This window comes from Centroberyx affinis, unplaced genomic scaffold (assembly GCF_046629955.1).
Source record: "Centroberyx affinis isolate AG114_WGS23_722 - 3 ecotype Tasmania unplaced genomic scaffold, CSIRO-AGI_Caff_v1 ptg005195l_1, whole genome shotgun sequence".
NCBI classification, from domain to species: domain Eukaryota; kingdom Metazoa; phylum Chordata; class Actinopteri; order Beryciformes; family Berycidae; genus Centroberyx; species Centroberyx affinis.
This window is the reverse complement of record NW_027282584.1, coordinates 149,576-270,000: the sequence shown is the minus strand read 5'-3', so window position 1 is coordinate 270,000 and position 120,425 is coordinate 149,576. Positions and strand designations below refer to the sequence as shown.

General features: G+C 41.9%; 12 protein-coding genes across 15 annotated transcripts in view; 8 read left to right on the top strand and 4 right to left on the bottom strand.

Annotated features, from left to right (window-relative positions):
• LOC139666921 (LIM/homeobox protein Lhx6-like) overlaps positions 1 to 7,963 on the top strand; it is an 8,319-nt gene extending 356 nt beyond the window's left edge. The window contains exons 2-9 of the mRNA XM_071546267.1: positions 461 to 591; positions 1,192 to 1,341; positions 1,970 to 2,091; positions 4,132 to 4,352; positions 5,108 to 5,208; positions 5,340 to 5,435; positions 6,019 to 6,190; positions 7,304 to 7,963. Of these exons, the coding sequence (XP_071402368.1) occupies positions 589 to 591; positions 1,192 to 1,341; positions 1,970 to 2,091; positions 4,132 to 4,352; positions 5,108 to 5,208; positions 5,340 to 5,435; positions 6,019 to 6,190; positions 7,304 to 7,386 (948 nt within the window). The 5' untranslated portion in view covers positions 461 to 588 and the 3' untranslated portion in view covers positions 7,387 to 7,963. The remainder of the gene's footprint in view (positions 1 to 460; positions 592 to 1,191; positions 1,342 to 1,969; positions 2,092 to 4,131; positions 4,353 to 5,107; positions 5,209 to 5,339; positions 5,436 to 6,018; positions 6,191 to 7,303) is intronic.
• Positions 7,964 to 16,356: 8,393 nt separating this feature from the next.
• On the top strand, positions 16,357 to 24,339 carry LOC139666915 (keratin, type I cytoskeletal 18-like). Its single transcript, XM_071546258.1, has 9 exons — positions 16,357 to 16,411; positions 16,848 to 17,254; positions 17,696 to 17,778; positions 18,680 to 18,836; positions 20,224 to 20,388; positions 20,529 to 20,654; positions 22,294 to 22,511; positions 22,907 to 22,935; positions 23,944 to 24,339. Exons 2-9 carry the CDS (start codon positions 16,856 to 16,858, stop codon positions 24,057 to 24,059), a joined length of 1,293 nt encoding a protein of 430 aa, XP_071402359.1. The 5' UTR covers positions 16,357 to 16,411; positions 16,848 to 16,855; the 3' UTR covers positions 24,060 to 24,339.
• Positions 24,340 to 25,773: 1,434 nt separating this feature from the next.
• LOC139666912 (protein shortage in chiasmata 1 ortholog) lies at positions 25,774 to 42,258 on the top strand. The gene is made up of 28 exons (XM_071546251.1): positions 25,774 to 25,796; positions 27,701 to 27,776; positions 27,886 to 28,015; positions 28,616 to 28,706; positions 28,825 to 29,018; positions 29,182 to 29,344; positions 29,940 to 30,045; positions 30,130 to 30,271; positions 30,374 to 30,484; positions 30,792 to 30,921; positions 31,313 to 31,407; positions 31,776 to 32,021; positions 32,292 to 32,789; positions 33,691 to 33,900; positions 34,174 to 34,368; positions 34,472 to 34,564; positions 34,702 to 34,883; positions 35,254 to 35,323; positions 35,986 to 36,055; positions 36,609 to 36,784; positions 36,877 to 36,982; positions 37,331 to 37,442; positions 38,003 to 38,124; positions 38,312 to 38,399; positions 39,730 to 39,861; positions 40,323 to 40,472; positions 41,250 to 42,054; positions 42,173 to 42,258. The coding sequence occupies exons 1-28, from the start codon at positions 25,774 to 25,776 to the stop codon at positions 42,256 to 42,258; spliced, it is 4,602 nt and encodes a 1,533-aa protein (XP_071402352.1).
• Positions 42,259 to 46,392: 4,134 nt separating this feature from the next.
• tal2 (T-cell acute lymphocytic leukemia 2) lies at positions 46,393 to 46,731 on the top strand. The gene has a single exon (XM_071546286.1). It carries the CDS (start codon positions 46,393 to 46,395, stop codon positions 46,729 to 46,731), a length of 339 nt encoding a protein of 112 aa, XP_071402387.1.
• A 4,760-nt stretch (positions 46,732 to 51,491) lies between these two features.
• On the top strand, positions 51,492 to 55,824 carry LOC139666914 (UDP-glucuronosyltransferase 2A2-like). Of its 4 annotated transcripts, none has more exons than XM_071546254.1 (6): positions 51,492 to 52,417; positions 52,644 to 52,792; positions 52,962 to 53,093; positions 53,714 to 53,801; positions 54,298 to 54,517; positions 55,080 to 55,824. In XM_071546254.1, the coding sequence occupies exons 1-6, from the start codon at positions 51,778 to 51,780 to the stop codon at positions 55,363 to 55,365; spliced, it is 1,515 nt and encodes a 504-aa protein (XP_071402355.1). In that variant the 5' UTR covers positions 51,492 to 51,777; the 3' UTR covers positions 55,366 to 55,824. The 4 variants fall into 4 exon arrangements, with proteins under 4 accessions (XP_071402355.1, XP_071402358.1, XP_071402354.1 ...); XM_071546257.1 differs by having other exon boundaries at positions 51,492 to 52,249; positions 55,080 to 55,823; XM_071546253.1 differs by having other exon boundaries at positions 51,492 to 52,498; positions 55,080 to 55,822.
• Positions 55,825 to 56,103: 279 nt separating this feature from the next.
• Positions 56,104 to 65,239, bottom strand: LOC139666911 (RNA exonuclease 1 homolog). The gene is made up of 16 exons (XM_071546250.1): positions 65,089 to 65,239; positions 62,830 to 64,406; positions 62,363 to 62,458; positions 61,782 to 62,037; positions 61,063 to 61,301; positions 60,657 to 60,800; positions 60,444 to 60,558; positions 60,281 to 60,352; positions 60,024 to 60,164; positions 59,738 to 59,851; positions 59,392 to 59,465; positions 59,181 to 59,285; positions 58,201 to 58,316; positions 57,630 to 57,768; positions 56,713 to 56,833; positions 56,104 to 56,236 (listed from the first exon to the last, which is right to left on the bottom strand). Exons 1-16 carry the CDS (start codon positions 65,237 to 65,239, stop codon positions 56,148 to 56,150), a joined length of 3,549 nt encoding a protein of 1,182 aa, XP_071402351.1. The 3' UTR covers positions 56,104 to 56,147.
• An 814-nt stretch (positions 65,240 to 66,053) lies between these two features.
• On the top strand, positions 66,054 to 72,960 carry poli (polymerase (DNA directed) iota). Its single transcript, XM_071546259.1, has 9 exons — positions 66,054 to 66,136; positions 66,722 to 66,886; positions 67,729 to 67,875; positions 68,729 to 68,965; positions 69,414 to 69,592; positions 70,144 to 70,235; positions 70,343 to 70,476; positions 71,342 to 71,556; positions 72,057 to 72,960. Exons 1-9 carry the CDS (start codon positions 66,100 to 66,102, stop codon positions 72,813 to 72,815), a joined length of 1,965 nt encoding a protein of 654 aa, XP_071402360.1. The 5' UTR covers positions 66,054 to 66,099; the 3' UTR covers positions 72,816 to 72,960.
• Positions 72,961 to 73,515: 555 nt separating this feature from the next.
• On the top strand, positions 73,516 to 77,617 carry LOC139666917 (ras-related protein Rab-27B-like). Its single transcript, XM_071546260.1, has 6 exons — positions 73,516 to 73,630; positions 74,780 to 74,957; positions 75,610 to 75,695; positions 75,919 to 76,022; positions 76,404 to 76,527; positions 77,386 to 77,617. The coding sequence occupies exons 2-6, from the start codon at positions 74,805 to 74,807 to the stop codon at positions 77,573 to 77,575; spliced, it is 657 nt and encodes a 218-aa protein (XP_071402361.1). The 5' UTR covers positions 73,516 to 73,630; positions 74,780 to 74,804; the 3' UTR covers positions 77,576 to 77,617.
• A 3,334-nt stretch (positions 77,618 to 80,951) lies between these two features.
• st8sia3 (ST8 alpha-N-acetyl-neuraminide alpha-2,8-sialyltransferase 3) lies at positions 80,952 to 84,098 on the bottom strand. Its single transcript, XM_071546280.1, has 4 exons — positions 83,932 to 84,098; positions 83,445 to 83,567; positions 81,578 to 82,135; positions 80,952 to 81,234 (listed from the first exon to the last, which is right to left on the bottom strand). The coding sequence occupies exons 1-4, from the start codon at positions 84,087 to 84,089 to the stop codon at positions 80,952 to 80,954; spliced, it is 1,122 nt and encodes a 373-aa protein (XP_071402381.1). The 5' UTR covers positions 84,090 to 84,098.
• A 567-nt stretch (positions 84,099 to 84,665) lies between these two features.
• On the bottom strand, positions 84,666 to 89,056 carry LOC139666920 (cyclin-G2-like). Its single transcript, XM_071546266.1, has 8 exons — positions 88,916 to 89,056; positions 88,238 to 88,361; positions 87,980 to 88,117; positions 87,570 to 87,820; positions 87,352 to 87,430; positions 87,161 to 87,259; positions 86,336 to 86,538; positions 84,666 to 85,537 (listed from the first exon to the last, which is right to left on the bottom strand). The coding sequence occupies exons 2-8, from the start codon at positions 88,358 to 88,360 to the stop codon at positions 85,426 to 85,428; spliced, it is 1,005 nt and encodes a 334-aa protein (XP_071402367.1). The 5' UTR covers position 88,361; positions 88,916 to 89,056; the 3' UTR covers positions 84,666 to 85,425.
• Positions 89,057 to 89,464: 408 nt separating this feature from the next.
• LOC139666910 (coiled-coil domain-containing protein 158-like) lies at positions 89,465 to 104,640 on the top strand. Its single transcript, XM_071546249.1, has 23 exons — positions 89,465 to 89,588; positions 89,819 to 89,882; positions 90,019 to 90,167; positions 91,548 to 91,741; positions 91,898 to 92,007; positions 92,097 to 92,430; positions 92,555 to 92,637; positions 93,241 to 93,351; positions 93,586 to 93,667; positions 93,999 to 94,118; positions 95,963 to 96,175; positions 96,437 to 96,673; positions 97,073 to 97,241; positions 97,628 to 97,780; positions 98,335 to 98,469; positions 99,652 to 99,794; positions 100,373 to 100,465; positions 100,968 to 101,090; positions 102,578 to 102,741; positions 103,104 to 103,172; positions 103,378 to 103,442; positions 103,723 to 103,890; positions 104,542 to 104,640. Coding segments are annotated over exons 1-23 (3,105 nt in total). The 3' UTR covers positions 104,544 to 104,640.
• Positions 104,641 to 104,874: 234 nt separating this feature from the next.
• Positions 104,875 to 107,872, bottom strand: LOC139666909 (protein FAM47E). The gene is made up of 8 exons (XM_071546247.1): positions 107,847 to 107,872; positions 106,682 to 107,027; positions 106,287 to 106,450; positions 105,968 to 106,139; positions 105,632 to 105,820; positions 105,337 to 105,483; positions 105,179 to 105,256; positions 104,875 to 105,005 (listed from the first exon to the last, which is right to left on the bottom strand). Exons 1-8 carry the CDS (start codon positions 107,870 to 107,872, stop codon positions 104,946 to 104,948), a joined length of 1,182 nt encoding a protein of 393 aa, XP_071402348.1. The 3' UTR covers positions 104,875 to 104,945.
• Between the last annotated feature and the right edge of the window lie 12,553 nt (positions 107,873 to 120,425).

Here is a 120,425-nt window from a genome sequence, read left to right as displayed (position 1 = left end):
ACGCAGATTTTTTGGCAGCTTATGAATACAGCTGTAATCACCCAAGGGAGCCTCAAGTGCTTAAATGGGTCTATCATGAGAGAGAGACAATCAAGCCCCTTTATGTTTCAAGATCAGCTGCAACTTCTGCACATTGTCTGTTATGAATAGACCGATCTCCAATTGAGCCTCTTCACTTTGGAGATTTTTCGATTTTCGATTATACGGCTATTGAAATTAGGATGCGCCGTTTTTTGCTTGGTGGCCCGGTTGCCTTTTCTTGATTGACAGATGAAATTGACACTCGGGTTGCCTCTTATCCCCGAAGCATTTCAAGCCATCACTAATTGCAGATATAGTCCCATCCTTTCTTTTCACTGCGTTTGATTGCATGGGAATATAGCCTCCTATTGCGCACAAGAGGAATGATCGATCATATTTTTTTCCTTCTAATTGCATCAAATTTGTCTTTTGTTGCCAGGGTTTAAATGCAGGAGAAACTGTTATTCGTTGTTTTGGACCGGATATAGTGTGGGTTGGTGCAGAGATGCGTAATGCGCAGAGCAGGCTCCATCTTCTCTCCAAATAGGCAGCGTTCAAGACCCGAAAATGGTGAGTCACAAACATCTGGAAGACTTTGGTTTGCAACCTTATTATTTCTTTGTCTTTCTGTCTGTTTGTGGTTTCGTTGATTTTTAGCTCATTTCATCTTGGTCTCCTCTTACAAAAGTTTTTGCATGCAAGAATAACCTATAGCTGGCTGTGTTAGTGTGCCGTTTACATAGATTTTATCATAAATAGTCCTATTTTTATACCTCTTACATTGTGTAAATCTGGTTATAGGATGTTTGCATTTGTGATTAGGAATGTAGTGGAGGGTAAACCCATAAAAACTCAGTTTTATTTGCGGAATAGAGTTTACCTATAGCCTACATTTTAGGCTTACATGACATTAAGATTGTATGATGGTAAGTAGTTTCAAACTGATGTAGATTGTATAGGGTCGGGTCATAGGCTATAAGGGAAAAAACAAATTAAAGCTTTTCTGTAAATATAATTGATATTTGTTTATATTAGTGGTTGTTCCCCGTCTGGATCTTTTTATTTACCACTACACCACTGGTTATAATTTTCCACAGACTGGTTCTAATAGTCTTTGTCAGTTGCTCTACACTCAAAAATGTAATCAAAACACATTCAAACTGGTACTAGTCTCCTCTCCAGTCTAAATCGGAGGTGAAGAAGGAGTCCGGGGAGTCCAGTCCGTCGGAGGCCGCCTGTCTCTGCTCTCCTCCGGTGGCCTCCGCCAAGAACCAGTGCGCCAGCTGTGGCATGGAAATCCACGACCGATACCTGCTGAAGGTGAGAAATAACGAGTGGAATAAAAAGCATATAAAGACTAAGAGTGTCAAAGAGGGGTAAAATTGTTGCTAAAACCATTTAAATCTATTCACGTGCATCCCTGCATCCCTTATGATCCTCCTGTTTTTGTAATCTAATTTCTCAAAAGTCTTTAATTACTGAAACATTTATCTGAGTCTTAAAACCTTATTTTTCTTGAAACCAGTGAAGAAAAATCTGCAAACGGGGGTGATGTTTTCACCTTTTTCCAATTTAATTCATCTTGCCTCAAGATTTTTCTTTAATCAGTGACATTTTCTTGACACAATGCTAGTTTGGTGATCTGTCTAATTCTGTTTCAGACTCGTATTTCTTATTTCTCTTATTTCGTAATTCTCCAAACAAGTGAAAATGCATTGAAAACAAGTGATACTATCTCACCCCTTTGGCAGATTTTTTTTTCATTTGCTTTAAGGAAAACAAGATTTTAAAGCTCAGTGTTGGACTAAATGACTTCATAGCCTAACGGACATTTTTGCAGCGTAGAATCAATGCACTGATAATTTACTTTATAGGCCTATATAGCCTATATATGGATCTATCAGACCTGCGTTATCCTGTAAGTGTGATCCCTTCCCTGCATCCTCAGGTGAACAACCTGAACTGGCACTTGGGCTGTTTGGAGTGTTCAGTCTGCAGAGCGTCACTGCGCCAGCACAACAGCTGCTACGTTAAAAACAAAGAAATCTACTGCAAACTGGATTATTTCAGGTAAGTTTTGCTGTTTGTTTCATTTTGCCATGCCTTATTCAGTTGCTTTAAACATGACATTAAAAAGCGATCCTTTAAAAACGTTACAAGTCTATATTAATTTTGGATCATTACCTCAAGTTCATCAGTCAATGTCAAATAGGATCTATTCTGCCAAAATGTGCAGGCCTCCATTTTAGTCAACTAAAAAAAAAAACAAATATACAAATTATCCTTTTAACAGAGTACCACGATTTAATTGAATTTTGACTTTTTTTTTTTTTAACCATTGTATCAATCATTTTGTAAAAGCATGTGTCACTATCTCCTTTTGGAACAAAACAAATAATTTCGCGATTACTTAGCCTACAGGTTTATATTAGGCCTATCATGTAATTTATGTTATATGAAATCATTTTAATGATTTCACCTGAAAATAATTTGACCGATGTTTTATTTAAATTGGTTAATTGCCCGAGGTTAAATGCCTTAATTAAGCCAACCACAAAGTCCGGTTTTCAGTTCTAGTTTATTACAGCGTGTTTTAAGATTTTTTTTCTTATAGAAATAAATTGCAGATACACGTGCATGCAAAATAGACTGTATCGTTATAGCCTAATAGCTTCGATTTCAATTCCTTTAAATGTAAATGCTTTTAATTGCATTTGCGGATATTTAAAAACAGGAGTTAAAGATGGAAGAGCAGATCAGACTGAAACACAGTACGATAATCAACTAATGATGAAGGCAAGAAAAAGACAGATAGTAGAGACTAAAGAACAATCACTCTCGTATCGTCCCTATAATATTCCTATAGCGACTGTGTGTCTGTGGTACACAGGAGTGAGTTTAACCTTATGCTTCATTTTTATTTTATCTCGCATTGTATCACAATAATATTCCTGTAATTATGCCTATAGAAAGTTGTAGTTTTGCTGTAGTTTTGAATCCTTGTCAAATTCGTAAAAGGATTACTATCTGTTGTAAACTAAATACTGAAGACGTGTTGAGAGATAGAGAGAGAGAGAGAGAGAGAGAGAGAGAGAGAGAGAGAGATTCGTTAAAACATTATGAGCTAAATGTAAAGCTGATTTTGATCATAGAAGATAAAACAAAATTTCCCTTATTGAAAGGGAAAATGTCCCGACAATGTATTTACCTCTTGTGTCTCTCGAGAGGAGGAGGCACGAGGAGAGGTGTTTATTGATTTTGGGCGCTATCGTTTTTACTATCGCACTTTATATCATCAACATGCCCGTCAGTATGTTACAAATTTGGCTCAAATACACATTTCAACCCTACAACCCTTAAAACCTGCTAATATCAGATGGATTTCTGGGGACAATTGGAGCAGTGACTGATGACTGACACGATATTATTTTGTCAATGTGATAAATTGGACATACGTCACCAAACTATCTTCAACAAGATGGAGGTGCACACCTTAGAGAAAACAGGGTGCTGAAGGCTCTTTGTTGCTCTTTGTTTTCTTGGTGTTTTTGCTTGATCTTTTCTCTCCATTAGATAAAATCTACAAGATGAAATATGGACTCATTTATGTTAAATTATGATAAGTGCCACACCCAATTGCCCATGATTTGGCTTCTCAATTTGGGGGAGGGGGATTAAGTGCATACATGATTTCCCCAACTGTAAAAAAAAAAAAGATCTGCCACACACTTAGTTCTATGCAAATTGCATTTATTAGGCGATGCTTTCCATCCACAAGACCTTCAGCAGAGTATATCACAGCAAAATCTCAGTGTTAATTTTAAGAGGATAAAAATCAATGCTATCCAAGTGTTTCTATAAGTTCACACCCATCAGAGTTAATTTAACACTTTCAAATAGTTTTGAACAGTTGTCCCAGAGCCATATCAGCTCTATGAATGGACAAACAACTCTCCAATCAACACTTGCCAACTCTAAATATTTGCCACTGAAAAATCAACACTTATTAACACCAGAAAATGGAGAGGCCAATTATGGTATGAAAATCTACTCAGCAGATTGATTTATTTCCAACCAACCTTAACCTCCCTGTTTCATTCTACCTCACAGTAGGTTTGGCACCAAGTGCGCCCAGTGCGGGCGTCAGGTGTACGCCAGTGACTGGGTGCGGCGGGCCAGGGGCAGCGTGTACCACCTGGCCTGCTTCGCCTGCTTCTCCTGCAAGAGGCAGCTGTCCACCGGGGAGGAGTTTGGTCTGGTGGAGGGCAGGGTGCTGTGCCGCAGCCACTACGACATCATGCTGGACAACCTCCGCCGGGCCGCCGAGAACGGTAGAGCCATGCAGACACACTCACAAGATGCTGCGTCCAAATGATATTCTGATGGTCTCTGATGATCAAGTTATATAAGCAACAAAATATTCTGGTGACCCTGGAGTGATTATGTAAGAGAGAGAAGTGCTAGAGGTTAAAATATCCACACAGTAAGAAGAATAAAAGCTAAGAAGAGAGGTAGAAAGGATTTTCTTAAAAGAATAGTTCACCCCCAAAATAAAAATGTCATTTGAAACTCCATTGAAGTTGGTGGGACCATCAAACACACAGCGAGTTAGCCCCCATCTCAGCCTCCTACCAAACTGTTTAAGTCAACACTGCCATCGTTTTACAGCTCCACAAAAAAGCATAAAATGTCCATGAAATTTCTCCAAACAGCCTAAACTGCAAGTGTTTTGTAGCCAAACGATTGCACTGTGCGACCAGAGTATTGTCAATGAGGAAAATATAGGAGATAACGGGCTAAATATTGGGTTTTTGGACCCACAGTCTAACAGATTATGCTGTACGAGCTGTTTGGAGAAATATGACTGATATTTTATGCTTTTATTTTGGAGCTGTAAAAAGATGGAACAAGGCTGAGATGGAACACCAGGCATTAAATCGCTGTGTGTTTGGTGGTCCGACCAGCTTCAGTGGAGTTTCGACTGACATGGGGCGTAGATAATGACTGACTTTTCCGTTTTGGGGGTGAAGTACTCCTTTTAGCTTCAACACAAGAGCAAACCCACTCCCAATGTGCTTCCTTACAGGCACAGGACTGACTTTGGAGGGAGCGTTGCCCTCGGATCAGGACTGCCAACCCAAACCAGCCAAGAGGGCACGGACTTCCTTCACCGCAGAGCAACTGCAGGTAGATTCTGCCTCTGAGATGTGTGTATTTGTATTTTGTTTATGTGTGTGTGCATGAGGGCTCAGTGCAGTTTTCTGTTTCATACTATCTGTGTATCATGGTTCGTGTCTGACTGCAGTTTCTCCTTGCAGGTGATGCAGACCCAGTTCGCCCAGGACAACAACCCCGACGCCCAGACTCTACAGAAACTGGCAGAAATGACAGGACTAAGCAGACGAGTCATACAAGTAAGCAGTGATACAACATAACATTATATTATGGAGCAATTTTACAGAGTACTACTATTTATTTAGTACCGTCAGTTTTTATGGAATATATCTTTAATTCATATTTCTAATGCATACATATGGATTTTTGAAGGCTGATACTGATACAAATGTTTTTGGAATGAAGTTGCCGACAGGCTATATTTTGTGGTGACATTCAATAGCTTTGAATGTGACCATTTTTGCACACAAAAAAATCCCCAAAATCCAAAGAATTTCCACCGGAGTTGGGTGGAAAAGCCTCTGAAACAGCATTTAGACACATCATGTGACACTAAAACTCCCCGCTGAAACCCAGACTATAATGAAATTCTTTTAGGTGGGTTAGCAGCTCCTTAAGCTCCTCCCACACCACATTGGAATTTCACTGGTCAGCGAAATAAAATAAAAAACAAAAACACATCCACTAGCTGTGGTGTGCATATCGGAGGAGAACAACATGACAGACCGACCCTAAACCTAATTTTTACAACGCAAGGCAACGCTACAAAATATCTAGTTTCCCTGCTTTCTGTGTGTTCACATCATCTGCGATATTTCCCAGGTTTGGTTTCAGAACTGTCGTGCGCGACACAAAAAGCACCCACCTCAGAACGGTTATTCCCAGAGTGCACCACTGTCCAGAATGCCCCCGTCACTGCCGGACGACCTCCACTACTCACCGTTCAGCAGCCCGGACCGACCGCATCTGCTGGCCCTGCACGGATACCTGGACAGTGAGTGTCATCCTGCTCCTCCTGTTGAATCAGCCTGCCTGTGTCGATGCCATTTTACACATGAGGATAAATCTTTTAAATAAATCTTTAAAAAATTTTTTAGTAGTAGCTTACAAGGAGTCATGAAAAAGGAGAATGGACCACAGTGCTTCCGATACTCCCACATATTTCAGAAACTATTTCACAACGTTTCAACTATAGTAGGTCTTTGTCATCAGGTGGTGTTAGGTCTTCATCTAGATCAGTGGTTCTCAACGTGGGGTCCGGGGACCACCAGGGGTCCTTGAGGGGGTTCCAGGGGGTCCCCAGTAAATTAATGAATTGTTAATTTTACCATTATTTAATTTACAATTAGTTAACACAATTAGAGAATGTAGAGGAATGACTATTTTGATCATAGTTTCACTGTTATCTCTCTACCTATAATATATAGTCATGGAATTCTGGACAAAATCATATCCGACATTAAAAATATTCTCAGATTTGGGTTCAAGAGACAAAATCTCATCAAATGGGGGTCCGTGGCTCTTATGTGGACTAAATTAGGGGTCCTTGATATGAAAAAGGTTGAGAATCACTGATCTAGATAACTGTTGAAGACCTACAGGGTTGAAACATTATGAAACAGTTTCTGAAAATAGGAAACTGTGGGAGCATTGCAAGCAGTGTGCAACAGTCTCCTTTATCATGCAAAATCTTTTATCCTCAATTGGATTATCTCTTCTTTTTTTTTCTTTTAAAGATAATTTTTGCGGCATTTTGGGCCTTTATTTGACAGTATAAAGTAGAGAAAGACAGGAGGAAAAACTGGGAGAGAGAGGGGGATGACATGTGACAAAGGTCCTGCGTGGGAATCAAACCCGGGACGTTGCGGTTACATGGTGTGTGCCTTAGAGCCACTGAGCCACCAGGACGCCCCTGGGTGATCTTTTTACACATGTAGGATCTTCTAAAAAACCTCTCAAGTGATCCTAGTGGCTTTTGGTTTAAGCCATCATTTGGGTGCTCCGAGAGTCTTCCTCCCTCAACGAGAGCGTTTTGTTGCATGGAATCAAAATCAGTGCTAGAATGACTATTAAAACTCATATTATCTGTCTTGTCTTCTGCATGCAGGTCATCCCTTCTCAGTTCTCGCTGCCCCGAGCCACTTGGCCCATCCGTCCATCTCCTTACCGCAGCTTCCCATCAGCCGCTGACCTCCTGTGTCTCGTTTTCCTCGTCGCCACTCCGATATTGTGACAGATCCTCGGGACGTACTGTCAGTAATCCGCTCCGTTTGGGAGTCTAATCATCGGACGGGACCTCAGCGATTTGTGTTCAAACACTTGGATTCGTAATTGAGAGACTGCAGAGCTAACTTGTGTTTTGAAGACACCGGACCATGGTGATTTGGAGAAACGTCCCACCTCCATGCCAGCATGGGAGTTATTTTTGGATAAGGAAGAGAAGAAGACCACTCATTCATTCAAGTATTTTTTTTTTACTTTTTAATGGGACACAAAACATTTCATCAGGTCTGGATTTTTTCCTTTTGTTTACCCACCCATACAAGGTATTTTAATGCCTCCAATATGAGCTTTCAAAAAAAGAGGAATGTTGTAGCAGTATGTAAACCTCAACATTTTTTTTCTGTATTGGTGATGAGCACATTTGCAGCTTTACTGTCGTTTGTTGTTGTATTGTTGTCAGAAAATGGAAACTCCTTTATTTATTCAGAACTAAACTTCACAAAAAGCACTTTTAAATGTGTCTTGAAATGGAATAATTCAGTGATTGTACATTGTAAATACTGCTACGGTTTAATAAAATGTATCAGAATGGTTATGAACAATTTTAGCGTTGAAATAATTTGGGATCAGAGTGAATCAGTTTATTGTTGAAATATTTTAGAGGGGAGTCAGGCTGTATAGTCATGACTGAATAATCACAATTTTACTCGTGCAGAGAGAAAGGGAGAGAGCATGTTTCTGTGTGTGTGTGTGTGTGTGTGTGTAGAAAATGTCACAAGCACACACACATTCTGAGATAGAGCATGTGAGAGAGAGAGAGAGAGAGAGATGTGTGGATACTCACACACCACCATTGGAAGCACATTATATCAGCACTTTATTTTGACACTCACAGCTGGTGACTCTACAGGTCAGCAGTCAGAGTACCTCTGATAACCTGTTATAGAGAGCAATATTCACAATAAACCTACAGGTTGTGTCCAATTTACTCTCTGTACTTAATGGGAAACGTGATCAATCCAGCAGCGAAAGCCATTATAAGCATTTTCGCTCAGTGCCTGGCTATTGATTTGGCAGTTTGTTGGCTTTTTTGAGGCCTTTTAACGCAGATTATCTGCAGTTGTTACATTGATTGGCAGCACTCAAGCTGCTGTCGTGGCGGTGAAGGCAAGAATGAAGTCAAAGGGATAATTTTGGTTTAGAGAATTTCTGCATATCTGGTTTTCCAACACTTGGATCAATGCGCCTTTTTACCGCAGAAGTAAATTCTCTCAGTGTGCCACTCCCATTCACTCCTAATTTCACACTCCCATTCACGTTCACATTCTCAACAGAGCAACTTATACAGTAAAACAAGTGCAATGGCAAGTTTTGGCAACAGCAAAATTGCAAAGATAAACCAACTCAGAACGTGTTGATGTTTTATTTTTTCAACCACTGTGTTGTAAGATTTAAAATACTCATGCACTCGATGCTTTCCAGCCAAATGACCTCTACACATCAGGGAGAAATTATCACAAAATCTATCATCATGCCATCATGATCAAGCTGCTTTGTGAGCAGAAAGGCAGTGGACCTATAGGCTGGTCTCAGGCCAGTGTTTGTTGCTTTGCCAAAAATCGTTAAAGTAAGAGCAGTTATGAGAGGAATCCTCCAAATAGTCATCTGTTTAGGATTTAGGGAAAAAGCCTTACTTTGAGGTTGCTGGTTATGTATTTTTTTTTTTTTTAAAGTATGATTTGTTTTGAATGAGTTTCACAGGCCCTCTGGGATTGAAGCTTGTTTGTTCTACGAAGAACAACGTAAACCTTCATTTCAAGTGAAAATGTGGAGAGAGTGGGGTTACAGTTGGAGTCAAACAGTTTTCCGGTGACAGCAGCGTTTCCCCTGGTGCTGTAGAGGAGCAGGAATGTTCGAAACACGGCTGTTTGACCCGCCGCTGCCTTCACACAGACAGCACTACAACTACAGCAACTACTGCAGATAAAAACACACAATGGTTCCCTTATATCGCACAGAGATTTAATTAAAGATGCCCAAGCTTTGACTGGGCCAGGTGTGTGTGTGTGTGTGTGTGTGTGTCCCTGTGTGTGTGTGTCTTTGTCTGCATATTTGTCTTTGTGTACATTTATGTGTGTCTTGTGTGTGTGTGTGTGTGTGTGTGTGTGTGTGTGTGTGTGTGTGTGTGTGTCTTTCTGTGAGAAAGAGAGTATGTGTGTGTGTGTGTGTCCGTGTCTTCGTATATTTTTGTGTGCATGTATCTTTGTCTCTGAGTGTGTGTGTTACTGTAATGTGTGTGTTGATGTGTGTGTACATGTGTGTGTGTTCCTGTGTCTTTGTATGTGTGTGTATCGGTGACTCTGTGTGTGTGTGTGTGTGTCTTTAAGTGAGAAAGAGAGTGTGTGTGTGTGTGTGTGTGTGTGTGTGTGTGTACGTCCATGTCTTTGTATATTTTCGTGTGCATGTATCTTTGTCTTTGAGTGTGTGTATTAATGTGTTACTGTAATGTATGTGTGTACGTGTGTGTGTTCCTGTGTCTTTGTATGTGTGTGTATTTGTGACTTTGTGTGTGTGTGTGTCCCTTCGTCTTTGCATGTGTGTGTATTTCTATCTGTGACTGTGTGTGTGTGTGTGTGTGTGTGTGTGTGTGTCTTTCTCTTTGCAAGTGTATGTATATGTGTGTATGTCTAGGCCTGTCTGTCTTTATTTTTTGTGTGCATGTATCTGTGTCTCTGTGCATGTGTATGTGTGTGTGTGTGTGTGTGTGTGTACGGGAAAAGGATCAGAATACCAACTGATGACCTAAAGGAAGACCAACATAAGTAATCCATACTGAAGCCTGTTAGTATGAACCTATTTCCTACACTTCACCAACACCTTTACATCAAATTGTGTTAATTCCAACTGTGTTGTAATCAATAACTTTCCAATCAATCAAACCCAGGCAGAAAAACTCATGCAGCAAGACACAAGACCCTCCCTGTGAAACGTGAGAACAAAAGCTGTCTTCCTGCCGCATCAAGCTGAGCTGAGTGATGATTATCAAGCTGACACATTTCGGGCCACCTGCCAACACAACACCATAAAACGCAGATTTCTTCCCCATTAAAGTCTCTCTGCGATATGAACGCTTCAAGGCAGCGTTTAGGCATGTCTCTCTCTCCATGCTCAAGCATCTCCGAGCATTTAAGCCGCCCCGTTTTGTCATAATGTCATGCGTCCGCCTCGGTGATTGGCAGCCTCAAGTGGTTGCAGATGAAAGCGGCCCCCCATGCTAATGAATAGGCCCCTGATTGCAGAGCCGCTCGCTCGCTGAATTACAGCGTCGCCTGACTAATGAGCAGATACACTGCAGTGCCCCTCGTCTCTGTACATTCACATTACTGTTCTTCATGCTGATGAGCACTCCTCTGCACAACAGTCAACAAAAACCTCTGTGGAAGATTGCAACGTGAGCCACCTTCATCCTCCTCCACCTCCTCCTCCCGCTCCTCCTCTTCCTCCTCAAGTTTATTTCAGATGCCGCCATATGCTGGCAGGGTCTTCTCATTTTCTTTCTTTTTTTTTTTTTTTGTGCAAGTTACTTTGTTTTTCCCTGCTTCACTTGAGGATATTATCTGACTGAAAGGATGATTCCATACAGAGTATCTAAATGGCTGATGAGCATGATAATATCTCAGTTTCAATTCTTAAGAAAAAGAACTAGCAATCAAAGAATAAATAAAAAGGATCTCACAGTAAAACTAGTCTCCATAGGAATATTACAGGAACATAATGGGGATACCACAGGAGATAAGAAAAACCACAAAGTAGATCACATTAAGGTGACTATAATCTCACGTCTGAGAACCACAGACACGCTCAGTCCCTCTATGAGTATTTTAGGAATATTACAGTGATTTTTCATCAGGAAATGAATACTTTTGACATCTTTTCTTGAGCGCTCAAGCATGTTCTCAAGCAAACAGTTGTGCCATTCGGCTGCAAAATGCAGGGTAAGTGTTCCTCCGCTGACAGCTTGTTATTTTTGGAAACACTATAACCTCATATTTAAAATATACCTCGCAATGTGTTGTCATTCATCAGCAGTTTTGTGACACGAGGCAGAGGAAAACTGGCTATTTGAGGAGATTTTCACAGACCTCCTTATATGCTGCACTGAGGGTGACTGAATTTGCTGTACCACGTCAACAAACAACAGAGCCTGGGTTAACACATGAGTGAACATTTTTAGGTGGGACTTCTTTTATTTAGGCAAAGCTGACCACAATGAATTTACTTTGTGGCTTAGGGTGTTTTGTTTAAATGTGGATATTGCACAGGCCTACCATTTAACCCCAACCATAAAAGCTGTACACAACTCGATGCAGTATCAAGTTTCCAAACAAAGAAAAAAGTTAAAATGAATTTATTTGACTCTGGACCGTGGGTCGGTACATAGTGTGCTATAGAAATTCAGAGAAATAAACAGGGAAACCTTTTCATGTGTAAACTTTGACCCTTACAGTAGCACACGAGCGCAGGAGGAGAGGAGCTGATGAAAAAGCGAGGAAATAGCTGAAACATATGATTCACTTTGCCCAGGCGGACGGCCAACCGCTCACTACGCAAAAATAAACACGGAACTCCGCAGCAGGTTCCCAAAATGTGTTTATTTTGGGTGGACGACAACGGCTTTAGAAATATTACAGCACTTCAGTTTGATTTATAATACGCTGGACCCGGATCCAAATCATTGTCTGAAGCATCTTGAGGCAGCATTGTCTGTCTGCTGTATGTTGTGTAGAGGTGATGATACAAACGCCAATGTTTTGGGAAAATTTGGGGAAGTTTAGGGAAGTTTTTTCTCCCTGGAAACAATGTATCAGTTTGAAATCTAGCCAAGCTTGATCAGAAAACAAGCTTTGCTGGCAGGGTTTCAACATCAACCAATCAGAGACAAGAACATTGGTCAGGTGACCTGTCCTCAGCCCAAAATATTTTCAAAATGGTCCAGCTGCTACTAAATAATAAACACAGCTAGGAAATAATAGCTGTGATTCTTTTTATACAACATTTAATCTAGCAAGCTGTTTGATGCCAGAGCGATACACAAGGCTATAATACACATTATGAAATTCCAGTGGATAAACTTGATAAAATTATTAAATTATTACATTTTCAATAGAAAAGAGGAAGCAAAGATCACAGTGATGACAGCAGCAGTATGTTATTTGATCCATTTTCACTCATACTGTCAAATTTGTCAGTTACCATTGCCAATTGCCTTCATTACCCATTGCCAAGTTGTTCATACTCATTGCTCATTACCGGCAAATGTTGCCCCATATTTGCCCTAAGAAATTGCCTGTGTATCATCAGCTTGAGGCTGGCTCACGGACAGATGGTGGTGCTACAGCATCTGGCAGACTTGGGTTTATTTTGGTGGTGCCCAATTATTTTTTGGTGTACATGACATGGACCTCTCAGATGGTGGAATTGGAGGAAACCCACAGAAGTCTTTTTGAGATACCTGCACTGAAATTACTTCACATATTTTGTCATTTGCACACTTTCTCTTGGTTGTTCAAAGACTTATTATTTGGCCTCTATTGTGTTATTAGTAACCTAGCAAAACATAACATTCACCAATGCAAATTCAGTGAGACAAAGTCACATTTTATTGTATTTGAAAATGACTCCAAGCTATATATAGGCCTAAAAACCATTTTGACCCCCACTAACAGAGAAGCTGCAGAAATAATTAATTTATGTGTATTTATTCAGATTTTGATTTTAATTCCACCCCCTGGTGTAACCATGTGCTAATCTACCTACCTTATTCAATCAATTAAAAAGAAAGAAGAAGACCAGTCTCACGCTCTTGTTTGTCGTATTAAAATGAGCTCAGATCTGACATTGGTCTGGACATTGTCACTACATTTCTGCACTGTATTTTTACATTTTAGGTCAAGCATCAAATCTAACATTTTGTGGCCTAATGGAGCAGTTAAGATGTCAGTATTGGTCATTGGGTTTTAGACATGGTCTCCAAATAATTGACAATTTTTACTTGATCACTGCTTTCCATTATCATGATAAAAACTACAAGATCAAATCTGGTGTCACTTTGGCTGAGGAATGGCACGTGTCCAACCTTGCACCCTTGAAAAGGATTTGACATCTGTGTGTCTTCTTTGGGACAGATATTTGTGTTACTTTTCAATAAGATCATATTGTAAGTTTGGGATTATAAGTAAGGTTCTTTATAATCAAAACTGTGTTATCCACATGTTCATGATCTTTCAGTTTTGCCAGCTACATGACACATATTTGCTGCTCAGTAGCTATATCATAATTGTACTCCAATCAGAACCACAAAATTTTAATTCCAAGCTCACGATATGTTGTGTTAAAATGTATTGTCATTAACATATCTTGTGCTGAAAAATAAAACAAATGTGTGTTGCTCCAAGGAAGACACACACACACAGTGTTAAAAATGACATATCCTTTTAAACTGTGTGTCATACCCAATCGACTGCCATGATTTCATTGCTGTTCCTATCTAGAGAAACTTATAATTAGTGGATCAGGTAATCTTTTGGTTACGATCTCTCCAACAGTAAGGCCACTCTTTCTTTTGTATTTGTTTCTGTGTAAGACGGTCTGGACTGACCCACAGGACCCAGACAACCACAGTGAGGAGACTTTCAGCCTCTTCCTTTAGGTTGTAGCTTCAGGTAAAGACACATAAAATCATACAGATGGAAGCTCTCATTTATCCCCAAGTGCTGTAAACTAATTTCAATATGTCTCGGTCTCATTTATTTTGTTTTAATGTTGAGTTTAATGCTTGAACTTACACTTGAGATTTAACCAGAGATGACAAAATTTGTGTGATAACTTCAAAAGGAGCAGCAGCTTGAATATGTTCAGCCTGTGTGTTTTTATGTCTTTTGTTATTATGTTTTACAGTTTTGTACTGTTTTCTGGTCTTATTTTACCTATTTTACTCTTGTGAAGCACTTTGTAACTTTGCTCCATGAAAGGTAAATAAACTTTACTTACTAGTATTTTGAGCTAATCTGTCTTGTATGTAATGTATTACCTCTTTATGTCCACAAGGTGACACTGCATCCACATAGCTAACGCTGATTGTTAAATTCAGGGTTGCAAGCTGTTTAAAAGTGAACTCCTGTCCCTTTTAGACACAGATGTCACCATTGCCTGTCCCACTTTTTAGTGTATGCATGCCCAATAGGAATCATTTAAAAAAAAAAAAAAAGCAGTTTTGTTATATTTATATACATATATAATGATATGTTTTCTACATTTTATATATGACTCTACTGTATACCAAACATTTGAAAATTGTCTGCTGTCTGTAGACTGTCTTGGTTGGTAGATGCAGGATAAATGAATGAAGGGGAAGACTTCTATAATGTTAACCACTTTATCCACATTACAAGCAGTATAATAGTATCTTTCCACATTGAATAGGCCACTAACCACCTTGCAACCCTGAAATTAAATCGGTCTTGTTTGTGTTTAGTCTAAATTTGATCACTTAGGTCTGAAATGCTTGGAGGACCTCTCTCCTCTCTTTCTTTATGTGTGTGTGTGCGTGTGCGTGTGTGTGTGTGTGTGTGTGTGTGTGTGTGTGTGTGTGTGTGTGTGTGTGTATGTGTGTGTGTGGACAGGCCGGGGGGCATGTGCGGTATTAAACCAGGTCAGTGTCACTGTCTGATTTCCAGAGAAGAATGCTCTCCAGAGGAATCAAGCCTCCTAGTTTTTATATTGAAAAGTTGCACGCTGCTCTTTGTCACATGCATCTAGAGAGGATTATAAGTATAACAGCAAAGGAGGGTAGAGGAGACTTATGAATGTTAAAAAAAAAACAGGTATGTAAGCGTGTGTGAATATAAGCCAGGCTTCCAGCGCGGCCAAACCTACGCCCTGCATTTCTCAGGGGTCTTTCCTTTCTTTTAATTCTCTCGCTCTCCATTGTTCCTGCTTCCTCCAGCTTCTCCCCGTCCCGTCGTTGGGCCGTCCTCAGGTGAAGCCGGCTTCTCACGTTGCTCTGCATTGTGTCCACGCTCAATAGGATCACTGTGGAGCCAGCACAGGTTCACTGCAGCCAATCCCCAACTGCAGCCAATCAGGTCAGACGAAGACTGGAGGAGGCTGATGTCACTGTGTGGAGATATGAGGCCAAACACAGCTCAGTGTGTGTGTGTACTGTATAGGAGTGGTGGGGATGTTGCCTGTTGTTTAACACCATAATAGAGGAAGTGGTGAGTCATCATGGCCAAGCCACTGCATTTAGTATTTCCACTTAATCATTAATTTCTTCATGAGCATTTGAATCACTTTATCAGCACTATTATTCCTATTGTATTATTATTTTATTATCACCATTATTTACATTAACACCTAGATCAAACCCATATGGCTTAAAACAGGAGTTGAAACAAACAGGGTTCAAATTCAGTGAAAAACTCGAAACAATCGAATAAACTCTATAATAAATTCACTGAAAAAAATCAAATAAACTCTATAATAAATTCACTGAAAACTCTAATGAACAGGTTTATACACTAATGTTTTTTTTTAGATGTAAGCAGCATAGATTGTAGATTTTGGGGAGAGTATATGTTGGGGTTTTTTTATGTTGCAGCACAGTAATTCAGTGTTTCAACTTTTCTAAACCTGTGATGTTGCCGACAATAAACTACTACAATTTAGAATTAAAACACATTTAGACCGACTGGTTTAGTTATTGTGCACCACAGCTATTTTTTTCAGTGTATAAGGTGTCACATTGCAATCTCCTGTTTGTGCAGTTTGATTGGACGCACCGGCGGTGGCTCCACCCAACAAATAGAGTCAAGCCCCTGCAGCCCAACTCACCTGTGAAATCTGGTCCAGCAACAACAGTCACTTGCACCATCAGGGTCAAAACCTGACCAAGACATCTCCATAGAAGACCTAGTGAAGAACAAAGCTCTGCGTAAGTGTCTGGTATCTTTTATTTATTGCTCTTGCATTGTTCTATTGACACTATGTCATGTCACTGACTGATTATGCTATAAATTTTCAATTTTACGCAGGAAAAAGCAGATTTGAAACACATGGAGGAGATGCCTTGAAGTCTAAAAAATCCTCCATATTCTTTTTCATGATTTTAAAATAATGTGTCATAGTATTGAACTGAGACAAGAAGAGAAACATAATGTTTAGTTCTACAGCACTTGAATTTTAACCATTATCCTTCTTGTTTCGACTTGGCTTGTTCTTTTATTGACACTTAAGTTACATTTCCAGCCACTGTCTGTGTATTAGATACTCCTTAATGACACACTGAGTCCACAATGCAAAGTGTATTCCAGGTAGCTTGATAAGAACACTGTGCCCTAAATAAACCTGTCAATCCAACTCTGCTGCAGCGGACACCATGGCCTCCACCCTCTCCGTACGTAGCTTGTCGGTGCGCCAGCCCTCCTTCTCCAGCATGTCTCTGAGGGACAGCGGACGCAGCATCCGCTCCAAGCCGCCCGTCTCCTCCCTGTCCTCCGCCACCACCCTGTCCCTGTCCCGCTCTCTGTCGGTGGGCAACGGCCTCAACATCCTGAGCTCCAGCCTCTCCTTCAACGGCCTCGGCGTAGGGGCCAGCGACAAGGAGACCATGCAGGGCCTGAACGACCGGCTGGCCAACTACCTGGACAAGGTGCGCTCGCTGGAGAGGTCCAACGCCGAGCTGGAGGTGAAGATCAAGCAGCTCATGCTGGAGCGGGCACCCAAGGGCCATGACATCGAGGGCATGATGAACCAGGCACATGTCATCGGGCAGGAGGTCAGTGTTCAAAATGAGCTGGTGATTATTAGTGTTCAAATGCAAGATATAGCCCTATGAAAGAAGAAAGAATGAACTTACGGATTGTGTGAGAAACCAAAGATGCTGTTACCACCCTCCTTATTTAGATAGATAGATAGATAGATAGATAGATAGATAGATAGATGTTATGGAGGCAGTTTGTTGAGAGCCTTGATGGCAGAAGGCACAAAGCTCCCACCAAAGCGAGCTTTTTTACAGATTCAGGATCTGTATCTGCCGCCCAATGGAGGGTGAAACACATTGAGTGGGTGTTCAGTGAGTGCACTGTGTGTGTTTTTCTGTCTGCAAGTTACAGTATATGAAACAGGTTTGTTTAGCATTAGAAAAAGCGCATAATATTTCTCGTCTTCCATTGCCTGATTTTATAAATTTTCCAACATGTCCCGGTTCCCCGCTCAGGTGAGAAAGAAGACGCTGGAGAACGCCCGCATCATGCTGGAGATTGATAATGCCAAGCTGGCAGCTGATGACTTCAGGGTCAAGTGAGTGTCACACAGAGGTTCTTTTCTTTTACTTGCCTGCGAGTGTTCACATGGGAGCGCCAGACTGCAGAGCAATGTGAATAAATGACCTTTCTGTCAGGCTGCGAAATAAGAGCCCCATTCCCACGGTGCTCACGCACCCGCAGGAGACTAACAGCTCCACCATCGGTCAGCACAGTGACGTGATAGATGGTGCGGGTCAGGGAGACATCATCCATTTCTGAAGTATCCACAGTTGGCAAGGTGGAGCAGAAGGAAAGATGCTGGAGCCGGGATACACCCACCGCTTGTGTTTTTCACAATGTGTTGATGGTATGCTTCATGGCATGCTGTGGAGGAGTGATATATCAATTGGTAATGATTTGTAGCTGTTAGCATCAAAATGTGTCCCCATATATAGCTGTAGTCATGTGAAAACCTTCAGTAGAAGAGTTACATGCTCATTACATTCTCATGGGTTGAGAAAATTCTACCACATTTGGCCTTAAACCCCTCCGGATAAACTCAAAAATGCATAGTGTTCAAGCTGAAAACAAGGCTGTTTTTCTTAGTTCCTGAATACAGTAGTTTTGGAGATACAAGGTTTTCACTGGACAGTAACAATATGTTTGTGCGTGTTAGGGATGGGACAATATATCGAAATTCAATATATCGCAATACAAAAATGTGACGATATGTGTCATAGGGCAGAAAAATGAATCACGATATTAGCTGTATTTTATTCTGCTGTAGTAATCACAAATGAGATGGTTTGCCCATCACAATTTCACAAGCTCTCCATCCAAATTATATTATTTGCACTTTGTAATGAGATTTTCAAATTAATTAATTGAATGTACCCATCTGCTTGTTTGCAACCTCCTTTCCCTGTTCTATTTCCCCACTATGTTCGTTCACGCAGATGGGAGGCGGAGGCCACCTTGTGCCAGTCCGTAGAGAGGGACTGCCAGGCTCTGAGGAGAGCCAAGTCGGACCATGACCAGCTCATCGCCACCCTCCGAGGAGACCTGGACAGCCTGAAGGAGGAGCTCTACTTCCTCAAGAAGAATCACGAAGAGGTGAGATCCCTTCCGAGGCAAAGGTCACGTCAAAATATGATCAATGAGTGTTTACTCGTCAGCCCAATCGCTTTGCAAGTTGTCAAGCATCTACCTGGGAGAAAAGTAGAACGTTTCTGAAGTATCGTGGGTTCTTAGAGGTGTATGAGGGCCAGTGCGTGACTGATATCATCCGAAAAACCACAAGGCTGTTAATACATTCCAATGCTTGTATTTTCTACACAGCTGAAACAATAGGTTGCCAGAAGCCAGCAGTGTGCATGTGTATGTGTGTTTGTATTAACAGTATTCAGTATCTGAAACATGATAATGTGTTTGGCCACACCTTACCTTTTGTAGTCACTGTGCTTCTAGATACCATGATAACACACATGCTTGTACATGAACACACACACACACACACACACACACACACACACAAAACCAGATTATTTGAGCCCATCCAGCTTCAGGGAGTGTGTGTGTTTAGACAGTCAGGTGTGGTGTCCAGGATGTGGCCTATTACTGGTACCTGACTGTCTGACATTCACACACTGCTCTGCTCTCACTAGTCTTGACTGAGTACCAAGTTAGAGGTTTATCTGAAAATGTTATCCTGTATCAGCTGAGACAATTTGAAAAAATAAAAAAAGAACAAATAAATGAATGAATGAATGAGCCACGAACAGTTTGAGTAAAACAGAGTATCATCGCAGATCACATATACAGTATGTGAGAAACATAGTCATGATGTGGGTGTATGTCAATTCAGTAATGTTATACGTGAATGTAAATTATCTGATAAGGTATAATTGTTTCCATATTTAAGTTACTGTAACACAACACTCCTGTCTTTAGTCCAAAATTGCCCTCGTCTCTAGTCCAAAACATTATGAGTTGAGTCAGCGCAATTGACCTAAACAGCTGTTTTTTGACTTGTTAGCTAGCTAATAGCCAGCAGGCAAGTTTAGCAAAGCAACTGATGATAATGTAAACAAGCAACTACTAGCCACTACAAACACTAGCTCCTACTACCAGATCAGATCAGATGTGGTTACAAAACAGTGATAGTTATCCAACTGGTTATTATGATTCACTGGCTAGCAAAGCTGATGTGATCTAAACACAAAAAACACACTCAAATTTATGAATGATAAAAAAGAGAAGTTCCCAAGTAAAAACAGAATAGTTTCTATTAAACCGTGTAGCGATAGATTACAGTCGTTTAGAAACGCAATCAGCTATTCACAGCCACTCTTGCCCAAGAGCTGTGGACCTCCAATATGGCCTCCAACCCAAACTACTTTGTCATGACCAGGCTTTTGATGAGTTCATTTCCAAGGTTTAAAGTCCAGACTAAAATTCTGCAGCGCTGACCACAGTCCTCTCCCCTCTTCGTACTGTGCAGGAGAAGGTCTCCCTGAAGGCGCGTCTGGCCAATGAGCAGGTGAATGTGGAGGTGGATGCAGCGCAGGGCCCCGACCTGGGGTCCATGATGGCCGAGCTGAGGGTCCAGTATGAGGGCATCACCCGCAAAAACAAGGAGGAAGCCGAGGCCTGGTACCTGAAGAAGGTCAGTCTCTCCTCCAATCTCCCTCTCTCTCAGGTAGTTATGTTCTGCTTTATCTAGGAGTTTCTGCATTCTCAAATGTTGTATTAATAGACTACAGACATGAGATAGCCTTTTGGTGTGTGTGTATTTGTGCTGTACAGCTGGAGGCAGTGCAGTCGGAGGTGAAGGAGAGCAACGAGGCGTTGCGCTGTGCCCAAAGTGAGCTCAATGAGAGGAGACGCTTCCTGCAGGCGCTGGAGGTCGAGCTCGACAGTCTGCGCAAGCAGGTACAGTATACACACACATAAACACTGTGAAGCAGCAGTGTAGACTACAATAAACACCTCTTTCTCTGGGCATACCAACCTCGTAGCCAAATTACCATAGACTGATATTACTTTCCTGGACAGTGGGATTGCGATGGTGGGGACACAGTATACCTTCGTCCTCAATGTAGGGGTGGCAGGGTGGCCTAGTGATTAAAGAACTTAGGTTCAAGCCCCTCAGCAAGCAATCACACTGATGAGATATCTTGAGCAAAAAGGCAAGCAAAAAGAGAATTTCCCTGCAGGGATTAATAAAGTCTCACATTAACTACCATTTCACCGCTTCTTTAAAACCCAATACCTCACCTCTTCCCCACCTGTTCCCTCCTGCACACGTCAGGCCTATCTATAGGTCACAGCTGCTTTCTCTTTGTCAACAAAGAGCTAACAGCGATACAATGTACACAGCGATTTCACTCTGCTCATATAATCAATCAATGCGACAGAACCCAGAGTCAAACAAGCAAAGGTTTTGTCTGTGTCACTGCTAAACATGTGAAAACAGATCATACAGCAGCTTGAGGTCTTCACTGGAGACAAAAATACCTAGTGGTGTGTTTGCTCAACCTGATAGTTCGCCCACAGTATTGAATAGAGAGATATTGTGGCGCTAACAGTCCCTACTGGTCCTGGTCAAGTGGTGAAGGTCGTAAATGGATGAGCTCCACAGGTAAACATTCAGGGCAATATTGGCTCTGTGAAGAACTGTGAATTATGTTTTACAAGTCTGATGCTTGTTTGAACAGTGACAACTCCTTTGTGAACCTAAAAGGTCTACATGCTCTCCAGATTAATATGTATGCTCTGTCTGAACAATATTGAGCTAAGCCTATAGGGCTTTCATCTTTCAACCACGTCAGTGACTTATACAATCTTACCATGGTGTTGTTAAAATGGCTGCCATTAAGGTTGATGTAGACTGTGCTACCACTGTAAGGTGCTATGTGCATGTCTATGTGCTATGTGCATTTTTTGTCAAATTAATTGTGATACCTCAGTATAATTACCATAAACGAATGAGACCATGGTCGAGACAATTGGTAGCCTCTATCACACATGCTAATGCTAGTGTTTATATCAAAATGAAGACCACATTTCCCATAAACCCTGTTACTTGCTCTCACAAAGAGGATGTTGCCACTTGTCCCCCTCTCTGGCATCGCTCTGTGTTGAAGAGCAAGAAGGAGGTTTAGAGCAATAACAGCAAATATGCATTATGACAATATAGGCTAATGCAAAGTAAAAACAAACAAACTGTGCCATAAAGCAATTTCCCTTTGTGCCGTAAAGCAACCCAGCAAATTTCTCACAAAATCTGACCTGGAGGCACAGAGTGTAAAATGCAGTGTACAGGCTGGCAATCTTCTCGGCAATGGTCTCATTGTTTACAGTAATTAATGTGGGAATGATTTATTGATCTTAAATTGTTACACATAGCAACTTGAAATAATGCGAGGGACAAGTTTGCATTAACTTGAAAATGCCATTTAGTGGTGATAGTTAACAGTTACTTGTTGCTACCTTGTTGTACATGGCATTTGTAGTGTATGTTATTCTATAAGTTATTGTCTTAACCTCTACCTGTATGTGCTGCTGCCAGGTGGGAGTGCTGGAGGGCAACCTGGGGGAGACTGGGCATAAGTACTCTATGGAGATGGACCGTCTCCAGGCCACTCTGACCCAGCTGGAGGACGAACTGTCTCAGCTGCGTCTGGACATGCAACGCAACAAGACCGACTACGAGCAGCTGCTGCGCATCAAGCAGAACCTGGAGATGGAGATCGCCACCTACAGGAGGCTGCTGGAGGGAGAGGAAGTGTGAGTGGTTCCCTCATTCCCTTGTATGCAGGACTGGGTTAGGGCTGGGAACGTTTTGGACACTGCTGCCAGTCCCGTTACTCACAATACAGTTACTGATACAACAGTACTTTTTGTTGAAGTAGAGCACATCTCAGTACGCAATGGAGCAAATTATTTTCTATTTAAAAAAACATTGGTACATTTTTCTTGAAAGAATCATGATAAAATAGTGGCTCAAAATCCTAAACTAGAAGAAAACCTAAATTGTAATTGCAAGGATGTAGCATTTTAAAGCTTTTTGATGCCTACTGATACTCCCATCCCAACTTAAAGTGTCCTACTTGCAGCAGATATACATATAAACTGAAAAAAGGTTCTGTTGGATTAAACTGTTGTATTCTTTTGTCCTACAGGGTGAAGGAAACACCTCCACCTCCAAAAAGTAAGCACAGATTATTTTACCTCCTGAATTGATCAACAAACTGTCATCACAAGCAAGTTGCTACAAGATAAAGTTATAAAGTTGTCAGTACACCTTTTCCACATGGCAAAGACGGCAGCTCTTACAGGATATCACTGTGGTAGAACACCTCTTGTTAGTCGGCCAACATTGGCTCATTCTGATGGGAATATGACCCGTTGTTGAATGGATAGTTTCCCTGGGGTCGCTTTAACAGTTTCATATTTTATGGCACGGCCTGTTTTTTCTTAATCTCAGCAGGCTTACTATTGTCATTTTTGACTTCCTTGTTTATTCTTTCTTACCCTCACAGCCCCTACGCATTATATTGGGTTATTAAAGCTGTACTTGGATTTTTATGTAAAAATACACCCGTCTTATCTGCCTGAATCACAAAGTGGTGCTGCAGTAGTGGAAAGCATCCCATCCCCACTTATTGAGATCCTGTAGATTCGTCCTATCTCCCCAAATTAAATTCTGGTATCGGGTATTGATACTTCTCCGCCCACAGGAAATGACAAATGAAAAATTAAGAGCGAAATACAAATTGTGTTGAGCGAGTGCTCCGTCCTGAGACAACTGCAGACTAACCAGTGTTAGATCGTTTGGTTCTCTCGTCCCTTTGGTATGAAGAATCACAGACCGGCCAGGTTGACGTCACGTTACAGGATTCCTGGGTATTGAAATGCAAATTTTTCAACAGTTACATCTCGCTGCCATTTGCATCCAGCATCATGCAAAGTTGCCTATTGTAGCTTTAAGCCTCACCAAATCAAATAGTAATACTTGCAGACAATATACATATATTAGTGGTTCTTTTCAAAGCTGCTCCACAAGACAAAATATGAATAATTACTTTCCCTTGTTGCCTTTGATTTTGTGCCAGAGCATTAACCATGCATGGTCTGCCACATCACACAGGCAAAGATAAATGATATAGTGAATAATAAAAAAAAGGGAATAACCCTGGTTTTATTCTGTGAGTTACAGAAGAACCTGAAGTCAGGACCAGGAAGATCGTAAAGGTCGTCACTCAGACGATGATCAACGGCAAGGTGGTGGATGAGTCCAGCGAGGTGGAGCAGATCGAGGAGCGCAAGAAGTGAGACGACTCGACCCCAGCCTCTAAAATGACATGTGGATCAAATCTCTCCTGGGTCTTCCCTACTCTGTATCTGTGTCTTTATTTTAATGTCTTAAGTAAGAAACAAAGTACTGTAACAGGTAAAAGAAATGTGCAACCGACATGTTCCTCCTTGTCAGCAACATCAGAAGCTTCTGAGCAGATGAACACTGTAAAGGAAGCTCAACCTCTAGAAAATGGATTCAGGATTTCATAATCACAATGTAATCGTCCTCTGAAATGATCTGATGGGCTGTTTTGAAAATAAAGGACAAAATAAATACCTGCAGATTGTGACGGCTCTTGATGAAACATGTAAGGCTGTTATGAAATGAATAAGAACCTCAGTTGTGAGTCAATATTTAAATACTGACATGAGATTTTGTTGTATTTGCATTATCTTGAATTTGAAAAAAAAATAGAAATACTGTCTCAAAGATCTGCTGATGTCGCAGCAATAGCCTAGAGCAATGTGTTACATGGTAGTTTCAGTGTAAATCATTATGAGAAAGAAACCCAAATTCAGCCAAATCAGCTCTACAGTATCAGTGAAACACAATGTAAAAGAAGCTTGGACCGAAACGCAGGGAACATAATAGCAGGGAGGGGGAAACCGGGGAAACTATGATTCTCAACTGCACCAAGAGGGCAGAAACTACAAAAACCTGGAGTGACCCAAATACAGTGGTCTCAGATGACAGGCCTTTGTGTGTGTGTGTGTGTGTGTGTGTGTGTGTGTGTGCATGGGTTTCTGTGTCTTTCTGTGTGTGTGTTTGTATGCACACATTCATATAACAAATGTAAGTGTCTCTGTTTCTTGTAAAAACACATTTCAGACAGCGAGAATGTGTGGTAGCAAATGGAAAAAAAAAATGTGACAACATCAATATAGGAAGTGAACAAAATACTGATGTGATGAAAAGCTATTGTCCTGTCATTCTAGGTTACTGTGATACAAGGCCAGGTCAAATGTCATACCAATACGAACACAATAAGGCCTGCAGAAAAGAAAAAACTTGAAAATCGTGTCCAAGGTTTGTGTTCCCCAGCTGAGACTTTTTGCAAAAAGATTTCTAGGCGTCAACTTTAGAAGATTCTGTTGATTTTTATTGTGCAACTCTACCACTTTTTTTTTGTAGCAATCCCCCTGTTGGTAACTTGATAGCCACTTGAGTGAGAAAGTGCTCCATTTATGCTGAGCGCTCTTCTGTCATTTGGGGATTTTCAGCCACTTTTGAGTTTTATACCTGATCACTGAAGCGTTTGCCAGTGTGAGAAGTTTCACAGAGGGGTGTGTGCATTAAGTAAAAGTAGCAATACCATAATGGAAAAATACTTAATTAAAAGTAAAAGTCCTGCATTAAAAAGTTTACCTCAGTAGAAGTACAGAAGTATTAGTATTAAAATGTAGGTCTACCTAAGTATCAAAATTAAAAGTACTCATTTTGAAGAACGGTCCCTTTCAGAGTGTTAAATTATTGATGCATAAGAAGTATTTTAATGTCCGTCTAACTGCTCTATATAGGCTACTGTTGGGGATTTTAAATTGTAACAATGCAGGTATTTTATGTTTTGTATGGAAAACATTATTCTGCAAAGTAACTAATAACTACAGCTGTCAGATAAATGTAGTGGAGTAAAGAGTACAATATTTTCCTCTGAAATGTAGTGAGGGAAAAGTATAAAGGCCGGTAAAAATGGAAATACTCAACTCAAAATTGTACTTAAGTAGGCTACAGCACTTGAGTAAATGTACTTTGTTACTTTCCACCTCTGGTATGTGGTGGAGGTGGGATGTGTGCATGTGTGTGTGTGTGCGCGCCTTTGTTTGTGTATGTGCTTGCCATAGAGAGAGAGAGAGAGAAAATGCTGCTTTTATTGGAGTTAGTTAGGTGCAGTCTCATGTCAGTGTGAATTCATGCTATAGGTCCTCACTCCAGTGTGAGAAGATTTACTGTGATCCAGTAAACAGAAATTCCCAGACTCAGATATCACTGATGACGTCGAAGCCTCTTTAAATGGCAGCATCAAAAATACACCAACCTGAGGCATTTTCAGCTGAACAGTGACTGCTATTCTTTTTGAGTTTAATAGCCTAGACTGTGCCTTGAGGCCGTGCATACACTTTACAAGCACATACACAGTGATATTTTTAGAAACTCAGATAATAGTTAAAAAGAACGGACTGTATGTCTAAGACACACGTATACAACAGCAATGACCCCACCCACCTTTCAGAAATAGAACAGCAAAGACACTTTGTTTTTTTTCACTTAACATCCATCTTTGCAATACAATATAAACCCCATTTTTATCCAAGTTTATGTCTAATTTGATATAGAATTACTCCCTGTGTTGAAGGAAGTTAAAGCTATCTTATTAAAACTCTGGATACTGGTCTGGTTTCCTTATATTATTACATGTTAAGAATTTGAAACTAAAAACCTGGACCAAAACAGAATGACCTTTATATGGTGTCTGTACAGATTCACTAGTCAACTTTTGGTGACTCTGTATTTTTATAGAATAGTGCCCCCTTGTGGTAAAACAGACAACAAGCATCTGCAGAAGAAACCCACTGAAAAGCAGGAAAATGGCATTTCTAAAAGATCCTTTTTATAAAGCTATAATGTGGATTCTTGTGCTGTCTTGCTTTCATACACCAACAACACACAACAACACAATTATCATTGTTTAAGCTGGTTTACTCAGATGAAGGTTTATTCATTTTTTAATGCGTTTTTGTCATAACACCCACAATTTTAGCTCATCTTTGATTACTTTCTTACCCGTAATTATGCCACTTAACTTCATCATAGAAATCATAGTTTTATGACAATACCAGTTCTTAGAGACAGCAGCTAATGTCTTTGATCTATTAAGTACCTTTTTACATATTTTTTTGTACCATGGTATTTGTACTATTACTGCCACCACAGTTGAATTTACCAGGTTAATTTATTTATTTGTATTTATTTACTTTTACTGCTGAGTGATTCATCTTTCATTTTCTAATTCCTAGACGATCTTTGATATTACCTGTCACGAGTCTCACGAGTCGAAACAGCTCATTCGCCTGTCAAAACACTTTTAAATAAAACGTATGCCAATATGTAAGTGTCATATTGTTAAATCTGTTCAAGTTTTATTTGTTTAATTTGTGCTGTTGAAGCTCTACATGAGAATATTTTATTGGTGGAAATCTTTGGGGGGGGGAATGATACGTTATATGAACGTTATAACGCTAAATTGGAAGTTGTTAACCTAGTTAGCTAGCCTTCTGTAACTAACGTTAGCTAACAGTTAGCCAACCAAGCTAGAAGACCTGCCTGGTCTTGTACTGTGATGATTACATTAAGTTTATGAGAAGCTTATAGTCCTCTTTAGGGATGTAGTGAGTGGAGGGTAGATCCACCTAAACTGAATTTGAGTTGTAGAATAGAGTTTACCCACCTTTTTTAAGTTGACATATTTTGTTTGTGACATGAAATTAATAGTGCACATAATAGTAAGCATCCAACTGCTGTAGGTTAAGTCATAAGGAAAAACAAAGGATACCTCTTTATTTACCACTACATCCCTGGTCCTTTCCCATGTCATCCTCCACTATGCCTTGCTCTCCAGGTCTGAAAATGGCAGCTCTGTGTCAAGTGAAATCTTCTCTGCAATCAAATATAAAGCTCTTAACTATGTATGTGAGGTGAGTCTGTAGCTTATAGACTTTATTACAGAATTTCTGTTTGATCTGTCCTGCCTTGATGCCTCTTTCATACTCCCTTCCCCCGTTTTCCTCTCTGTCCTTATTTCAGACCACTACTACTCTAAAGGTAACAATGAACTGGTTGGCACTGCCAATGCCTTACCACACCGGTAACGGTGACCTTTACCCCCACACCGGTAACCTGCCTGAGATCACCTACAGGACGCCGTGGATCAGAGGTACACTGGTTACTTGCACAAGCTTCAGAGATACTCAGCGTCTAATACAATACTGTCCTACAAAGAGAAACAGCAGTAACTAATTTTGATTTGGGTTTTTAGGTCAAAAGTCATGACTAGGTTTTAAATTCTATTTCAGCAAAAACTATACTCATACATGCTATTAAATTATATGGCAGTCCATTTTGTACTAACAATACTATTTGTCAGGGAAGGAGATCAACTTTGAATTAATTTTTCTCAATTTTACAACAGACAGCCACTGCTCTTTGGCTTTGAAGGGCAGAATACATGGGTGAAGCGAGTTCTGTTATGTCATTCTGCTTCAATAACATCGCACTGTACACACATGGCAGTCTATATGAGGCCATTTATCATGTGATGCTTATTAGTTTGTGGTTTGCTGCTTCCTTGCTGCTGCTCCCAACAACCAACACCAGTTTTCTCCAGTTGCTTTGGTTGAACTCAGCGAAGCTCACAGACAAACTGTTTCACCGCATAACTGCATGTAACTCACATGATATGACTGATTCCTGACTGAAGGATTTGTATTAATACATTGTAACACCATTGTAACGGTATACCTGATGCACTCGACAGGAAAGGTGATCTCCACCTGCAAACTCTTTGTCGGTGGATCTGTGCTAGACGATCTAGGAGGGAAGGGACAGCCAATTAATTCACTAGAAAGGTACTGGCACTTTCAAACAGAAGTTATAAATTGCCTTACTGTGCACCCTTTCCTTCCATTAGGTTAAATTGCTAGTTCAAGCCCAGTTGTTTTGATTAAAAGTTTTTGTATGTTCCAGGTTGGGTGTCACTGTGAACCAGGTGAAAGGGGATCTAGAAGAGGTGATACCCAGTTCAAATCCTAACTCTCAAGAGGATCTAGACCTGGATGATGCCTTTTCCCTCTTAAAGAAGTCCAAGGTCAATGGTCCATGTCAGGAATCCTTTTGCAAGTGCACAACAGACCAGATGTACTCCATTAATAAGAACATGGGTAAGTTATAGAAGTGATATGCTTCAGTCCTTATAGAATTGCCTTATTTCAGTTATTTGAGCATTCCCACATATATTGGATGCATGATAGTTTAGAATAGACAGACCATACTGTGGAAATGCTTTATTGGAAACATGTTGAGGATTGATTAAATCTTTCAAAGATCTGTGGCTGCCAGAAGAGGTTATGCTTGTTGATCACCTGCCACAGTTTAAGAGACATTTGCCCACATTGAAAGCCAAGCTGTCCAGGCTGAGGAACCTGCCTGTGGCCGACCCTCTGCTCAGCTCCACAGGAGACACTCTGTCTGAGGACTCCATATTCAGGTGAAACTTTGCTATAGCATTTTATTTTGAAAAACTTTGACCAAAAGTCTAATCTTAATTCTTGCTGGCTTGCAATATTGTCCCTGTGGTGCAAAGTTAACACCAGCCACAGCAGTGAAATGCAGGTAAACTCTGACTGGCTGCTAAGTTTGTTGACTCTCCCAGCCACTTTGGCAGGTAGCCAGCCATCGCTCAGAAGTCCCATTCATCTTATTGTAGTTGGCTGTTAAAATAGAGAGAGAGATGCAGCAGCTGCAGTACTTTCTTCAGTATGGAATAATGAATATTTTGGTACAACACGGCCAACAGTTACCATTTGTGTGTACATTATATTACTGCTTGAGTGGGAAATTACCACCAGACAGCAGTCAAACGATGGTAAATGTTGCCAAGTTTGTCTCATCATCCACTTTCCTTTTGTATTCTTAAAATCATAGTTTGCTGGTGAAATAGTCAAGTTGGCTGGTGCATTTTGGTATTCACCGGCTACTGTGGCAGGTGGACAAAAAAGTTACTTTACTGCCCTGATTTCCCCATTCATTTCCTAGTTTAGGTTCATCATAATGTCACAACCTAACAGATTACAACCTTTCAGGCACTGTGCGTCTTATGAAACACCTCCTGATGTACAGACCAGTGACATCCAGACCTGTTCAAATATTTATGAGGAGTTTGGCGAAGAGACACTGATAAACGAAGAGGTAATCAAGACAGATAGATAGAGACCAAATGATTTGGTTATGTATGAAATGACTTTCACTTAACACTGATTGTTTCCTCTGTAGTCTCTACTGTTACCTATTGAACTGGACACCTTCACACTGAACCGAGAAATCTGCACCCTCTTTCCAAGCATTTGGGGTGTTATGAGTGTTGCTCCTGAAGTGATGGAGGAACAACTTCCAATCCTGGATGTGCTTCATAAAGGTGAGAGGGATGGAAGGGATGGATGTTTTTAAGAGCAAATGGCAAATAGGAAAGAGCTGTACAACATAGAAAAGCAAACGGACAGTCCTGTTTTTGTTTCAGCTTCCCATTCAGCTGCATTATTAGCAGTGGACATTTCCCAGTTTAACCTAACACAGGAGCCCACCGCTGACTGCAAGATGAATGGAGGCCTAATAGACTCCCAGTCAGCAGGTACAAGTCAGTCAACATCACTTAATATAATTTCTCAGTTGTGTTATTCAGTGAATATAGAGTTGATGCTTCAGCCAGGATCTACAGGCCTACAGACCACAGGCTGGTTCATCTCAAAATTCACCAGTCACTTTCACTATTTTACCAGCCAACTAGATTTTTAAAATAAAATAGGACCTCCAAACCATGCATGGTTGTCTTCCAGAGTGGCTGGTAGAGTAGACAAATTTACAATGATCTGGCTGGTGGCTGGAGGTAGTTTCCTCTCCATGGTCTCAGCTATGCTTGAACTAAATTTCTCTCTAAGGACGCATGGTGCTTCCTACTGAAATGGAGCTGGACATCACTCTGTCGTCCACTTCCAAGGCCAGTCTAACCCTTCTCTGTCTGTCCATTTCTGAGCTCCAAGAGGAACAGCTGTCTCCGCTCTGCAGACGGTGAGTAATAACAGGTCACCACATGGTCAAACTGCTGGTAGACTAGATATCATGGTGAGATTTGTCCTGGTGACAAGAGAAAACAAAACAAGAGGCTTATACAAAAGAAATCTCACCTCAAATCAAAGAAAAGCAAACACAACTGAATTGGAAAGCAGAACTGATACGAAAACAAAACGCAACAAGGTGGAAAATGGTAGAATCTCAAAATGCATAAAATGACAAGGGAAATAAAATACATTTAAATAGCTCTGATGGAAAAATACAGTCATTGGGGAAGTGAGAGGTAGCCATTATCCTTGCTATATTTATCACTGTGCAAATGAACTAAATTACAGGCTCCTACCATGAAGGAAATCAAGTTCTTGTGATACTAATGATTGTTATGTAGATATTTGGTGTCAGAGAGAGATCAAAAGCAGATGGAGCTGGCACTTTGGAAGGCAGAGAAGCACCCAACCTTTGTGATGGGCTTTCTGTTGGCAGGTAATAGCAAAATTTAGGTGTAGAGTTTGTATAAATGCAGTAATTGTAGTCATTAATTGCATTAATTGCTAATTATATTGCAAACAACGCCCATATAAGCTCATTGTTTAGCATGTTCCTGGTCAGTTTAATTTCTAATGCGTTGTTTATTTATCAGCAAGCAGTATTTGTTGAACACTTGATTGCAAATTTTAACATTTTTAGCCTGGGTGCCTCAGTGGGAAATGAACCATGGCAGTTTTGGTGTCATGCTCTAACCACTGAGCTACACAGGACCACCAAATCAAACATATTGTACTGAACCTCTGTACATTACCCATTGAGCTACACAGGACATTAAAAATCCAAACTGCTCTATTTTCCATCAGAGCCTGAAGTATGTGAAGCAGCTGTCGAGTTCCAGCCTCTGCCTGAAGCCCTGAAATTACTTAAGATAAATAAAGACGGTTTTGTCAGTGTCGGTGACAAACTTCAGTCCCAGACAGGGACAGGAGTGCCACAGGTTTATCTGTCTCGCTCCCATGAGTTCACAGAGAGCATGAGCTCAAAGTTTCGTGCTGCCAAGGTGGATAAGGTGGAAGACTTCACAACACTGTCCCCCCACTCCATAGAATGTGAGTTGAGTCGATTCAGTATTTTTTCTCTTCAGGTTTCTTAGAGTATATGAAGAGGATGGCTGTACGTTGTCTCTATGATCTGAATGTCATTTTCATGAAAGCATATTATATTTATAGTGAACGTGTATTGCCTATTTTTATGTTGTTTTATGCCTCACCAGACTTCCCGTTTAGGACCATAAAAGTCTTGTGTTTTAAGTTGAATTCGGGATCATTGCAGCAAATTTCTTACATACACTTCCATGCCTTTGTCCCCATCGCCTGCAGTTCCAGTCAGTGGAGTCGGACTCAGATCCATCCTGAAGAATCCCTTACATCCAACTCCATCATCTCACCTGGAGAAATCTGCAAGTGCTGTTTCTTCTGCTGAAGCTGCTACAAGTGCTTCCCCTCACAAAAAATACGATACTCGTGGGAGCACCTTCTCGGCGCTCACCATCACCACAAATAATGAGAAAGAAAGCACTGGAACCACCAATACTCTAGAAGACAGCACTGGAAAGATATTTTCAGTATGTGCAACAATCTCCTCCACTCTTAAGGTGGACATCAGAGACGAAGGTGAGAGCCGACCAGAGCAGATTTCCTCGGGTCCCAAACACGGCATCCTTCCCAGACTCGGTGTGAGAGACAATCACATGAGTCTCCCAGCAGCCAGACATCCACCACAGAAGGACCTGGACCCTCTGTCCACCTTCATGATGCTGAGGTCCCAGCTGAGAGCCTCTGTCCCCGGATTACCTCAGAACTGTGCCAGCACTCCAGGTAGACTATGGGGTTGCTGTGTGGCTGATTTGGTTGGAATGACTGAATGGATTTAGCCTTTGTTGGTCGATCCTTAAAAGCAGCCCGAAGCCAGTTTTCATTTCCCAGTTCTTGCAGCCATTCCATTGTGGCAGTTTTCCTGCCACAACATTGGCATTTTTAGTATGCAACTCAAGAGCCTGTAGTCAGCTCCATCAAATTATTAAAGTGCATCATCACCAACAAGGGTCTTAGCAGCACACTCAATCAGAAGAAGGTCAGGTTAAGATAATACACAAGTTAAAAAGATATAAAAGAATAAAACAAGATAGAAAAAAAAAAAAGAAAGACAAAACAAATGCGTGTTAACCACACACTCATGGTTCATTAACAGGTCAGTGGTAGTCATTAGACATTGTTAGTCCAGCCAGTTGGGTAAGTAGGTATAAGGTAACTCTAGCGTCAGCCTACAGTTCGCTCCACCACTTAGGATTTTGTATTAACACAGTAGTCAATCCCGGCTCAACTGGTATGGTCCAAGATGGCAGCACACCAGCAAAAACTAAGGAGTTATAATCTAGTGGCCAATTTTGAACCATTAGATTATTTAATTGAGATATCATTGCCTCGTTTTAGAAATGTGAATAATTCATTAGTTTGCGTGTGTGTTGTGTCTGGCCAACACACATTAATGCAACATTCCCCTGATCAATCAAGACTTGGCTTTATGTCTGAATTTTAACAATAAAATTCCACGGTCAAAGTGAAATCAAATTCAAACCTGTTTGTGATTGTACATCAGCTGATCAGTACCAGCTGACTCTTACTTCACTTACTTACTTAACTTAATTACTTTACACTGGTCTAAAGGTTTAAAAACTTGCACTGTCACATATCTGTAACCTCACCCTGTGTTTGTTAGTACCAAAGGTGAAACAAGAAATGCCACAGCCTGATCTGCAGCCTACTCCAGAACAAGAGCTAGACAGGGGGCCTACATATATGAGTGGCACTGTCGCAGGAAATGCTACCAGAGAGCAGAAACCAGGCAGTCAGCCAATCAGTCAGACTGTCTGTCAACCTGTGCCTCAGGACAGGCCGGGCAGCAAAGTTGTACAGGTCCAGGCTACAGGTACGACACATTCCCAGCACTATCGCTTCACCTACAACTGCCAAATGAGAGTGCAATACATTATCTTTGTTGGCAAAAGCAGGTATAAATGGAGCATATACTTTATATCTACTATGCCTTTGGGGGTTTATTGTGCACCACGCAGAAATACAACCATATAACCATTTGTTGAAATAAATGGTGCAAACTCCTTTGACGCAAGTGTCTGGCTGAACTTCAGATGCTGTTGGAAGTTTGTATTTGTTACCCCCATGTTCTCCCGCTCCCTTGCAGAGAGCCAGTGGCGTGCCTACTGTGAGCTGCTGGCCTTTGCTCAGCCCCGTCTGTGCAGAGCCAGGGAGCTGGGCCTCAGCTCTCCGGCCTGGGGAGACTTCAGCAGCCTGGCCCCAGACCAAACCCACTTCCTCCTCAAGCAGCAGGAGAAGCAGCTCTGCAGGACACAGGGACACAGCGAGGAGCTAGTCAGAGGTTTTATTTAGAGCATGGAATTGTTTAGTATGCAGCTATTAATCCAGTAAATCCATGTTCGAAGCGTGTAAAATCCCACTGCTGTCCTGTTGTTGCATTGCAGATCAGGAACTACTTTTCAACCAGGTTGCCCTGATCCATGTGCTGGTGACAGTCAGGGATCTGCTCCTGAAGTGCAACCTCAGCACCGCTGTGGGTCAGTAACAATGTGCAACCATTGCTGACAGGTCAAAACATTGACTCCAGTTTTAAGGATTTTCATGTTTTTCATTTAACATAAGCATTGTGATATTTACAACCTTTTCTTCTCTTTATGTCTGGTCTTGCAACAAGAGTACCTGGCCAGGGCAGCGGAGGCGTGTGCAGGTCAGAGTCTGGAGCAGCTGGTGAGGAGGCTACGGATCCTCCTCTTCCTCGGTCACAGGAACCAGGAGGCCAACCTCAAACTGCTGGAGCTGCAGGACCAGCTGGCTGCATGGCTACACGGCAGGAAGGGACACAACACCATGGACAAAGTCAGTGTTCACATCAAGAGCAAAACTATGTCCAGTTCTTGGGCTGTACAATTAATTGTGTATAATCATATAATCACAACTTAAATAATTTGGCGATATTGAAACATCCTATCTTGTTTCATTTCATATAAAATGTGTGCTGTAGTTGAAAATAGTCAAGAATGTTGATGTAAGATGCAAAAAGTGCAGTAAAATAATTTTGTTCAAGATCATTAAGACAGATAATCATGACTGATAATCATGATCACATCAGAAAATTGTGGGATTATCATTTTATCCACAATCACACAGTTCTACCTGTGTCCATGATATTTTTCCTATTCATTCTTGAAAAACCCACTGTGATCCTGGTTGATGTGTTTTGTTGCAGGTTCTAGTCATAACAGTGGACTCTGACGATTCCAGAACCACGCTCACCAAAGGCCTGAGCCAAGTGACTGGTAAGGAACTCTTCATCTCTTTCAACCAACATCTTATCGACACCAGTTGAACTGCATGTACTGACATAATGACCTCATTTGATCTGATTGTGTGTTTGTGTGTGTGTGTATGTATGTGAGTCCTGTTATCCAAGACAGACAAAGGGCATAGGGCATCAATTTTTTTTGTCTTGTGGAGCAGCATTGAAAATAACCATCAATAAACTACTAATGATGTCAGCAAGTATCACTTTGGTTACTTTAGTGAGGTTTAAAGCTACAATACACTGGGTAACTTTGCACACTGGCGGCTCCAAATGGCAGCAAGAGGTAACTATTTAAAAAATTTGAACTTCAATACCCAGAAATGATGTAACCTGACATCAGTAAACTGCACACAGCACGCTCATGTTTAAAAACTTCTCCATTGCAGCCCCACTTTGTGATATAGGCTGATAAGACACGTTTTTCCATAAAGATCTTGCCTAGTGCAGTTTAATATGCATGCTTAAATCTAGACTAAAGAATCCAGTAGACTATTATTTCACAGCTTGCATTATCATTTGTGATTTTAGGACACAAATCGTGTTACCACAGGCATCACAATAACCCGTCACGAGCCAAAGCAGCTTCTGTAATCTAGTTTGCAGTTAAATATCTTTAAGTTTTGTTTGTCATCTCAGGTGCAGCTGTAACTGCGGTGTGTCCCGAAGAGGACAAGACCAAATTGTTTGGTGCCAGAGTGGTCAACAGGTGGGTTTGTAGTGTCTGCATCATGGAAAATGTACAGTTGTTTGCAAATCTTCTGTATTCATTACAAATTGAATTGTAAGCAGCACTCATTTATGCTCACAGTTCAGCATATTCCTCTTAAATCTCATTCAGATTGTTGTCAGGAGACACTAGTCCGGTGTTAATTTCCAACTTGGCTTTGATTTTATGAGTGCAACAAATGATAATTCAAATAAAAGATAGACAATGCTTCTACTTGGTTTTGGTATGTGGGTACGGTGCTCTTTGGTTTGGGGTTGTTGCTTACTGAAAAAGGGAGGAATTCCAAGGCATTCTTCAACCAAAATTTAAAAAGCCTTTATTCTATGGCTACGGTTCAAAATAACACATCAACAGCAAATCCCAACTCCAACACGTTTCGGCCATGGGAGTATCATACCACACTGCATGAAGAAGTTGAAGAGTGCCTTGGAGCACATTCCTATTTCAACAAATGGTAATTGTTTGGCCATGCTGTAGCAAAATATTCACTTTGTCACTTTGAGAAAGCCTTCCATCTCTCCTCTTTCACCAGCGTGCGTGACAGTGTGTGTGTGGTGGTGTGTGGCCAGCATATAGGCGCAGACTTCCCCTGGCAGTGTTTCTCCCTGGTGGTGGAGTACGACCATTCAGGCCAATCTCCTTGGGCCGCCGTCTGCACAGAGAGGAGCATCAGCCACCTCACCTTCCACACCGTCCTCCCCAACGCCGGTCAGTTATCAGAGGATATACTTATTTCACACTATTGCAAGTTTGTTAGGAAGAGTAAAGTGATGTTTTGTGTGTGTGTGCTCCTCCAAAAGAGAGTGATACAGCCTCTTGGTGCCTAGAGGACAACGTGCCCTATGTGTTGTTTGTGACTGAGGGGCTTCTCAACTGTCCGTTGCTGCTACAGATGCTGGAGTCAACGTAAGCCTTCCTTTTCATTCAGTCAAGTCTAATCCCACTGAGCAGTTTTAATTTGATTAGCCATTTAAAAGCCGTCTAAATGGTTATAGACTTCTAGGCTAAAAGTAGCCTACATAGGGTTTAAGTGTTGCTGTTTCTGAACACAGAGGACATGTGGGCTCTTCATTTAGCCACTGGTTGAGATTTTGGGGTGAAGGCAGCACATCATAGATTGCAATGAAATCCCTTCACAAAAGACATTTTACAGACAGGCTTTTATATAATTTGTTTTTACCATATTTACCAGTGATGATAAGCTGCGAGTTAGATGCCATATAGTGGTGTGTGTTTTTGTGTGTTGTGCTGTAGGTTTAATATTACCGTGTTGGAGAGGAGCCACTGTCCGTCCTTGCAGATGCTAGGCGGGACCCATCACTATGCTGTGATCACAGTGGACGAGAGCACCGCTATCATCATTCAGGTACTGTGGCGGAGATACTGCAGCCGAGAAGGTTAGACAAGCGGCTTGCAACTGAAGCAAATCATCAGTTGGAATCCCAAATGATCTAAGCTCCCAAAATAACTACTGCTGAAGTGCCTTTGAACACGGCACTTTATCTCCAGTGCAGCTGCTGACTGTAGTTGTACTGTGAAACTTCCAGGTTCGAAAGGCCGCAACTGTGTGAGTGTGAAGCAGAGTGATGCTGAAAGAGAGTGACTTTCCATGGATAAATATATGTTTAGGAAAAAAAAGGTGCAGGCCACTCTAACAGTAGATTGTAATATTTGTTTATTTTAATCCTGACAGGTGCCTAGATCTGTGACCTCTCTCTCTCACACACACACACACACACACACAGACACACAAATCTGCCTGCTTTGACGTTGGGTTTCCTCATTCTCTTTGTCTCCCTCTACTGAGCTTCTTTGTCATTGCACAGAAATTCTGAAGACCAAAATCTCCATCCTGACAGGCAACAGACCTGTTCTTGATGTGTTGCCATTAAGTGTGTGTGTGTGTGTGTGTGTGTGTGTGTCTAGAAGCAGGAGGAGCTGTCAAGGGAGCGGGCCTGTGAGGGAGTGGCGATGAGACTGACCGCTCTGTCTCTGCAGTACAGCTGCTGCTGGCTCATCCTGCACTGCCCAGACAACCAGAGAGGGGGGTCAGTGTCCACACACACACACACACACAGATTTTAGGCATTTAAGCTGACACTTATCCAGAGCGAATTAAAATTGAAGTAACAATAGGCTTAAATTTCTAGATCTCTACACACACTCACTCACACTCTTTCACTCTAACACACGCACAAAGGCTCACCATCACTGTTTGTGTCTGTGCAATGGCAGCTTTTCCAGCGAAGCCTTCAGCAACCTGGTGTTGGTATACTCATCTCTGGTGCTGTTCGGCATGAAGTCAGAGGATCTAGACGTCAAGGTACAACACATTAAATAGTCTGAACTGTTGCCATTTTTTCCCTGTGTGTCCTCGCTGTCATACGCTGTCATATGATCTCAACAGGGTGGGAAATTATCACCAGCCACATGCTGGTAAATTTCAGCTATGGCTGGTTGTTAAGTCTGTCTATTCCTTCTATCATACTGTATAATTTGGAGGTCCTATACAATTCTAAAAATGTAGTTGCTGGTAAAATAGTTGAAGAGACTTGTTACTATTTGGATGAACCAGCCATTTACATTTAAGGCTGATACTCTTACAGAGGGATGTAGAGTCAGTGGGTAGGTAGGGGGTGCAGTGCCTTGCTCAAGGACACTTCAACAGGACACATGGCTGTCATGTGTGAACAATCTCACCCCTGCTGTACTTTGTCCATATGTCATAAAAACAAACACCAATAGAATCGCCACTAGGGGATCAGCAAATGGCAACTGCAGGGTGGCACAGCGCAAAACTACTTTCGGTCAGTCATCTTTTTCAGTAAAAGGGATACATTTTTGGAATGCCCTACCAACAGAAATAAAAACACAAACTGATCTGAAAACGTTCAATGAAAAGGTGAAAGACTGGCTGAAACAAAACCAAACCTGCGATCATTGATCATTGATCATGCACTTGTGCACGGACACATGCACATGGACATGGACACATGGATAGAGGAACAGACACACATAGACAAACATACATACACACTTGCATGCACACGGACATACAAATCTACAAACATTATGCACATACACATACTGTAAATTGCCATGAAGTAGGGATACACACATACACATGTGCACACATACACATACGCAACACATGTAAAATGACTGTAATTTTATGTAAATATTGTAACTTCTGTATGATCATGTCACACGTATGAGAATGTCACTACTTATTATCTGCTCAATTAACTAATGTACTTTTGGTAATGATGATATGTTATGACCATTTTTTAAGTAGAAAAGCCTAACCAGGGACAGGGGTCGTAAATTAGCCTTGGCTAGAAATCCCATATGCAGCTCATCTGTATCATGTTATTATAACCTGTTACAATGTTTGTTTTGCATTGTCCCTGACAAATAAACTAATAAATAAATAAAATAAATAAAAATTAGGGGCATTGGCTGTTATGAGGATCGAACCTGTGACCTTTCAGTTGCAGTTGTATTCTAACTACTAGGACACCATGCAACCACTGTGGCTGATTCAGTAACATTAGTTTCCTCCCCTGTGTTGTATTATGAATATTTTGATACACCATAGCCAACAGTTACAATTTGTTGTATATTATTGTTGAGTTTCCTGCCCTCTCTGTCAGGTGCTGATAGTGTCGGAGGTGCTGGAAATAGCCAAGTGGATCAGCCAGATCTGCTTCCACAGTCTGGCGGCCAGTGACAGGGATCCTCTCCGCTACCTGGACAGACACTGGCTGGCTGTGATGCCCTCAGAGGTGAACACCACATCACAAAAACAAAGACATTCACAGAGGGAGTCATTGGAGAAAAGACCCACATTTTACTGCATGGATGCGTAATCATCCCCGGGAAAATTTTGGAATAAAAAAATCAAGTTTTTCTCTGTTTTTAGCCATCGGAAGTTTCAAGGATTTGTCTAGTAATTAGTTGGTTGAGAGGCATTAGAGTTTTTCTTTGGTTTTATTGTATAACACTCCAGAAGGAAGTGACTGCAGTATGGATGCAGGGTAAATGCATAAAGAAAGGTGTCTGCAATGGCTGTCACTTTAGCTTTTAATTCAAGGGCGCTAACATATAACACCATAACACATTTTTTTCACCAAAGAGTGATGCATGTGATTTTTTTTTCTCATGTCCTATGAATATAAAGTCTCTGGATACATGTTTGTGTGCTGCTGTGTGTGTGTATATATATTTCTTTCCCTCTCCCTACTAGGAAGAAAAGTGTCTGTTGCAGTTCCCATGCATGAACCCCCTGGTCAGTCAGCTGATGCTGAGCAGGGTCCCGTCCATCCAGTGGCTCCTAGGGGCCTCGTTGTCCCAGCTGAAGGAGCTGCTACCTGAGGTGCCACATAAAGTCCTCAAGGTGAGCCGGGATACATAACCACACACACACTGCCATCTCGTATAGCCATGTCCAGTATTGCAGATGTCAGTGGTTCTCTACCTGGGGGTTGAAACCTCCCCAGAGGGTTGCAAGATGTTTTATGGATTTTGGAATAAATATATTTCTAATAGACAAATCTATTCAACCTTATGATGTTTTTAATCTTAAATCCCCATTTCCTTTTGAGATAATGTTTTCGGCCTCTAGCATTCTTCCAATAATTAATCAAACAAAATACCCTTAAAACAGAAAATACAGTTCATTTGGTACCAAAGGTCATTCTGAGTATCTTGCAACAGGGTATCATAAGAAGGCATTGCTTCATTTTTAGGGGTCACAGGCAGAAAAAGATTTGGTTGAGAACCATTGTCTAATGTTGAGTGCTTTAAGGATAATTCCTGGATAATTATTTTTTTTAATGTCCAAATGGTTCTTGAAAAGTCTAAGAACCTGGTGAAATTGCAATGCATGTAGTAGCCTGCTCCTAACCGCGGTGTGTTTAAAATTTTTACATTTAACATGAAACAAAGTAGTGTTTATGATTTAATATGATTTTGGGTGATATGAAAAAAAAATTACATAACATTGTCACAGTTCCCAAAAATTATCCTACTAGTGTGTCACAATTATATTTGATGTGAAACTTTACCATGAACCACAATCGCCAAATGTCTACATGACTTTGTATCCACAATGTGTAGATCTTTTCATGGGCAGTGCAGCATTTAACAACCTCTTTCCCCTTCCGGGTTTCAGCTCTTCAGTGACACCACCTCCCTGTACAAACTGACCACAGACCGCAGCCAGCCTGAGCCAGAGGCAGCATTCCCCGGGAAAGACCACTGTCCATCAGACAGTCCCTGGACCAGCCGTAGAGACCTCCAGCACGCACAATCTACCCTCCAACCAGAACCATTCGGTACCAACCACAGCGCCGACTTCCTGTCTGGGGCTGAGAGTGTAGCAGGCAGCTTCTGTGAGCAAGGCCCGGGCACGGCCACGCAGGATGGCGGTGCAGATTTCCAAGTTGACCTGAGTTGCTCCTTTGACACCCATCACCAGAAGAGCTGGACCAACGGTGATCCATGGAAAGACGAGGAGGAGGAGGGCGAGCGGAAGGAGGTGAAGTCCGCTAGCTGGAGCAGAAGAGGGAGAGCAGTGGGAAGAGTTACAGAACGAGGAAGCGACGAGTGGCTGCAGAGGGCTCCGAGAAACCGCGACGCCTACGCCGAGCGCCTACACACGGCCGCTGACAATCCTTTCGAAATGGAGTCCCCATTCAGTTTCAGTGCCAGCCTGCAGCAGCCGGCCTACTCCGACGACGGTCAGATGTTCTCCTACACTGCAGCCTATAGTGACCTCCAGCTCCCAGATAGCTGCTACACTGCCTATGGCCTGAGCTCCCCTACAGGAGTCGCACCGTGGGTCGGAGGTCACAGTGGCAGTGACAGTCCCTCCAGTAGCACAGGGACGACAAGAATTTCCCCTAACTACGGCTCCAAATGCTGGATGGGACAAGAGAGGAAGAGGAGCGGAGACAGCGCAGGCTTGGTTGGCACAGGTGAATAAGAGCCGAGTTAAAGTGTCGTCAAAGTGTCTGTTTTTGCTCTATGTGTAGAAGAAGTAAATGTATTTTCTGCTGATTAATTGATATATATATTTGCTCGTGTTTTTTTCAGTGCTGACACCATTGAAGAAGGGGAAGCTGAGCTATGAGAGGGTGCCTGGCCGAAGCGATGGACAGACGAGGCTTCGGTTTTTCTAGGCAGGACTGCCATGTTCCGGTGGCCTTAAATGAGTTGAATTTAAATTATCAAATTAAATAATTCTACATTTTAAGTCCAAGTTTTTCCTGAGATGAAGTTAAGTGATGCTTTTCTTTTGCTTACCTTAAACACAAATGTGAGCCTGGTTTGAAATTTAAATGAAACTGTAAATTAACTCCAAAAAGTGTCAATACCAAACTAAATTTTGAATTTGTCTATGAATGCTTCGAATTAACTGACAACATTTTCGACAAATTAATTCTAGTTGTAATGGTCAGCAGAGCTTTTGTTCAGTCCTGTGATTTTTCTCTGCAGCCTGGCTGCAGCAGGTGGATGCTGCAACAAAACCTAAATTGTGATGAAGCGCGGTAGTTGTTGACCAACAATCAGAAGGCAAATGCTGCATTGCTGCTGCATTTTACAACACCAAGTAAATCTTTAGCATTTTGAATGAGCACTAATTTAATTCACAGCATATCAAACCAGATTTATCAGTTTGGAGTATATATTCAAAAAGAAAATTTCTTTATTATATGGACTATTACATGCATTATGCGTATTATATATTTGAAATCCCATTATAATTTAGTATTAACATAAATTATAACCAAATTAGATGTTTTCCAAACAAGGTTAGATTAAACATCGAGATAGATTACTACTGTGTGTGCATTTTTTTTTTCCATAAAGAGCATGCTCAATATTGAAAAACAAATTCTAATTGTGAGTTGGGGTTGGGGGAGCGGGGGGTCTTTCCCAGCTAAACTGATAAAGTCTCTCTTATTTTAGCAGCTCAAATGGTAGGGTTTTTTTTTTTTTTTTTCATTTAGTGAAGCAATCCCCTTATCGGCGTCTCTCAGCATGTGGAGAGAGTGCTTATCTTCACGAGCCAGCAGAGTGAAGCCAGCTCCCTCAGGAATGATCCCCAGACAAAGACGGCCCCGGGGACATCGACTCCGAGCCTCCCTGCCTCCCCTCCTCTGGCCATCCGTATCCGATGCTGGCTCGCCACCATCAATAACCCCCTAGCCTTTTTTACACCGCATCTACTCTCTCTCTTTCTCTCTGGCCTTACCGCCTTCTAACAAGCACAGGCCAAACAAAAAGACGGCCGAAACCGTTTGTTTTTAAATGGCACAGGAACAAAAGCCTTGTGCAAGATGGTTAAAGGAGTCCCCACATGGAAGCTAGGTAAACAGTGGAGTAATGGTGCGGTAATTGCCCCCTACCATGCTTTGCCCCTGGACTGAATAGGACGGGAGACATATTGTGGGAATTAACAGGCTGTTTAAACCAAAGCCATCCTTTAGAGCTGGATCCGACTCTGGCTACTGCTCTAAAGGTCAGACTGCTGTTATCTTTAATCGCAGGCAGCAGTTAACCGTTTGTCACCTGTGTGTTTCCTCTCCTCTATAAATAAGACCCAATGGAGGTCTATTACTGCGACCCTTGATAGACATTTTTTGTCAAAACTGTTTTTAGATAAGAGTGATGGACGAATTGTCACAGCAGCAACAAACCTGGGACACAATGAACTTCATAACAAAATGCTATGAGAAAAACGAATGAAGAAATAAGATGCTCTGTACAATCACCTGACCTTTTGACACTGCATCAACATGACGTAATCACAAAGAACAACCCCCCAACACACACACACCCCAACCACCAGTCAACATTTGGCCCGATACGCAATAATTAAAAGTCTACAGTATGTACTCACTAGTAAAAATCAAGCAACTGTGAAAGATATTGCATAAGTCTGTATCCACATATAGCCCCATAAACCGTATATAACTCTAGAAAGCTTGAGCACAAATTCTGCATCCATATCTTGCCCAGATATAGTGGCATAATGACATGTAATTTAATACGATGAACAAAAATATTTGCATCAGGGCTACGAGAGTGTGGCTAGTTTTGTCATTCAAGCTCTTTACTGCTAGACTTTGATTCTCTAGACTTAAAGAGACGTGAGTCATTTCATTTTGCTGATGCTTTTTGACAGCTGCTGCCTGTCATAGACTCATAATTTGCTTACACATCAAATGCTATGCTTAATTCGATATTTCCAAATATTTTTATAATGTGTTGTTTTGATTAACTTGTCAGGCTTGTTGTTTTTTAGCCCCTACTATCATGACAGAGAAGCAAAAGCAGGTTAGCTGTCATCTACACTTGGGCTTGTTGGTGTCATGAGGGGCATCCAACTGTCTGAAACACCCTGCAGTGAGTGTGTCTGCAGACCTGAAGCCTGCAGTGGAGGCTGGATGGAGCCAGAGAGCCGTGGCGCCCGGCCTGCAGGTGCAGCCTCTTGGACGTGCAGCAAGGCCCATGAATGGCCGATTCAGAAACGGCCCCCATCGGGCCTGTTCTCCAGGCCCAGGGCTAATCCCGGCCCCTAATCGGATTATGTAAATTCCTACTCCACACAGAGAGACTTTTATGGAAGGCTGCGTCTTTGAAACAACACTTGAAGGGTGTAAAAAGAACAGTGACAATTGGTTAAACTAGACGTTGGGTGTTTTTGATCTGAACGGAGGTTGAAAGTGGGAGGCAGAGAGAGAGAGAGAGGGAGGAAAGGACCGAGGGAGGGAGAGAAGGAGGGAGTGGTGAGGAGAGGTTGGAGAGAGGTGGCTTGCGACTCGGGACCCTGTGCTCTCCCCATTTTGTCTGTAATTTATGTGTGGCCCTTGGAATGGCTCAACAAGATTACCATAGTCATAACAAAACCCATATTGTTCGACTGTCAATCTGGATATGGTATTTTTACCTTTTGTGGTCCAATCAGGCTGAATTCAATAGTATTGCAGCCAGTGATATCAAGGTCTTTACCATGGGGGGGTTATCCATGGCTAATGTCAGAGGCATAGAAAGGAACAAGTGTCCACAGCAGTAAGGGAAGGATCAGAGAGGTAAACGTCTCAGTTTCACTTCAATGGGAATTTATTTGTCACCTTTAGTGCTAACCTTCAAGGATTAAACGAGCAATGAATCATAAAAGCTGCACAAATAGTCACTTAAAAGGCTGCTGATTGTGAGAGCCGCTGAAGTATCCCGAATACCTCCAAAGTCACACAGAATTACCTATGAAAATCATTTCTCAAGTGACAATTTATGCACAATATAATCATCACACTCCCTGGAGCCGCCTAGGTTGTTTCTTTGTTTAGAGGATAAATACACCCTATGGATGGATGGGTGGGTGGGTGGTGGTGGGGGGGGGGACACCTCGGCCTGGTGTTAACAATCACTCTCGAGTTAACACCAACCTCACACAATGCCACCGAGCGGAGAGGCTCAACGACAGCACACGTCACACAATAGGGTTCACCCTGCTATAAAATGTGAGATGCGAGCATGCACCAGTCTTCCCCCTTCTCTCCCCCGTCCCTCTCTCTCTCTCTCTCTCTCTTGCTCTCTCTCTCCTCCCTCTCTCGCACACAAGGATCTCTGAGCGAGCATGAGAAGACGAGACTGAGTGGACATTCACACTGGACTACTGCAGCAGTGGACACTGATGACCTGAGGAGGACAGACACTCTGCAACTGAAATCTCTGCACGTTGGTTAGCACACACACACAGGTGAGGATTTTGTACTATACTGAGGGATTTTTTTTTTGCCTTTCAGGCCATGTGTTTTGCTTTGAAAATAACCACGGACATGTAACACAAGGCAAAATGTCATGCAGTGGAGATATAGATATTGTGTAATTTGCTGTTGTGTAATGCTTAGCGGTAATACATGTTGATGGGCATATATTCCTGGCTTTGCAATAAGATCATTTTAAGAATAATAATTTTGTTTTCTCTTATACTACAATCTTTATTTAACCAGACGGCCTGGCAAGAGGCAAAATACCTCTTGATGTGGAATTGGGGTAAAGGCAGAAAATAAAATAATAGATTAAAGTAGTAATAATACATAAAATGGAGACAAGGATAGTAATTTGCAGAAGGCAATAGAAAACAAAAAAATAAAGATTGGAACACTACTTGTAGGATTTTGTCAATAATTTCTTAACAGTATGTTTCATTTTGATGTTCACACCCAGGCATGTTGATACCAGTTTCTTCCCTATCATAGACATTAACACCCTGCTTTCTCTCTCCAGTCAGCCGCCTAAGCATCATGACCAGGAAGGTGTTCACCAACACGAGGGAGCGTTGGCGCCAGCACAACGTCAACACCGCCTTCGCCGAGCTCCGCAAGCTGATCCCCACCCATCCTCCGGAGAAGAAGCTGAGCAAGAACGAGATCCTGCGCCTGGCCATGCGCTACATCAACTTCCTGGTGCAGCTGCTGGAGAGCCAGAGCGGCCAGCCGGCCAGCCACTCCCCCACGGCGCTGCTCACCTTCCTCAGGGGCAACGTGGAGCGCCTGCACTCCTCCCCCCACGCTTGGGCCCTGACCAGCGACACCGAAGCTCCTTCCCCTGGATCCAGCTGTGACAGCTCCGAGGCCTGGTAGACCCGCAGCCGCTAAACCAGCTTCCAGGAGCGGACTCTCTTAACCCTTAATCTAACCCGGGGTGAAAACTTATCTCGCCCCTTTCCCAAGACTCCATTTTGTCTCTGCATTTATCACCGTTGCCCGAGTCACGTGGTTTTGACCCGTGTCGGTGCAGAGGATACGATATTGTGTGATGTTTGTGGATTCCCACGGTTCACTCTCGGCTGAAAATGTGGATGCAGCCGCCACGCTGATCAGTGTTGAAATATTATTTGCAGGTGAAAATTAATTTGTATTCTGCATGGGTGTGTAAATCTTGGATGTACAGTATTCCCTTCATGTCTTCGTGTTAATATTCCTTGTTGCTGGCCCGGCTGGAACTAATTTAGTTTTGCAATATGAGGGCGGTTTGCCACCGAGGAAAAATGGAGGGGATTAAGGAATTTCTCATTTCAAGCAATAGTTTCACCAAGGCATTTGAATAGATAACGGCTCACCCAATTCACCACAGACTGTAATCGTTTTGAAATAGCCTGGGGCACTTTTTTATCGACATGCTGTTTTTCTGAGGAGACTAAATCTGACCTTTCTTTTTTATTTATCCCTATTTATCAAGGTTATGTTCATCTAGAGAAATCTGTTCTGAGAAAGCATTCTTTAAAGCATCGCCTAACACACTGTTTCCCACCTCTTTAATATAACAATGTTCAGTAATTTATTGAATATCCATTTGTGATACCTAGAATTTGGCTGAGGAATTTTGGCAAAACTGACAATCCTCTTTGAATAATTGTATGCTTCCTAGAACAACAGTCTCCTCATTTAAATATATATGTTAATTTTGCTCTTTTTGTACAATAAGCATGTCATATAGCCAAAGATTATGAATTGTCTACTGTCAAGACTATTGTTCTAATTACCTTCCGATACCTCTTTTGTAAGTTATTTTTGTTTGCTTGTGAATATACAGTACGTTATTTATTTGAACTATTTATTTAATAAATGATTTCTTAATAAACCACTGTCTGAATCATTTTTGTATTATGAAAAAGAGGTCACTCTACCCATTATACATTTGATAAGTAATTGTTACAGCGCAAAACATTTAGATCTACCTTGCACTGATTTTCTGTCTTGTTGCACACTCAGTAATGAAAATATTTCACCCCGTATAAGAAACAACTGAGCTGAGGTGAAGAGTACAGCTGCTGCCTGTGTGGAGAAACTCTTTGTTTCTGCTCAATTGGCCCAGCGATATTTGTCCACTCCAAGTCCTGTGATGACGGTGTGGACACAAGCCTGACCTCTGCTCTCTGTCCACTGACCAGAGGCCAGAGCGAGGTGAGGAGAAAGGAACAGCTTAACTTGTGAACCCCAGGGTCAAAGGTCGCTCTGGAGTCAAACACTGACCACTGGGCAAAAATGCAGATGGAGCTATCCTAAGAGAGTTATTTCAAAATGTCACTTTGTTATTGCACACAGATACAGAATGTACAAATAGTGCGTCCATCAATCCTCTAAGTTTCCTCGAAGGAAACACCTATTAAATATTGCCAGAAAATACAGAAAACAGCTTTGGCAGTCTCTACCAATTCATTCCTATTACGCTCTCATCACCCATGTAAACTGTGAAATCAGATTTATGAATGTACAAAACCTTACTTTGCAACAAAACGGATACACTCAGTGGGAAATGCCATCTATTGAGAACAAAAAAAAAAAACAGCTGAAAATCAACCATGCTGCCAAGATCAGCAGAAGGAAATGGCTAACTTGTTTTGTTTGTATCTGTCTCCCTGTTTGCCGTGATGTCATCAGCAAAGAGCCGTTTACGCCGAGGTCACACATTTACATGCCTAATCGCCTATTGTGGCTGTGGAAATGTGTCCCATTTTCTGCCAATGGGCTGCAACTAACTGAGCTGAAGAGTAAACAGTGAGTTGGTTTAGGGTTTCGGGTGCTTTCACCCCGGCAGTTAAACCGGCTAATGGTGTGTAAACGGAGCAGAGGGCAGCTGGACACACTCACTGTGGGAACGGACAGGTGACTCCTTGTAATCCAGCAGCAATACAAAATGAATCATATTGTACTGGGAGAATGATACTACTGTATAACCCACTGCTTCTCTTACAATCTGTATTTGGGGGGTATTTACCCCTTGTGCAATTTCATGGTGAATTGCAATAACTCAAAATGCAAAACGTCATCCTCGACTTAATGGTAGTCTGGTACCATGAGAAGAAGAATGTGGTAAAATGGATGCTGCTTGTATTTGGGTGAATGTGGTGGTGTAATTTAGGCTTGCTAATGTTCAACAAATTGTCATTTGAAATTGGATAGTGCGTCATGTGACAGCTTTGGCATACATCCTGTCGAGCTGTGAAATGCACCATCGCCCTGTTTGTCATTTTGCTGATACACCTTATTTACGGAAAACACCCAGTCGCGGTAGGAGTATTACTATGACCTCAACTTCCAGCAGGATTATGAAACTCTGTATTCCAAATAATAACAAAATCTGTACGCTTCTCATCTCCTCAGCCAAGATTGACTATTCTCTCCCAAGTACGTGGGTAATCGTCTATTGAGAGCACATTTCCTTATCAGCGTCTAGCACACTGTCTGAATCTGTTATCACAATGGGCCAGATCAGTGCAGGCAGCCCCTCGCTCTCCCGGCTGAGGCGCCCATGAAAAAGAATTTCTGGAGCTGGGTGCCAACCGATAGGCCCTGAGCTCTTTATCCCCTTAAAGCCAATTCACACTCTGCATGTTTAAATATTTCAGCTCAACCCCTGCCCTCCCACTCCCGTCCTGCACTCCAAACCCCTCCTTCGTCTTTTCTCTCTCCCTCTCCTCCCTTCCATCGCTGCGGTCGTTCCCCTCCATGCGCGTAGGCTGCCGGAGCCGACCTGCAGCCTGGGTGGGTGGGTGGGATGCAGGTGCAGGCTGGTTGGAGGGTGAGAGAGGAGGGGAGTCCTCTATTGTTGGGCTGGACAGCACCCTCTCTCCTCTGGAGCACTCTCTGATGGGGGAGCCCACTGACAATCCCGTATTCTAATCTGATTATGCAAATATCTACTTCAAAAAGCAACACGCTGTAACCCTTAGCCTGTGGTGGAGAGAGAGAGAGAGAGAGAGAGAAGGAAGGAAGGAAGGAAGGAAGGAAGGGAGGAAGGAAGAGGAAGCACAGGCGAGGAAGATCGGCACCGGGGATGGAGAGAGAGAGAGAGAGAGAGAGAGAGAGAGAGAGAGAGAGAGAAGGAAGGAAGGAAGGAGGGAAGAAGAGAGATTGCACCGAGGAAGATCGGCACCAGGAATGGAGAGAGAGAGAGAGAGAGAGAGAGAGAGAGAGAGAGAGAGAGAGAGAGAAGTAAGGAAGGAAGGAAGGAAGGAGAGGAAGCACAGACGATGAAGATCGGTACCAGGAATGGAGAGAGAGAGAGAGAGACAGAAGGAAGGAAGGAAGGAAGGAAGGCAGAAGAGAGCGGAAGCACCAATGAGGAAGATTGGCACAGGAATAGAGAGTGAGGGTGAGAGAGAGAGAGAGAGAGAGAAGGAAGAGGGCGAGGAAGCACCGAGGAAAATCGGCACTAGGGACGGAGAGAGAAAGAAAAAGAAAGAGAGAGAGAGAGAGAGAGAGAGAGAGAGAGAGAGAGAGAGAGAGAGAGAGAGAGAGAGAAGGAAGAGGGAGAGGAAGCACCCCCGACAAGGAAGATCAGCACCAGGGATGGAGAGAGAGAGAGAGAGGGATAGAGAGAGAGAGAGAGAGAGAGACAGAGAGAGAGGAGAAAGAAAGAAAGAGAGGGGGAGGAAGGGCAGGAAGGTTGAATTTCTAAGAAAATCAGACACATCACTCTATAAACTCTATAAACCCATGAAAAAAAGAATCCACAGCCTGCATCACCCATTGGCAACAAGTTATACGCAATGACCCTGCATTTCTGTATGCAGCACACACACACACCTAATTTACCTATCAATTCTCAGTGTACCGAAGTTTGTTTACATCTACACATTTCCTCTGTCACTAGGGGAGGTCTGCGGACACAGCACACACTTAACGCAGCATGAATGGCCGCTGCCTCCCTCAACGGGGCATTGAACTCAATATTCAAATGCTTATTGTTTTTCCAGACGCTCCTGAGTCCGATGTCAAAAGGAATCTACAATGTTAATGAGGGGGGCCAAAGTGCCAAGACTAAGATTTAGACGCCCTCGCCGTCGGAGGTGACATTTCCCAGGAGCAACACAGCCACAATGCCGCTGGGTTCCTAAAAAAGCTGGGTAGACCCCCGAGTATTCACACAGTGCTGACCCCTGTGGCCCCCGGTCCCTCACTGAAATCAGCTGCCTCATTCCACCGGTACACACTTCTCTCAACAGCAGAATGGAGAGAAGTGTCTACCGGTGGAATGGGGAAATTTGTAAGAATACTGGTACTTTTGAGAAATGCATTTCAAACCTATTCCAAACTATTTGCACTTTGAATCCTAAGTGAACACGCAGGTATCCAGAGTGCTGCTAAAATGACAACACACATGCACCAGTAGAAAGTTGCAGCCTTGCTGTGTACCTCCCCCGACCATCCCCCCACCCACACACACACACACCCCAAATGTGGATCTGTCTCACACAAAACACGCCTCGAAAAGGCAGGCAGGGAAATGCGTGCACAGGCACATTCAACTCTTCAACGTTGCGCAAGTGTGGCCAGAGGTATTCAGCTCAAATCAGTACCTCTTTTGTGTATTTTACTGCGGCTTTCCACAACTACCAGCCACTGCTATGTGTGTTTTGAGGCCAATGTTTATACCATCGAGGGATTTTCTGTTTGTGGATCTCCAGTGCAGGTTATAGATATTCTGCTGTATTCATACTGTCTGTTGACTTTACCTTACCTTTCACCTCCAAACACTAAGGGGTGGGTCCTTTATCTTGTGTTATATACTCAGAAAGAGCAACAAATCAGAGTTCAGCTTTGTTGAGTTAATAATTATTTGTATATGAGCGCCTTCTAAAAAGACTCAGGCCACAGCAGGTTTTCCCCTGACACACAGGCACCATGAAGCCGGGACAGAGCCTGTCTGTGTGCGCGCTGCTGCTGCTTTGTATGGCAGGGACCGGAAACGGTGGCAACATTTTGGTGTGGTACACCGAGGGCAGCCACTGGATCAACCTCAAGCCGGTGCTGGAGACGCTGATCGACAGGGGGCACCAGGTCACGGTCCTGATCCCCAGCACCTCCATGTTCATGAACGCCAGCGAGCCTTCGCGCTTCCGCTATGAACCCTTCAACATCTCCATAACGATGGAAGCCATGGAAGCGTTCTTTGAGGAGTTCCTTCACTTCTCCATGTACGAGATGGATCACATGAACTACCTCCAGATCTACATCAGATTCATGGATTTGATGAAGAGAGACTTGCAGTACACTCTCCAATTCCTGGACGGCCTGGTGAAGTCGGACACCGTCATGGCGAGGCTGAAGGAGGCCAAGTTTGACCTCGTGTTCGCTGACCCCATCTTCGCCGGCAGTGACCTGGTGGCAGAGATATTGGACGTTCCCCTGGTCTACACACTGCGCTTCTCCATAGCCCACACCTGGGAGAGGCTGTGCGGTCAGCTCCCCGCTCCGCCTTCCTACGTCCCCGGTGCCATGAGCAAACTGACGGACAAAATGAACTTCACAGATAGACTGTGGAACTTCTTCTTCTACGCCTCTCAGGACATGATAGCTTACAATCTTTGGAATGATCTAGATAAATACTACAGCGACTTCAAAGGTGAGCATCTCAGCTATTTTGGGGCAATGTGCCATGTGCCTGTTCTGTGTTTCATTGCTTTGGATTCTTCACTATGCCTTTATATCAAGGATCTATCATCATTTACCCCACAACACTTGATTGTCATCCATTTGCTTTGCGACAGGGAAGCCCACCAGTGCCTGTGAGATGATGGGCAGAGCAGACATCTGGTTGATGCGAACCTACTGGGACTTTGAATTCCCTCGTCCTTTCCTCCCCAACTTCAAGTTTGTTGGTGGAATCCACTGCAGACCAGCCAAGCCCTTACCAGAGGTCGGGATATCTCCGCTGTATATAGCCCTATTAGTCTTTTAGTATACCTCCACAGTATTCTTGGCTTACGCAATCGAGAGGACAAAAGAGCACAAGCCGATACTTTACCACAGAGAGTGAAAGAAAATGTTGGTTGGTTTGCGTTGGTTTGAGTCTGTTCTTCTTCCAGGATATGGAAGAGTTTGTGCAGAGTTCTGGAGATGCTGGCATCGTGGTCTTCACCCTGGGGTCCTTCATCACCAACATCACCGCAGAGAAGGGGGACATGATTGCGTCGGCCCTTGCTCAGATCCCACAAAAGGTCAGACGTCAGCCATAAACAGCCGACTAGAATGGACTTGAATGATTATCTCAAAAACATCATTTTTTTAAGGCTGAGAAAATATTCAGTAACAGGGCTCATCTTCTGGTTCTGAACTTGGGTTAAAGTCACAATGAAAAGGTATTTTGAGACCATTTTGCTTCAATAATAATTTGGTGTATTTCCTGTTGAAACAGGATATTGGGGCGGGACATAACGCGCTCAGGGATCATTCAAAAGTGTAAACCAATTGGATATCAGTTAGGGAGAAGAAAGGAAGTTTTATTTGATGGGAACGGTGGAGGGGCGGGATTGTTATTAATATCTGATGGTATTATTGGTTGGGATATTTAAAAAAGTAAGATGGTAAAAGTAATGGGATTTTGATATAAAAACAAGAAAACAGTAATGTACATTTTTAGTATTTATTGTTACATAGGTGTATATTAACATTATGACATGGGAAATTAGCTAACAAGGTGGAAAAAGTAATTTTTCATTTCATTGTGAGTTTAAATCCTGTCTCCAGCAGAATAATAATGCAGTATAAAGCAGGACTTCTACAGTTGGTACAGCTACACTATGTGAACGTCTAAATGTGTTTTACTCACTCTTAACAGGTGCTTTGGAGATACAAAGGAGAAAAACCAAAGACTCTGGGTGCCAACACCAGAATATACGACTGGATCCCTCAGAACGACCTGCTCGGTACATAAGGCTTTCGTAAAAAATAATGGACAGGCCTTTTTTCATTATTGAAACAGTCTGTAGGAAAGCTGAGGGACAGAGAGTAGGAGAAAACACATGAAATAACATTTAGGTAGGAATTTATCTTTTGCCAGCAGAGACAAATACACCATCATGGTACACATTATTTTTAAACGTTTATTTATTCAGGGAAAGTTGACTGAACAGGCAGGTCCACTGACTAGCTTGAACAGGACAAATGATGATGAAGTGCCTTGCTAAAGGGCATCTAAACATTAACTGTTGAGGGAGTGGAGACTGTTGCTGGCCAGTTTATCCCAAGCCAGTCTGGAATTTGATCTGGCAACCTTCCACTCACAAGCCTCGGCCAATGCTCAATATATACAGTTGGGAGTGTTGTCATACAATGCTGTCAAATTGCACTCTCTTAAACAACATCCTGTCTTGAGGGGAGGGGAGAAAGTAATGTATGTTTCGTGTGTTTTGGCCCCATCAGGTCACCCCAAGACCAGAGCGTTCATCACCCACGGCGGCACAAACGGGATCTACGAAGCCATCTACCACGGCGTTCCCATGGTGGGCATCCCCATGTTCGGTGACCAGCCGGACAACATGGTTCATATGAAGGCTAAGGGCGCTGCGCTCATCATGGACTTCAACTTCATGCAGACCCAGGATCTTACAGATGCGGTCAATGCTGTCATCAACGAGCCATCGTAAGTTGAGCTAAATCTATTTTAGGTCATTTAGACATTATAAAGGTTTTTCTTTCCTGGCATTTTGCTTTTATTAGGGAGTTCACAGTAGAAATAGACAAGAAAGACAGGAGGATAGAGAAGGGGGGATGACATGCAATAAAACTCACAGGCCAGATTCAAACCCAGGATGCCACGTCACATGGTTTACATCTTTACATCTCATTTTTCCTCATTAAAATATGGCATTCTTGTTTGAGATATTTGAGTTGAAAAATTCTGTCCGTGTGGGATCTGAAAACTCTCTCCATTGTTGGCAAAGAAAAGAAAACAACAATCAAAACTGGAATTGCTTACTCAGTATCTTGCATGTTTTTGGGGGAACTTTTGCCTTTTTTTTTTATTAGATAGATATTAGTGAAGAGAGACAGGAAATGTGGGGAGAGATGACATGTGAGACAAAGGTTCTGGTCCAGGATATTGCATTTCCATGGTATGCACCTTAGACCACTGAACCACCAGGGCGCCCCAGTATCTTGCATGTTAATTCATATTTCCCATCACTACATCACTGCGTTTCCAGGTACAAGGAGAACGCCCTGCGGCTGTCCAGCATCCACCACGACAGACCCATCAGCCCTCTGGACGAAGCCGTGTTCTGGATCGAGTTCACCATGAGAAACAACGGAGCCAAGCACCTGAGGGTGCAGGCCCATGAGCTCACCTGGTACCAGTACCACAGCCTGGACGTCTTCGCCTTCTTCCTCGCCGTCGCTCTGCTCCTCACCCTACTCTTCATCAAGAGCTGCAGCTTCTGCGTCCGGAGGTGCTGTGGCAGAAAGGGAAAGACAAAGCGCAAGGCGGAGTGATTGGCTGGCTCAATGTCTCGTCAGTGTCAAAGAGAACTGTTTTGAAATGGTTTACAGTGTGTTCTCTTGAAACTCCAGTCAGTGTAGTGTGCACATTTGAGGGGGAGGAGCTACAAGGATTTGTCCACTTTTGAAGTTCATTATAGTGACTAGTGTGTGAAATCACTATAAACTCAAGTGCACTATGAGCATTTCAGTTGGGTGAAGATTTAATGTGCACCTCTATAGACCCATGCCATAGATTTGTTTTTCTGTTGACATTCAGATTTTTTTTTTGGCTTGTTTGCTCCAGGAATGCTTTATATCACCTTATGCAGTAATGATTGCAATTGCCAACAGGTGCACTTAAGTTTCCTAATTTGCATAATTGCACATACCTGATGCCAATTCAGTTGGCATTAAGGATGAAAGGCAGTCATTGGCTGGTTGAAATAAAAAGTCACACAAAAGGATTTCATTCTGTGCTTTTACTTTGAAAATATTGATGATTTCCCCCACCCACCTCTCAAGTTTTCCCAGCACAGTGCAAACAAAAATACTCATACAGGCATGGAAGAATGGACTGCAAATCAAATTTTAACATAAGGAAAATTATTCAGTCAACATAGATCAAGTGATGTAACCCAAAATAAAAAACAAACCAAAAAAAAAAGCAGCCCTCCCATGTCTATTTCAACCACAGAGGCAGCTTCACACCAATAGATATGACATTCAAACATATATATAGGCACAGTTTCTGTCTTATGTATGAACAGAGAGGGCAACATTATTTTTTATTTCAATCATCTTTTGAATTTTCCGTCTTCTTTGACCTTCCATAACATGAGCTCCATGCAAGCAGCAGCATCTTCTGCAGTGTCATGGCCACAAACTGCGAGGGACAGTAACAAATTAACACACATACTGACAGTCAACACCCAACAACCTTAAATCAGCACTATTCTGCCCTACAAAGGTAAACAGCAGCAACTAGTTTTTGTGTTGTCAAAATATCAAAAGTCATGACTTAAGTTGAGATTTCATTTTACCAAAAAATAGAACCATAGGTGCTACTAAACGATATATTATCCCCTTCTGTAACAAGAATACTTTTGTCAGGACAGGAGATAATGAAGCTATTTTTTTTAGTTTCACTTACTCTTATGCAGTTACTGCCCTTAACCTCTGTAGGGAACTCTTGCAATTCTATAAAAGTTTAATCACATTCTAATTTCCTAATGAACTGATTGTGAACTATTCCTTTATTTGGTGAGGATTCATTTCAAATGGACCTGTAATAGAGCTTAAATTTCATGGGCATTCACATAACGAACACTGGTGTGGCGGCTGTAGTTATCCATGACCCACCACTCTCCTGGATGATCCTCCTCAGGTAGTCTGCGGTCAGGTTGTTGAGGGTCAGCTTGTGGGGGGGGCCCAGGCGGTGGGGGAAGACCGCCGAGGTGTCCACCACCGTCCCATGGAGCAACTACAGGAAAAAAAGGGAGACAGCTGAAGCTCTGATCACTGGGAGCAGCCTTTCATGCCGCGTTCATGTCTGATCAGATTTACCGTAAACACAAACTGCCGGCAGGGGAAAAAAACACAAAACAAAACATGCACGTCTACCTGATATTGGTAATTACAGTAGGATATGTGGGAATTTTTTGCAGGATCCACTTGGTGGCATGATTAGCCGTAATGTAAACACAAGTGGTAACCATGGCAGGGAATCCACCGATGTCGACATAAAAATTCAAAAGATCAGTTATATTCACATGAATACAATCAACCCTAATGTGAGCACTACCTGCTGCAGTTCGCTCATGATTTATTCTAAATCCATAAAGACAAAATGATTTTGGATGTGGGCATTCCAACGAGTTAAACGTGTGAATGCTTTTGAATGAAGTTGTAGCAACAAACTGTCATCCCGTTCTTCCAATATGACCTGAACGCAGCATTAGACCAATTAAATGTGAAATCTGAGAACTACCCACAGTGATCAGAAAGACGAAAGGCACAAGGAAACAAGTCTTTGAAGATAAAAAGTAGAACCCGCACACCGAAGTATGATTTAACTCTATATTGCACGACAAAGAGTTAAATCATATTTGTGTATGCGGGTTCTACTTTTTAACTGATGTTCAGCTCTCAACCCAGCACCCACTGTCGATGTAGTTAACTCTTAGCTGAAAACAGTAAGTCTATGTCATGGTACGCCGATGGTGTGGGGACCAACGCATGACCAGATCTGGACAAAAATAAAACTGATTGGATGTCACCTTCAGGGCACAGAGGTTTGTTTCCAGGCAGTGTCCGATCAGAACGGTGTCGGTGCTGATGAAGCTCAGCAAGGTCTGCTGGACCTCCCTGATGGAGGTGCTGGTTCCCCTCACATCCTCCTCACTGACGCCTGAAAACCTAGATGGGCAAATATCACTCAGGCTATCTATCTATTTAAATAGACATCGCTCCTTCTTCCCTCCCATTCTTAAATAGAAAAGGAGCAAAAGAGTGAGAATACAATGGTAGTTACTGTAGAAGTCTCCCTTCATGCAATTATCCTACATTAGTACTGCAGACAATTCGTAGAACCCATTAGTATACTGGGCCAGACCATTGCTTGTACTGCACATTCCCATTTTCCTAAAAAAAAAAAGAACATGAAACATGAAAAAAAGAACAAAAGTTGATTTTTCCCCAAGTGCAGTACAAAGCACAAAGTCAGACTTATTACATCTGTAGTTTGTGTTTCCTCATCAGATCATAGATTACCAAAAGGGAAAGGACACTTTATGTAGGTGTACTAAACTTGTTTGAGAAAAGAAAGAGCCTAGCATCCAGTTAGACTACCTGGTGTTGTAGTCGATGACCTCATTATCAGGTCTGACGAAGGCATCATAGATGACCTGCAGACTGGAGTTGACCACCGTCACTCTGGACAGCTCCAAACCATGAGTGGTGTAACACTACGGAGACAAAAAGGGCACAACAGATATCGATTTCACAACATCAGCAAGTGGCGCTTAGCAGAATCAAGGCCAACTCAACATGAAACATCAAAATCGCTATTCTTTCATTTCAAACTCCCATGATTAATCACTTCTGACATCAGGCACATGTGAACATGTAGTAACTTCAAAGAAAAATAAGTGAGCCGAGTAATAATTTAGCCCTGTTTGACAAGTAGTGGAAACAACTGGAAGAGCTCTATTCCAAATTGCTATATGTCTACTATTGCAAAGTACTGATTCTTGCGGCAAAGAGCGAACCTGAAGAAGCAGGAAGCATAATGCGTTGTTTGCTCCTAAACCTTTTATCTCATGTAAAATAAAAAAGGCACTTTTTTTGAGACTTGATTTATGGCAAGAATCAATACTTTGCAACGGTGGGCTTTCCTGCGCTTGCCAGAACCCTAAAAAAACATTTCAGTAGTGCAGGTGGTTTATCAATTCAATCACTAATCACAAAATCAATCACTGTTGCCATACAGTATATCCATTTTGGGGAGGAAAATCCTCCTTATCTGAAGTTCATCATTCAACATCTCTAGACTATAGACAATCTGGTCTGTTAAAGTATTGTCTTTTTGTCAACCAAGTAGTAAATTATGCAGTCTCCTTTAAAAAGTACAATATATTTTGCTTAATTTGTGTGTTATCAATCATTTATGTAATTCTGTTTTCAAATGGTGGAATCTCATTGGCAGGAAACTCCTGAAGTCTACCAACCACAGTAACTAATGTAAACTAAAGCTGGAGCTGTTATTTGCGGCTTGGAGCTCGACATGAGGAAGATTTTAAAAAGAAGTCCCTAGAGGAGGGTGACATCACCATTTCACAGTCCACAGAGTAGACCCCCGGACAGCTCACATCTGAGGCCGGTCTGGGCAGGGTGGACAGGAACCCGTCCAGGCTGACGGCATCATGGACATGCAGCTGGGGAAGAGCGAAACACACGCACACATATGAAATTCTGGTAAATTTTAGAGATCATGACAGAAAATTAAGTTATGGGAATCTCTCGCTCTATTCTTGTTTCTACCTTGAAGACTTGGCATCCAGGTGCTCCCATGACTCCCTCGCAGCAGCTGTAGCGGGTTTCCACCCCTCCTGGGACTGCAACAGTGTGAAAACAGGCCCAGTGCTTAAAGGTCCACCGAAACGAGACTTGACATTTCTCAATTTCATGGTATAATTTAACAAAGGACCTGTTAATGTAAAGTCATCCAAATTATTGTAACCGTCAGCCTTTGAAAAACTCTCCCACTGGTTGTCATTAGTCAGATTCAGAATTCCAATCTACTTCTAAAAAAAGGTTTACACTATAGCTTACAGTATCAGAGTATTTTGTACATTTAAAAAAACACATCAAACTATAGTATACAGACCTTTATTCTCAACTCCTTTCCCATAGTGGTAGTTACACTCCTCCTTGCGAGTGTGTTTGCCCGTTTGGCTCACAGAGTACGTAGCTCCGCATCGACAGCAGATCCTCTTCAGGGCTTTTACCAACAAACAGACAAGGAAACCCTTACTCCAAGTGCAGCACAGGTTAAGTACGCCCTCTAGTGATATGATCTGAGCATGGCGTCTTTTTGTCAACAACTGAAGGGATACATTTTTGGAGCAAATGTATGACTTTCATGGTAAAAATCACTTAAATCGTGTACTTACGGTCTGTGGTGCCTTTCTTATTGTCAGCAAAAAGAGCAGCACTGTCAGGTTTCTCTGGGTGCTTGAGAGGAAAGTTGCTCTCGATCAACATTTCCTCAGTCAAAACATGTTCCTTCAAACTCTCATACAAGGCTGCATCACCTGGCAGAGTAAGGAAAAACAAAAAAACAGTACTACATTCAATTCTTTAATCAAAAAAGCTTTTATAATACTGGATTAAAAGAGAAGTGTGTTCGAAGGGAAACTCTCATGCTCACCGTTTCCTTTAAGCTTTGTAAAGCTGAGTGGTATATTGCCTTTGGATCTTTGGCTGCTGACTTCATTTTCATCTGCACCAAGAGATATTAAGAGTGTAAATGAAGAATATTCAACTAAATGATGTCTTACGTCCCACACATTTGATGAAGAACAGAATGTCACCTTTGGCAGCAACAGCGCTTTGGTTCTTCAGCTTCTTCAGTGCGTTCACTGCAACACTCAGATATTTGAGTTTGTTGACACTGCGGTTATACACAGTCCTCTCCTCAGCGAGTGCCTATCGACAATAACAACATAACGGGGGGAAAAAATGAATTCCCAGTGCCTTGTTTGTCCGTGAGTATGAGGATGAGGTTTGTCGGCTCTAGCTCACACCTTTTCAAAAGCATCTTTGACAGTTGGTGACGTTTTGAGGAACTCCTCCGTGAACATGTTGACGTAGCGCTGTCGGACATCATGGGGCACTTTGTCTTTGGCCCCCTCAGAGCGCTGCTTCATTTTACGCTTAGTGGGCATGGGCTAAAAAAAATAGCAGAAATTGATCATTTACTTGCTAAATTTACTACTTAACGTGAATTCACTGTAATATGTCATCGATGGGCCAATTCTAACCCAGAACAGAAGGATATCTAGTTCAAGTAAAAATTCCCCTATTTTGTTGCTTGCTGCTTACCTTTGCAGGAACATGGACAGCAGCCTGTGGAGCAGAGGAGGTGGCTGGACTCGCATGTGCCGACGCAAACATAGAAGAAGAGGTCAAAGAGGATTTTCGCCCCGGAGCAGGAACGGGTACAGGAAGGGTTGGGCGGTATCTGTGTACAGGGGCGACTGAGGCCGGATGGTACACGTGTATCGGGGTGACTGGGCTCGTGTGCACCGGAGCGATCGGGGTCAGGACTGAAGTGACGGGGCCGGTGATGGAGGTGATGGGCAGAGGGTAGGCGCCCTCTGGCAGGATCAAGTGCAAGTTGTCGCCCACCTCGATCATAGTGGCTCCCACCGGTATGCAGTTCATATAACCTGGGGGGGGGGGGGGGGGGGGGGGGGGAAGACCAAACCCATTTAATTCTGACGCTTTTATGCACAACTACCAAAATACACCATGATTAAAAATTCATTGAAAAATTTGCCCTAGGAGAGAAATGTTGCTTGGATCTGCAGTATATAAAAAGGCAGGACAGGTGCTTATTAGGGGGGGATATACACTTAACAATAGGCACTACTGAGATTTGTTGCTGGTAAAATATTAATATCCAAAAGTGTAAAAAGAGACAAAAAAAAACAAGGCACCCAATCTGCTGATACAAAATTAATTCAATTAATTTAAATGAATAAAGGCCTTTAAACTATGTATTTTACTACTTTCCTCCCCTTACTTTTGGATATTAATATTTTAGTCGCAAAAAATCTCCCGTAGGACGTACAATGATTTAAAAAATTGCCCTATTTAATCCCATATCAATCTCACTACCAAGTCCACGTCACCCAACCATTACTTACTGTTTTGTATGGTGACAGGCTTATTTGCTGGGGTTTGAGGAGGAAGAGGAGCCGCCACCCTGGTCTCTGCCTTCCTCTGAGGGGCGGAGGAGATGAAGGCCTGGCCTCCCCTCACAGAAGCCGTCAGCATGGAGGCCCTGTGCTGCACCTGCTGGATCTTGGGGGTGATGGAGAGCTGGGAGGCCGGGCCCGGCGCTGCTGGCCCCCGCAGGGGAACCAGCACCTGGGGCTGAGATCGGCTCTTAGCCACCGGCTGCTAAACGAGGGCAGTCCATGAAAAAATGTCAGTATCTCGTATATCTGTGTAGATTCATTTCAGTCATTCAGGTAGTAAGATGTCCAAAAAATAAAAACAAAATCCACTGGATTTAATATGAAGACCTGAAGGCGTTTTGCCACTTATCCAAGAAGCTTCATTAGTTCTACTTAGTGATGGGGAATTCCCCGGATGAGTGGTGAAATGTCATTCATTTTAAGTCCAGTGGATTTTGTTTGTTTTTTGGATGTCAGTATCTCACAGTTAATGTCTGAATGTAAATTTGAAAATTTCAAATTCAGATTTCAGATTATCCATCTATTACCTCTGTATGTTTGGCTCCATGAGCCACCCTCTTCTGTCCCGACAAAGCTTGAGGTTTGACATGAAGCTCTGGTGTTTCCACATCAGCAGTTCCCACCTGAATCGCATGACGAGGGGAAAAAAAAAAAGTGTTGCTCTTTATTCTGTGGTCTACAAAACCAAACAATTCTGATGCTTTTATGCACAACTACCAAAATACACCACAATTAAACATTCAATGAAAGATCTACCCTATAAAAACAAAAAAGGAGAGAAATACTGCTTGATCTGCACTATATAAAAAAGGGGGCAGGTATACACTTTATTAACAATAGTCCCTACTGGAGATTTCTTGCAGGTAAAATATCAATATCCAAAAGTGTAAAAACAGATCTCCAACCAAGGGAAAAAACAAAACAAAAGCAAAACACTCTTGGCTCTTACACTTCTCTTCAATTTAGTACTACTGTAGTGCTACAGTCTACTTACTGGTACGTCAGGCGGCTCTGAAACCCCCTTCTCTTCCCTGTTGGCCTCCATGAAGATTCTGTAGCATTCCTCCATCGGGTCGCTGTCTGACATGTCCACTTCTGAGTAGTTGAGCTCTGCCTCCTCTGAGCTGTCGATGATGATCACCTCTTCACTACTCGCCTTCACAGAAAGCTGCTCGGTCGCTGCAGACGGCGAGTCCACTCCATTAGTCAAACGTGAATTGACAGAAGTTGATGAAGCGTGCGGAGCTTGACACTGGCTGCTGCCTGAAGCTGCTTCTGCTCGCTCCAGGCGGCTTGCAGGTGAGGCACGGTTGACAGCGGGTATCCTTTGCATTTGTCCTGGCATTTGGCTCGACGTTTTCTGGACATATGGAGGCCCTGATGGTACACTTGGCACGGGAGACCAGTGATCGTGAACCACATACTGGACTGGCTGCTCGGTTTTCTGGGCTTGGCTGGTGTGGTTATGGGACAAGGAGAACGAGTTGGCAGCCGGGTTCCTATGAGGAAATGTGGCTTTTTGTGAAACATCATGCGGCTGCATTGGATGCATTTTCTCAGGCAATTCAGCAGCAAATGAGCTCACCTCCTCGACCAACAGGTCTTTACAATGGTGATCTTCGAGGGAGTCTGACGTCCGAGGAAAACTCTCCGGTTCAAAACCGTTTTCCACTACAGGGTCCGCAGCCTGAAAGCAAGAAATCCTCTGACTTTCACTCCTCAGGTCTTCCAAACATCTAGATAAGTCATCAAACACGCTTACAATGATTGGTTTACTTTCACATTCCTGGCTCACAGAGAAATTAGAGGGCTCTGGAGTGTGTTCAGCACAATTATTGTTATTAACTTTATTTGCTTCAGGTGGGGATTTGGCCTTGAACACCTCGGGGTTTGCAGGTCGGGGTGGTGGAGAATCAGCTGGTTTGACCTCCTTGGCTTCCTCCGTTATATCCTGGGGTTTGCTAGCAGCAGCCTCACAGGGTTTCTGAGCTCGACTTCTCTTTTTGTCGGGCGAGGGAGGAATATCGATGACGAGGACCCCTTCCTCTTTAGAGTCATCCAGTAGTTCTGGAGAAGGCGATCTAGCGACCTGGGCCTGACGTACAACCGGCTTCTTCTGGTCGCTACATACAGAGTCTCTCGCTCTTTTCACACCTTGTCCACTTCTAGCTTTCTGGTCTTTCCCCGATGAGCTGTAAGACCGCAAGCCGGCAGAAAAGTTGGACAGAGGGTCATATTCCAAATCAGTCCTTGGTTTTGAATTGTCAACCACGTACTTCCTTGCTAGGGAGTTAGATTTACTAAAGTCTGTGTGTGAAGACGGTCTGTAATAATCTCCGTCTACATTTTTACCTGCTGTCTCAGGCTTGGGAACGGAGAACTTGGACAGAGTTTTCCGACCGTCCACCTGTACTGTTTGGTAGCGGGACAGTCTCCTTTGCTCTTTCTCCACTTCGTGCCTCACGGTTTCTATCTCCTTGTTGATCCGCTCCAGTTGCTGGAGGCAGTCATCTTTGGTCTCAGCATTCACTGGTGGTCCACTGGCAGCAGAGGGGTAGACATGTTGGACTCCTGTTCACAGAGGAAATACATTGGAATATTCTCAGTAATACTGTTAGGGCTGGGCGATAAGTCAATATTATAGTTTATCGTCTTTCAGTGGAATCATAGTGATGATATGGTGATTTTGGGATATTGTGACACAAAATCTTGCTGTCTAAATTGATGATAACAAGCAAATTATATTTAAAAAATGACAAAATGAGGTATGAAACATTATCAGGATCATTATCAGTAACACAGTTATGTGGTGGTAAATAAAAAAGGTGGGTAGCCTAATCTATGACCTTCAGCAGGTGGTTATAAGGCAAAAAAAGACTAATACAAAAAAAAAAAAGTAAATTATAAGATTCTATCCTGATAACCCTACATAATACCAAGACGTGTACTAGAAATATATAGCTTTACGATTTATCTCAGCCGAAAAAAAAGTGTCTAAATTATTATTATTCCGTAGACAATACGTTGAGTAAACATTTAAAAAGTTTAGGTCGGTTTTTTCCCCATCACTACATGGTGATATAAAAACATGCCCCAGTGAATGTTATTCCACTTTTTTCATTGATTGAAACATAGTGAAATGCGCTTAGGCCTACATTTGGTTTTATATTAAGTCAAATAATTCCTTAAACAGACATGGCCGCAAACGCACACCTGAGGTAAATTAAATTGAGCGTTGTGAGAAAGCACTGACCTGCAAAATCAACTACCGATGATTTGTACGAGGCACCAAACATATCCCGCACTTCTTTGGCATGCTTGTACAAACAGTGAGGCCGCTCACAAAGTCCACGTTTCAAGAAAGGACAACCGATATCAGCAAAGAGACCGGACAGGGGCAACATGAGCAAACTGACACTCTCTTTATGCTCAACGTTTGGTTAAACTAATTGACACGTGCGGCCTTCAAATGAACCTGTCATGACGTCAGTCTTACTTATATAGGCTCAATTCGGGACGCGAGGAGGCCATTATAAGTGTTTTAGTTATTTGGAATTAATAAAAAAAAATCCGTACATTAATGAATAAATCATTTTTTCAACACAGGTTAATAGTTTTACTTTTGCGCTGACATTTTAATTTCCCCTAGTTTAATCGGTGTTTATTGTGTTGCAGTAAAGCCTCCAGGCCGGCAGGTGGCGGTGCTGCACAAAACTGAACGGGGATCAACGGCGAAACAGCAGCTGTAGGGGGCGTTTACCTACTGAAACCGTCCAGCAAATGTTTACACATGTTCATCTGAGCACCCAAACTACATTGGCGTGTAAAGAAATCCAAAAAACAGAGATAACTTGCGGTGTTTGAAATGGAGAACAGCGAGGATGAAGTGGATGAGGATGAAACTGAGTGGAAGAGAAGCTTCACGGACTCAGAAGTCACTCCTGCCCCTCCTGCTGCTGCTGCTGCTGCTGGTAAACAGTCATTATGGACAGCCTGGGACACCCATATCCCATAATCAGTTTCTATTTAGAGAGTTTCTGTTTTGATTCCCCTAATACCCCTTCTGCCTTCATGACAAACAGAAGAAAACGGTTGCCTGACAGCTGTCTGTGCTATGCATCTTGAGTGTCGACTGGATACTAATTTTTACTATTAATTCTCTGTTTCAGGGCCCAGCAGCTTCAGTAAGATAACGTTACCACCAACACCTGCACACAGAGTCATTCTACATTTTGACTTGGACTGCTTCTATGCCCAGGTGGAAATGATCAGAAACCCCAAACTGAGGAATGTCCCTTTAGGTAAACTGACTACTTCATCTATTCCCCTATGAATACACTATGTAAGCACGTTGAGGGCATATATTCATACATTTTATTTACACCGCTTTGCCGTGATAACGAGTTAATAATATTCATTGTTTTCTGGAGATATCGAGTTATTTATGTAATAATGTCGTTATCTCGAGAAAACGGGAGTGAATTAAGAGATTTCCAGATCTCTGGTGCGTCATGATGACATCATGATGACATCATGTCAAGTCTGTGCCTGTCCTTGATTAAAGAAAAATGTGATGTCAATGTAGTCCTACTGCTCTGACATTGCTCCACAGAGTGATCATAGCCTATGTTTACTGAAATGATTTTAAAAGCAAATTATCTCATTATTATCTCGAGAAAACAAAATTTGTTATCTCAAAAATATGACATAAATAACTCAATATCTCGAGAAAACAAAGAAAATTACACACAAGATCTGCACAAGAGATAGTTACATCAGATCTAATGTACTGGTAGAAAAAAACAAACGTTGGTCCTCAAATGTGTTTGTGGTAAAGCGGAGAATATTTTTTTTATGGCACAGTAACTTCTCTAATCCAAATACAGGTATTCAGCAGAAGTATATCATAGTCACCTGTAACTACGTGGCAAGAGACCTGGGTGTCACCAAGATGATGTCAGTGACTGATGCCAAGGAGAAATGTCCTCAGCTGGTGCTGGTTAAAGGAGAGGACCTGACTCACTACAGGGAAATGTCCTACAAAGTCACAGGTAGTCTGCTCTGTCATCACAGTAATCAACACAAACAAAACATTACAGGAAAAATCCACCCTAAAACACGTTTAACACTGTTAAAAAAAGCCAGCTGTTGTTGATGTACTTTACATTTCTGGGTCCTTTATGTTGTTTGGGGGTGTATTTTTCTTATCAACTGCTGAATGATCAAAGTTCATGCCCGTTGTATGGAGGATTGTCGAAAGGCAATCTGGGAAATGTAGGAAATCATTAACTGAAGTAGAAGTAGACGAGGCAAGTGGGTACACGAAAAGAGTAAATTACAACACTTCATCACCAGATAACTCCTACAATGCATTGAACATGTCAGATTGATGATATATAACAGTGTGAGAGTATCCGAGGGTGGATTTTTCCTTGAAGATATCAGGCACTACAAACTAGGGCTGGGCGATATGGTTGAAATCAATATCACAATAATCATAAGGATTTTTTTTTTTATATCAATATATATGGCTCGTGTATGCAGAATCACATCTTAATCAAATTAATGTTCATCCCATTGAACCGAATGGTAATGTTAGGGTGTGATGTCATACAAAGCTGAAATTTTCAAATAATATTCCCACCATACCTCATTTAGTCAGGGTTTTTAAATAAAATTTGCTTATCATCAGTTTAGACAGCAGAATTGCATATCATGATATCCCAGAATCACCATATCATCACCATATGATTCCACTGAAAGATGATAAACGATAATATTATAATATTGAATTATCGCCCAGCTCTGCTACAAACTACAGTATGTCCTCATCTGATTTATTGCAAAGTCAACATTTCTCACCTTGCCTCCTCTTGTCTTGTCCCTCATGCAGAGCTGCTGATGTCCTACTGTCCATCAGTAGAGAGGCTTGGATTTGACGAGAACTTCATGGACGTCACAGAGATGGTAGAGAGAAGGCTGACACACACACCCAAGTCTGACGGCTATTCGTTTGAAGGCCACGTCTACAACCGTGTCAGTAAGTCACGTCGGTGCCTACAGTGTGTGGTTCTAGCCGTGCGACCGGTTCATAGAAACCAGGAAATGAGTTGTGAAACGAGCCAAGAGGCTAAAACGATAAAACATTTGCATTGGACTTTCAGTTTCCCGCTGCACAGAATGTTCACAGCAAGTTTTTCGGTGATAATGAATGTTGATTTTTCTATAATTTAACTCCAAAAGATTTGGATAACATCAACATTTTGATGATTTTTACACTCTCAGAGTTGAATCCACACTTTTAGATAGTTTTGAACACCCAACCCAGAGCCATATCAGCTGTAGGAGTGGACAAACAACACTCTAATCAACACTTGTCAATAGAGCTGCAACGATTAATCGATTAATCGATTAATCGATTAGTTGTCAACTATTAATCGGTTTGAGTAATTTTTTAAGAAAAATAAGTCAAAATTCTCTGATTCCAGCTTCTTAAATGTGAATATTTTCTGGTTTCTTTACTCCTCTATGACAGTAAACTGAATATCTTTGGGTTGTGGACAAAACAAGACATTTGAGGACGTCATCTTGGGCTTTGGGAAACACTGATCCACATTTTTCACCATTTTCTGACATTTTATAGACCAAACAACTAATCGATTAATCGAGAAAATAATCAACAGATTAATTGACAATGAAAATATTTGTAAGTTGCAGCCCTACTTGTCAACTGAACATTACATTATTGACAGCGGGAAACTGAAAGTTGACACTGACTTTTTTGCTGTGTTGGATTCTAATCTTTTGAAGAATGTTAAGCGTCTGCTCATCTGAGATTTGGTCCACGATATTTAAAGTGTTCAGACCGGTTCTGTGGTGCTTCTCCTGTTCAGGTTCAGATGCTGAAGCCGGCGATCACCCGCGTCTGGCTTTAGGTTCACACATCGCAGCAGAGCTCAGAGCCGCCATCAGCAGCAAACTGGGCCTGACTGGCTGTGCCGGCATCGCCACCAATAAGCTGCTGGCCAAACTGGTGTCGGGCTCCTTCAAACCCAACCAGCAGACCACTTTACTGCCGCAGGACGTCGGCGACATCATGGGCCGGCTGAGCGGTCTTCGCAAAGTGCCGGGTACAGAAGAGTGGAATTCAAACTCTGAAACCTACAGAGTTATTCGTCAAGTTAGCTATGAAACCTGCCCTAAAAAACTACTGTTATGTGTTTAAAGGTTGAGGGCTTTGACTCAGGTTTAGGTTTACTATCACCAAAAACTATACCCATTAATGCTGTTAAATGACTTATGGACTTCACTATTTTACGCTGTTACTGCTCTTTAGTTTAGTTTGGTTTAGTTTACTTTAGTTAAATTTTTTATGTGTTTGGAAAAGAAAAAAAAATGAACAAATATATGCAATAATATACAATGCATAGGTGGTATAAAAAAAACCTTAAGGACTTCAGGAAGGCAGTATTGTTTAAATGTTTTTGAATTCAGCACTATTTTGGCCTGTTCCTAGCCCATGCTGTTCATAGTAGTTATCCTTCCCTATAAATGTATGGTTCCATCATGTCTTCCCAGGAGTGGGACACCAGACCAGTAAGAGGCTTCAGGCCCTGGGATTGGTCAGTGTGCAGGACCTGCAGCTCTTCCCATTGGCTGACTTGGTGACAGAGTTCGGAGGCTCCAGTGCTCAGCGCTTGAAGAACCTGGCTCTGGGAATCGATGACTCACCTGTCACTCCTACTGGGGCCCCACAGGTAGGGTAGGGTCGCCCTGCAATCAAACTATCTGCTAATACTAGTGTGATTTTTTTTTTGCTTTTGCCAGTAATGCCCATGAAAGGTCTAAACCCACCTATGTATTTGCCATAGTCAGAAGCTGCTGCTGTTTGTTGTACTGCAGTTTTGGCCGACCTCCTGGAAGACAAAAGGCTTCCATTGTTTTCACAGATACATTAAGAACAGCTGGCAGAGACATACTGCTGCCTTGAGGAATATAATTCCTCCTTTTAAATAATGCATATTTTATTTCTTTGTATTTTTTCATAATTCCAATGTGAAGAGGATTTTTCTTTCAAAAGTACCATACTTTCTTCCAGACCATACTATATTTTCTTCCCACAAAACAAAAATCAAACAAAAATCTCAGCATCTGGCAAAGTACTTTCATTGCATTCTCCGCAGATAGAGTATTGTCATTTTGTGCTGTAAGACAGTAAAAAAAGTACTTATTGGCCCTTTAATGTATAAATATTACATTGCACAGTGATTTTTTTGCCTTTCTTATTAGTATTCCCTGTATATTTCAGTCTCTCAGCGATGAAGACTCTTTCAAGAAAATGTCCTCAACTAAAGAAGTTTTGCAAAAGATTCAAGACCTGCTGAGCAGTCTAGTGGAGAGGTGGGACAATTTCACAACCTATTAAACCTTAAAACCTTCCATCTGTCATTGCGGCCTTTAGGACGTGAGCCACTGAATCTAAACTGTTTAATCTGTTTCAACACAAGGATGCACAAAGACGGCAGGCAGCCGCAAACCTTCCGGCTCACCATCCGCAGATACTCCGCGACCAACAAGTGGTTCAGTCGGGAGAGCCGGCAGTGTCCCATCCCCAACCACATAGGGCAGAAGATCACCTCCGGTAGGCTTGTGCACAAGAGGAAGTATATTGTAGAATCGCTGTCATGTAGGCACAATCCCATCTGCAAGAGTCTAGGTTGGCATATGTAGGCATTTTATCACGGTTCCCACTGGCTTTGAAAATCCTTGAAAGTTTGTGAATCTTTGTAAAATGAATGGAAAGCCTTGAAAATACTTGTTTTGGGGGTTTTTTTATTATTAAAGTTTATCACCTGGAGCTCCAAGTTCATCAGTATGCCTCAAAACCCTGTGATGGAGATTTGATACAGCAGCAGTTTTAAAGACTAACTAAACCCCAAACCCAAATCTGTGTAAGGCCTGACATCTACCAGATGATGTCACCACCTGTTGGACTCAGTAGAAGGTGACATCACCTGGTACCAAAGATCAGCCAATAACAAATGGCTATTTCAGTAGCATGCTTTTTACCATTAGAGGTCAGGCTTTACACAGATTTGGGTTTGGGATTTAGTTGTTCTTTAAAATTATTTCTTTCCATGACTTCTTAACTTGACAAGATGAGTAAGTAAGAGATCAGAGTAAATAAAATGAGGCTTCCATAATGTCCAATTAAAACAGGCCAATTTTGAGTCCTTGAATTTCACCAAACAAGACCTTGAAAGCCATTAAGTGAGTGTGGGAACCCTGTTTTTTATTGCTTATTATTTTCTATTATTTTATTGTTTATTATTTTATTTACCCTCATCATTTTGAGTCTACATATTCTGCTGCCAAAAATAAGGTTTTTTGTTATTATTAATTGCTTTTTTAAAGTAGTGTGATCACAAAGTTGATTGTGCAAAACATTCAGTGAAGGTCTACTGATCTTTTTGTTGAAGTACCATTTCCTATCTCGTCTTCTGTAGGCAGCAGTGACGCCCCGGTCCAGCTGGTCACCCTGGCCATGAAGCTCTTTCACAAGATGGTGGACGGCAGCGCAGCCTTCCACCTCACCCTCATCAACGTCTGCTTCGCTAACCTGCAGGCCAGAGGGGCTGCAGCCGGCGGCAAGGGCTCCATTACCTCCTTCTTCACACACAGCACTTCTCCCAGAAAAACACAGAGTGCTTCGCAAAACCAGGTAATACCTTCTGACTGACAGTCAAGTAGCACAGTCTGATCAGGCTTGTCATCACCTTTCAGATGCTTTTTTTCTTTTGAGAGTCCTTTGAATTAGGGCTGAAAGATATTGACCAAAAATATAATTGTGATTATTTGACAGAACACCTTGTTTAGAAATCCATTTTGAACGCCCTAAGCAATTAATTGCATCCTCTGTGATTTGTAAATTGCAGAAGTTCATATTGCAATTTTGTTTGTGTTTTTTTTTTTGTATTAATTGTTCAGCTCTACTTTGAAGGTACATGTATAAACTTACAGTATGTTGATGTTATCTGTGAGTAATGTCTTGGAATTTGCTTAGAATGACATCCTTTCATACTCTGCTGCTACATGATGACTACTGAATGTCCCTTCTGAGAAGCACAGATCAGCCTGTGTTTGAAGGTTTGAAGCCCTCTGGAAATCTAGGTTTGAAATTCTGGGAATCATTTGTGCTCCTCCCCCTTTTTTCTCCAATAGGACGATTTCTCTCCAAGTGGGATTAGTCCCTTCATGGATCATCGGTTTGGATGTGACATGGAGCACAGCAGCACAGAGGGTATGACTGCTCAAGGTACTTTACAAATGACCATACCTGCAGAAAGCCCTCCCAGAGCTAAGAGAGCACTACATGTATTACCCACAAAGCAGAGCGCTGTCGTCCCTGTAGCGGCTCCACAGCCTCAGAAAGCAGCCTGCAGCACAGCGAGGTCAGACCCCAATGAAACCAATAACACTCCAAAGTTGACTTGTCGATTGCCCCCCAACGTTGACCCGGAAGTGTTCGGGCTTCTTCCCGAGGAAATCCAGAAGGAGCTGTTATCCCCCGCCTACGCAAACTCCCTCCCCGGCCCTTCCACACACACTGACTCACACAGTCTCAAAGACAGAAAAGAGACTGTAAGCGATTTGGATTCATCTGACAAAATTATCACCGTGAATCAGCAGTGGCCTCCGGGCCCGAGAGCAGCACCAGGAGAAACCGTCATGGAAGAAGGGAGGCCGCCGTCGCCCCGGTCTTCTGACTGTCGGTTCCCGGTAGACGTGGACCCTGAGGTGTTCTCCCAGCTCCCCCCAGACGTCCAGAGGGAGTTGATGTCTGAATGGAAGCAACAGAAGCCGGTTTTGAAGACCCCCTCCTCTAGGAAACAGGGGAGGAGCTCAGTGACCAAAGACAGAAAGGCTGCAGCAAAAGGCAGTCAGGCAAACAGCTTGCTCAAGTATTTCAAACCCAGTTAGAGTTGTCCATTGTGAACTGGATTTCACCAAAGACAGTTGAAGATGATGCAAATGTGGACAAACACATATTTTGATATATTATTTTTCTTTCAGAGATTCTATTTTTGAGTTGTTTCTCTCATATGGTGTGTATACTGTACATATCAATGTAAATATGCAGATTAGTTACCTTTTTGGAAATAAAACTCAATTCCTTTATGAAACTGAATATTGAATTGAAAACACTGGCAAACTGCTTGGTTTTGCACACGCATTGAACATTGTGGAGTCCCTCCTCCCCAAAAATGTTAAATTCTTCCATTGCCCTCATTATGTCATCCCTTATAAACCTAATTGCAGCTGTTATACAGTTGCACCAGACATTTTAATTGCAGTATTTTGCAAAGCATATTAACTTACCTATCTTAACAGGACCTAAAATTAGTTTATAGATCTAGGTTCACTGTTTCTTTTATTGTGCAACATTGTTTTAGGCAGCAGGATTACTTCCCTGAGCCTCTAGAAGTGGGGCCAGTTCCCCGGTTGGACGATTTCCACTGAAATCCACAGAGGCACACATTATTTGTCGACAGGGACACAATCCAGTTTTCAAAGAGCCTCTTTCCTCATGAGAAATACCAGAAAACACAAGGTCTGTGAACACACAGCCCTGCTTGGTTCGTGTTAGCCTGAAACTCCTCCCTGGATCACATGTGAGAAGGGGAAAGGTTCAGACTGTAGTATGTCCCATCACATCATGATAGTGACTATTTTATTTTACCCGGACGAGTTGAGCTCCTTCTGAATGGAAGTTGGCGCTTCTTCCGGCTAGATTGGTAAGATAGAGTTTATTACTTTTAGTTCGCTCAAGGGAGCTGTGGCACTGTTGGCTTTCATCATTTCATTTTCAGGTTTGCGGTCATAATTTTTTTGGATACTGGGTCCACATTTGTTGGGAACATTTTGATTGTGCTGCATGATGACTGAGTTTAGATGTAGTCTGGATTTTATTTGCCTTGTGGACTGTGGATATGTTTTACAAAATAACCAAAATACATTTTGATACTCCTCTACAAAGATTTAAAACTGTATTCTACTCAAGGAAATGATGCAAGTGTTAATGTCAGACAAATATAGTACCTGCTGTAAGTTAGAGGGTTTTTGTCATGTTGTTTACTCAGCCTCTCCCCTCCCTCTCCCGCTCTGCTGATTGTATAGAATCCAATACGTTTAATCATGCACTTGGGAAATGACTGTAGATTTCATGGGAGTATCCTATATCGTGTCACTGCTGTGCTAATGGAATCTGAGTTGCATGACAGTAACTATTTCCTAAATATCACAAACGCCCTTAAACCTTGACAGCAAGTAGAACTTTCAGAATAAACAAGAATGATATTCTTTAAGATTATTTCTGCCCTCGAGGGCTATGAACCACTTCTTTTGAACTAAATATGATTTTCCGTGGCATCGTTAATATGCCGTCTTGCATAAGCTGCAAGTGTAACTGAAGCAGTGCATTGACCTGAGTGGCGTCACGCAGTGTTGAGCTGGCTGGCCATAGTCAATAAAAGGAGTTCTGTCTGTGAAACAGGCAATGTTTTGCTCAGCAGTTAGAGAAAAGTCTGGAGAGGCATTTGACTGCTCATGTGGAAGGCAGCTCCAGTCATGTGCTCGCCCCTCTCTGATCAGCGTTTAATGACTGGGGAGTTATGACGTCCCACTAAGTCTGTGTGATGGTCCTGCAGCCTCAGACTGAATATTTCAGCTATGCCTCTAACATTTCACAGTTTCTTTATTCTAGTATACTCACCCTATAAGCACTTACTGTAATGTACAGTATGGGGTTAACGGGGTAGTGGTGCACTATCAGAACAAAGAGTGCATTTATGTGCTGGAGTGGCCCTCCAGCAAGTTTTCCAGCTTGGAGTTTGGTACATGATGCATCAAATCAGCATAGCATTGTACTGTGACTTCAACTCCAGGGCAGGTTGAGCACCCAGCTGCACAATGGCCGAAGGGGACTATGACTATCTGATCAAGCTGCTGGCGCTGGGGGACTCGGGAGTGGGAAAGACCACCTTCCTCTACAGGTACACCGACAACAAGTTCAACCGCAAGTTCACCACCACAGTGGGGATCGACTTCAGGGAAAAGAGAGTGGTGAGTGGTGCAGTGGGAAACTCTACACTACTGTTATTTTAAATATATTACATTATAAAATAAATTTTCTTTATTTCTATACCTAAATATGTTTGCATTTCACCCATACATGACCTTAAAGTCACAATTAAACCGTATTTTGGGAGCATCTTGCCTCCTTAATGTGATGTATTTCCTGTTGAAACAGGATATTGGGGCGGGACATAACGTGGAGAGGGATCATGCAAAAGTGTAAATCAATGGGATTTCAGTTAGGGGGGGTGGGAGGGGCGGTTCATGGTGGGTGGTTCTGGTACACGATGAAGTCACCATTAAACATTTTCAGTTTTCCAGGAAGTAAAAGTAATGAGATTTTGAACTAAACATACAAGAAAATAACATTTTTGCCATTTTTTTAGCATCATTTGTAAAATAGGTGTATGGTATGATGACCTAAAAAGGCAAAAAAAATTATAATTTCAATGTGACTTTAAAGGCTGAAGTATTACTTGTTTGTTTTATAATTGACATGTTGTCTTTGTGTCTGAAAATATCCTCCAGTACAGAAGTGTTTAGAGGTTGGCACAGCTCAGGAGCAAACAAAACATTTTTTTTAATGTCTTTGCATGTAAGTCACATCTGTTGGACTGTGATGCCTTATGGTTTGGTTCAGATGTACACAGGGAAGGGTGCTGATGGGACCACCGAGAGGAACTTCAGAGTCCACCTTCAGCTCTGGGACACAGCGGGACAGGAGAGGTATTCACGCCCTATGAATAAATATAGATGTTCGCTTCAGAGTTCATTTGAGCTGCTCTTGTTCTTTTTTGTCCCTTATATTCACCACATATACAGTATACATATATATATATATATATATATAGTATACATACAGTATATAAGTATTTTGATAGACTTGAAAAAAATCTAGATTCATAGGTCATTTTAAGTTGTGTAATAAAAGCTTTACACTCCTTTTCAGGTTCCGCAGCCTCACTACAGCTTTCTTTAGAGACGCTATGGGCTTTCTGCTGATGTTCGACTTGACCAATCAGCAAAGCTTCCTCAACGTCAGGAACTGGATGAGTATGTGTCATCTAAGTAGCCCGCTCTGCTGTAGATCGATGGTCTGGCTTCAGTCAGACTGCCTCCGTCAGACTTCAAACTGTCTCCTTCAGTCAAGAGTTTGCTATTAAAATACCATTTAAAATGTATTCCCTCTTGTTGCTGCTAAAGGTTAGATGGAAGGTTCCCTATGTCAGTCAGCCTACATGATAACCTTCAAAATTGTAACCTTTATTCATCCAGTGATGGCTGACTGAGCACAGCACAGCAACGCCGTGCTTCACATTCACACCCAGTTTCTGGTTTGGTGTCCTAACTGGCGGACACAGGTTCAAATTTGCTCTGTTACACATATTAATTTGCACTATATGGGAGTAAATTATTGCCTCTGTGTTGGTTCAGGTCAGCTACAGGCCAACGCATACTGTGACAGCCCAGACATAGTGCTGGTGGGCACCAAGGCAGACCTCCAGGACCTGAGGGATGTTCATGCCAGGCAGGCCAAAGATCTGGCAGACAGATATGGGTGAGGCATAAATTGCTATCATCTGTGGGTGAGATGCTGTGTGTGAGTCTATGTGAAGAAGTGTAGTGTAGATGAATGTAGGTCTGGTCTGCGTGGAGGGGCGGGTGGTTTTTTTGAGGTGTTGTGACCCAAAATAAATCATCTGTGATGGAAGTTGCCCTCTCACCCACTTCTCACCCACTTCCACCCCTTCCCTCCAACACCTAAGCCAGGCTTCTACATTGGCATTGCTGATCCTCAATAGCGCAAGACTTAGTTACATCAGATCCTGTCTATTGGGAAACATGAATCAAATTCAAAGCAGATGGCCAGTTTGATTTTGCACTGATTTCCCTCAGCTGAGCCACTTCACACAAATATCTGTAACTTGCTTCACACATAATCCACAAAGATCAGTGGTTCTCAAACCGGTCACAGGCTGCTTATTCAGAGTGGTGAACAGCTCACCCAAAAACTTATTTTCCCTTTTCGGTTTGTTTCATTAGATTATCAGAGGAGGCCTAGAGGCTGAAAACTATTCAGTATTTCACAAGAAAAAAAAGCCAAAATTTGAGAAAAATAACACATGATAATACATTTGTAGAGTAGAAATATGTTTTTTTCCAATCCCATAAATCATCTCATGACCCCCCCTCAAAATGATCTCATGACCCCCTGGGGGGTCCCGACCCCCTGTTTGAGAACCACTGATATACAGTAGATTACTTACCGTTAGATAGGTTTGCATTTGCACCACTTAGCTTCTTTTTACCAGTTCACCAGAAGATGGTGACAGTGAGCTGCACTGCTCTCCTTCCTAATAAACACAGTGAATGTGGCTTTCCTAGATGTGTCAAGTCCTCTCTTCCCTCTCCTCAGGATCCCCTACTTTGAGACGAGTGCGGCCACAGGTGCTGAGGTGGACAAGGCGGTGACGACCCTGCTGGACCTGGTGATGAAGCGGATGGAGCAGAGCACCGATGGGGGGCAGAGCTGCGAGCCCAACGGCAGCCCTGTCGCCAGCCACGAGGTGGAGGTGGCCCCCGTCAGGAGGAGGTGCGCCTGCTGATAGGCGGACATGTTGCCACCAACAAGCACTCTGTCAGATTTTCCCCAGGTCACACTGTATTTTGAGATTGTAGCGTTTGCTGGAGCCTGTCTCGGGTGCCGGGTGGGTGGGGCTTGCTCAGTTAAACACAGCAGATAATTTGAGATGCTAAAATTAACAAAAATCCATATTTGAGAGTAGTAGAGCTTTGAAAAGCTGGCCCATTTACTGTTGTTTATACAGTGTGTGTCCCTCTCTTGGTATTTGCTGCACTGTAATGCTATTTATTCACAACCTGTGTATTGTTAGTTGCCCATGTTCAAATTTGTCAGAAAAGCGCAGCACAGTGTGCCACAGTATAATCCCATGTTTTTTTTAAATCTGTAAATAGGAACTGAAAATAGATGGAAGATCCTGCTATAAAAACTGGGATCTGTGTTTTGACACGACACCAAGTGGCTGTGGTTCAGAAAAAGGTACATTATAATTTTGAAATGGTCATATCAGAGAAAAATACTGTTTTTATTTGACACATTGAGGCATTGATGGAAAGAATATGCAGGCACATAACGTATATTTATCATGGAGTATAATCGAAAAACATTTAAGTCATGATTACATTTCTTTATATGGACGATAATTTTTGTTAGAACAACCAAGATAGCAAAGTCCCTTACATGAGTTCTGACTTTTATACGACATGTACATAAGCAGCTAAGCCTTTTTTTTTTAAATGGATGATGGAACAAAATTGCCATGCAGATTGAAGAAAGTACAAGAATGTTAAAGGGTTCCTGGAGCAGATGCTGTATGTAGAGCTGCATTTTGAATAAAGTCATTTTATGTTTAAATCATGTATGCCGCTTGTCATGGAAAAAGTAATGCACGGAAAGCTCTTACTGTTATTTTGAATGGAATTACAATACTCGCAGATTCCATTAGTATCATTATGTTTTACACACATTAGATGCATTGAATTTGAAAAGAGAAGGTTTTTGAGAGGGGGTAAATGTCCAGCATTCATGGTGAGTGCTGGTGTGTTTGTCAAAGAACAAAAATATTCATAGGAGGAGGACATTCATGGGGTCACAAACAGTACAATTCCACCACAATACCTTGGATGAAGCCAAAGAAGCTAAGTTTTTAATGATTACCACACAGTAGCTAATTCCCCTTTGTGCCACAACAATTTTTGACATCCTACATCAAATTAAGGAGAACGACAATGATATTCCATATTCCTCTACGATAACATGTTAGTTGTCATACAGCATCCAAAATCCCAAATCACTCCACATTCAGCTATAAGGTAACATTTTTCTCTTTGGTGTACTTACAAAACATTCTAAGTGTGACTACAGAATTTACTCTTTAAATACACATTCATGACAGTAACTAGATAGCCTAAGATTCAACTATTAAAACTTAAATGTCAGATTTGTGTCATGGTTTCCCTAACGATGAGTGCGTTGTGATTGGGAGAGGAGACGTGTGAGTGATTATCTGAAATGCCTTTCTTGCCCCACGGAGATGGGAAAAAAAAAAAAAAAGGTTTGTGTGAGACAGAATGGACAAGCGAAAGGATCCGTATGCCTACCATGCTAAAGCTGAACACGCACAAAGGCATACCACCACCTCTGGTTCAATTGAATGACTACACCAGTCTGTGTATGTGTGTGTGTGTGTGTGTGTGTGTGTGTTAAACCTCCGTATAAGCTTGACTTTCAACATGAGCACGTGTTGTGAGTCATGAGGCAATCATGGGGCTAGCTATCACTGTTTGGGCCCAGTCATCCTCAGTCACCAACCCCCGACACGCCGGTCTAGTCCGAGTTCAGTTTGGCATGATAGGGTTGCCTGTTTTCTGAGAAGCCAAGATAATCTACAGATACAAAAATAAAGTTTGATCTTTGTTTCTATCTGAGACAAAATGAGCAATAAGAGGTTTGGTCCCATGTGGAATATAGGAATAGGATTTTTTTTTTTAGTTTTTTCCTTGAAACATCTCTCATATAAAGTCACTGGCAATATTCTAAGGAATATCATCAGGAATATAAACAATAGCAAATAACTCAATTTTACCCTCAAAACAATCTTCAAAAAGGTTGTACAAAACTTCCCTAAAAGATTTGTTAGTGCCTCTCGCATGCAATGCCATTCAGATAATGGATCATGCTCTTTAAACAAGATGCAGTAGGTCATTAAACAGTTCATTTCTCTGATTTGTGTCAAATATTGGAAGTGATATGGTTGTGTGCTGAATAAATAATTTCCCCCTGGTCAACAAAAGCTCTGTGATAACTAATGCATTGGATTCAAGGTGTCATTTGTTGTGGTTGAATAAGAATGAAATAGTGGTAGACAACAAGATCAGTTGTTGGTGTATATGACATATTTCAAAAACTATGTGAGCGCTCAAAACGTTAGATAAACTGTATTTCCTGATAATGTTTTTGAAGATACTTTAAACGTCTTATAGTCTCAGAACCTAATGTAGGCCTATACTTTTTTTTTTCTAAAATTCTGTATTATAATGATAAGATACTATTGTCCCTCCGAAAATAAGGTGAGTCTATGGCTTGTTGTTGGAATGTTGATTCTTATTCCAAAAATTTGAAGAATCTCAACAAAATTTGAAGCGGACAGTCATGCTGTCTTAGGACAATAAAAGACATACAGGTATAGGGTTCAGTATTGTAAACAAATACCATCTTCCAGGGCGGTGCAGACTGCCTGGCACCTCCAGGGGAAAATAGGACTGAAAACAGGATTTGCACCTCCGTCGAGGCATTGAATCTGATTACAAAAAACACTGATCTAACTCCTTCCCTGAGATTAGGCAGTGATTAAAGTGTACAGAATCAGTATACCTTTGTTAAAGGCTTAATGGTAGCGTTATACCTCAATCGATACTGTGTTCTCTTTCAAAACAGAATTGGGAAGATTTGATTATTCATGTTTCCACAGTTGAATCCCCTGCGGACTCCAGTTAAGATAGATACACAACGTTTGTTCTATTCAAGCCGTTTAGCCACTACCAGCAGCCATGCAAAGGAGGATAATGGGAAGCAAGTGAGCAGCACGTGTCTAACCTGTAGTACTGAACGCAACATTACCAAAGGAGCAACAACACAGCTGTGACAAGTCAATAATTTACGTCCCGAGCAAACCTCAACGACCTGGTGCGAATAACCGTGTGAGTGGCTGAGAGAGGCTAGATGCGGTGTTGGCGTCATGAGCGTGTGTTTTCTAGAATGGGGGGGGGGGGGGGGGGTGTCATGAAATGTCTTAACGCTTATCATGCAATTGCGGGTCTGCGTCACAACAGAAGTCTGAGCTGAGTTGATGTATCTGGGTCGCGGCGGTCTCTGGAGTCACCTCTTAACCGTCAGAATGTCTAAGCGCAGTGTGACAGGCTGAGTTTGGTCACGCCGTCCCCGTGCATCTTGTAGAGCAGCTTGAACTCGCTGGGCAGCTGGTGGGTCTCCTGCCACTTGGTGGTGAATTTGGTCCCTTTCTTGTCGTAGTAGTGGTAGGGCAGCTCTTTGCCCGTGTTGGGGTCCCAGCCGAAGGGCCAGAAGCCGTAGAGGTGGATCTCCTCGCACATGGCGGAGGCTAGAGTGTACATGAGGATTCCAGTGCTGAGCCGTTTGGGAGATAGGTTTTTAGTCTTCCAGTATCTGTGGGGGCAAATGACAAAATTAGAAACTAGAAAACTAGAAATAACAGCATTCCCTAAAAAAATAGTATCTGATAACACTGTGAGCAGAATACCATGATTGATCCCTTCCGTCTGAAATTCAACCTTTTCACTATATCGCAATCTCACTTCCTTTACTTCATTTTCTCCATCAGCTCTATTTGAATTTATTTTATTTCCCCATGTCATTTAATGCATCTGGTTGTTGTTTTCCTGTTTTCCACCATGTTGTGTTTTGTTGCCATTTAGATTGTGTTATCCAGCTCAGCTGTACAAAAACTAAACTAACAATAACGTCAACATTACTCCCCCCCATTTCTTACTTGTTGACATCCTGCATGATATTGCCCGGCCAGGCCAGCTCGATCTTCAGTTGGCCCTTGTGCTCCACAAAGAAGTCCACCAGGGTCCTGGTTACTGTGGCTGAGGTGTGGAGAAAGAAGGCGGGGATCCACAGGATGGCTCCCTCCAGCTTCTTCAGGTTGAGGAAGAAGTTATTCCTGTCTTGAATGGTCAGCAAGTTATTGTAGTACCTCTCCAGGATGCTGGGGTTAAAGGTGGTCATGTTGGTCTTCCTGCCCACGTCCTTGTAGTAGACCTCCGTGGGCGCAAAGTTGCAGCGGAAGACAAAGTCGGCCTGGTCGATCTCAGTGCCGCAGCGGCTGCCTGTCAGGATGCCGCTGTTGCCCACCACGGCGCACACGTTGTAATGCTTGTTGATAATGGGAGAGATGTCTGGGAGCAGGGACTTGAAGTTGTTGCTGATGGAGAAGACATACTTGTGGCTGGAGTAGTCAAAGTGCATCAGCTGGCCCACGCGCACGCCGCTCTTGGTGAGGGAGAAGTTGTTGGCGATGTCAATGTAGTTGAAGATCTCTTTCCTGAAAGATAGGGAGGGGGAAATCCACCATAAAACACTTTAACACTGTTAGAAAAACAGTTATTGGTGATGTACCTTGCATTTCTGGGTTAATTTTGTTGTTTGGTGGTGTTTTTTTCTTACTGGCCAAACTTAGACAATGTGACATCACTTCAAGATATTTCCAGCAGCTACAATGGAGTTTAACAGCAGAAAACCTTCACCTATCTAAATCATCAACGGTAAATGTCAGGTTTGGTGTTAGTCCCTCAAAATAGAGGAAGGACCTCGTTCTAGACCATTTTTGCACCCACATTCACAACCATACAGGGAGAAATCCAGGTGAAGATACCAATTTCTCCCTAAGAGACCATAATCTACCTACATGTATAACCCACAGCTGAATGTAACAAGCTCACACCCGTTCTCTGGGAGTTGTTGAAAGGCATTCTGGGAAGGTTGAGGGGAAAGTGGGTACAGCCAAAGAAGTAAATTACAACGCTTCATCACAACATAACTCCTGGAATGCATTGGCATCACAGATTGATGACATACAATAGTGTAACAGTATCCGAGGGTGAAATTTTCCTTTAAAGATGCAATACTATAGTAATGTGATACGTTTTTGATTATGTAGGGAAACAGTTTTTGCTTGCCTCCCTCATCAGGGAAGTCAGAGTACGGGTCCAACTCCAGAGCAGCAGCCCTGGAGCTGGTACAGGATTTAGTGTCTTGCTCAAGGCACACCTCAGCAGGGCGGATGCTTGCCAACACCGGATCCTCCTCTAACCACTAGGCCAAACTGTCCCTCTCACAGGAAACTGTCCCTCTCACTGTGGACAGGCTGCGTATGGCATATCCTCAGGACGACAGAAAGCCTATTCAGGGATGCAAAACCTTTCTGAGACTGTGAATCACACTGCAAACCACTTATCCCTTCAAATAACCTCACATTAACATGAATTGACATGAATTCACCCTTTAATTCATGCAAAATCCACATGAAATTAGGGAGTTACTGAGGAGACCTTAAACACCCCCCTTCATTTTTGACTGCTCCTTTGTAATATAATGAAGGAGACAGAAACTTTCCATTAATAACCCCACCATGCACAAAAGGCATAAAAAATCCCTTAATTACTGGTATCTCCGTGAATCAACTCATGAATAGATCCCTTATAAACCCATGATACTGACCCCTACATTTTGAAAGCTATGTTGTTTTAACGGGTAATTAATGTGTGTGTAATGTAAAGACATTTCAGGGATAAAGTCAAGGGGTTTAGTTGCGTGGTGCAATAGAAATCAGTATAAGAAGAGCATGATCTTACCTTTGCTGATAAAAAGCGGTCCTATTGAATTTCCATCTGGAAGGTTTCCCTTGCAGCTCTTCGTTCAGGGCGTTCGTTAACGGGATGAAGGACGGGTCCAGGAAATTCATGGCAAACTGAGACCTGAGAACAACAATCTCGTTACGTAAAGTATGTTTGAGCAACAAAAGTGGATGTGGTATGATGCCAGCATTTAGGTCACACCAGCGCCCCAGACTACAAACGCAATCTCAGCACCTTGGACAGCTCTCCGTTTTTGATTGAAAGGAGGCTGATGGAAGGACTGCCTATTCAAAACAAGGCTGAATGGAGGGAAAGTGATGCGTTTCCCTTTATAAGCCTGTATCTGCCGTTTTCATTTGATTTATGCACACCTACTAGGCCGGACTCCTGTGTTGCAGCAGGGGCGCACAGGCCTAAAGTGGCAGGTTTTATATTCACACAGCATCACATCAGCAAAACAAATCTCTCTTGAAACTACACTCACCGAAATCCAGCATGGAACATGATCCTCGGACCCCCCATGTCATATTTAGAGGAGGTGAAGAAGCTGTCCTTTCTGAGCGATACATAACTAATCAGCGACAGGATGAGGAGAGCGACGCTTAGAATAACCAAACCCAGGGCGTTTGCGATGCGGACCATCTTGGGGAGTGTTATTTCATTCCCTATGTGCGAGCGATACGTTGGCCTAGGAGGTTGTCATCGCTCGGGTGGGAAGGTTGATGTCTGCAAAATACGGAGTTGATGGTAGATTTCATCATTTCATATGGTGTAAAAATGGACGGCGAGGAGAGATGGTGGTCGGCTGCATGGTGATGCCGCGTCTCCGTCCGCTCTCATTCCTGCGCGCCCAGCCCCTGGCTTTCACACTCAGCTGCAATTCCTCTCTCGGCAGCCAGTTTAATCAAGGAGATGGATCAGAAATGCGTGTCAACACATCCAGCCAGCAAAGACCCCCTCCCACCCATCACCCACCCCTCCTCGACCCAGGCTTCTCTGCATACCGAGCCATTCAACTCGCAGCATAAAGGAATGATTGTCTAATAATAAAATGAATGGGTTGAAAATCCCTCCATGCCTCAGTTCACCACCATTAAAGTCGAAAATTCCGTATGCAATGCATATAGGCAAAGGCGTCTGATTGATACAGAAAGCTAAATTAATCCAAAACTGGTATATAAAAAGGTATTTTTTTATTTGGAAGGATTAATTCCCTCCCAACATGTTTCATTTGAGACATTATGTTGATATACAAGACACCAATGCATTCACAAAACATATATTTTTTCCTCTTTTTTACATGTTATCTACATTTTTTTCAGTTTTTGAAAATATTTTTTTTACAGTAGGCTAATCTCGATTAACATGAATAACGTCCATTCACAATAATATATTTCCATCAAAGTCTCCATGCATATACAGTCCTGTATTTTCACACTACAATCTCATACATGTCACATTAGAGTTGTGTAGCTATTACACAAATTTGCACAATATGTATTGCTTTAAGTATAAAAACTGTTTAAAAAAAAAACAAAGCAAAAAGATTGAGGATGTGCTAGTATGTTAGCAGGTATTCAACAGTTAGTGTACCTCATGACTGACATCCATAAGAGAAATGTTTCCATTGTGCTTTAGTATGTTTCCTGGAATGTGTCAAGGTTGGACACAGATTGACACACAGAAGATCTTAAAAAAAGAAATTCGGATGTATTGTCATCAAGCTGCCAATATATTGCAATTTTCAGTTTTGCGTGATTACAATAAGATTAAAAAAAAGAAGAAAAAGAAAGAGCAAACAGTAAACTGGATTAACACAGGCACTTGATGACCCAGACCTGTCACTTAGCATCCTCACGGTGCATATGATATGGCAATAAAAAAAGGAAACAGGTTTGTTCAGAAACACGGTGACCACATTAAAGCAGTTACAATTGAGGGGACAGTTACACATCTACCAGATGATGAGGAAGCATCATCACTTTCTGCAGTTGTGGAAGGCAGAGGGGAAAAAGGCTCCTTCGGCGTTGCTCCCCGGGGAGCCGCACAGGCTGTCCTCTTCACAGCTCATGTCCTCACAGGAGTCCTCGCTACGAGAGAGGAGGAGATCATTAACCACCGAGCCTGTGACACATTAACTTAAAAGGAAAAATCCCTCCCTCAGATGCTCTCACACTGTTACCTATCATCAATCTGTGATGTTCAGTGCATTTCAGGACTTACTTTGTGATGAAGTGTAATTTACTTTTTTGGAGAACCCACTTTCCCTCAATCTGCCTCGTCTACTTCTACTTCAGTTACTCATTTCCTACATTTCCCAGATTTAGTTTGGACAACCCACAGAGAACGGGTGTAAATTGTTGCATTCAGCTGTGAGCTATACGTGTAGGTGGAGAGAGCGAGTGTTTCCAGTCAAGAATAAGTGAGGGTCACGCCCCTTACTCTATACGCAACACGTCTTGTGGCTGCATTGCATTCTGATCTATTGAGCCTACTATCAGTGGAGAAATTAGTATCTCTTGCTCTTCTACGATAGATTTCTTCCTGTATGACTGTTTAATGTCAGTGCAAAATCAAGTGAGGCAATAATACAGTCAGGATGGGATTTGTAAACTAGCCGTTAGCGAAATGCTGGTAAATTTTGGCTGAGGTTGGTGAGATCGTCTACTCCACCAGACAATTATATTCTCATTTTGCGTGTCACAAACCACTAAAGCCGCCTGCAGACTTAAAAGTAAGAGAATCTAAGTAAAAGAATCTATTAAAAGTAAGTTTTCTTCTATGGGTGCCATGGCACTCGGGAATTATTATTTTGTCAATGTTTCAGTACAACAGTGTTTTCAATCTGAAGAAGTGCAGTAGGAGTGAAATGGAACTGGACTATTAACCTCTCGCTCTCATCCCAGCTCCCCTCTGGAATGGTTGGCAGGCCAGGTACACTGAAGTGATTGGCCTGCAGATTCTGTGCTGTCCGCCTGGACACGATCCAAACAAGCTTTTTGTTGTCTGGTTTGTTACATTCACTTGAGCAGTATTCAGTCATGCACTTGGCCACAAGTTCCCTCCAGTAGAGCAGCTCACTGTCACTGATCTGTGAAGAAAAGAAACAGGAAACATCTGAGAGGCCGGCGAAGGAGAGGACAGAAATAGAGTCTTGAAATACGCTGTCACTGCGTGTCACGCGTTGTTTGTTTCCACACACTGTATCTGCACATGACCAGGCAAGTAAGTCGCACCATCATGCCATATAGAATAGTTTAGCTTACTCATAACAGATTTATAATAATGAGCTAAGAAGTGAAGCAAATGCTGGAGATAGAGGAGTCAAGAAGCCAAAAATGATTGTAAGAGGCTTATATGCAGATTAGCACATTAGTGCCAGGGTGGGAAATTTATACCTGCCAAATGCTGGTAAATTTGCCTGCCCTACCAGCACTTTTACAGGGAACCAGCCATTGTCAAGAGGTCCTGTTCTACTCTAAAAACCTATGGGGATGCTAAAATAGTGAAAGTAGCTGGTGAATTTTGGAATCTATCAGCCACAGTGAACAGGGGACAAGACAGTTAGGTTTCTGCCCTGATCAGCATAACTATATGCTAATAAGCTACAGAGAAATAAGAAAGGTCTTGCCGGGTTATTTCTTAAGAACACAAGAGACAATAGCACACATAATGAAGAACTAACTAGTGTCATTACATCGTCCTGATCATACCTTTAGGTGCCTTTGGAATTGCTGTACAATCTTCAACATGGTGGTGGACTGAAGGGCTTGAAACTCCTGAGCAACGAGGGACAGTGCCAGCACTGATGGCTGTGGGGGAGAAAAACGACAGACTTATGAGACCTGGGACTCAGAGTCAGTGTTGCTATGCTGTGAAATTGTCGCCTGAGAACAATCCTTACTTTTGCCTTAGAGAAAGCAAGTCGGCATAAGCAGGCTTTTAGCTGGGCTTCCAGTCTCCCAATGCTTGGGATCTCCTCCCTTAAAATATAGAGGGAATCCTCATGTGATCCTCCAGTATATTTCTCATGAAGCAGAATCCTTTTGACCAACGTCATGCAAACCAGGGTAACGCATCATTAATAATAATTTAAAAAAATAAGAAAATTAAATTGTTTACCTTCCAAAAGACAGGGATACAAAGGCTGAGTGGAAGAGGTGTAGAAAGGTTAAGGCTGTCACGGCTTTGGGCTCCAGGCTGAGCTTCTCTGAGATGATCTTCTCCATACGACAGAGGTCAGAGACGGTGAACTTGCTTTGGCTGATGCGAATGAGTTCATGGGTGGGTGAGATATTGCACTCCTCCTCAACCATTTTGGCTGCAATGTGGAGGCAGCAGACTCCAATACAGGGCAAGTGTTTGGGCTGCACCTGTCAAGATACCACAACAGTGATAAGTGAGTCAATATCACATGAATCGATGTCAAACGAGGACATTGTTGTCTTGCTCCTTTTTTATTGGTGAAAGACCAAAAAAAAACATAGCTGAAAATACATATTATACATGTGGCTGTTTAATTAAAATCACACCTTCATAATGGTGAGGAATCTGTCCAGCAGATTGACAGCTTGAACAAAAGTCTGGGTGCTGTAGCCAAAGAAATTGGTAAGGCCCCACAGATCCTCCACTTTGGCATCTCTGCATTTTGCCGATACTCCATTGTGATTCTGAAAATACACAATTGATTATTAGCTACAAAGCACTGAAAATAGCAGACATTTGCAAAACCATCTCCACTTGCTGCCTGCACAGACAGCCAAAAATGTAAAATTAGGTCAGTGGGCTACCTCTGCGGGAGCCGACTCCATCATCTTCAGGCCAGTTTCCCTGGGAAGAAAGTTGTACTCTTTCGCACAACATGACTTCAGCTCTTGCAAGAGCAAGCTGTCAATGCTCTGAAGGTCCCTCATCCTGAAAAACAACATATTTCAACGGCTCTGTGTTGAGGTCCAAGTGAAAATCGCGAGGGCAGAAGAGGGCATATAAATTGTGTTGTCTCCTAAACCACACCTACTGGGTGTAAGGTATCATGTGAAGTGGAAGTAACCCCCACCCCCAAAAACCTACATAACCCCGACCTAGTTTTATTATGTGGATTATACATTAAACCAGACCATAAACAAAAAAAACCAAATACATAGAACTGAAGCAAAGAGAGAAACTAGCGAGAACGGATCATTATATACCGACTAACTTTTAACATTAGAAAGGTAAAGGGTTTCTGCTGAAAAACAACTAAACTAGGTCAACTATTCAAACATAACAGTGGCACTAGCTAACGTTATTTGACTTTTCAGAGGAGGTTGGCTTGGTTCATTTGATTTACAGTTTGTTCATCCCTCAAAATATTAACTTAACGTAAAATTAACAACGGCCACAAATAACAAATGGTGGGCGGCGGTCATACACACAGATAACGTTAGCAAGCTAGCTAGCGTAAAAGAGATATGAAAGCGTCTTCTTACCTTGCCCCAGAAGGCGACGGCGTACACGACGATAATATACAGATCCTCAGTTCTTCATATTATCATCTTGATTCCGTAGATGGATGGCAAATATTACAACTAAACAAAATATCTGTTGCTGCTGTCGACAGTAGGGTCCGCCTTGACCCGCCGAGTAAACAAACAACCGCTGACCTACCTTTAAACTACAATGACCATCATGCACCACTGAAAACGTCACAAGTGTAGACCGTAGAAAAAGCGGGGCTGCTGCTATTATTACTGTGGAATACAACTGCAGAGTTAAATTTTTTGTTATTACTTAAGTTTAAGGCAGTTAATGTAACTTAACCAGATAGACTGCCTAACAAGTCAGGTAACTAGCTAACATTAACTAGTTAGCGCTAGGCCACAAATATTTATCAGTCGACGGCATCCCGTTTCCATAGTGATGAAACTTTACGTTTAACAGCAATTCGTTACGCTAGCTTACTCTGGCTTCGAGTTGCTTGCCTTTTTGTATACATTATCAAGATCTGGGTTACGCATGTGACCAAAGGTGCAATCGGGATGTCGTCTGGTCCCAAGAATAATGGCCTTTCCGACAACAACGGCGCTAACGTTTTACATTTTGACCACTTTGTGGAAAGACTGCACGACGCGAACGTTGGAATAGCAGCACCAGAAACAACAGGTAACGCGATACTATGCGTGCTATCTTATAAAGTTAACGTTGGCGTTAATGAAGTTACTGTTACCTAGGTGGGCAACTACCTCGGTTACCTGTGCTCATATTGGTGGTTTGAAGATTATTTCTCAGTTGCTCGGTATTGTTTTGTTGTATGTATGGCTAGTGGCTACCAAGGAGGTTCTATATTAACTACATGGCTACATGTCATTTGATTAACTTACTGAACGTTACAGAGACACGTGACACCTATAATTCTGCTCGTCTGAGATTCAACAGTCTGACACTGGAAGAGTTGAGGTAAAACTTTAATTTCATGCCATGACAAACTGGTCTATTGCTAAATTGATATGTCCAGCTCCCAACTCATTAATAGCCGCTGCTTTAGTACAATAATTATATTATCTCTCTCTAATAATGCTTCATTTATTTACAGTGATGAGCTGGAAAGGCGCACCAAAGAAACCCAGAGGCTCCAAGAAGAGGTGGAAAACGCAACCAAACGAGCCTTGGAGAGGGTTAGCTGCACATACAGCATCAGCAGCACACCTCCACACAGCTGCCACACCCCCATGTTCAATATGAGTGAGTGCAAACAGTGTCTTCCATTTAACTAACCACTTTGCTAATTTAGCAGTAGCCAGATGAATGTCAAGTCAAGTCAAAGTGTTTTATTTATCAAATGCACAGTATAACACAAGGTCATTCTGAACAATTAAATTCTTAGGACAAGGCAAGCAACAACTACGTAGTAGGCATGAGAAAAATAAAGAAACATATCAAATATTAAATGTTAAAAAGAGTCACAAATAAGGGCAAAAATATCAGAAGAAATTGAATGATATATATATATATATATATATATATATACACATAGTATTAGAACATTAACAGCAGTTACAGAGCCAGTAAAGATGGGCAATATGGACAGTAAGAATAAGTATTAAATATTATAAAAGAGTATTAAATATTATAAATATAAAGTGTAGGAGTGCTATTCTGTGGGTGAGAGGAGGAGGAGGAGGAGGAGGAAATCCCTGACCTGGGCCTTTCATTCCTGCGTTTTCCTACCCACTGAGGTGATCATGTGATCAATGTGATCACTGCTGGTTGAGAAGCCTGATGGCCTGGGGGTAAAAACTTTGTGAGTCTGGTAGTCCGTGCCTGGATCCTTCGGTAACGTCTACCAGACGGCAGCAGCGAGACCAGTTTATAGCTTTGGTGGCTGAAGTCTTTTGTGATTTTCCGTGCTTTCCTGAGGCATTGTGTATGGTATATGCTTTGCACGGTGGGGAGGTGGCAGCCAATGATGCGCTCCAGCTGCCGTACCAGGTAGTAATGCAGCCAGTGAGAATGCTCTCAATAGTGCACCTGTAGAAGTTAGTGAGAGTCTTGATAGACATTCCAAACTTCTTGAGTCTCCTCAGGAAGTATAGGCGTTTTTGGGCAGTTTTTACCACCGCATCCGATTGCCTGGACCAGGAGAGGTCATCACTGATGAACACACCGAGGAACTTGAAGCGGGAGACTCTCTCCACTTCAGCTCCATCAATGTGGATGGGGGCGTGACCCCCCCCCCCCTGTCGCTTCCTGAAGTCCACGATCATTTCCTTAGTCTTGCAGACGTTGAGAGAGAGGTTGTTGTCCTGGCACCATTCTGTCAAGGCGCTGACCTCCTCTCTGTAGGCGGTCTCATCGTTGTTGGAGATGAGACCCAGGATGGTGGTGTCATCTGTAAACTTAAAGAATGAATAAAGCAGCCAGCCAAAGTCAGGTCAGGTTTATTTGTATAGCCCTTAATCACAGTTACAGTCTCAAAGGGCTTCACAACACCAACATTATGAAACAATAAATGAAAACAATATATATATATATATATATATATATATATATATATGTATCTACATATATGTACACACATATATATGTATATATATATAGTTTTAAACTGTGTTCTTTTTGCAGATGGCTCACCTGGGGATTCAAACATTCAATCAGCCCACCGCCAGACAGTGATCCAGCCTCTCACCTACAGTCTGGATGGTTTGAGCCTGGAGGTTGCCCGAAGGGATATCAGCTTTCCTGCAAAGGAGGGGCTGGAAAATGCAATAGAGGACTACTCTCAGCAGGTGTCAGACCTGCAGAAGCAGCTCAACGAGGTTTGTACTGATTTTCCAGCCCTGTGTCTTGTAAGTTTATGCTGGGATATCTTGATGATTAATGTCCTCTGAACAGCACACCTGATTTGTCAGAACATGGAATTGAGTGGGTAGTACTTAATGACACGCAGATTTTGTTAACCCATTCAAACACAGTCGCATGATCAACAAGAGCAACAGAAGTTCCACTTTCGACAGACCATCATAAAGCTGCAGACCAAGTTACAGGAATTTGAAATGGAGAGGGACGTTCTGTCTGACCTCAGGTAAAGCCATGTTGAATATGTTAAGATTTTACCTTTGTAGAAGAAACAGAAGAAAAATCACTTTCACCCACACATCTTTTGATTTCTAGAATGAAGGATTCAAGGACACATGCTGATCAGATGGAAAAGATGCTATGCATGTTGGAAGAGCTCCAAAGCACCAAGCGGTCTGGGGAGCAGAAGCTGCAGGAGACTGAGGATGAGGCCATGTCTCTCAGCAGGAAAGTGGAGACAATTGAACAGACTATAAATGAGGTGTGTCCTACACTGATGTCTCAAGAGAAACAGTGTGGGCACGACTGGCTCACCAGCCCTGACACTGCTGCCAGCCCAAGGCAGCTGCCAACAGGGGATTTGGCTGCAAAGGTACTAGAGGAGGATTTTGACAACGACACAGACAAGCTACAAGAGAGACTTTCGTTGGTAAGCTACAGAAGTCAGTTTAGCATCATGTTCGGTGCATTTCAAAGTCTCATTGTCTTTTTCACACTGGACCTTCTCAAATTGTGGGGCAAACTGTCTGATTTTCTCCCCTATTTTATGCCAGGCAATGGAACAGCTGGGGAGTGAAGAATGCCAGGGGAATGCTGGGGAATGCCAGGAGTTGTTGTTAAAGAAGCAAAAAGAAAGGTAAATGACCATTACTGAACTTTGCAAATTACAATCATAAAAAACATTGCTACTAAGAATTCTAGGCTACCTTCTTCTACTATCTTCTCTGTCACTATCCATTGTATACCATCTAACAAAAAAAAAAACCCAGAAAAATAATGTTTAAAAGAATAGTATGTCTACCACACAAGTGTTTTTATTTAAAAACACTCATTTAACTGTGTTACATCAGCATAGTATTCATTTGAATACAACTCAGACGGATACAAAAAGGACGAGGTCAAACATCTCTAGACAAAGCATCATCTCATGATCACACCACTTGCCTGAAGAGCAAACTCTCCCTTCTGTCATAAAGTTCACATATAATCACATGAAGACACAGGATGGACACATGATAATCAATAGTCTAAAGAAAACAGACATCCTCGCCTAAAGCAAGACACACAGTGCAACTTTTTCTCCACACCAACACATTTTCTTGGACTATTGCTATATTATTACATTCACTTATATCCAGTGGCCATGTATGTAAGGCCGTTTGTTGGCAAATGCTTTGCAAGTTTGCACAAGGCAAGCAGCAGTCTTATTTACACTTAACTGCACATTGCTCTGTCCCAGAATGGAACAGCTCATTACCAGTCATGACCAAGAGGTGGCGACGTTGACCAACAAATTGAGCTCCTCCAAAAGCAATAATGCCATTTTATGTGTCAAGCTGGAGCAACTACAGTAAGTGTTGCTCACAAACAGTATTCCTCACATGGATTTACAAAGAGACAAGGTACTTTAAGTGGATATTCTGTTTAGTTGTGTTTCTCAGTCATCAGTCATGCCCATTTAAAATCCAAGAGTGTCTGCAATCTTGGTTCAGTTAGTTATCAGACAATGTTGAATTTCTTTATTAATGTGGGTATGTGTGTCAAGAAATATGATAATTCCATAAACTAAAATGTCTTTGGCCAGAAAACATGCAGAGAGACAGGCGTCGCTGCACCGGTGTCAGGTCAACGAACTTGAGTCAGCCCTATCCATCCATAAAGATAAGGTAAGGACAAATATACAATAATATTATGAACATGAAAAGGAAGATACCTTCTTTATCTGCTGGCTGCAAAGGCTGGTAAATACTAATATTACCCAGCCACTTCAACCTACCACCTAACCCAACCCACCACCTAAATTTACCAGAATTTGTCCGGTGTTAATTCCAACCCTGATTATGAATAATTCAGTCACTTTAAAATAAAATGAATGGGGAAAACAGTGTTGTAGAAACTCCTGTCTTGCCGCAAAATGGCACAGATATTGCTTTTCTGTGATTTCTCTCAAAACATTTAGGGTTAGGGTTAGTTTTTTGGGTTGTTTTGTGGTTGCAGGTTTGTTGTCTGGAGCAGCAGCTCATCCAGGCCCAGTCCCAGGTGGAGGAGGCCCAGAGAGGGAGAGGCCGATCCCTGCAACAGGCAGAGGAATTCGAGTCCCAGCTTCGCCTGCTCACGGTACTGCAGACAAACCTCACATGTGGAACCAGAATCTTGTGACTTACCTGTTGCCATGTACAGTATAATCAGACAGCCTGTTACACAGACTTGGATTAAGCCAAGTCCTCATCTAAGTTCATGTTTCATTATAGCTAAGAACACCATTTAAAGTTGCAGCCGAAGTGTCACATTTTACAAACATTCCATAACTCTATCATACTTACTTATGTAATTATGTTTTATATGTTGTCAATCAAATATTATAGACATAAAATCTCTGATGTGGAGTGTTGATTGTCCACATATTAGCTGGAGATGTGTCAGGCTCGTGAGGATCTGGCCCAGGAGAAGGAGCAGAAGATGCGGCTGCAGGAGCGGAGCGCGGACCTTGGCATCACTGTGGAGGAGCTCCGTAAAGAGCTGGAGGAGCGCAGCCTGGTGGTCCAGCAGCTGGAGACACTGGTGGGAACAGTCAGAGAGGACTGCCAGGCTCAGATGGAGGCTGTGGTAAGGGGATGGACTACACTGTCACTGAAACCACTATTGCCATTTTCCCCAGTGGTGGAAAGAGTACTAGAATGTCCTACTCAAGTAGAAGTATTGTTACTTTGCTGATATTTTACTTAAGTAGAAGTAAAAGTACTGGTGTAAAAATCTACTTAAGTAAAAGTAAAAGTAGCTCATTTAAAATGTACTCAGAGTAAAAAACTGTGTTACTTTTTTAGAGAAGAGAACGTTGTTACATGTGATCTTTTCCATGCAATTCTAAAAGGATGAGAGGACAGAGTTCAAACTTGATTCTTTGAATTGGAAAATTTTGAAATTACACAATAAAGTGCACAAATGGTAAAGTAAAGCCACATTACTCTTCTTTGCTGACTGACTGAACAGCTCCACAATGTGTCAATTTATGATGGTCCAGTTTCTGTTGCTTCTGGAGAGCACAATTGTACTCTGTAATGGATGTGATTTAAAATGTACATTACTTAAGTAAAACATTTATTTAAGTAAAAGTAAAATTACTGACTTAAAAAAATGATCAAAAAAGTCAAGTACACAAAAAAGCTACTCATTTACAGTAACTTATGTAATGTAATTAGTTACTTCCAGCCTTTGTTTTCCCCCTATACATTTGGTGTAAATGAGGGCATCTGTACCAGGTGGGTTAAGGCAGTGGCAGTGTGACTGTAAGGTTCCAATCCTGGATTTGCGGAGAAAATTTGGCTGCGCAAACTGAATAAAAAACACTCTCCCCTTCGGTCTGTGTACCTTGGTATTCACGTTACTTGCTCTTCTCATGACTATCATGTGTCTACTGGGGCCTGTCTCATGAAGCGAGTTCAGCACAGTCAGGCTATCTTTGTGTGCGCTGGCTTCACAAAAGCTAACACTGGCGATCCCGGATAACCGGTCTCACGTAGCTGGTTATCAAATGGCTCTGTCAATCCAGGATTTACCAATGCAGCTACGAGCGTGTTCACATGAAAGAGGCAGGGATTGTAACAAATAGGCAATCACATGCAACATGAACAGATCCAGAGCAGCGTATTTAATATGAGATAAGATGAAATTATTGATCCTCGTGGGGACATTTCAGGTGGTGCGCGACCTTTCACGCAAGCCCAGCGCGCCTAGTCATTTTGGCTGAAATTACATTTCCATGTGAAAATTTGGAACCAGCTGGAACTGTGCGTGAGATAGGGCATTGCTTAAAAAAGAGCATTTGTGCTCAGCCAATGGTCCCAGTATAACCAGCTTCTCTCCAGTCCTTTAGGTTATGTTTCTTCAAATTGCCAAGGGATAATTTGTTTATGTGCACTTAAATACAAACAGCCCACTGTGCTTCCTGCCTTATCCTCCAGAGGTGTGGTGTGCAGCAGTGGGAGCTCCAGGAGGAGGTGAAGGCCGTGAGAGGGCAGCTGGAGGCAGCCTGGGAGCAGCTCCACAGAGCCGGGGAGGAGGAAGCTCGTCTGCAGGCCCTGCTGGAGCAGAGGGCCCAGGAGGGGAAGAAGACCCAGGCACTCCTGAGGGAGAAAGAGGAGGAGCTGCAGCTCAGGCAGCAAGAGGCCCAGCAGGTAACAGAGCCCTGGAACTGTGTGTGTGTGTGTGTGTGTGTGTGTGTGCGTGTGTGCGTGTGTGTGTGTGTGTGTGTGTGTGTGTGCGGTATCCTTTATTATCCTCACAAGGAAACTCTTCAAGAAGACATGCATTACAGGTCACTGGGTTATGACACATTCTACTTCTAGATAACAGATAAAAGATGATCCTGTCACCATCTGCCCATTTGATTGCGTCTGTGAACACCAATTGAATTCAAGTTTAACTGATTTTCCCAGGGCCGCGCCCAGCTGGAGGAGGCCCAGGGCCGGAGCCGGACCCTGCGGGCAGAAGCAGAGACGCTCAGGCTGAAGCTGGATGACAGAGAGAAGATGGTGGAGATCCTGAGGTTGCAGATTGAGAGCAGCGCCCAGATGACGGTGCAGCACGGCCGCACCATCGACAACCTCCACCAGGAGAAGAGCCACCTCAGCAACCAGCTAAACCAGCACAAACTGGAGGTTCAGCAGCTCAGGGTTAGGAGCAGGGCAGGAAACCACACATTTTCACTATTTTACTAAATAAATAAGTTTGGTTGGTTACCTGCCAAAGTGGCTGGTAGAGCAGATTAACTTGTGTTACTTTTGATACTTTTTAATGTTCCATTTTTGACAATAGTTGTCAAAAAAAAAATCAGCAACAGTTTTCTACTCCAGAACAAAGTAAAATGAACAGGAACAAAGTGCAAACTCATTTGGGATCCGTTGGTCACTATTCTAAATCCACACATTACATATTGAACAATCACTGACATTAAAGCTTTTGCTCATTATCTATGTTTATATTTTCATCTTGTCGCCATTGACTTCCATATATTCTACTGTTGTAGATCATCACTAACCTCCCTCTCTCTCCCTCTCTCCTGTGTCGTTCAGGCTGAGCTTGACCAGCACAAGTCAGGCCTGGCAGCTTTGGAGCAGGAGAGGCACCAACTGCAGGCCTCCGTGTCCGAGCAGAGGAACCGCGTCCAGGAGGCGACCCTGGAGAAACAGCAGCTCACTGCCCAGCTGGAGGTGCAGCACATGCAGCTGCTCACCCTCACCAGTAAGTAGAGCTTTACTGCGAGTATATCACCACACATTCTGTCCATGTGCATTATTCACCTTATTGTATGATCTGAAATCAAACAAGTAACATGGCTTCTAGGACTTTGATCCCTTCTCAGCAGTGGAATACTATAGCCCGCCCTTTCATTGACCAGATATTACAGCTTGCTACACTGCTGTTCTTAGAAAGAGGCCAGATCTCTCATCGTTTTTGCCAAATAAAATAATCTTCTTGCTCTACTGTGTTAAGAAAACAAAGAACCATGTTTGGTATGTTTTCATTGTCAACCAAGCCCTTTTGTTCGTGTGTGTGTGTGTGTTAATTTTGTGTGTGTTGCTCTCTGCGGATGTAATGTGTGTGTCTATGCGCGAGCGTGTCTTTAGAGGTGCACAAGGAGCTGCAAAGGCTGTACAGCAGTAAGAATGAGGAGCATGAGGGCGCGGCACTGAAGCTGCGGAACCAGCTGAAGAACGCCCACGCTGAGCTGGACCAGGCCAGGAGCACCCTGAGGACCCTGGAAGGAGCCGACGGACATGGTCAGACACAAACACACACACACACACACACACACACACACACACACACACACACACGTCACCATTTACACTGCTGACCCACTTAATTAAAAATCCAATTTTCAAAGAAACATCTGTCCAGTGTGGGACAGAGGCATCTGGTTTGTTTATATCAGATAGGCCTATTAATTTATTTACACTCAATGTTTGGTGTTGATAGACTGATTAAGCTGACAGATAAGAGTGAATTACTTTGGAAAGTAATTAAATCTGTGAAAGAGGAAATTCCAGCCACACTTGCAGCGCTGATAATAAAGATTTATTAGTAAAAATAAAAAAATAAAACATTAATGAAATTGCAATTCCTTATATCCTCTCTTCTGTGTTTTCGGCTTGAGAGATTTGATCTGGTCGGTGTAACTGTAAGCACCTGTCCTTGATACAAAGTCCTTCCAAGATGATAGATCTGTCTGATTTATGTTCTGTGAATTGATCTGAAACAGAAGATGCCCTCTTTTGACTTGTTCACCCTCTCCCTCTCTCTCTCTCTCCTGGGTGTGTCTCCTCCACCTCAGGCCTTCTAGTAGCCATGGGCATGCAGGAGCAGATCACTGCCAGGAGGGAGCAGATCGACTCTCTGCAGGGCCGAATCCAACAGCTAGAGGAGACGATGGAGAAGCTGCACCAGGTGAAGAGCTCAAACTACCATTGTTGGGATAGTCTCGGCACTGGCTCTTCTCTACTCAAGTTTAAAGTTAGATCTTGTGTCATCATCAGTGTTTAGGGTAACACATTACTCAGATGACTTTTTGTAGTAATTTAACATGTTAGTTTGTCAATTCTTGTTATCACTTTTTTTTTTTAAATTAGAACGTCATTATATTTTTGGGTAACAAAAGTAGAAAAGTGAAAATCAAATGGCATCTCATGCAGGCAACATGCAACTATTTGAAATAAACGCAATAAATTACAGCAATTATGCTTGATATAAATGAAATTGACCTACTGTTTTAAAAATAGAGCAATAGTCTTGCATTTAATTTTAAAACTGATCCACTGAACACACTTGACAGCACATATTATTGTTACAACATGTTTCTGAACCGGGGTAACAGAAAAATACTCAGAGTTACTTTTAATAAAGAGCAACTTTGTAATGTATCTAGCTACTTTTTAAGGTAAATAACACAGTAAAGTAACTAATTACTCTTAAAAGTAACTTTCCCCAACACTGGTCATCAGAAAACAGAGGGGCTTATACAATGGAAATTTCTTTAACGCCTGGACAGCGGACTCAGCATCCACCTCATTCTTAATTATGAAGTATTATAGTCATGTGAGTATGTGCTTGTGCTTCTGCCTGGTGGTGAGGGTGGTGGCCCAGAAATGTTTCTGGAGAGCACTAAGTTTGGTCTTATCACTAACACTTAAGCAAAGTCTTACCTTAAAAAGTTTACCGCATTCCTCATGTGGATCCTAGTGCCTCTAACCAATAACAAATAAAAACTGAATACTGAAAATATAACGGATAACTTCTAATACTTTCCACATGAATGACTTCTCCTAGTCCAAAGGAAAAATGGAAAAGCTCCAAAATGACATACCAGCTCCTCTGCCTCAGGCAAGTCTCAGTGAGCTCAGTGAGCACGCAACAGAGAATTCATTTAACATAATTCAGGTGCTTTCTAAGCAGCAATTAAAAACCATTAGGCTAAATCCTTTAAGTTACTTTTGAATTTTTTGCTTTATCCTCCTCAAGGAGCAAGAAGGGTGGATTTATTTGGACATTGCTGTCAGTTCTGTTGAGACAACATTACTTATACATTTTCAAGCCCCATCACTTTTTCTTCCATCCGCTGTCGTCTCTCCTCATCCAGGAGAAGCGCTACCAGCACTGGAGAGCAGATGTCAGGTCCAGGAGCTTGCCTCTGTCAGGGAGGAGAAGAGACAGCTTTCCGTGGAGCTGGAGGCCCTTCTCTCCAAGGAGAGGCAGCACAGGGACAGGATCAGTGAGCTGGAGGCTGCTCTCCACAAGGTGGCGCTAATTTACACTATCATGTCACTCCGAAGTGATATTTGTCTTTTAGAGGAGCCTATTTAGGATAGTGAGAGATGGCAAAGCATACTAAGGGTTTCATTCTGAAACAGTATACATCCATTTTTAGAAGAAATTGGTGTATTTGTCAGAAAGTATTTGGTTGGAAAAAGTATTTAAAAACATTTATGGTCAGGAAATGTCTTTAAAAAAAAGGGTGGAAACACACCAGTATAAGGGAGGTGCTGGCTAACAGGGACAACATCAAAAACTTTCAAGAGGTGGCCGCATACTCATAACTCTGTTGCAAAATGTCTTAAAACAGAAATCACTTTATCCAATAGCTAAATAACTTGTTGTTCCAGAATAAGTTTCACATCATGTCAGTAACAATTTTATAAGGGTGGCTGTCACTGTTTCCCAAATTGTGGCTACCTCTCTTTGGAACAAAACTGTTTATATGTTGTGTAAGATTTGATTTGAGTTTGTACAAGTACAAAAAGGATCTTGCCAGTTCTAATCTTGCGATGTCTGTCTACAAAACTGTGTGATTTTTGTTCCATTTATCTCTCCCCTAGATGTCAGAGAGCTTTGCAGACTGTCAGGATTTCATCCAGCTGCAGGAGCAAGAGTTTTTCCGTCTGAAACTCCAACATGCCCTGGACCTGAAGGTAGAGTTGGCCACATACAAAAAGCACAGGACCATGAGTAGGAAGGAATGGAGCTTACCCACACCATACACAGTATATGTATGTAAAAAAGTGTCCATATTTAATTTAATTTAATACATGTCTGGTAATACCCTCCTATTCAGCTGAACTGTATCTTTTTGCATTTTTAAAAGGAAAAAACAATTTGTAATTTGTTTATGAGATATAACCAGCCTATCTGTTCTGTAGGAGCTCCAAGGTCAGAGTTTGCACACTGCTTTGAATGTTTCCCTAAATGAAGGGAAAGTTTGTTGTCAGCCAAGTGGCAACATTTGAATCTCAGCACTCAAAATATTTTCAGCTATTTATTTACCTTCATGTGACACTAGCAATGTGGCATCATAATTGTCCGATAATACTATTCAGCTGAACTGTTTCTTTTTGCATTTTTAAAAGGAAGCGAAGGCACCCTCCAACCAATTTTGTTGCAAGCAGAGATATAACCAGCCTATCTGTTCTCTAGGAACTCCAAGGTCAGAATTTGCGCACTGCTTTGAGTGTTACTCCATCTGCCCTGGTCTCACCCATCCCTTCAGCCCTCACTGCTCCACCCTCCTCCCAGCAGGCCTCCGACACCCTGATCGAGGTACAATCAGAAACTCCCTATATCCTACCTATCTCCTATGGCTCCAGCCCATCCAGTGCACGTCTGTATCAGTGTTTATTTGGCTGCAGAGAGACACAAGCTCAGCACATCTGCTCAGTCTTTAAATCAAAAACATACCCTGCATTGCATTCCCGTGGCAGGGAGAGAAGTGTCAGTTGTTAATCATTTCAGCTCTGGAGGTGAAATGGTGGTTTGTTTTGTCAGAGCATGGTGAGATCTAATAGTGTAGCAATGCTAATACAATATCATGTTATTTTACTAATTTAAGCATGGAGAATAAGACCATGTTGCCAATTCTTACAAAAAAACACATACACAAAAAAGTTGCAAATTAGGTTGTGTGAGACAGTTTGTGTTTTGTTGATCCCCAATCTCCAGCATTCCTTGGGTTTCTGTGTTTAGATGTGAGCTGATCAGACCAACTAGATTAGATTAGATCAGATTTAGTTGACAATAATAAATAGATAGGGTGGAAAAGAGACAGGATGACAGATCGAGTCCGGTAAGACAGGGCATGACAAAAAGACACTAAAACACAGAACAGGAAAAATATCTAATAATAAGGAAAAAAATAAATAGACTTTACAATAGGCTATTAACAATCATCTCTTAATAAGAATTTTACTATAGGCTATTTAATAACCATTTCTTTAAAACCCTGTAATTGTGAGATACTGGAAGTTTGTAAAAGGAATAACATTTGTTGAGCTACCTCTTGTTGCGTAGTTATGGAGGTCCCTAACAAGATTAAAGTAATTTGACAAGTCAGTTGAGGCTGAATTATTAATAATTTTGTGAGTAAGAACAAGCTTGATTTGAGCAACTCTTTTATTCACAGTAAGCTAATTTAGGTTTTGAATATGTGCAGCATCCAAATGGGTACTGGGCTAAAACTAAACGCCCAAGCCAAGATGTTTTATATCGATGTATCCAGCAGTCCTAGCTAAAAGTTGCCTAGCTAAAAATGTAGTCTTTTGCCAAATGTTGGTCAATGTTATGTCCACCCCTGATAAATGGTTATCTAAAATGCATCCTAAGTAGGTAACTGAAGATTTTACAGAAATTACAATCTGTCCTACCTTCACAAATCATCAGCGTAAAGAAAAAGACCACATGACGAACGGGCTGCTTTTAAATCATTAATATATGACAGAAAAAAGAATGGCCCTGGGACGCTCCACTGTGGGACTCTGCAAGTGATGGATTTTTGAGTAGAAAACGTCCCATTTACATAAACCTTTTGAAATCTGCCAATAAGATAGGATTGCACCCATTTAATAGCCATATCTCTAAAATCCAAAGCTTTTAGTTTTTAAAGCAAAATACAATGAACTGTTCATCATATCCATTTCCCTCATCACCACAGCAGTAAATTGATATATCTCTCTCTCTCTCTCTCTCTCTCTCTCTCTCTGTCTCTCTGTCTCTCTCTCTCTCTCTCTCTCTCTCTCCTTTGGCTGCTGAAGTCACAGAGGCTGCAGGAGAGCCCAACCCTGGAGCTGAGATCTCTGGTCAGGGAGCTGCGAGGAGTAATTTCAGAGAACCACAGACCACACACCGGCAACACCACCAGCGGCAGTAGCTTCCTCAGGAGGAGGTCTGCACCAGAGAGAGTGCACAGGACCGCATTGTACGTCTGGCTCCGTTCCCACACATTGCAAGGATTAGCTTAGTTCTTAGGCTAGCTTAGGTCACACATGAAACTCATGTGATGCTACTGGGTGAGAAAATTCCCCCTTTCCAATTGAATAAGTCATTGGAGGGGGGTCCCAGTACATGACTGGCTTCTGTGACCATATTGTGTTTGGCTACTAGTACTGTAATGAACTATGAAGTGAACAAAGAATGAGCGTGAGCTTACACAGAGCTTTTGCTCATTTCAACTGTTGACCTCACATAGTTTGAAAACTCCTTAGCTTTTGCTATGGACTCATGAAATGTGATAAGCTCTTGTGTAATGTCTCACAGTACATTTGAATATTTCCCCTGCAGCTGTAACAGCACTGGCATGACTAAAGAAGTAACAGCTGGTTCCAAATTGACAAAAGAGACCTACAGCAGGTAGGGAGAGCAACTCAACCTGACCGCCTGTTTCTTGTCTTTGTTTGAATGATTTGAGCATGGCTTGAAGCTACTAGATGGGTTCGGTCTGACTATCCACCTCTCTCTCACACACCACATTAACATGCAACATGCAAAGCGCCGGTAAGTAGAGACTGTCAATTGTGTTTTCATGCATGTCTGTTTGTGCATACCCTGTGTGCAGTGAGTCACAGCTCCCGAGGCCAGCTGAGCCAAATGGAAACAATTTCAGCAACACCTTCAATGAGAGTGAGTTTTTGTTTACTAGTTGCTGCCATTTCCATGCAAAAAAGGTTGTATTACTTTTCCCATATTTTTCATTGTCTGGTTGCTCCTTTCATGAAAGTGGTATTCATCCGCTATCCAACATAAGAGAGTTCATACAACATTGGAAATTATGAATTTCTACCAATATCAATATTTAATTCTCTAACATAGACATTATGGCATTTCATACAACATTGGAAATTATGAATTTCTACCAATATCAATATTTAATTCTCTAACATAGACATTATGGCATTTCTAGGCCACGTTATGTCTAGTCCAACAACTGCACCGAGGTACACCTCCTCCCCACAGCCAGTCTCACTGGGCCGCAGGTCACCCGTACACTGTCTTCTGACCTCTGACCCCTACCGCAAGCAGCCGCAGAGCAGGCCTGAGGCTGCCTCCTCCCTCACCAATGTATTTATCTGTAAGTCGTTTATACATAACGTTTATTCAGATGATCACTGTATTATACAGTTTACAACTCTCACTGGCATGTTGAGATTGTGTTTGAGCTCAGGTCAGGACTGTTCAAGGAAACTGCTACACTGCTTTGAGATAAAATAAAAAAAATAAAATAAAAAAAAGGCAGGCATCCTCTTGTTTACCAAGAGATTAGAAGAGATCTAATCAGGGTGAGCCTGCTTACACAGTCTGAGTAATTTGTGGGCTTTGCTTCAAACTATTTGCTCAGTGGCTAGTCCAGAGGCTGAGGTGACAGAGCAGGACTTAAAAGGAAAACTCCACATCATAGTTGAATACTTACAGTTGATGAATATTGGTTTATAGGCCAGACACAGTGTCACACAGTGTCGACTTCATTTAACAGTAGCGCTGCAAGAAATGATGTCATAGCACACAAGACCCTTGTGTTGTGGAATTGTGTTGGGGAGACAACGTGACCCGATTCAAATCCAGTTACAATACATCAGCAACAGAACCTCCCTGTTATGCCTGGTCTTTCTACGTAGCACAGACCAAATAGTTTACATGAAATAATGTAAATGTTATGGTTTGATCATAACCTCTGTAAATCTATGCCTCAGAATTAATTTGACTGAATTTATTTGTCTTGCAGAAAGATGAAGAAGTTGGATGGTGAAGGAAGCTTCCCTAAGAACCAAAACTGACTGACTGTCTATTTTTGTAATAAATAAATTATTTAAATAAAAGTAAAATGTTTAAAAAAAAATTGTGAGTAGTTATTTCCTGCAAGGAATGTCACCAAATAAAAAACATAATCATGGTACATATCATACATTTAACTCGGCAGTACACATTATAACAAACATGACACAAAGGGAGAAATAAATAGGGATCAGCACAGGGTTTACAGCATTAATGCAGCATCTATAAATGCTATTCAGGTTTATTTTAGGCACACTTCATAAAACATTGTAAAAACCTTTGCCCCTCTGCTCCCCATTGAGTGATTACTAATTGACCACATTTCCCTTCCATGCTGAACCGGAGCCAAATGCGTCAGACCCCACTTTTCGTCTGAGTTTCTCGTTCCTCTTCAGAAAAGAGATTGCTCAGAAACTGCAATGTGAAAAAAGACTTGCTGAAATTAGCATAGTTCAAGTAGATATACTTTTTATTGTGCTTTTCCCCTCAAAAATTGTTTGAGATACATTGCAAATACTGTATATTCAGTGACCCCATACTGATGGTGTTTTGATAGCCACTCCTAAATATATACTGTTGCCTCTTACCCTTGGCATCCTCAGGCCATTGCGGATGATATACTGCCTGAAAGCTTGCGTCACATGCATCTGTTTCAGCTCCTCATCCTGTCAAACAAAGCAAACCACATTTAAAATATGGCAAGGGACACAAACGGTCTTAAGATAAAGCACCAGCTGGCAGTCACCTTCTCACTTGTTTGGATTTGAAACTCGAGCTCCTCGGGCATGTCGTTCGGGTCTCGAAAAGATTCACCGGCGTCACTTTTCTTCCTCCACATTTTAGGATGCAAGTACCACGCTCCATATATGGGCTTCTTGGTTCCTGGTTTCTTCTGATCAGCAACAGTAATAAAAAAAAAAATACATTACTGCTATTCGTAGGTTTAAAATTTTGTGCACTTTACATAAAAATGAAAAGGTAATTTAATTTGTGTCATACGTTTATCAATAATGTTCTTTGATGCCTATTTTCTGTTGTACCTTATTTGGCTCAGAGTCTTTTAAGACGTCAGTGTCCTTCCTGCACGAGGCTGTGACACTGATGCGTCTCTCTTCTGGCACATTGTCAGCGTTTCCCACTTGAATGGGCAAAGTCGGTGACGGTGTCTCCTCAAAGCTACTGACAAAATGGGCCAGTATGGTGGATTCAATAATGTCGGGCTCTTCGCCCTGCAGGATTCAATCATAAGTCATTTATATCTAAAATTTCACTAACATTATATTGGTTCGTCTCCAAGGTCTTGCAAACTGGAACAATTATTTTCTCATTCCAGTCTACTTAGTGACTCAGACTAAGGCGATATCAAGTGCTCTTACCAGTGAGGTAAACCAGTCGCTGAACAGCTTGGTGACTTTTTTAATGTCGTCATCTTGGAATAAGGAGCTCAGTTGTTTCACACTGGTGCTCTGGTCTTCCTTGGTACCATTCTGGTTTATTTGCAGCCCTATATAAGGGTTCTTTGGTCTTGGCTTTTGGATTTCAGGGTTGCTGTCAAATGATTGAGCAATAATATGTATTCATTTCTTTTATTCATAATCACATATTGCTTATTAAATGAATAATTGGTATGAATAATTAAGATGCTATTAATACCACCAATCAGACTGCCAGTGTGCTTGCATTTCATTGGCAGACGTTCCCTGTTCTGCTCCATCCACTTCCTCCTCTTCCTCCTTATTTGGCTCTGTGCAGCTTTCCTCATCTTCCTCCTCCACACGCTCTGCTGAAGGCGTAGGAACTGCAGAGGCACTGTTAACGCACATATCTGGGTCCAGCACAGATAGCACCCTATCAAATAACTGTGGGAGAAGAGACAAGACCATTGTAACAAGCGATAAAAACGGATTCTGCTTCATTCGGGCCATTCATCTATCCAAGTTGCTCACATCATCTGCTTTACGCCTAAACTGTTGGCTGGAAGTGCTGGTGTCAATGTACCGGCACAGTCTATCTGATATGATCTAACAGTCTGACAACTTTATAGTCCAGACAGCTGTAATCTCCAGTGATGCTGATAAGATTCCTCTTACCTCTGGGGTCATGTAATCCTTGTAGTGCGGGTACAGTGCTAGAGGATGCTGCAGGAGTTTTTCCTCCACAGCAGCCACATGTTCTCTGCGGTTCTGCCTTTGGACCATCTGCTTCGAGAGGCAAGCCTGCTCTTTAGAGAAGCACTTCCTGGGCACTCGATGGGAGGTGCGGTTCAGAGTGTCGTGGAAGATGACGGGCGAGACCCCCCTCTGGGCCCCAGACAGGATTGGACAGCCATCTCTGAAGTCGTCGAGGCCCGAGTTTAGGAAACGCCAGGAACTGCTGTCCAAGTGCGGCTTGTTAGTTGGGTCTTTAAGATACTTGGTCTGCAACCTCTCTTTGTACCTGAGGATTTTATTAAAAAGAACTGTAAGAGTCCTATAATAAGGATACAACACAAGAAAGGATAATGATAAATAAGGATACTGTAGAAATATCATACCCTAATGATACTATAGGAGATTATAAATACATTAAAGTGATACGGTCACTATAAACTCCACCACAGACGCACTAAAAGTCACAAGATGGCAGTCATCAGGGACACTACATTTTACAAAACTGCATTCCATGATATATGTAATGAAAATGATGTATTACAATGTAGAAAAAATAAATGTGGTAACGTAAAAACCTTAAGGATTGTGAGCAACTGAAACTAAGCCTTACTTAATCAGCTTATTGACTGAGATAACTTACTGCAGTTATCTCTCTCTCTCTCTCTGCAGAGTAACCGTAGATCTAAAGTGCATGCAATTAGTGTTTTTGTATATAAAAACCAAAATGAGGGGTAGATTCAATTATTATTCAAGAAAGAAGTTACTTAAGAAAAACAAACAAATGAGTCAGATGAAAAGTAAGAGATCAGCATAATGGACACAGTATCTCTCATTTTGTGTCAGTCGGAGCTATATCTGGCTGCTAGAGGGACTATTTCTCCTTTGCCCCGCAACATTTTGAATCGTTCATCATTCAAGTGAAGAAATTATGGCATCCATTTTGCAATTTTAGCATAGAAAGAGTATTTTTCATATTTGAGGAGGAAGTGCATCTGTCTCCACCTCCCCCGTCAGGCAGTGACCACAGATACGCTCCTCTATGGGTTGCCATGTCTTTTTATATCTTCCTTTATCTAATGCCAATTGGTGGTCACTGAGCCTGTACTTGGTGAGGATCCGTCCATGCGTCATATCTCTGATGGAGAGGAGATGATCAGACAATTTGTATTCTCTATTTAGGGCCAGATAACAGTCCAGTCTGAATTTTTGTCGCTTCATGCTGTTTCAAATAGTCTCTAGTGTTCTCTATCTTATTATTAGCCCTCCAAATACATATTTTTCCTTTTTTTATTTTTTCCCACTTGAACATTCTTCTTCAGTTTCTCCCTATACTCAAGCACTTTTGTAAGAGAACCCTTGTTTTAAATGATACATCATGTTTTGCAAGGTTACAGTGCAGTGTGAGCTGAGGTCAGGTAAGAGGAGATCTCACTGTTTATCCCCTCTGAAGAAATTAAAGTAGCCATCTACACCCCCCTTTCTGTCTTCCCAGGAGATAAAGTTATGATGTGTGATGAATGGAGTTTGTTGTGGACAAAGTGCCTCTATATTCCTACACTATATACCCTCAGTCTTTGCTGTCTCTACTCGAGACTGCACAACGCTGCTTGCAGGCCTGAAATATCCAACTTTTATAGAACTATCTGGATCATCTGTCTCTTTTATTCAACACCTTTTGGGTTCAGCAATCCAATAGTATTTTGTTTGGAAGCAGTGTCGGTGTGAGTTTGGCTGGTGAGCTTACACACTAACTGGGGGGGGTCTCTTTTCCGAGTTCAGCAGTTTATCTTGGAGTGAGTCTTTAGGGCTTAGACTGAGATATGCATCCAGAACTTGAATGCTCAATTTCAAACTCAAATTTTCAACCAAATCCTCTCCTTGCTTTTTCCTTTATTCTTGTAGAGTCAGGCCTAGATATGTGTAGTCTTGGGTATGCTCAGTGGAGGTGTTCAATTTAAAAATGTATCTTTTCCCTTGAGGTCTTTTTTTGAAAGACCTTGATATTTGTATTTGTACAGTAAATATCTGATTTCAGTGTCTAAAACCAGAGGCTGTTGACTGGTCTGTCTGCTCTGCTATCTATATACTCTAGATGTTAAATAAAGTTGGAGTTAAGTTTCAGCCCAGTCTCACACCACAACCTTGGGGAAAGTATTCTTCCCTTTTTTAAACAACTCTGACAGTACATTTACTTTAGGTGTACATATATTTGATTAAATCACACACTTTACCACCAATGTCGCTCTGGATAACTTTATAAAGCAATCCTTCATGTCCATATAGAGTCAAAAGCCTTTCTAAAATTAGTGAAACAAGCAAGCATTCTTTCTTTCTCTTGGCAGACATATTTGGTCTGTGGTTCGGTGGACATCTAGTAAGGCATTTATTAATATCATTTGATTGTTTTAGGAATCTTTGTATTCTTTAGTTTAGTATGCAACAATTTGCATTAACAATTTACATTAACGTTGCTGTTAATGCAAATTCCCCTATAGCTATCTGGGCCATACTGGTCCCAACTTTTGTGGACATGGGATATAAGCCCTTCACTCCATGTGTCTAAGTACCATGTTGTATAATTAAAAAAATTGCCTCATTAAGGTCAGACATGCTGTTTTTTAACATCTTGTTTTTGATGTTATCAGGGCCATAAGCTTTGTAGGTTTAAGGACGTTTTCACCCAATTGGTTTTGGTTGTTTTTGATAACTGATTCAAGGGTTTTTAATTTGTTTTTGATTCCTTTTCGTATTGATTAAGATCATTTCTTTGGATCTTCTGGAAAAGTTTCATAAAATGATCCTTCCAGATTTTTGCATTTTGTATTGCTGGTGCTTCTGGCTTTACAGCACTGATCTTACTCCACCATTCCCAGAATTAGAAACTATGTTTCTTTGAGGAGTTCAAAATACTTAAAAGCTTATTTCTGCTGTTCTTCTCCCTATGTTTTTGATTTGACAGCTCTCTCGCTCGCTCTTGCTCTCTCTCTCCCTCTCTCTCTCTCTCTCTCTCTCTCTCTCTCTCCCTCTATGCTTCTATGTTTAGCAGCAGAATCTTAAAAGGGCGTTAGCTCAAAGAGGTTTAAGAACCATAGTCAAGGGGTCAGGGGCATCCTCTCTTTTCTACAGCAAAACCCATCAATCTGCTGCACTTTGACATGAACATAGCCTACACAGGTCTACATGAAGCAGCATGTTAGACACTTGAAACAGCAGTCTGTACAGGCCTATGGTGATATATTGTAGTGTGCTGTCTGAATCTCTCCGCCCTTTCTGAATTATTTTCTTGTCTCTTCTTATTTCTCTCCTCCCCTCATCTTTCTTTGTCTTTGTCCTCCTCTCCTCTCTCTTGTTCAGTTCAAGTTGTGCAAAAGATGAAAACAGAGACACTTTAAAGACTATACTATATGAGTACACAGTATGTCCTCATCACTCCTCATCTGTCTCTTTGTCTCACTGTAAAAGAAAACTGATTAAATCCAATCCAAAAACCAAAATTCAATATTTATTCAAAGGCTTTGCCTCTATATATTTCAGTAACTCATTATATTATTAAAAACCTAACCTAATTGTAAGCTATTTTTGCTATTTTTGTTTTTTGGATATGTAAACTTGACTTTAAGCATAATTTATTTTAAGAAGCAAAGATTTCACTTATCTTCTTTTTGTAGAAAGCTGATATTTTCCCATGCTACATTATGCATGCTACAATATATAGAGGCACAAAAATCTTCAATTTTTTCACATTTAAAGGAAACAATGTCTGAAGTTCAAAATATGACCTTTCATGCAAAGGGAAATAGTTGTTATACATTTAATGTCCAACAGCCCAAACAAATAGCGCTGACTTCAGCCGGACATCAGCAACTGACTAATTGACTAACTGGCAGACTAGAGACTCAAGAGACATTTTGTCCACAATTACCCAATAGTATATAGACTCTAGCAAATCATTATTTGAAAAGAAACTTAGCTTGTAGGCATCTACCCTCCAGCCAAGTCAAGTGTCAGTCCAAGCCAACACCCCAGTGTCCTGAGCACACCTGCACACAGCTGCAGGATGTTTGTTGTCTTTCCATATTTGGATAATAAGTCACTCATATAACCAAACCAAGCACATGTCCTTCTGTTCTTTTGAAAAATGTGAAGAACATCCATATATCCTGTCTTGTCTGTTATTAATACCATGTCCCTGTCTCCCTGAATGTTTCCATTACATTAGAAAGTAAGCAGTCATGAGGGGGTTTCGATGGGGGTCTCTTCCATTAATCACTCCCTTAACTAATTTTAAAACTAGTTCAACTCAAATTACATGACAGTGACTGGAAGATCCCCCTACCAAACACACACACACACACACACACACACAGAGAGAGAGAGAGAGAGAGAGAGAGAGAGAGAGAGAGAGACGAGCTCGCTTTGTACAACAATAACCGGCACGTAAAATAACCGGCCCGCCCTGACCACTAAATCGAACTTCCCCCACACTCTTTATGCGGTGCAAATCTCTGCAGACAGCGCTCAAGATGTGGATGGAGAGAGACGACCTATTTTTTTTTAACGATGTAAAACTTGACTTGCACGTAGTTCCTGATCATAAAAATAATATTCGGTGAATATTATTTGTCTAAATCTTCGTCAGTTACGCTAAATCCCGAAAGAAAGCAGCATTAGTCACTCACCAAGGGAAAATGGGTTGCGTGTTTTTTCTCTCCATGTCTCCTTATTATTCTTTTTTTTTTAATCAGTCACACGTAGTAGTCTTTAGAAAACTTACAGGACATAAAAGCATTCCTGTAATCGGCGATTTTACTAAACGCCTTAACTTTAGTATTTAGTAGCCGGCAAAGCCTATCTCCTGTCCCAATAGGTTTGTTATGCGGTAACCATGGTGACAGCGGAGGCTCATGGTACTTGTAGTGTTTTTTGGGCGATAAGCCACGAGAGGCCGTGCTTTACAGTGATTTTTCACAAGGCGGATTAGATGAATAACACCGTTCAGACAAATGTGTTAAAAAAGTATCTGTGTGTGTGTTTGTGTGTGTGTGTGTGTGTGTGTGTTTGTGTGTGTGTGTGTGTGTGTGTGTGTGTGTGTGTGTGTGTATTATAAAATAACTTTGAGCACTAGGGGGCTCTCCTTGTTTGAATATCAGAGATTTGAGTTGAGTTTATGCCACCCTGAGCTACAGCCAGCCATCATCATCTACTGCTTTGAATCAGTTTCAGTAGAATTTTAATGCTGGAATTGACACTAAATTGTCTGCTTTTTATAGTCTTTCTCTTCTTAGTTAGTTGTCAAAATTCACTGATACTGCATGGGGATGCTAAAAAATCAGACTGATCAGACAAATTCATGACAGCTTCTAGTGCACGGCGTGAAGATTGTTGACTGGTTTCGTCCACACGTGGTCCCAGTCAGGGCTAATGAATTAGCTAATTAGTCTTAGTTCGGGTCCCCAGGCTCTCCTGCTGTTCAAACACACCAAGGAAAACACTGCTGGGACAGAGAGACTACTGTTGCCTTCTTTCATCACTGTTGATCCCTATTTATAGCAACAAACTAACTCAGTAAACAGTTTGAATGTAGTCAGTGAACTGTCTAATGTGCCGTTTCAATTTGCCTGCCAACTACACGGCCGGCTTGAATGCAGCCATGAAAACAGTAAAATTTGAATATCCATTTGAGATTCGAGACTATTACAGCTTCGGATTATACTCTATATCAGATTTTTGCATAATTACACACATTCTGCTGTTGATGGAGTAGTTGAAGTAGCCTAGTAGCAGTTGCATGTTCAGTACTTACTAGATGAAATACAGTGTTGAAAGCAACCACATCTCCCAGTAAGAGCTGTGATGATACACCAAACACAATTCAGTATGTTTCTATTTATTTCGAGCCAAACATACTGTACATTTGCTATGCTCTGGAAAAGCCCTGGAAAACCTAGTAGCAGCCAATGGATGAAGGAACTCTCATGCTTGCTATTTATGGAAATATTAACATTTCACATATACCATTAGGGATTACTTTGAGGACATGTGGGATAATCCCTCTGAAGACTCTCCGACATCTGTATGAAGATATGGACAGCTGTATATGGTGCAATATTCACGTACCACACCTATTAATAGTTTTATTTGTTATTATTATTTTTTTTTATCTTTTATCTTCCTTATTTATTTCTTCATTGTGTATCTTTTTATCTGTCATGTTAGGGTTGTAATTGTAATCTGTTGAGTGGTCTGTATATTTTAAAATCCCCAAAATGCATTAGGTTACAAAAAAAAGTAGTAATTGCATGTTCAGTTATTACTAGATGAAAGACAAGTAACTACAAGTCCCAAGAAGAGCTGGGTTGGAGTGTAGTTGTTGACTGTGAATGCAGTGCTAACGGGTGTGTTTGTAATCCCGGCTGCTTTGGCATTCTTCTTCTCCTGCCTATGGATTCCTCGTGCTGTGTCACAGGACTAGTTTGGGTCGACAACATGATGCAGCAGGAGCAGCCGCCCGGCCCTGCTGTGAACGGCCGATGTTGACATGATCACATTGCGACAATATGGCACCGTTTCACCGAGGAAATTCCAACTGTAGGATGTAGATGAAATTCCACTCATGTGACTGCTGCTGCTGCTGCTCCCCAACAAAGTGCTCTAGCAGCTTTCTCCCACATACCTTAGTCTGTCCGGGCATCATACTCTGTAGTGACCTGCAAAGGTTAAGTGTCAGGTTCAGCGCTACTTTCTCCCTTCAGGTCTACTGTGAAACCACATTCTTGGGCCTGCTTGTGCTTGCTGTAAAAGTTCCTGAGATCTTCCCAAGGCCTGACCATGAGAATGAGTTGAACATTTTGTCAGAATTTGACAGATGTTGCGGGCCCTGCTCACAATGAAAGGTTATCTCTTTTTGCATGTTACATTTTCTGGCAACGCTTTATTTGGATAGTCTAATGTTGATACTCAACCAGCTATCGGCTGAGAAAAAGAAGATGTTCAACAAAGTGTAATTTGCCTATTTGGTGCATCTGTGCAGACTATGTAAGCCTAACCCTGACCTTAGTCCAGACACTGAATATCTATAGACTCAGACACAGTTATGAGTATCACCTGAAACTCTGTATACCTTTTAGTGACACATTATAGGCACTTGACAGGAAGTTGAGTATCAACATTACACTACCCAAATAAAGTGTGACCCCTTCTCTTATCTGCGCCCTCAGTTATACTTAATTATTCCTTCATTTTTTTACACTTCAAAAGGATTTCCGCCACATATGCATCCTGATTTGGAAATATTGAAATATGATACCCATGAAAATGCTCATTGTCTACACAGAGCTCTCCAAATGGTTGCGCCAGGATGGCCTGACTTACGAAGGCTCAGCCCCCTTTGGAAAAACTGCAGGAGTAAATATTAGGATGTGGCAAGCATCTTAAGGCTATTTGCTGTCTTCACTTCCAAAGTACACATGCAGTGTACACATGCAAACGGTGACAGTTGAGTTGGGTCACGATATATGATGAAACAAATAAAACATAATAAAACAAATTCCCCTTTTATAATTTGATCCAGAATTAAATGCATTATGTAAGACTATTTTAGACCAGCTTCATTATTTCAGCACTTCAGAATTTACACAATTTGCATCTCATGTACCATGACTAATTTGATTTACTGATTTAAGACTGATGAGTCCCAACTTTGTAAATTCCAACATTCCTGAACTGATTCTCTATTTTTACCTTTCTCCTGCTTATTATATTTTGCAATCACATTCATCTGTATATTTACTTCTATTTGATGATGTGCGTTCCTTCGATTGCTCATTTCCAAACATGCACAAACAAGAGGAAAACCAAAGCAACAGGACAACATTAATTTTCCTCTAGAGACTTTCTACTTGTCATTGACAACGTTAAGTACAATGGGGGGAAACTGGCGTGATATACAGGAAATGTTTTTGTTTACGGTAAAATCAGAGGATTTGGCAGCATGCTGATTTTCAGTGGGAAAGAGGGCTACTGGCATTTTGAAAGTTTTTTACAGCCTTGAGGATGTTGAGGAACTGTAGAAAACAATAAACCAGGGAGGATATCCAAACCTGGCATGATAATCTCTGCACAGGATGTAATCCGGGTGTAGCACCATCAAAGTTCTCGTCTTTTTCAAGGTTCTGCTGTCTTTTCTAGTTAATATCAAAGAACTGAAAATGCTTCTGTATGGACAGTAGATGACCTTCCTCACTGATATTCAGTGTATGAGCAGTCATCTTAAGTTTTGGTCAGGTTAATTTTATTCATATAGCCCTTAATCACAGTTAAAGCCTCAAAGGGCTTCATAAAGGTCACATTTCAACACAATAAGTGGAAAACGACAAGGAAAAACCTCATTAGGAAGAAAACAAACAGTGGACATAAACAATCAAGATTTTTTAACCAAATGTTTTTGTATATTTCTTAGATTTATTTTCTTGGAGTATTGTGGTGTATTATTTTTTTGACTCTGCCTCTGGCTATGCAACTCAGCTCCTTATTTTCAATGTGACTCTGCAGTGAAATTAAGGTTAAATTTGTAAAAGAAAAAATACAATTAATCCGACACTATATCAAACATCATTGTTTTTTCCTCATTCTTTCATATAGGCCACCTTTAAATTTTAGCTGGGATGAAAATCTTGTTTAATTTATTTAAGAAATGTTGTAGAGTGCATCCACTAAGACTGCTAAGAGCTAGATTTCCATCCTTCCATTAGAACCTCCAAATGATTTTATGCATGATTAACTGTCCTCAATGCATGATCCACAATGCATACATTGTTGCATAACTTTTCTCTCAAGGCTGGGAACAACAGGGCTAAGCGAGGTCACCACTGGAATTGCAATGACTAATGCACATTTTTGATTTTTCATATTTTGGAAAGAAAACTTATTATGGAGATCAGCAAGGTTGTTGTTTCTGTTGTCATCACATGGTGTGACAGCTGTTCCTGCTCCTTGAATTCATACATTAACACTTTGCTGCTACTTACTGAAACAATGCATTGCTGTCTCCTGTTACGAAACACACTACTTCAATGGTGGGAAATGGACCACACCTAGGTGGGCAAAGGAATTGTATGGTCAGCCCATCACTTAGCTGCTGTTGAGTAAATAAACTGGAAATCATACCTTGAGAATGCATAAATGGTATCTATACAACAAAGGTTGTTCTTTGCATATTGTACAGTATTTCATATTTTAATCATAGGTTGGTTATTACTGATCATATGCTAAAATGGCATTCTTACACTACAGGAGAGTGATCACGATTGCAATGCAAGGCTTGAAAATTACAGGACATTTGGCCCAATTTCTCCCAGCCAAGCTTTTCTCCTAATAGTACATTTCAATTTCTCTTATTACCTAACTATTCTTTTTGTCTGCTGCAACACAGCAAGTTCTTTCGACCGCTGTGATTATCTCCAAGGAGAGCAAGGAATGGACTAACACAAAAATAAATTCAGTATAGTGTACCCCTCCCATGCTACTTAATGGCTCAGGTTGCATTAATCACCTCCACTGAAAAGGTCTGGCACTCCTCACAAGTCTCCACTCCCACAACTATGCCTGTATATCAGTCCTTGGCCTTACAAAGCTTGTCTCGGCCCCGAAAGTACCGTGAGTAACGCTCGGTACCAGGCTCCACTGTGGTGCAGCCCCTATAGGGTGGAGCACACTCCTGACCCATGTGAAACGCTATTTACATAAAGTGTTAATATTATTTCTGTTGTGTTGATGTAAGGAGGGAGCTGTGGATAAGGAGGACTGATGATGGAATGTGACTGGGGTTGGTTTTCACATTTTTCCCATCTTAACAGCTGGACATGATATCGTCGCTGTCCGCTGAAATTCTTGCACCTCCAAAATATCGCCTTTTCAGGATTTAAGAAAAACTGTCTTGATTAATGCTTGACAACCATGCATTTTTTAGTTTATCCAACAGGTTTTGGAAGGGTTTCATAAGCTGAAGGGTAGTAGAAATTTCCCAACCCATAGAGGACCATGCAATCCTTCCAGTGAAGTTAAGATATGACAAACCACCAACACTGTTAAGAGGTTTTCACATGACAATTGCAATATTTAAAGCTAGTGTAGAGGATGAATACCAGTCAATTTAAGAATTTCCATATGCTATGTTTTGTCATAGCATAATAAGAATTTGTCAATCTGAACAACTTTCTCCTCTAGCTAGCAACCAGAGAACCAAGACTCTAATTCATGATATCATGCTCATGTACAACCTGGAGGTGCTCCATTAGCAATGACTCAGACTTGCTGAGTTCATAAAATGCTTGCCTGAACTTATAATAAAAACGTCAGTTCTTAATCAAACATTTACCTTTGTTTCCTTGTTGCCATTTACAATTCAAATCTGGTGCATGGCGTGACTCGAAGATATAAGTAGGTCTGTGAGCAAGAAAGAATCGAAAAGGGTGTTGGCAATTTGCACAGTACCACTGGACAACTAATTTTGATTTAAAGATTACGTGTTCAATCTGAAAGGCATTACCTGTTGTATGCATGCTGCATAAGAGTTATTGAATATCTTATTATCCCAGGTGAAAGCAGCTTAGATCTGGCATCTCCAAATCTCTACCCATAAACCTCTGACAGGCTTTGCTGTTCACCTGTGATCATGTCAGTTATCAAACTACATTTTTACTGGATAGCAGCTTACACCTTGGCATTTCCATCAAAGTGTGAATGAGCGGAACACTGGAGAGTTGTAGGTGATCGCTGACTCACAAGTAAACTCTTATTGGGTGAGGATTGTGACCTGAAATTATACTCCTAAACACAATGTGTAAAGCCCACTTAGCTGTTTGCATTTTTGCACTGTTATCATGGAGGACGCAAAAACGCTGACACAGAATGTATGAAACATTCAGAGAATAATTCAATTTGCTAACTCATGACTGAACAATGTATCCAAATAAATGCCTTCGCTGTTATGCCACATTTGCACTTTGGCCTTGTCTCCAAAGTGCAAACCAAAGGCTATTGGTACCATTTTTTTGTGGGGGGATGAAATGTGTTGGAACACAATAAATGATTTGTGGGGACAACAGACACCCAGATGGGGTAGAAGAACTTGTCCAAAATTATTTAGCCTCAGGATAAAAGTCTCCTTGTTGTGGGATGCATGAATGGTTGCGTTCTTCTCACAGTGGACCTCTTTTAGGGTGTAGTCCATTAAGATATTTTACTCGCATCAAAAAGTTGATCTCCAGTCATCAAATAGCTTTGTGTGGGCCTTCAAAGCCGAGTGTCTTCAGCTTCCAGAAACTCCAAAAAAATCAGTGTCGCTCCGCTGACCGAACATAAAAAGAGACCATTACAAAGGTTGAACCGTTTTACCCCCCTACACCCTCCCACCCTTTCTTTTGGCAGAAACAATGTTGCTGCGTTACTTGACTGTTATCCTTCCCCCCTGATGATTTTCTTTAGCATTTTTTACTTCTCTTGTTTGAACAGATGCCGCCCCCCTCCTGCATCCCCCATCCCCTGGGATTGCCGTAGTGCTCAGTACAATGAGGTAACACGCAATTACATTAATGTTAGAGTCCGGCCCAGGCAGCTCCTTTCAAGTAAGCCACATCAAACGATATGATGTATATCACTTCCTTAAGCGACAAAATGGCACTCTTTTGTCTTTCTTCACTTATGAATGGATTATGCAAAAGGTTGGCTCAGGCATGGGCTGCAGTGTGACCGTGCTCACCCTTTCAACCTGAAGCATTACTGTCCAAACAGCATTTTAGCAGGATGTAGCCTACTGGCCACACACCCAACCACATACAAATCTCAGCTAATGAGAAACAGATGACAGCTGACAAGATAGTATAGCATCCCCTCATCTGATTCACATTCTACACTGACGGCACAACATTGCACGAGAGCTGAAACCAATTGGGCCGATAGTTGTGTGACCGGTCGAGTTGGGGAGTAGTAACAGATTCAGCCGGCTCTCTCAGCTCTCCGCCTATAACTTGGTGTCTGCACCGGCATCTAGTCCACTAGAATTCTGGGTAAGCGCGTGTCCTTGAGATACGCGGCAGGTGTTGTCTGTAAATAAGGATGGTGCTGGCTTGTAATGTGGTCTAAAATCACCTTCACAGTGTCCTATTTCAGCTTTACACCCATTAGATGTTTTGGGTGCCACGGAATCCAACAGGCCGCGGCAGACTCCCTGAGAAATGTCACCTTTGACCTTTAGCATTTGAAGGAATTTTGACCAAATTGCGATAATAAATGGATGATCTTGACAGCGTGGTGAACCGAGTATTTGACGAGACTTACTTCTCTTTGCCACATACAGCGTTCTGCTCACCATCTGCTGTCACATTTCCTGAACCTTGATAGAGAATTTATGATAACAGATGACAAGTGTCGGCTATCTTCTTCTACCTACAATTTACAAGTTGACTCTCCCCAGAATGACGCACACTAAGTATATCAGAGTCCTGCACAAGTTTTATAATCAAGATTCAAAAACCTACTACGGATTGATATTTATTATATAAACTTGCAGCAATACCCTCTGTTGCGAAGTTTTGTGAATTGTATGCATTATACAGATGTGCCCAAGGATGTAGTGGAGAATAAACCCACTGAAACTCATTTTCCCCACCTTTTTATTTGTGGATTAGGGTTTGCCCACCTTTTTTAGTCTGGCATAAATCTTAATGAAGTAAATTCATGGTATACTTCATACTAACTGGTGCCAGATTGGTGTAAATAATATGAAAACAGGGTCTTAAGGACGATTCTAAAGTAATAGGCCTACTTTTCTGAAAATGTAATTGATTCTTGCTGGTTGTATGAATTATACAAACGTGCCCAAGGATGTAGTGGAGAATAAACCAACTTAAACTAAAACCTTTTCATTTGTGGAACAGGATTTGCCCACCTTTTTACTCTGAAATAAATACTGATGAAGTAAATCCATTGTATACACACCATACTCTGTCAAATTAATGTACATAATGTGAAAATAGGGTCTTAAAGTACATTCTAAAGTAATAGGCCTACTTTTATGTTAATACAATTGATGTTTGCTGATTGTTTCACCAACTGGAGTTCATAGTTTTCACCCAGCTTTTTTTATTTCTCACAATATCAGCTATGTAGATAGGGAACCGGGACTGCGCCGCAGTCTCACCGCTGAGCATCCGCTTGTGTCGAGGCAGGAGACTCGCGCCGGCAGTTCCCCCTTTATAAAAGCCCCGCCCCGAAATCAGTCGATCAAATTCAACATCACACTCAACCGCGTCTGACCAATCAGAAGCCGGTGGGGGTGGTCTTGAGATGGTGGTCCGGGAGGCCGGCGGCCAATCAGAGGCTCGCCTCGGTGAACAAAAGGCTCACGTCAACACTCGTTGGTCCACTGAATGGCACATTATTCATGTCCACGCTGTGCTTATTTAAGGAGACGTGATGAGGCGAGATAGCGGAATTCATATATAAGGTAACGGATTGGGTCCGTGCAGAATGATTATGCACCGTGACACACATCAGCTCAGACGGTTTGCTATTCTGTTTTTGTTTTCTGTTTTAATCACTTTATATATCAAAACAATTCCCTCTCAACATGTGCATCAACACTTTTTATTCAGTTCCCTAAGTTGCCAGGCGGAATACTACTACC

What these genes read in the sequence shown, in the direction of transcription:
- LOC139666915 (XM_071546258.1), top strand. Translation starts at nt 16,856, where the DNA reads ATGGCCTCCACCCTCTCCGTACGTAGCTTGTCGGTGCGCCAGCCCTCC. An exon ending in TCGACAGTCTGCGCAAGCAG is followed by an intron (nt 20,655 to 22,293) that starts GTACAGTATACA and finishes TGCTGCTGCCAG; the next exon opens with GTGGGAGTGCTGGAGGGCAA. An exon ending in AACACCTCCACCTCCAAAAA is followed by an intron (nt 22,936 to 23,943) that starts GTAAGCACAGAT and finishes TGTGAGTTACAG; the next exon opens with AAGAACCTGAAGTCAGGACC.
- LOC139666912 (XM_071546251.1), top strand. Translation starts at nt 25,774, where the DNA reads ATGGAAATACTCAACTCAAAATT. An exon ending in CTGTCTCCGCTCTGCAGACG is followed by an intron (nt 30,922 to 31,312) that starts GTGAGTAATAAC and finishes ATTGTTATGTAG; the next exon opens with ATATTTGGTGTCAGAGAGAG. An exon ending in CCAGACAACCAGAGAGGGGG is followed by an intron (nt 38,125 to 38,311) that starts GTCAGTGTCCAC and finishes GTGCAATGGCAG; the next exon opens with CTTTTCCAGCGAAGCCTTCA.
- tal2 (XM_071546286.1), top strand. Translation starts at nt 46,393, where the DNA reads ATGACCAGGAAGGTGTTCACCAACACGAGGGAGCGTTGGCGCCAGCAC.
- LOC139666914 (XM_071546253.1), top strand. Translation starts at nt 51,778, where the DNA reads ATGAAGCCGGGACAGAGCCTGTCTGTGTGCGCGCTGCTGCTGCTTTGT. An exon ending in ATACTACAGCGACTTCAAAG is followed by an intron (nt 52,499 to 52,643) that starts GTGAGCATCTCA and finishes GCTTTGCGACAG; the next exon opens with GGAAGCCCACCAGTGCCTGT. An exon ending in CAGCCAAGCCCTTACCAGAG is followed by an intron (nt 52,793 to 52,961) that starts GTCGGGATATCT and finishes TTCTTCTTCCAG; the next exon opens with GATATGGAAGAGTTTGTGCA.
- LOC139666911 (XM_071546250.1), bottom strand. Translation starts at nt 65,239, where the DNA reads ATGTTGCCCCTGTCCGGTCTCTTTGCTGATATCGGTTGTCCTTTCTTG. An exon ending in ACTCTGTGGACTGTGAAATG is followed by an intron (nt 58,317 to 59,180) that starts GTGATGTCACCC and finishes TTGTCTCCGTAG; the next exon opens with TGTTACACCACTCATGGTTT. An exon ending in GTCATCGACTACAACACCAG is followed by an intron (nt 57,769 to 58,200) that starts GTAGTCTAACTG and finishes TTGCCCATCTAG; the next exon opens with GTTTTCAGGCGTCAGTGAGG.
- poli (XM_071546259.1), top strand. Translation starts at nt 66,100, where the DNA reads ATGATCAGAAACCCCAAACTGAGGAATGTCCCTTTAG. An exon ending in CCACGTCTACAACCGTGTCA is followed by an intron (nt 67,876 to 68,728) that starts GTAAGTCACGTC and finishes TCTCCTGTTCAG; the next exon opens with GTTCAGATGCTGAAGCCGGC. An exon ending in CTGAGCAGTCTAGTGGAGAG is followed by an intron (nt 70,236 to 70,342) that starts GTGGGACAATTT and finishes TTTCAACACAAG; the next exon opens with GATGCACAAAGACGGCAGGC.
- LOC139666917 (XM_071546260.1), top strand. Translation starts at nt 74,805, where the DNA reads ATGGCCGAAGGGGACTATGACTATCTGATCAAGCTGCTGGCGCTGGGG. An exon ending in GACACAGCGGGACAGGAGAG is followed by an intron (nt 75,696 to 75,918) that starts GTATTCACGCCC and finishes ACTCCTTTTCAG; the next exon opens with GTTCCGCAGCCTCACTACAG. An exon ending in GATCTGGCAGACAGATATGG is followed by an intron (nt 76,528 to 77,385) that starts GTGAGGCATAAA and finishes CCCTCTCCTCAG; the next exon opens with GATCCCCTACTTTGAGACGA.
- st8sia3 (XM_071546280.1), bottom strand. Translation starts at nt 84,089, where the DNA reads ATGGTCCGCATCGCAAACGCCCTGGGTTTGGTTATTCTAAGCGTCGCT. An exon ending in ATGTTCCATGCTGGATTTCG is followed by an intron (nt 83,568 to 83,931) that starts GTGAGTGTAGTT and finishes TGTTGTTCTCAG; the next exon opens with GTCTCAGTTTGCCATGAATT. An exon ending in ACCGCTTTTTATCAGCAAAG is followed by an intron (nt 82,136 to 83,444) that starts GTAAGATCATGC and finishes CCTATCTTTCAG; the next exon opens with GAAAGAGATCTTCAACTACA.
- LOC139666920 (XM_071546266.1), bottom strand. Translation starts at nt 88,360, where the DNA reads ATGAGGGACCTTCAGAGCATTGACAGCTTGCTCTTGCAAGAGCTGAAG. An exon ending in TGGAGTCGGCTCCCGCAGAG is followed by an intron (nt 88,118 to 88,237) that starts GTAGCCCACTGA and finishes GTGTATTTTCAG; the next exon opens with AATCACAATGGAGTATCGGC. An exon ending in AATTCCAAAGGCACCTAAAG is followed by an intron (nt 86,539 to 87,160) that starts GTATGATCAGGA and finishes TTTTCTTCACAG; the next exon opens with ATCAGTGACAGTGAGCTGCT.
- LOC139666910 (XM_071546249.1), top strand. Translation starts at nt 89,465, where the DNA reads ATGTCGTCTGGTCCCAAGAATAATGGCCTTTCCGACAACAACGGCGCT. An exon ending in GACGTTCTGTCTGACCTCAG is followed by an intron (nt 92,008 to 92,096) that starts GTAAAGCCATGT and finishes TTTGATTTCTAG; the next exon opens with AATGAAGGATTCAAGGACAC. An exon ending in CCTCCGACACCCTGATCGAG is followed by an intron (nt 101,091 to 102,577) that starts GTACAATCAGAA and finishes TGGCTGCTGAAG; the next exon opens with TCACAGAGGCTGCAGGAGAG.
- LOC139666909 (XM_071546247.1), bottom strand. Translation starts at nt 107,872, where the DNA reads ATGACGCATGGACGGATCCTCACCAA. An exon ending in AGGATTACATGACCCCAGAG is followed by an intron (nt 106,451 to 106,681) that starts GTAAGAGGAATC and finishes CTTCTCCCACAG; the next exon opens with TTATTTGATAGGGTGCTATC. An exon ending in AAATCCAAACAAGTGAGAAG is followed by an intron (nt 105,257 to 105,336) that starts GTGACTGCCAGC and finishes TTTGTTTGACAG; the next exon opens with GATGAGGAGCTGAAACAGAT.